The following is a 115,821-nucleotide window of genomic DNA, read 5'->3' on the forward strand; positions in this document are numbered from 1 at the left end:
TGACCTCTGAAATGAGGAAAAAAAAGAATCTCTTTTAAAAAGATTGCTTGTGCAAGTGAATGAATGAGGGAAATGATGTAAAGAGGAGGTCAGCCCTGACGCTACCTAGCAAAAGCTAATTTGTGAACTGAGGTGCAACAGCACTAAGGAGGGGGTGGGTGGTGATAGGCCATGTCTTCTAAACAGGGTAGTCTGCTTCCAGGAGTGTTAGGAGGCTGTTACAAAACAATCAAGAGCAGGCATAGAAGCATGACACAACCCCAGTGAGGGGTTCTCTGCAATGCTGTGGCAAAGATCTAGAGCCACCCTGAGGTCTGCAGAGGATGGTGCCAGGTTTGTCAGCAACCAGAAGGCAACAAAGCCCTGAAAGCTTTCTGAGTGCTGCTGTTAGGAATAAGAGGCAAGGACAGGATCAGTGGCAGCAACAACAGATCACAGAGCCAGCATTTCTGTGCCAGACCTGACCAAACCAAAAAGAAACTCCTGGACTCACTATAACATAGCAAGAAGGAGTAGAGCCAGCATGCTGATGGACACAGCTGTACCCCAAGTTACCTTTCCTCTGCTTGCCTAACACTGGTGGTTAGGAAAACTACACATGGCCAGGAACACCAAATCTCTTCATGTCTGAAGTGCCACGTGTGGAACAGGGACAGCCTGAGGACACATCTATATGGATACTGCTAGGGCCACAGGCTCTGGCTTAAGATTCTTCAGCACGAATATGCTTGTAGCAGGACTGCACAAGTGAGACAGGTTTGGACCATTACATCCCCTCAGTTTGCTCACTGAAAAAAACACATCAACTGATCTCCAATCATTCAATAAAAAAAAAAAAATCTCTAATGGATCTGATACCGGTACTCAGCACTGGTTCAGTTCTGGGCTCCTCACTACAGGAAGGACATTGAAGTGCTGGAGCATGTCCAGAGAAGGGCAGTGAGGGTCATAAAGGACCTACAAGGAGAGTCTGAGGAAGCTGGGGTTGTTCAGTCTGGAGAGGAGGAGGCTGAGAGGGGAGACCTGTAGGGTAGGTTGGAGTGAGGAGGGGGCAGCCTCTTCTCCTTGGTGACAAGTGACAGGACTAGAGGAAATGGTTCCAAGCTGCACCAGGGGAGGTTTGGATGGAGATTAGGAGATATTTCTTCACTGAAAGAGTTCTCAAATATTGGAATGGTCTGCCCAGGGCAGAGGTGGAGTCACCACCCCTGGGGGTATTTAAGCAGTGTGTGGACCTGGTTTAGTGTTGACCCTTCAGTGCTGGGTCAAAGGTTGGACTGGATGATCTTTGAGGTCTCTTCCAACCAGGTTTAATCTGCGATTTTTCTGCTGTACCTGCTGCAATTGCAATCTGCTGCAGCTTCATTTTCATTCATGCACAAAATCGGTGCATCCACTCATCTTTCATGTCTGGATGAACAGGAGCAGGGCTTTACGACTGCCACAATCAGGAAAGTGATTGCAATCACTGGGCTGCTACAGGAAATTCAGTTAAGTGGAGGAGAGGGTATGAGTGATTGGATTGCTAGTTAGAGTTCTACACAGAACATCTATTAAAATCTGGTGATTAAGAAAAGCTGTTCCTGATTAGTAATACCAGGTTTCTGGCAACTTCTGCTGTACATTTTTTTCTGGGGAAACAGTGAAAAAAACATCATGTGCCATCTCTGTTTTGGAGTCCAATCAGCCTGCATGTGTGGTATGCAGGGATGTGGCAGATAGGCCTTTTGGGAAAGGAGGAGTGTTGAACAAGGGACAAAGTATTTCTGCCTGTAGTCCAGATTTATAGATTCAAATTGACTCCAAAAATTCAAATATATTCCAATAATTCATCCTGTGGGCTTTTAGTTCCAGAAAAATAACACTGCCTGATCAAGTTGCAGTATCCACATTAGTGCATTTCTCTCTTTTTAACATTTAAGAGAAAATTCAGCTCCCTCAAAACAGTGCAGGTTGGAGTCTTTGTTGTCCTACCAATGTGGCTCTTCCTCTAATCCTACTTGCAAAATGCAAATCCTCTTTAAAACATGAATTTTAGTTGGGAGGATTAAAGGCTGTTTTGAAAAAAAAAAAAAATAAAAAGACAAACCCACCTGCCATGAGCCTTGTCCTTTCCACCTGCACCTCCAGGCTGTTCATTGCAGATATGACAGATCACAGTGTGTGGATACAGCCACAGGCTGGAGGTTCCTGCATCAATTTGGAGGCACTTTTCTGTTCTGAATATGAACCAAAAGACTTCAGTCATTTTAGACCAGAAAAGAATCCATGTTTCTGTCATGCAACATCTTTTGCAAACAAAACTACTGGGATAAATTGTGGGAGGCAGCAATTTCTCAGGAGCACAAACCAATTTTGTAAACGGCCTGATTTTCCCCAGCTCCTACCCAAGAATCCACCTAATTTGATGAGAAGAAACCCTGCTCATCACATACCTCCTCTAGACCTGCAGAGGAGAGAGAAAATTTAAAGTTGCACATCCTTGTTCTTGAAGTTGAGGTCATTCCCTCTGGGCCAGAAAGTGATGTGTTTTGATGAAAACACCACTGAGCCTTACAGCTCTGCACTAAATAAACGACTACAGCATGCAGCTTCGTTACAGCTCACTGCTTGCATAAGAGCATGAGTCAGACTGCCAAACATAATTAATGAAAACACAGAGGCTAACAACTAACCTAAAGCACATTGAAATGCTCTCACAACCCACTTTTTAAATTGAGGTGGTGAAATAATGGAGCTTAGGTTGTGCCATCTCAGCACTAGATCACTTCTAGCCACTCACCTCAGTCTCTGGAAGTGCTGTAGAAGGGGAAAAGGGAGCAAATGCTTCACACTGTCAGGAGATGGCCCAGCTCCTCTCAGCTGTGTAGCTGCTGCCTGTTTCTCTCTGCCCATCTGTGGCTGGAGGATGTTTCAGTGGCAGCTCAGTGAAGGGAAGAGTGGGAAAGTGTTAGGAGGGACTGGAAGACAGAAGGCAGCAAGGCTGCCTGGACCACAGGAGCCAGGGAGGACACTGGTAGTTGTGGACAGCACATGCATTTCTCTGACCTCTTCCAAGGGTGAATCAGCTGCTGCATGCTCTGTAAAACGCAAGGGAAAGAGATGAGGGAGCCATTGTCCATGCAGAATGTGCTAGTGCATATCTAGCTACCAAAGTACTTCCCAGGGCCACTCAAGCACCCAGAGAGTAACCATTCACAAGGAGAACTTGGCATCTATCACCTCAAACAGGGGGAGAGACTGCAGTTCAATTATACAGAACTTACAGAACTGTCTTCCAGACCCTCAAGCAAATCTCTGTACCTTTTCCCAAGCAAAAGTACAAGGAGCAAAGGAATGTGAGAAAGGCTCTTCAACACTTGCAACTGCCTTCTCATTTATGGGTGTCTGACTCACATAAAGGGCAGAACCAGCAAGTGGGCAAGCTGGACAGGAGTGGTGTGAGGCTAAAAGAGCCAACTGCCTGTGCTCACATCACACCTAGAGACCAGTGAACCTTGCTAACCTGTGTGCTTAATACACCAAGCCAGACTTTCAAAGTAGTGCATGGTGAGCAGAGGCAGCCACAGACCAGGAACGTTATTTGCCTCCTAGTTTGTCTCAAGAAAGCTCTCAGCTCTGGGGTGAGTTGAAGTAAGCATGACTCAGCTGAAAGTATAAATGTACTGATCAAATCCTTTTTGATTTTTTCTTTAAAAACAGTCAAGAGCAGTAAAAGCTGCATTTTGAACATACCTGGATTGTCAGGTGGGCAGGAGCTTGAACTGAGGAAGAGCTAGGAGATTTGGAGGACCTGCTAAACATGCAGGCTTAAGGCACAGGTACCACAATTCTGTAGCAAGGAGAAGAGAGCACTGCATTTCCCTTACTCTTAGAATTGCATGTTAAAAAGAAAACAGATTCAATGCCTATGAAATGAAAAGTAGTTTAAAACGCTTTAAGTGTAGAAACAAAAAAAGCAGAGAGAGAGAGAGAAAGAGAGAGACTGAGAGACACTATCAGTGGAGTCCCACCTCTGAAGTTGTGCCAGGCCTACTGCATTGTTCATCCCACATAAGTTATGCCCTTACCTCATTGAGATAATATGGGATATTCCTGGGAGACATGCTTGTAGCTTGCTGGGATGCATTTTAGGAGAGACAAGGACACAGCAACGTTTTGGTATTTTAATTTAAAAGATAGAACAGTAATCTTGACAAACAGCTGCAAATGTACTATCAGCCACCTTTGTCCACAAAACAGTGCACAGTACAAAGAGTTTCTGGGCAGGAAACATTTTGTTTTGTCTAAATTTGGGCAGAACTTAATACAATGCAATGACATTTACTGCTACTACTGTTCATGTCCAGCAGAATAATTAAACAGATAGTTAACAACAGATTTTTTTTTTATTTTTTTTTTAAGCAGGACAAAGAGAACCAGGCATACATCACATCCTCTAACTGCTGCAACAAATGGCTGTGCTTGACTTTAGAAAGCAACCCTCAACAATTACAACTACCCTCAAAAATATACAGTAAGCTGTCTGGAGCACTAGCACACAGTCATCCAGATGTTATTGCCACCAAGGAGAACTGATGAAAGTAAGTAATCCAAATAAAAAGCTGGGTTTGAAATGCAATCTAAAAAAAAAAAAAATAAAAATAAAAAGCAAGTTGAGATTCCCTTTCCAGTGTCAGTGTCAATATACAGAATATAATTAACACTGGATTATTACCATTTATCAAACAGCATTTGCAAAGGTGAAATCACCAGGCAGGAAATCCATGTGACACAGTGGTAAGGTTCTGCTAGCTTGCTTCTCAGCACCTCCTGCTGAGTTAGGGTACAGCACTGCAAATAAAAGCCTGCATCCTGTTTTGGAATTCCTCACACGTTCTACCACCATTTCTCTAGAGTTAACATTGCTGTGTGTAAAAATAAATAAATAAATAGGCATTTTATAAACAACTCCTTAAAAAAAAAAAAAAAAGGTTTACAATGTGCATGGAGGAGCTCCCAGGAGCTCATGGATTTCTGTCATTGTAGCAAAGTGCTTAAAATCAATACTGTATATTAGGGAAGGGAAATTTCAGTTTTTACCTGGTATGGATGAAAATGAACCAGGTTCTCATTTCACTCCTCCCTCCTTCCAGATGCTGGAGATTAACATTCAAGTACAACATTCTGGTGAGGGTTGCTGAATCAAAGGGAGGAATGAAAGGCAGAGAGACCCTTGCAAATATTCAGGTACAGCTCCTACCAGATAAGATGACAGCAATAGGACAAGGGGCAGTGGTTTTATAAACTGGAGCAGGGTAGAGGAGGAAGTTTTTAACAGTGACAGTGGCAAAATACTGGAACAAGCTGCACAGGGATGTGGTTGAGACCTCATCCCCAGAGACATTCAAGATCAGACTTGATGTGGCCCTGGGCAGCCTGATCTAATTGAAGGTGTCCCTAATGACTGCAGGGGGATTGGATGAGATGACCTTTGAGGGTCCCTTCCAACCCAATGCAATCTGTGAGTCTGAGTGAATCTATGAACTGGACACCCTGGAATCAGGACTCTGAGCTCTTCAACAAAGGAGATCCAAGAAGCTTTTCTCTTCTTTGACTCTACAGAGTAAACTGCACACTTTTCATATCTGAAGCTGGGCAGAACATATATGCCTCAAGAAGCCAAAATGATACCAGTCTAAATGCAACCCTCTGGTTACCTCTCCTTATCAATTAGCACCAGAGGATGCTCAAAGGATGCTCTGCTGTTGTCGTTTAGTTGGTATTTTGCAGAATACAAATTGCAGTAATTGCACTTTGCAGGCCCTAACCAGGCAGGAAAAGAAAAATAAAAAAATAATACATAAAAGTACATCTTTCATGCTACCTTAACACAATCTGCATTGGAAGAGACACAGAAGAATAAGCTTCCAGTCTAATGCACCACAATCAAAGCATACTCACCATCCCAATGCCTTCCCCCCTCTTAAACCATCTGCTAAAGCATGCAGCTAGAAAAGGTCAAAATGTGGCATCTAAAAGGCATTCAGGGAAGGCAGCAGCATTGGGTTAACACAGGAAGATGGCAACATTGCCCCTCAGATTATTTGTAATTTCCCACCTGCTCTTGCTCAAATGTAAGATGATTGAGGTGGAGAGAATGGGGTGGTCATTTTAAACCTATTTTAGCCTGGTTTTGGCATCTAAGCATGCAAGCAAGAGCATCAAAATTTACAAGCCTGAAGTCCCTGTATAGTTGATAAACTCAGCAGGGAAACTTTCAGAGAATGGGGCTGGATACCCAAGTCTGATGGCAGGGCTTGGAGATCCCCCAACATCACCTCTTTTTGATGGATACTGGTAATAACCACGCTGTCTAAAGACAAATTTTACTGGCCCCACTTGATGTTTTACAGTGAAAGCTGCACATTTATTCTTTAATGGGTCAAATCACAAGGGGGAATAAACAGTGGTGAAAGTCCTCTAGTTACTCTGATAGAAAAATGTATTAGTGTAAAATCCATTGTGCAACATGTTTTCAGAAAATCACTGTGGAGAAGACTTTTTCTCCACTGATGCATCTTCGCTTGTTCAGGTCTGTGTGGAAAAACACTTTAGAAACATCAGCTCTGCTGTTTCCACTTACTCAGGGCAGAGGTTTCTAAATCAATGCTAAAATTGTGGCTATTTTCTCCTAAAAATTAGCCTTGAATAAGCCATTCATGCACCTTTAGTACCATAAACATCCATACCAAGAGAAAGCTTCAGCCTGATTCCTGGCTTTCCATCTTTTTGCTCAGCCTGGTAACACCCAGTATATGATGATGTACAATTATATGCAATTAATTCAAAGATCTGGGAGATGAGAAATCACATCTGCAGTTAATCATCTTCTGCTTTTTCCAAGCTTTTTTTTTTTTTTTTTTTTTTTTGGTAAAGGAAGAGAACAAAGATATAATTAAATGTGACATTTCCCACAAATCAAAAGCTTCCTACAAATGTGCTGATAACATCGTGGAACAGCACAGCTCTCTAAATTGCTCTAGTGTTTATATGATGCTCATCACCTCCCTGAAGCTCATTTGAGGCAGGGTGTAATATCTATTACATGCTGCCAGAGTACAGAACTGTCACTGATAAATTAAGGAGTAATTTCACTGTACTACTCCAAATCCCATCAATGACAAGCACCATTTTGGCCAAAATGACTTCCCAGGTGAAATTGCTCCTTTTATGTGCTGAACTGCATCTGACACCTACAGCCTGTTCCCAGCCTGGTCTATAATTTTAAGTGGAGGCTGAGATTGGAAATTTTTGGCCCTTTGGAGGAAAAAGGCTGAACTTAAAACCTGTGTGGGAGCTGGGTGATGCTTCCCAGCTGTCTCCATTCATCATGAAACCTACCATAGGGCTGAAATGGGCAGAAGCTGTAGTAGTAAAGCACAGAATTTTTAAAGTAAGACCTGATTTAGTTAAAATGTTTATGCTTAGCAAGTCAGAAAATACCATTCAAAAATTAGACAAACTCTTATACTCCTTGTAAAAGGTTTAGTTCCATTCAAAATGATTTTAAAGTTTTCAATTTGGCAAGAGGAAAGAAGTGTCCATTTGGGGGTCCAGCTTGGAAGATTTTTTTTTTTTGTGTGGTGGTGGTGTTCTTATTTTTCCCATTTTCACCACCAAAATGAAACCAAGCCAAACCATTTGAATGCCCAATGTTCCTCCACAACTGTAGCTAGAACTTTACCCTGAAGAATCGTTTCCTTATTTAACATCTTTTTGAATCAGCTTCTAGAAAGTGAAAAATCAAGCTTGTGCCTCCATGTCAATATATTATTATTACTGTTCTAAAAAACAAATGCAGGTTTGCAGTACAAACAACCAAGACAACTGAGAGCAGTTCTGTGGAAGAGAGAGGTAGTTTATGTGCCAAAAGTTAGGTTTGCTTTCACTTTGGGGAATGCTGATAGTAAAAAAAAAAAAAAACAAATCAAAACAAAAACAAAGAACAAACCAACCAACCAAACAAACAAAAAAACCCCAAACAAACAAAAAATCTGCTACTTCACTGTTTTCATTAAATCCACTGTTAACTCACTGGGGGATGTTCAAGAGAAAAAAAACAATCCTGCTCTGGTTGGCAGTATTTGTGTTTGGACACACCTGAATGGGATCCCAGCCCACTCAGAGGAAACATTAGAGTTGTGCAAACGGTTGTGGCACAGCACTTTTACTGCACAATCTGTCAAATCAAGTCCTTAACTATGTCCAAACCCAGCAGGTGTCTCATCTCAGTGTATTTCAGATGGAGATAGGCATGTGAGCATATTCTCTGTCCACTGACATCACAAGACCTTGGCTGGAGCTGTCAACTGAATGAAAGAAGCAGTAATATCAGGAAGGTCTGGAAACTGTTTGGGGATTTGTTATGATTTATTTTCACTAGAGGCTCTTTGATTGTGTTGACCCAAGTCTGCCTTTTATACAGTGCATTAAAATGACCAAGAGAATGCCAGAGCACCAGCACTCTACAGAAGCTCACCTGCTGCCTGTTTCTAGTGTGCATTAGCCTTGCTTGGTGGGCTGATTGCTCCATCCTGGACCAAGCCTGCCAGCCTGCACATTGCACAGCCCAATCAGAAAACATGTTAAAAAAAAAAAGATGTTGTTTGCTATCCTTCATAACATTATGGCTTCTTCTCTTTTAAATATCAAAGCACAGACTCACTCTGAATCTGTTGGTACTGTATCACTGATGTCTCCTAGGCCACCTTTGGACCAGAAGTAGATATGTAAACCAGGCATTACTTACTAAATGACTAACTAGAGAATTTGGTCACTCCATGCCCCCCACCTCCAGGCAGAGGTGTTCATCAGCCATGCAGCAGTCACCAGAAGGGACAGAGAAATCCAGACTGATCTCTCTACAAGGTCAAATTCTCAGTGACTTCAGGAGAAACATAATCCGTACAACAAGCCTGGGTTAAAAATGTGTGCATGAAAGTGCAGGATGCATTAAAATCTCACTTGGAGCCTTAATATCCAAGGCAAAGAGTACACCCTTCCCCACTTCCAAATGGGCAAAATGACAAGAGTCTGAACACCACTGAAGTCAGGAGTACTTGTGGTACCCCTCAGTACTTAAAACCTTTCACAGTCTGCGTTTTCCCATGCTGGATCTCAGCATTAACATCCCCTCTACGGCAGCTCCTGGATTGTCAATCATCTTCTGCCAGAGGTGCTGCTCTTCCCCTTGAGAGTCCATCCAATCCACCTCCTTGCCATTACTTACACCTGGCAAATATAAACATATGAGGCATTTTGCCATATTAGTAAGCACTTACCTAACGTCCTTGCTCATTAGCTCCAACACTCTGCAAGAGACATGACAAGCACTTTATGCTACCAACTCCCCAGGGAACTGTACTGAAAACCTTGCAGAGAGCACCAGTTAGCCATCAAACTCCTCACGTGGCACATGGACAGAGGCACACAAACCTCCCCACTCTGCACCACAAGCAGCTTCCTCCTAACAGAGGAGGAATGGATTCATGCTTCTTCCTGATCACACCACTAGCAGCAGAAAGGCTGCTGCTGGACAAAAGTATCACAGAATCACAGAATCAATAAGGTTGGAAAAGACCTCAAGGATCATCAAAGTCCAACCTGTCACCCAAGACCTCATGACTAAACCATGTCACCAAGTGCCACGTCCAATGCCCTTTTGAACACCTCCAGGGATGGTGACTCCACCACCTCCCTGGTAGTCTCCTCCTTCCCCCTGGGATGCTAAGAAACACTTCCAAGGTATTCCTGGTTCCTCTAGAATGAGCAGAAGTACAACTGTGCACTAAATTTTTGTGTCTCACTCAATGGAGGGAAGAATGAAATCACCTACAGACTGCATGATGCCTTCTCTCCCTTTTCAGTTTCCCCAAGTTCCCATATGCTTTCCACGCACTCAGCAAACATTTCTGTCCTTCATATACATAAATCATGCAGGCTTAGGAAGCAGAAGAGCAAAGTAAGAAAAGGAATCCTGAGTCAGATGGGATCTTACCATTTCCAGTGCTCAGACGGACACCTCCCAGGAAAATATTACTGGAGAGAGATTCCTTGTCCCACACAGTCAGTTCTAGGCAGACATTGTGTATGTCTCTTGAAGTCAAGCCACTGAAAACAAAGGTGTGATTCCACTGGGGGTTCACACTCTTCTTTATTATGGGAGTTTTGTGTTTGGTAGCTTTGCTATCATCTGGCAGTAGGTATCTGGAAGAGACAGAAAAGGAAAAATGAGCATGCAGATGGGTTGTCAGGTAATATTCACAAAGATTTATGGTCATGAAGAGGCTGAAAGGGAATCAGGATCCCATCTCCCCACCACTATTAGGTTAAGCATGAACCATATTTTGCATATATGCTCCATTTGTCCTTATAGCTACAATGTCAGTTGCCACCAGCAGAAATTGGAATTAGGTCTCCTTGCCTCAAGTTTTGATTCTTAACCACAAGCTTTTTATTTCAAAAAAAGGCTAGCTAGAAATGGCTTCTGAAGTCTCTTTGTCCAGTGTCCCTCTCAAAGCAGGACAGAAGGTACTCCAGAAAGAAATGGAAATGAATGATAAGAAAGGATCTTCAGTGAGTTAGCACCAGCAGAGTTACCTAAAGCCCTGTTGAGTGCAGAATCACAGGTGCTATGAAGTCCAACACACTCTTCATATTTCATTTTTAGTGGGTAATTTCTTCGGTGAAACTGAAAGAACTTAATACTCTAGTTGAAAATCCAAGGTGTCCACAAATTTTCATAGCCTGTACCTTCACCAAAACTGAGTAACTATGGTGGTTGCAACAAATACTAAAAAGTCACACATGCAACAAAAAAAAGTAGCCCAGGATTCCTGTGCGGGCTTTTACAGGACAATAAACATGAGCTAGTTTACTGCAGTGGGCAATCAACTTACCTCTACATCACATTACCTCAAACTAACAGTGCAGATTAGACCAGCAGCATCTCAGCTGCTTCATGGCAACTAGATTATGCATTTGGCCATGACACAGGACAAATCAACAGTCCAAGGAAAACAGACTCTGGTTGCACTGTGCTGAATAATCCACGTCAGCAACAGCAGACTCCACTCACTTAAGACAGTCCAGAGAATTATTTGCCACACATTGTTATTGCCAACATAAAACATTTTCTCCCTGAAATCTGTTGAGATGTCCAATTGGGAGCAAGCCACAGTGGGATCAGCCAGTCTCTTGAAGTGTATAAGCTTAGTGGTAGTTTGAAGCACACTACCAGATCAAGAATTAAAGCCAGGATGCTTTCTATAATCCCCATTTAGTGACAACACTTGAACCAACACTAATGAGCTAGACCATCTCTATACATCAACAGCTCTGAAAGCCAGCTGGCAAAGAAAGATGTAACCTTGCTAATGCACAACTTGTATCTGTGAAAAATGCAATATAATGAGGCATGCAGGGTGATATTCATCTTATTCAAACACAAGCATATCCTAAGTGTAACGTTTTCTAGATAGTTTAGATTTTGACTGCCCCACACAAAATGCTGCACGGATGTCATACTTTGCATGTTTTTATGTACCCACAGGCAAATAAGTGACACAGGCCTTAAATCTTTCAAAATTACACATCTCCAGAGTCAAACCTGAAAGCCATCAGAACAGAAATTTTAGACATCCTTTGTCAAACACTGAACGTTATCAACAAGACACCGTTAGAGTTAAGATGCTGTGTTAGAAGTCAGTGAGAGACTTCCTGGGAACCCTCAGGGTTTAAAGGTGCTCCTTTACAGCTTACTACAGGCTGAAGAACCTTCCCAATTAAACACTAGGGGGAAAAACCCCTCAAAACTATTAATAAGAGAGAAAAATCTTTTATCTTTCAGCATATTTACTTGAATCAAAATAGAATCACCACACCCAATGAATTTCCTCTTTCTGCGTGTTTCAGGCGACATCCATTAGGAAGAACCTTGGATTGAAGGAGCATGCCAGCTTTTGCAAGTGCTATTTGCAGTTTTACAAGGAATCCAGACAGACTTGTCCCTTCCTGAAAACAAATTTCTTATTCAGGATGTAGCCTGGCTATTCCTCTTAGAGAAAAATATGCACTGTTTTGATTTCCTGAAAATGTAAATGTCACCATCAGAGCAGGTATCCTCTCCAATGTGAGAGCCCTAATTTACAACTTCTTGCCTCCAGGAATGATCAATATTCACCTGCCTCCCTCTGCTAACTCAGTGGAAGTGTTTTCTTTGACCAAACATTATATTCTGTGACAGCATGCACATTAGCACACTGGATACCTGTTTATGAATGGTTCTCTTTCTGGACTGAGTGGTATTTAAACACATCTGTGTTTAACCACTGGGACAACTCCTACCTCTCTGCCCTTATTTCACAGCATCCTTCAGTATACTACTTCAAGGTGTCAACTGCTTTTCAGGACTGATACTCTGCACATATAGATGCACTGGAGAAAGATGTGGTCAGTCAAAATATGATGCAGCACAGCCATTAAAGAAATGGAGATAAGAAACACAGACCCTTTCACAAAAGTGTCAGATGTGCCTCCTGATTTCACTGCTGTTAAATTCTTTGCTTCTTTGATGAGGACTTCTAATATTCCTCCAGATGGCACGTGAGGGTCTCGTTTTTTCCCTTTTTTAAAGCTCTTCTTTCCTGTACATAGAAGAGAGTTGTAAAACCATCACCAAAAATCACACAGGCACAGCAAGACTGGTTTAGAAATGTAAACTGTCTTGGCTAGATTATTTTTTTAATCATATACTGCAATGGGATTAATGTATTCCTTGTGAAAAGATTCTCATTCCATAAGGGCAGATAAACTAGTAGGGCAGGGACAGAGAAGTTACTCCATATTTGATAAATAATGTGACCATGTATTTGGCTGAACACAACCAAGTGCCCTGTCTGAAGTCCTATCCAAATACAAGTATTGATGGATTACTAAAATCATCAGAAAGAGTCATAGAATCATAGAATGGTCTGGGTTGGAAGGGACCTCCAAGGGTCATCTAGTCCAACCACTCTGCAGTCAGCAGGGGCATCCTCAACTAGATCAGGTTGCCCAGAGTCTTGTCGAGCCTCACCTTGAATATCTCCAGGGATGGGACCCCAACTCCCTCCCTTGGCAAACTCTTCCTGTGATCCACCACCCTTGTGGTAAAGAACTTGTTCCTAACATCCAATCTAAATCTACTCTTCCCCAATTTCAAATCATTGCCCCTTGTCCTATCAATACAGGCCTTTGCAAACAGCCCCCTCTGCAGCCTTCTTGTAGGTCCCCTTCACTTCAGGTACTGGAAGGTCACCATTAGGTCTCCCTAGAGCCTTCTCTTCTCCAGGCTGAACAGCCCAGCTCCCTCAGCCTGTCTTCATAGAAGTGTTCCAGCTCCCTGATCATTTTTGAGGCCCTCTTCTGGACCTGCTCCATCAGGTCCATGTCCTTCCTGTGTTGAGGGCTCCTGAGCTGGATGCAGTACTCCAGGTGAGAACTGTAAGTTCTCCCTGTAAGTACTTACCCTCTTTTCAGAATCCACTTCTACCACTGATGTCAAGGCAGCCCTACTCCACAAGCAAGATATAAATGCACAGCTTACAATGCACTGCATGTGCTCCATGTGTACAGATGCAGTGCTCTTGGGAAAGCAGGACAAAGGGCATGGTGCTCACTGACACACTACTGCTTGTCAACAGCAGCATGAGGACACATGTACTTGCTGCTGCTCTGCATCTAAGAGGCTTAGTAGCAGAGATCATATAACTGATTTGGGCTGAAACCATCAGAAGAAAAGATCAGGAGTGATGTCAAAATACACTAGTTTTTTAAAAAAGGATTTTTCAGCTAACAGCTTGCTTTTATAGAGAGAAAACTTTGGAAATACTGCTAGCAGAAGGAATGTAATCTGTTAAAGAAAGAAAGAAAAAGAATACATCTGTCAAATCCTAGTGCTAACAAGCAATACTGGCACTAAGATCTGTGTCTGGTATATCCATGCACACTCAGGTGCTGCCCTGTGATTGCTCTCATTTCAGATACCTGCTGCTCCTCATGCTGCTACAATGCAAAGAGTAAGTAACTGCTTCCTCCTGTTCCCCTGAAAATAGTGGCTTTCCCCGAAGAATTTAAATAATATTTTACAGCAATTCAGTAAAACTGAGTAAAGGTAAATCAGCATGAAAAAGAAGAGTGAAGGTGAGAAGGTTGGTAAGCTTAAAGATAGCGAAGCAAGAACAAGGCAGTGAAGTCTGTTACTACTGAATTTAACTAGCTGAACAAAGAACCCACAGACTGTGATGGAGACAACATATTTCTCTGTGGCTGTCCTCAGCCATGTTATCTAATGTCTGGAGTTTTTGTTTGTTTTCTTAGTTTACAGCCATGCATCAACACTTAACTGCTCAATCCTCTACCCTTCTCTCTCCTCAAATTCAATGTAAGAGAAGAGGATGCAGCAGAAGAAACATAGGATCCAAAATGTCCAGATAAAGACAACTAATGTGTTTATGTGTGATTTCAATCTTCAGCAACACCATGACTTCACCCTGGGTTAGGGCTCTCAACACTCAACATAATGTTGCCATTAATGTTTTGCTGTACCTTGAAACTGCCCTAGAGGAAGCATTAGGTTTCTGTCTGCGGGGATGTAACGCAAAACAACTCTGAGTTCTCCTTTATATTGAAGTCCAACATCTGTTGTAACCTCCACCTGAAAAGCAAAATAGAGAAAAAAAGAAAAAAATAACAAAAAAAAAAGGAAAAAATAACAAAAAAAAAAAAAAAAAGAAAGGGGGGGGGGAGGGAAAGAAAAGAAAAAATGAACACAAACAAACAAACCAGAAATCCGGTGAAGGTTAACCATTCACCTTCTCCTTTGGATTTTAATTTTGGTATAACAATACAGTGTTTGAAACACTTCCCAAACATATTAGGACACATCAGCCCACTTTCAGATCATCAGATAGTCCAGCTTGAATGCAATCACATTTTAGACAACTTTCTGAGCTAGGAAATGACCTATGATTCTGTGATTCTAAGTAAATCCGTAGTGCTGTGGCTCCTGGAGGATCTTGGACTCAGAACAAACATAGACAGATGGTGCCAGGGCGAGTCCATCAGCAGCCTGGGGTGAGGAAGAGTGCTACTGAGTACAAAGTCTCATCCATGAATAACGTTAACAGACGGTGAAGAGTGTCACAGGAAAAAAAAAAAAAAGATAGTCTCACAGAAACAGAAATCTAGTTGGTATTGTGGCCTGTTGGGAATTTTGGTCATGTCACAAACATGATTCAATGATTCCAAAATCACAGGATCACAGGATGTCAGGGCTTGGAAGGGACCCAAATAGATCATCCAGTCCAACCCCCCTGCCAGAGCAGGACCAAACAACCTGGTTCAGGTCACAGAGGGATGCATCCAGATGGGCCTTGAAAGTCTCCAGAGAAGGAGACTCCACATGCTCTCAGGGCAGCCTGTCCCAGTGCTCTGTGACCCTTACAGTAAAGAAGTTCCCCCTTATGTTGAGGTGGATCCTCCTGTGCTGCAGCTTACATCCATTGCTCCTTGTCCTATCACAGGGTGCAAGTGATCAGAGCCTGTCCTCCCCTCCTGATGCCCAGCCCTCAGATATTTATAAACATTTATTAAATCCCCTCTAAGTCTTCTCTTCTCCAGACTAAAAAGCCCCAGGTCCCTCAGCCTCTCCACATAAGGCAGTGCTCCAGTCCCCTAATCATGCTCACTCATAGCCCTCTGCCAGACCCTCTCCAGCAGGTCCCTGTCCCTCCTAAACTGGGGAGCCCCAAACTGAACACAGTACTCAAGATGAGATCTCACCAAGGCAGAGCAGAGGGGGAGGAGAACCTCCCTCTATCTGCTGGATACACTCTTCTTAATACACCCCAGGATCCCATTGGCCTTCTTGGCTGCAAGAGCACATTGCTGACCCATGGATAACTTGTGATCCACCAGGACTCCCAGGCCCTTCTCCACAGGGCTGCTCTCCAACAGATCACCTCCCAGACTCTACTGGTGCAGTTTATTATTCCTCCCCAGGTGCAGGACTTTGCACTCATCCTTGTTGAACCTCATTTTAGTTCCTCTGTGCCCAGCACTCAGTCTGTCCAGCTCTCACTGAAAGGCTGCACAGCCTTCAGGTGAATCAGCCAAGCCTCCCAGTTTGGTATCATCGTCAAACTTACTCAGCAGACTCTCTGTCCCTTCATCAATGCCTTTGATGAAGATGTTGAACAGCACCGGACCCAGCCCTGATCCCTGGGGGACTCCACTGGTTACAGCTCTCCAGCTGGACCTGGCACCAAGGTGGAAGCTCATCAGTAATTCCAGCTACTTGTTCTATATGTCACCTTTTTTTGTCATCCTTTAGAATGACAGGCAACTAGTGACAGGACAAGAGGGCATGGTATGAGGCTGCACCAGGGGAGGTTTAGGTTGGATGTTAGGAAGCAGTTCCTCATGGAAAGGGTAATCAGACACTGGAATGGACTACCTAGGGAGGTGGTGGAGTCACCATCACTGGAGGTCTTTAAGAAAAGATTGGATGTGGCACTTGGTGGCATGGTTTAGCTGATGTTGTGGTGTTAGGTCATAGGCTGGACTTGATGATCTCAGAGGTCTTTTCCAGCCCAAATATATCTGTGATTCTACGATTCTGTGAAATGCAAGTTTTCAGAAGAATAAAGCCATGTGGTGTTAGACACTGTTCAGTGAACATACACAGGACAGAAATATCTGGCATGAACAAATCATAGAATCATCAAGGTTGGAAGAGATCTTTAATATCATGGAGTCCAACTGTAACCCGACAACCATAAACGAAGAGGGCAAAGAGGAAAAAAAAACCCTCAAACTTGTTTCTGGACCTATAAACTGTGGCTTATTTGAGCTGACATTCAGCCCTTATTTCCCCCAATCAGGAATTTAAAAATCTAGTTGATTTCATGTACTTTAGAAGAGTCACTCCTGAGTCACTCTCGGAATGAAGGTGTGGAGAAGCAAGGTGAGAGAAGAGAGCAGACTCCAGGTCTGAAAGAGAAAAACTAATTGAAAACCTTTTCTGCACAGCTGCTATTTCTGCATCTTTTTGTTCTATAAATGTTTGAATCTTGACCAGAGAGAATGCATTCTGTGTTCTTCAGAGCATCCTTGTCAGGCCTTCACTGATGTGTGCTGAACTTCAATTCACATTGTAAGAGGTTGGAAACTACATTTTAAGATCAACAGATGCCACTGTATTTTGCTTGGCAGAGCTGGAGTTAATTCTCCCCAGAGCATCTTTCTAGTGCTGTGTTTTGCAGTGCTGTAGCTGGGTGTTGGTAACACAGCAATGTTTTGGCTACTGCTGAGCCAAGCACCAAGGCAGTGTTTTTCCAACGTCTTCCCCCCAGACAGAAGGCTGAGGATGGGCAAGATCTTGGGAGGGGACACAGCTTAGCCAGCTACCCTAAACTGACCAAAGGGGTATTCCATGCCATATGACATCAGCTCAGATAGATAAGCTAAGCGAAAGAAGGAAGTGTGGGGACATTTGTTGATGACATCTGTCCTCTGGAGCCAACTGCTCTGTGTATTGAAGCCCTGCCTCCTGGGAAGTGACCAAGCATCATCTGCTGATGGGGAGCAGAGAATAACATCTTTGTTTGCTCTTGCTTCTGTGCACAACCTTTGCTTTTGCTTTTCACCTTATTAAATTGCTTCTGTCTTGGCTCACAGGCCTTTGGTTCTGCTTTCCCTCTCCCCCATCCATCTAAGAAGGCGAGTCATAAGTGGCCCCCAGCCAAACCACCACAGCAACACAGAGAGAACCTGTTGTGCCAGTTCAAGCTGGCATTTCTAGACAAAATAAAGAGCAGTGAAAAAAGAAACCTTCTACAGTTACATTTGAGATCAGGTCTATGAAAAACTCAGGCATATCCTGACCTTGCTCACCAATGTTGACTAATGGAGGCAGGACTACTCATATGCTTGCATTTCTGTACTTGCCCCAGTGCTGATGTTTCTGTACAAATCAGCAAAATCTTCCTCAACTCTCAAGATGGACAAAGCAGATGCATAAAGAGAGAGAACCCTGGAGTGCTGAGAAACACACATCAAGGTACCACACGAGCCTTTAAAGAACTGTCTATAGTCGAATGTCTGATCAGTATTTCTCTCAAGTGCATTCAGCTTGTTTCCTCAGGTAACTCAGAATTCTGTTATCAAGAGAAAACAGAACCAAGAAAACCCCACCAGAGGTGCATATGGTGATATGCACGTTCATGGTGATATGCCTTCAATATCATACACCCAAGGCTAAAGCACTATGTTTAGTGGGGCTAAGTCTGTACACAAAGATGGGATAGGGGAAAAAAAGCCATTTTAGTCATAACAGCATGGCCCTTCGGAGACTTTGAAGCACTTTTACAGCAAAACAGAATCTGAGAAAATGGTCCTGCCTCTACCACTGTCTGATGCCAGTTATTCCAAGAGAGGACAAAAGAAAACCTATAGTGTATGGCTGTGGAATAATTTGCACACCATCTAAAATCTTACCAGTCAGTCAGATCACTCTAACTATGCAAGTTTTAGATCAAGTTTCCCATGAAAGCAGCGGAAGTTATTTTTTCTGTTCCAATGGACAAGTGATGGTTTAAGTTCTTACATCAGGAACAATTTATTAACCTCCCCCCTAAATCCACATACAACATGCCTCTAGACTCTGCCCCTTCTTTAACCACAGAACTGTTTTCTTTTTCTGATACAACCACAGACCTCTTGAAAACAGACATTCAATGCTTCTAGAAGGAACAGATCTTAAAGCCACCAACCTTTACACTAAAGCAGCTCAATGATTCACATTAGAACAAATAAAGCACTGCAATAAAACCTGGGAAATATTTCACTGCCATTCCTATCTCTATCAGGCAGATCATATAGGAGAACAGCATGTAATTTGCATATATATTAACCGGTACCTTCTTTAAACCTAAAATGCAATAATTGACTTTTTAAAAGTGTTTTCTTTGCTGATCAAAAACCTTAGTAACATTTTAACTTTAGAAACATTCTTTATAACAATTTAGGAAGCAGGCAACACCAATTCCATGTTTGCTTTTTTTTGGTAAAATAGAATCATTATTTATAACAATTTAGGAGGCAGACAACACCAATTCTGTGCTTGCTTTCTTTGGTAAAATAGAAACATGATTCATAACAATTTAAGAGGGAGACAACACCAATTCTGTGTTTGCTTTCTTTGGTAAAGACAAAACAAAACGAACAAAAAAACCCAAACAAACAAAAAAAAAACCCTAATTTAAAAGTATTTTAATGGGTTTGGAAATAGTCAGACAATGTCTTCCAGCTGGAATGGCTGAAAGGCTTTGTATTTCATTATGTTTTTCCCTGAGCAGGACAGATTCCTGTCTGCCTCAGGTCATTTTTTTTTTTCCACTTTTAGGATAAAAAGAAGCCACCCATACACACACAAATCCCAAGAGATTGAAGTGGGATGACAGAGAGACTGCAGCTCAGTTTCAGATCAACATTGCGTGCAAACTGCAAGCGAACCAAATGCTAGATGTGTATCATATTGTTTTAAACCAGTAAGTACTAAAAAAGAGAGACATCTGACACCAGCCAAAGCTAGGATAGACATATAGTAGACTTTCCTTCTGCTTCAAGAGCAGACCCAACACAAACAACCTACATAGCAAGCTTGTAAGGACAGAGTGATGACTGAAACACATTTGCCGCTTTCTCTTCCTAGTCTCACCTTGTCTGGATCATAAAGGTAGAGCTGGTGATCAACCTTAACAAGAAAGCTGAAATACTAAACTGGATGTGTAAATGTTCAAATAATAATAATTTTTAAAAACCCAATACATTTCCTTGTGCGTCATCTGGCAAAATATTTGCTAAAATATAAATCTGTGACGGTTTAGATGTAAACCTCACAAAGGGCTATACTAAGAATTGCACAGCAAGCAGATTCACCTCCCACCTGAAAGGCACAAATCAAACACTCCCAAATACCAACACTGTTTTCTTAAAAATAATAAACACAGAGCCAACAAATCATCTGAGTCTGTTTCCACATCACTCGCAGCAAACCTTGGATTTTTCTGCAGGAAGAAAAACACATTTTCTGAAATGGCAATCTAAACCACCGGAATTCCTGGGGATTCTAGCTGCTGCAGGAGCAAGCAAGGCAGAAGCCTTTAATCCTATATCATACAGCAGCTCATTGAATCTCTTCAAAAAATAAACCTTTGCCAAAGCAGGGGGTGCCCTAGAGACAGAAGTTGTCTTATCCTTAGCTAAGTACAACACAAGTCCTGTTTCACAGACCAATTAATCTGCCTACTGAGAATCTTTATCTTGTGCCTTCCTAGTTAAGGTGAGATTAGCAAGTCATTTTCTCACAGCTGAAAAGCGTGAAGCACTTTGAACTAAAACAAAAAAAGATGTGTTTCTTTAATGAACTCTTAAGACTTTATTAACTCTAATGGGTAGGGAGGCGGTAGAAAAGTCCTTTGGTTTAAGTGTTATTAAATATATATATATATATATGTAAAACCATCAATTTCTTTACTAGTCTATTTCTTCACTGCAGTTTATTACAGGAGGAACTCATAGTTTCTCTGAAGTGTGGGGATTTTGTTTAAGTAGCCATTTATATGTAAAGTTTTCATTAAAGACTTTAAAACCAGTCCATTTTAATTCAATAAAGAACCAAGATATTCTTTTTCTTCCCATATTAAGACCCTCAAAAAGCCACCATTTTATAAACATGTTGTTACAGTGTGAGAGCTGAAAACCCCCTCCCACACTGACAACAACCAGGCTAGCTCAGTCTGGAAGCAAATGAAGCTGCATTTTACAGGCAAAACTACAATCTATGAGGCAATGCAATGAATATGTACAAAAATACACTATTCACAACATTTACAGATATGTACAATCAACAGGAAAGCACAACCAAGCTCCCTGGCTTCCCCCTAAGGGGCCTTCCCCAAGGTGCCTCCCCCCAGCCAGAAGGACTCCTCCCAGACCCCCCTGGCAGAAGGCAGAGAGTCAAGAAGCAGAGAGGCTGTTAGACTTAGCTTGTCAAGGTCAGTGTGTTATCTTCAGCCAGAAAAGAAGCAGCAGCCAGACAGAAGCCCAGCAAGCAACCTGAGACTGCCCAACTCTACAATCTTGTTTTGAGTAGAGATTCTTAAACATTTCTCTCTCTCCAGTGGCAGTGTTTAGAATAATCATTATTTTGCTTTCTTACACCCAATAGTGATTTATTTACATTCTTTCACTTTCTCTGCTTGAACTTTGTAAGAAGAAAAATTAAAGACACTCTTAAAACCATCACACACATTCCGAAGGAAAAATAGCTAAGTCTTACTAAATTTGCTTCACAACACTCTGGCCAGCCCCTGGAAACTGTTACCTTGGGCTGGAGCACAAACCACTCATCGCCCTGATTTTCAAAGTTCCAGGAGTCGAATGGAATTTCCACCTCCCCAAGGAAGCTGTTGTGTCCAAATCTGTCATAGTGCCAGACAGAAAGCTGGAGGGTCCTGGTTTCTAGCTGTGTGTGACTGATGACGTACTACCAACAGAAAAAGAGAAGAAGAAAAAAAACTTCTTAGAATAAGCATAAATAATAGTTTCCATGGAGCCTTTTACAGCTCTAGCTCAATTTCACAAAGCCCACAGCAGTTAACAAATGAAGCATGAAAAAGAGATTTATTTTCTTTGCAAACAAGATCTAGCTAGCTAGAAAACTCAAAATGTTAAGCTTCAAGTTTTTTGGTTTTTATTTTTTTTTTCCCAGCATTCATTCAATTATAATTTATGTTACTATCATGATTGGGTTTTTTCCCCACTACTCTTTATTGGGTATTTATGTTTATAAGGGAAATTACAATACTTAAAATGATGATCCTGTTAATTTCCTTTTAAGTTTATGTAACAGAAGCAAAGTTTACTTTGTAAGAAGAAACTTCTTCACCCCTAAAGAAAGTCTGTGTACACTACTTTCTAGAAATTGTATCCTCTTTTCCTTTTTAATTGGATCTTTGCAACTTCTGAACAATTGTTCTGAAAACAAGCAAAAATGCATCTGCAAAGCAGTCACCAAGTGTCTCAGTCTTCGTAACCATTGTTGGGTTTGAAAACTCTTAAAAAACTCCTCTGAGGAAACATCACATTCTAGCAAATACACAGAAAATTATAAACATCTGGAATTCTAGCTCTGCACACTGCTTTTAGGAAAAAGCCCATTAATTCCCTGAATTCACCCTTCTCCTAGCGTTAGCTGAGGAGAAGTTTTGGGGGTTTGCATTAAGAAGGATGCCTGGACACAGACGTACATCCTCCAAAAGCTGAAACAGTCAAGCCAGTTGGCAAGCCACCCCAGTAGGCTATTCATGTATAGATATATCCACAATGCTTAATCCCAGATGCCAACAGTTCCACTCTGAGATGTCATATTTAGCAGCAGTGAAATAAAAGTCAGGGAGGGAATCACAGAATGTTAGGAGTTGGAAGGGACCTTGAAAGGTCATCTAGTCAAATCCCCCTGCCAGAGCAGGATCACCTAGAGTGGGTCACACAGGAACATGTCCTGTGGGTGGGTTTTGAATGTCTCCAGAGAAGGAGACTCCACGACCTCTCTGGGCAGCCTGTTCAAGAACTCTGTCATACCTACAGTGAAAAAGTTTTTCCTTATGTTGATACGGAACCTGCTACACTCCAGCTTCCACCCATTGCCTCTTGTCCTGTCATTGCACATCACTGAGAAGAGGCTGGCTCCATCTTCCTGACACTCATCCTTCACATCTTTATAAACATTAATGAGGTCATCCCTCAGTCTCCTCTTCTCCAAGCTAAAGTGCCCCAGCTCCCTCAGCCTTTCCTCATAAGGGAGATGTTGCACTCCCTTTGTCATCTTTGTAGCTCTGTGCTGGACTCTTTCAAGCAGTTCCCTGTCCTCCTTGAACTGATGGGCTCAGATGTGGCTTCACCAGGGCAGATTAGAGGGGGATGAGAACCTCTCTCAACCTGCTAACCCCATCCCTTCTAATACACCCCAGGGAAGATAGACAGATTTATTTGTTATTCTTTTCCAAGAGTTCTGACAGATGCAGCTCTTGCTTACCTACTCACAATTCAAGTAAGCTCCCTTAGTTACAGCTCACATTTTTAGCAAGCTGCCAGATCCTGTCCTCATTGAGTTCCCAGCTAGCAGACTTGTTTAGTGCTATGTTCCTTGCTAAATAGAGTCCAACACCTCTGTTTTCCAGTTCAGGCAAGTCTTAACTTTACTATAAGCCATAAAAAAATGAAGCTACGCAAGACACTCTCCCTTGGCAAGCAACCTGGTCAGACCAAGTGTGTTTAAGACTGCAAAGTGGTTTTGCAGCCAGGTTAACCCAAGTACACTGGCCAGGGAACATCTGTGAGTCTCTATTATAAGAAATTTTAAATGTTACTGAGAAGTTATAGAGTTTCTGGCTTCCTGACAGCCAGCTGGGATAACTCTCATCAGTCAATGAGGAAGGGGAATCACTAAGAGCCATGTTGTCAGGGTGCCAGCCTGGCACTGATCTAGGTAGAAACTCTGCCATTCCCACCTGCACCGTAGAGCTAAGGAAGAGAATAAGCAACTCATGAGGAGCTCAGAATAGTTCAACCTCTATAGTGAACATGGGTAAAAGGCAAGAAAGGAAGGAGCCTGGCTCTGCTCCACCAGCCCTCAAGGAGGTAATCTCTCATTGTCTTTTGCAGCAGAATATGAAGTTCACCACAGCTTTCTAGGAAGATGGGTTGTGAAGCTGTTGACATTTTCTCATCCAAGTCAGTTCTGCTTTAAAAAAAAAAATAAAATTAAAGCCTCCAGAGAAATTTAGATTTTACTGAAAAGAGTTTATCTTTTCAAAATCACTTAAATGGGAAGTTTTAACCTAGCTGTATTTCAGCATCAGTTGCTAACTTGAGGGCTTACAAAAATCTTTAAGATGCTTCTAACATTTCTGAGCTTGGGTTAGACAGGAACATCAGCAGCTTTGAAAGAGACCTATGGAACCTAATTGAAGTTTTACCTATAAAGGGGAGAACCAAACAAAAACACTCCCTCTATGCTGGAAGCCAGAAACTGCAACCCATAGGATTAGTACAGAGCTTTTGCTTAAATACATTCCTTTCAAGGCATCTCTTCCAAAGTCTAATCTCCACATTGGAAGACTTACAGAAAACACCTATGAGCACAAGCACAACATTCATCACAGCCTGAGAGAGAGAGACAGTGTTCTCACCTTCAGTGTTTCATTAAATTCTGGATTGGTGCTGTTGCTTTTGATTTTGGTCTTGCGTTTACTTTGGCGAGACTTATCAGGCAGAAGGTATGCTTTGACATACCTGCAGATCAAGTAGTACATTATTAGCAAGGAATAAAAATGACCACTTTGAGCAAGGACTTGATATTGCTGCTTCAGCTACATATAGGAGAAAATTAATGCTCACAGTCTAAGCAATGCACACAAGTAACAGAGTGATGGAAAGGCGTGGTCTTTATCCACAAAGAGAGCAATGTTAGATAGGATCAGAATAGCAAAAGGCAAAGCTAAATTAATTTAGTCATCTTCAGAAATGAAGAAAGCTTTCCTAACACTTTCCTTTTTGTAATACATTATTATTAACTGGTTACATATTGTGGTAGTTTTAGGCTGTGTGTGGAAAATTTTCCACAGATCTTCCACAGAAAGTGGTAGAATGTAAATAAATTACCATTTGATGTAAAAAGGAAAATAATGATAAAGTCTAAATAATCCCATTGGTCTGAAAACCAACATGTAGTTTGGTAAACTAACTAACTCTTTCTGGCTTCCTTCACTCTGGTTGATACTAGCTGGCTTTTGCTTAGCTGTTGCTGACCTTGGCTGTGTTCTTCGTTGTGGTTAAGTACTAACAGCAACTCTCTGCTCCTCTTTCTCTTGTCCCTTGTACAGGGAGGAAGGGAGCAGGGAGGGGGAAGCTGTTAGAAACCCCCTGGTTTTGTCCAGGGGGGTTCTTGTGTTGTTTATAAATTGTGTGTGTGTGTGTGTATACATATATGTAAATATTGTACATTTTTTACATATTCATTGCATTTCATATTCATATTTCATTTTCAGATTGTAGTTTTGCTTGTAAACACAGCTTCATTTGCTTTCAACTGAGCTAGTCTGGTAATTTTGTGTTGGGGTAATTTCAACCCACCACACACAGAAAAACACATACACTGAAATTCCAAGAGAATGAGAAAGTTCATACCTTGCATAGGGTAGGATTTCACATGATTACAGATACTAATTATTACTTATTGATGAGAGAGTTTACCTACTATGCTGAAAACTAGAATGAGCTCAGAAAATATGGTCCTAGCGAAGTGAGTGTATGGATGCACAAAACCAAAGTTATCTCTATCCCTTCCTCCAAAAAAAAAAAGAGAATCACCCTCTTCATATACTTAGTTATGGTTCTAGAAGTAAGAAATCAAATAAGTCTCCCTTTTCCTTGGTATGCTTTGCCCTTTTGCAGAGGTTGCTATAAACAGGTTGATAATTCAAGTAATCTTATTGTTTCTCCAGAGAAGGTACATGTTGCTCTAAGAAATAAATTGAAAATGCTTTTTCCCCAGGGAATCCAAACCAATCATCATCAAAACACTAACAACTGGATCCTGTGAGTTCTCAGGCTCACACCACAACCCTGGGCTACGGCACTGTGCGTGACCTCCTTGACCAGACCCTAACACAGCCTTAAAGGAAATTCTCTGTGCTTACGGATCAGTCCTTTGCTTCTTCTCATCTGCAACAGCCAGGTTTCTGCAACTTTTCACCAGGATGTTGAGGGCACCTGTTTTGTAGCTATAATTGACGCTGAGAAGGATTTCACCGCTGACCTTCACGTTGCCATAGTCACCAGTTTCACTATATACACTCAGCATGCTGTTAATGCTGGTCTGGAGGGAGACAGAAAAGGGCTTAAAGAAATTACATATTTCCAGAATCCGGCTTTTTTTTTTTTTTTTTTTCTCATAGTCACAGCTTTTCAATATTGTCACACTTGTTAGGACTTGATATGAAAACATATTATAGAACAGAGACACCACTTTCCTCTATTTGATGTGAAAGAGAACAAGAACTCTAGCTAACTGCAGTTTAAATGTCTAGACCATTGATGTTTTTCCATGCAGGACTCAAAACTTGTTTATAGTCCTGATCAAATCTAAGTCACCATTGTTCAGATCATGCATGAACTGAAGAGCACACAGGCTACATAAATTGTGAGCTCCCATAAGTTCAAACGGAAAAAAAAAAAAGATCACCTTTCTGGCTCAGCTGTCCACCTGATTTTTACTGAATCTCATAAGACAACTGTCAATAAAACCACTGGAAAAAATTATAAGGATGGTTCCCATAATGCAGACAGCAGAATCATAAAATGGTTTGGGCTGGAAGGGAACTTCAAAGGTCATCTAGTCCAAACCCCCTGCAGTCAGCAGGGACATCCTCCACTAGATCAGATTGTCGGAGCCTTGTCGAGCCTCACCTTGACTATCTCCAGGGATGGGGTCTCAACTAGCTCCCTAGGCAACCTGTTCCAGTGTTCCACCACCCTCGTGGTGAAGAAAAGCACATTTGTTTAAAGCAACACCTACTTTTCATTAGTAATGCTAAAAGAATGAGCAAAGTTCTGTACCCACCATTTCACCATTTTTTTCCAGGGCGAGAAAGTTTTAACGGCAACCCCAAAACCTTTCCACTGCAGCATAACATCACCCCCAGAACTCTTTTTTTTCCCCCACTCATACCATACAGAGTATTTCTATGAGGATGTCCTCTTCCAGTAGGTTACAACTAGGAAGCAACTGAGTATTTTTAAAGATAATCAAAGCAATTTACACATTGACAGAGCCAAAGAGAAATCTAGTGGAAGTTTTCTTTTTAGTCATTGAGCAAGACTCCTCAAAAATATATATCACCATCTAAATCCTTGCAGGACACACAGATGTAGTCTTCAACACAGGGGGAGAAAAGAGAGAGAAACATTAAAAGTAAGCTAGAGAGGATTCAGGAGAACTCACAGTATCACCATCTGTTTCAGGCACGTTTAAATACGTCCATTTTTTGTCAGAGCCTTCTGGGGAGTTCTTTAAAGAAGGCAGTGCAAAAGATCAAGAGAAAAAAGCATTAGATAGCTGGAATAAGCAAGAATAACTGCAGTGATAAATCTTTACCTGTATTGCAAAGCCATAGGAAGCAAGAAAGAAAACACTATCACCAAATCAGAAATAAAACCTCTTTTCTATGTACTTCAAGTACTGAGGGACACATGGCTCAAGGTAGTATCTTCTGTATCAAAATAAACAAATTAGATTTTAGAACAGCAACTCAGCAGGTTTGGATTTCTATTGCATTGTATTTGGATTCACAGAATCACAGAATGTTAGGGGATGGAAGGGACCTTGAAAGATCATCCACAGTCCAATCCCTCTGCCAGAGCAGGATCACCTATACCAGATCACACAGGGACACATCCAGGCAGGTCTTGAATATCTCCAGAGAGGGAGAATCCACAACACCCCTGAGCAGCCTGTTCCAGTGTTCTGTCACTCTCACAGTGAAAAAATTCTTCCTCCTGTTTCCATTGAACTTCCTATGCCTCAGCTTCCACCCATTGCCCCTTGTCCTGACATTGGGCATCACCAAGCAGAGCCTGGCTCCATCTTCTTGGCACTCACCCTTTACATATTTATAAACATTAATGAGGTCACCCCTTAGTCTCCTCCTCTCCAAGCTAAAGAGCCTCAGCTCCCTCAGTCTCTCCTCATAAGGAAGATGTTCCACTCCCTTCATCATTTTTGTGGCTCTGTGCTGGACTCTTTCAAGCAGTTCCCCGAGGTCCTTCTTGAACCGAGGAGCCCAGAAGTGGACATAATATTCCAGATGCAGCCTCACCAGGGTGAGGAGAACTTCTCCCAACCTATTAGTCACACCCCTTCTAATACACCCCAGAACAGCATTGGCCTTCTTGGCCACAGGAGCCAGCTCATGTCAACGTCCTATCCACTAGGACCCCAGGTCCTCATTTACATCTGCATGAAATCAATTCTCACTTTATCTAGTCAAAAAGCTAAGCATTCATCCATTGGCAGGATTGGTGCCTTTGTAAGAAGTGCAGTTTCCTTGTGGAGTTCATAGGAGCAGGTGGAGAAGCACACAAATGTTTGAACAGGTCACTCTTTGGGAAGCAAACAAAACTGGCGGCAGCATTTCCCCACCTCTGTTTGCTAGAGCAATTTGTGGAAATCTCACCAATAAGTGCAAGGAAAATTACATCTTGATCTATCTCCTTCTTTATCAGCTGCAGGGAGAAAGGAAGAGCACAGTCAAGGGAAAGAGCCACACAAATCTAAGTGATCTGTGACAAAACCCAACTCTCCAGGCACCTTGCCTAAGGAGCCTGCAGCGCAGAAAGCTGGAGGCATAAGCAGACCCGTGTCAATATGGTAAAAATAAAAGCTAATTTAATACACCAGGTAGGAAGAACAAATGGAAAAAAAAAAAAAAAGAGGGGGGGTGTAGCTCTCATGCCCTTCTTTACCCCTCAATTAAATTTAAAAACAAAAAAAAAGGAAAAAAAATTAAAGAAAAAAAGATCATCTAGTTCCAACACCCTCACCATGGGCAGGGACACCTTCCACCAGATCAGGTTGCTCAATTGCTCATCCAATCTGTCCTTGAATACCTCCAGGAAGGGGGCATCCAGGACCTCCATAGGTACCACCGTTACTGTAAAGAATTTCTTCCTAATATCCAGTCTAAATCTACCCTTCTCAAGCTTCAGTCCACTCTCTCTTGTCCTACCACTACAAGCCCCTGGAAAAAGTCTCTTCCCAGTTTGCTTGTAGGTCCCTTTCAGGTACTGGAAGGCCACTCTGAGGTCTCACTGGAGCCTTCTCTTTAGGCTGAACAGCCCCAGTTATCTCAGCCTGTCACCATGGAAGAGGTGCTTCAGCCCTTTGATCATCTTTGTGACCCTCCTCTGGATCCACTCCAGCAGTTCCATGTCCCTCTTATGCTGGGTGCACCAGAACTGGGTGCAGTACTCCAGGTGGGGAAGCTCAAAAGAGCAGAGGGGAAGAATCACCTCCCTTGTCCTGCTGGTGACACTTGATACATTACTAATATTCCTGGAGCTAAATTCCAGCCTTTACCATTTATGTATTTCCACCTCTGGCATACATGAAAATGGGTACCCTTGCACTGTGTTCTATACAAACAGATGGCCTCTGACCATAGAATTTCAGCAAACAATTTCTGAATTGCTTACAAACTACAAACAAAATAACACAAATGTAGTAGAAATATTTGATATACTTTTTTTTCTCCATGTATAAGAGAGAGATATATGCTAAGTGCAATGTCTGAAAGAAATCTACTAATTTTCCAGGAGGAACATGGAGCTTCATTTTTGTACCTCACTAATAATTATATTTGTTTTCATTACATATTATCCCTGCAGTAAGGCAATGACACAATTCAGTCCTAGTGTTGTGACAGGTCTTGACAACGCATTAATACTTTCAGGAGAGGAATCAGTGAAGCATGCAGAGAAAACGAAATACATAGTTCATGTCTTAGCTTTGGGAAAACACAAAGGAAAATACTTCAATGCTGAGGTAGAGTTTCTGTTCACTTTGCATTTTTGCTCCCTCAAATTACTGGTTGATTTCAAGAATCTTCACTCTTTAAGATATTTCTTCCTTTAGCTCATGTGTTTATTGTCAGAGTACTCATACTGTACTTTAAACTCTCATATTAAAAAAAAAGAAAAAAAGAGAGAAAAAAACCCCATATAGTTAGGGTTTATTTCAGTGTGACTTAATAGTGCACAGATGTTTAACATGAATAAAAAATCCATACAGTGGATAAGGCTCAAGGCTTACAACAAGCAGAGGAAAGGTAAAAATAAGAGGAGGTGGATATTAATAACTAGAAACATTCAAGGGGAATAAAAAAAAAAAAATCACAAAAATCTCTAAAACCAACCTGCTCTTGCAGGGAGAAGCAGCTTGCTGTTTGCAGTTTTGCCATGAACATAGCATGCAGTGACATTAAAAATCATGTCATGGTGCATACCGAGAAACAAGAGCATTGAGGTGTGAGATTATCTCTCAGGCCTGCAGCACTGGAAAAAGCTGTGCTCTGCTTTAAGAAAAAGGTCAAAGGGAAATCTACAGCAAAGAACAACCCCCAAAGCAGAGGCAGAGTGCTGCCTGCAGCACATGGAGGAAAGGCTCTCCAAATGCAGTTAGCACTTAGACACCTGCAAGCCTCATACCAGTATTCAGAGGAAACAAATATAATTCTGTCTATAAAATCCATGGGACCAGCAAGCGTTGGAGACAATGAGTCATAGTCAGCTTTGGGTAAGTGGGTCTAATGAGATCAGGCTCCTCATTTGCTCAAGTCTGGTTTGATGTGAAGCACCACACGTCTCTGTTGTGTCTGTTTCAGTGAACTACACAATTCAGAAGGGAAAAGGGTCTGGACGTGGCCAGATCCAAGATACCAAAATGCTCTATGATGGCAGTTTTCTCACCCCTTTCTCCACTGCAGGCAAGCTAAACTTGGATTCAACCAATTGCATCTCTTTGGGATCAAGAACCTATGTGGGTATTCCCTGGGCCCTTCTTGCATGGGGACCAATGAGGATGCAGTCTAGCAAGGACAGTGATGGACCAGATTTTCTCTTCCCTTTTAGAATACAGACTCCTCATCCCTCTTCATCCTTTTCAACTTTTTCATCTTCTGCCTGGAGTTTGTTGCACTTTTCTGATACTCTTAGGCACCAGTTGGGAAGGAGAACAGCCAGAGAGGGCTCCACAGCTCTGCTAAAGATGCCACTGGTTGCCCACATCCTGAATGTCAGATCCCACAAATGAGGTACACAGAAGGTAGGCATCAATCAGACAAGTTAAAGGCTGCTTCTGTCATCTGTTTTCTTTCCCAGTGAGTATCAAACTGCATAATGAACTGCATAAGGCAATTTTGTTGCCTTTCAAGCACCTGTTACAACCTGAAAATGCAGCTCTCTTTTTAAAACCAACATTAAGTTGCAACAGATACGCAAACATCTGATTTACAGCACATAGTTTGTGAGTGTGACAAGACCCCAAAAGAACAGGACAGAAAAAAATCCACTACAATTACTGCAGGAGGTAGTAAAGTTGTCACCAAACTCCCCAAGTATCTCCCTCCTTAATACTTTTCATATTAGCGCAGCAATCATGTCATGAAGAATGAGAGAAGCTGGACTGGGGGAAGGAAAGTGATGTCACAGAAGTGGTACATATGCAAACGCAGAGATGAGAAGTTGTGTCCCAAGAAACTGAGCAATCAGGAAGTGGTTTGAGATGGAAGATCTCACCACAGCCTCAATCTTCACTTCAGGCAAATTAAGTGCTCCTCTGCAAAGCTGAGCAGTCATGTACCGCAAACACCTCAGGTTTGCCTGCTCTACATGCCAGCTTGGTAGTAAGTCGAGTATGTGAGGAAATCTACTGATGAGTGTGCAAATTGGCTTTCTCTTTTCCATGTGTTGCAGAGAACAGCATTAAAAATATAACAGAAAAAATATCTAAACATTAAAGGATGATTCTCAAATGTAGGATGAAAGATGATCTTCTGCTAAGGGGCATGAAGGTAAGCTTCTTTTTTGAGAATGAATGGCTGTTAGTGGAAGTTAAAAAATCTGTTTTCTACTCAGGGTCTTACTGTTGATAATCCACTTGTCAAACATCCATGTTTACTTGAATAACGAGAGGCCACTAAGTCATCAATATCTTCTTCTGTTTCCCCCAGATAATCCTAAAGGACAAAGAGGCATTTTAGTTGTCATTTTTTCTGCTCTGTATTTGGGCAGCCTCTGTCCCTTCATTTTGGTTCACATGTTTTCCACTTTAGGAAGACTGTGAAGGACACATTGAAAATTCTAAGCTCTAGAGGAATTTTGATTTACAATTTCCACAATTTTGCACAGGCACACAGTGTAAGAGGAAAAAGACACTGTTGCCATTTCATGTTTCTGTTGCTTAAGAACTAGAAAATTTGACACATACTTCATATCTTACCCTGGAGGCCTCTGCATGGCCAACAACTCTGCACATAAACAAAATCCACTTCCATGCCTAGTCACAAATCCCATGTGAATTACTTTATTCTACTTGCTACTATTTGCATTCAGGAATTCAACTTTGGAAATCTTAGAGGTACATGGTGAGAATTTTTCAAATCTTAACAAAAGAAATCAGTGAATTAAGATCTGATATTGAGGCCCAGGGAATCATTGCAACTGATTTAACTGAAGACATTTGGAGCCAGAAGCCATTAGATGACTGATTTCTTGGTTACAGTCCAACTTCCATGCTTTTTACAAGACATACTTTTTACAATCCAGCAATCCATTTCCCCAATTATTATCTATATTTCTATCAGTCAAACTCCAGAAAATGGACAAGCACTCAGTTTGCATTACACTTACACCCTTTCATGTTGGTCTTTAGGGACAGGCAACAATGTCATGAACAAGATCATTAGCACAAATCCATTCTCTAAGAGGCACTGCTGAAAGCCTTGGGTTACTGTGAAACCATGTGGGAAGAAACTTGTCCTGCTACACCACATATATTTAAGGGGTAAACAAAAAACCCAGCTGATGTGCATGCTTTAAAAGTAATTACATTCCAAGTATCCTCTTCTTTAAAAAAAAAAAGGATGTAAATGGAGGAAGAAACCCAATTATTGCACAGCTTCATATATATGCTTGAGTTTTAATAAACAAGACTGATCTATAACATCTTCAGCTTATATAGAGAAAAAAAAAATTTAACACAGCAATAAAGCTAAAAAAAAAAAAAAATCACTAAAATCTAGTTGATGATCCTAATAGAGCTGTAAAGTAAAAGTCATTGGAAAAAATCCCAGCACGTAGCTAGCATCCTATTAAGTGTAGCTTGGAAATTTCAGCTGTTTCCTTAAACCTTCTTTTGAAAGGCTCTGCTTTTAGTTTAAATGGAAGTCAAATGTCAACTTCCTTGTATCTGCTTTGCAGCCATAAAAACCTCACATGGTGACCTACTTCATTCTATTGCTTAGTCACTCTCTCTCTCTCTCTCTCAAAGTACACAGACAAAGGCTGTATTCAAACTTGGGAACCTCGAAGGCTTCTCTGCTAATCAGGAAAAACAGAGCAAAGAAGAAATGCTGCTGCAGAGATGAACTGTCATGGTTTATGTAAAGATCTGCAGAGCATTTGTCATCAGAATGCATAAAACCAGCTATTACATCTCTTCTTTGCTCCAGTGACTGAACAACAGAAAGTGATGCAAGATTTTATGTAACTACTGTCCAACTGTAAAATTGTATATTCAATATTGAGCAGAGGGAAACCAGGACAATCCATCATGCTCCTTGGGATAAAAATTTACATACTGAGGCAAACAGTCCTCTTTGCCTTATGTTCTTAAAATGAGCTTCCTCTGCTGATCTCTTCTCTTTCTAATGCATTTGGGGCACTGTTATCACCCCAGAGGAAAAGTAAGTCATAGATATTTTGTAGTCTAAGGAAAAAGGCCATGGAGATCCAGGCCAAGCATTAGCAGTGCTTCACAAAGAGTCCTTAATGACAGCTAGCTGGCTACCAACTTTTTGTCTGCAAGCAGATTTCTAAACCAAACCCCCCCAAAAAATGGTCAACAGATAACCTATGCTCTTAATTAATTTTGCACCAGCATGATGATGTTTCTCAGGAGGTGTTACTGAACTGTAACTACATAACTGGTAGGTGCTGTTAGCTTATTAAAGTTAGAGCTAGTAGGGCATTATTCTCATGGTCTCCAGTGAAGGTTATAAAATGCACATTATCCAATTACCTGTAGTGAAACAGCTCAGCATGTAATGAACACTGCTTGGTCAGGAATTCAGCACACACTTCTCTAGATAACAACACTAGATGTTACTGCTTCCCCATACTCCTTGGCTTTCTGAAGGTTGTTGCTTTTTGCTATCTAAGGTAACATTAAGGTAGAGCAGCAAAATACTCATTTCAATTTTCCAGCTGATGCCTCTGTATGTTTTCCTGATGGGTTTTCCTGATACAGGTAGGAGCAGAGTGACTAAAAACCTTTTCCCATCCTTTTAGCTGATAAATTCCAGCAATCTGCATATCTGATTGGCAAGTGGTATCTTCCACACCGTTGCTCCATCACCCACATGGAAATTGAAAGGACTGTCAGCTAGCACCACTAATCAGCCAGGAGAAAAAGGAGGTATAAAACTCAGACTGTAGGAACTGTTGTTATCTTCATGAGGTATCTTCCTTTTTGCCTCTTATACTGAGCATCAAATAAACTAAACTCCAGCAGGAATACAACTTTTTTCTCAAAACACTGCATCCATAATGAATATAGGGCAGGACTCTGAAGACTCCTTTGAGTCCACCTACTCTAAAAAAATCTATGGTAACAGTAAATCTGATGGATGCAATCAATTGATTTAATATGGCATAGCAAGCAAGGACACAGAGAGAATCAGAGATTTATTAACTCAGTTATAAATCGAGTTTAAAGGTGAATTAGCACTCCCTCAGACCCCTGAGCAGCTAAATCTAGGTTATGCCACAAGAGAGATCTCCTGTCTTAGCAAAGAAGCTGGAGAGTTGCTGAGATGCAGTCTGAAATTTCAGAGTCAGCAAGAAAGAAAACAGGAAAAAACAGAAAAGAAAGGAAAAAAACAACCCTCTAAATAAAAAGAAGACAAAAATCAAAGAAAATCAAAACACTCTGGACTTAGCATCTCTGGCAACTGCCCCAGAGAATGTGATAATTACAGTGCCTTGCACAACTGGAGCAGAAAACTGACATAAAGATATTCCAAATTTGTATTTTGTTAATTTTATGCTTTTCTTCTGCAGGATCATCCAGATCCTTACTCAAGAACAAATAATTTTTCTTTTCTTTTTGAAGTTTTCCTTCCACAGGTATCTGACACACAGGAAGGGCTTTTTTATTTCCTTAAAGATTAACCAAACAAAGCAATGCTGCAGGCAAATTTTTTGAATGCTTACAACCCAAGAAACAGATGGGAATCCCATCACAGTTTTCCACCATGCCACAAGTATCAAATGCTACTAGAAGGGGAGACATCTCCCATGGCCAATGCTCTTCTGAAAAGAGCAGATGGTAAGGAAAGACTATAACAAAAGACAAAGTGCATAAACCATAGCACAGAGGGCTTTGCTAAGCTACAAGCACACATTTGGAAACTTCAGAATAAAGTAGGATTAGATAAAAACCTACCTGAAATTAGTCTTCCTCCCCACCCACCCAAAACCCCCAAGCATATTTAACAAGCTTGGAAATTCTTTTTATAGCAGTGATGCACATCTGCAACTTGTGGATCTTGGATATGTGCATATAAGAAGAGGGAAGTTATGAGTCAAGAAAAGTCAAAGAATACATAGAAAAAGGCATGGAGATATGGAGGAGAAAACAGTGAACAGGGAGTGGAGGCAAGTAACAGTGACAGAACAGAAAGTTGGGGATCTATTTGCTAAGAATATATATATGTGGGGAAAATCCAAACCAGACAAGAACTAAAACCTTTAAAGCAACAAAATCAAAGCATCTCTGCATCAAAATTAAAATGTAAAAAAGAATGAATTCACAGAGCTTGGGAGCATGTAAAATATACTGCCTGAAATTTGTTTTCAGGCCAGGTTTCTTTCATTTGTGAACTCATAACCCAGCAAATTAATAGCAAACTGTCACCATGACTATTCATTGGAATCATTCTATAGCAAATATGCTCAAAAGATGAAGCTGTTCAAAAAGTCATTAAATGCTCCTTATATAATGCTTTGCATTACAGGTACTTCACATAGAAACACGTACAGTGCTGATTTCAAAAGTCTGAACAAACAAGGTTTCCACCCCATAAGCACTGGCATATTTATAACTCACCAGTTCCTGATCTAAGGCACTAGGTACAGATCTGCTTCTTGTGCTCAGAGTATCCTCATTTCCCTCAGAGAAAGAATCACTCAAATCTATCTCGGATCGGCTGCGATCTGGAAAAGAAAATAATGAAAGTGTTTGCTGTGGCTTGTACAAAAATATTCCAGTTCATCTTCCACACTTCAATAAATGTTCTCTCAAACTCAACTGTTTTTTTAAGAAAGAAACATCAAAACAATATTTTAGGTGTCTGTCACAAAGTCTGTGACAACTGAACATCAATACGATAAATGGAAAAATGAGTTTTCTGATGCTGCTCAGCCTTCTGCCCAAAACTTCTTCCCCTGCACTGTAATTGTCTCCTGTGGAGGATACTGCAGGACTTTCTTTGGTCTGCCTATCAATCTACAACCCTGCAAAACTTGCAGTCCAAGTATTCACAGTGGTTGTCACATCTACCACCATCACCAAACTCTCCCCAGCATCTGCTTCAGGACTAAGTAACTAAGGATACAGATGGACATCAAAACGACTTCTGCCATTACTGGTGGTCCCTGAACAGAAGGGTGAAGGAGGCAAACAAGTCTTGTGACCTGCACAAATTTCTCTCAGTCTTCTAGTCTACTTTATAGGTATAAGACATGCTAGATGTCTTGGAGAAAAGTTTTCTTAGTCCTCTCCAGTTTTGTGTGACTGTTTGATACACTGAGGAAGAAAGTGGGGGAGAATAAGTTTTTTTTTTTTTTTAGCTCCTGCTGCTAAAGTTTTTAACTATTCATCCTGAGCTACAGCTGATGCGACAGGAAAGGTCATTCTCCTAAGCTTAATGTCCTTTGAGATTGTCCAATAAGGAGACAATGAAGAGTTTGAGGCCTGTTCCCAGGCTGCCTGCAGATTTGCTTGGCATCCATCTGCTTTGGTAACATAAGGCCACTTCTTTTCTACTAGGACAGAGCTTATTTTATAAGGAAGCAGAAACCAGAGATCATCTCCTTTGATTAGCTCTGTGGGATAAACCCCTAGGTTTCTGCTCTGGGCTAAATTCAGCTGAAATAAAGGGACTCCTGCTGTGTTTCAGAAAGAAACCTGAAAAATCTGAACCCACTCTGTTAGCCCTGGAAGAAGCCAGCTGAGTGCCCGAGACAAGCAGAAGAGTGCAGGGTGTTGCTGACTCCAGTTTCAGATAGGTAAAGGAGGATCCTCACCTGCTGCTGCAAAGTAGCTCTGACAGCACCTTCCTATGCAAGCTTCATTTACCTAACAGCTTTCAAAGAAACAAGGTAAATTACAGATGAATCTACTGGTGCAGTGCATCATCTATGAAAATCAAATGACTTGAAGCCTGCAAGGGACTTGCTCTCCAACAGCTTATTGTTTCCCACATTTGCTTCTGAGCAAAGTCTCTGAAATGTAATGGGAGCAGCCCTGCAGTATTTTATTCTGTTTGCAGAGAGGTAGTCTTTCATGGAGTTGACCACACAGAGAATGATTCAACAATGTGCAATTATGGATGAAATCTTGCAACAATCCTACAAGCAATGTGACTTACCTAGTACTGGCATTGTGGCAACATTTACTAGGGCTAGGATTATAATTTTTTTTCAAATGTAAAACTTGTTAAGTGGTATAAGCCTGGATAGTAAAAGGGAAGACTTTTCAGCATGAATATGTATAGGTTTATGAAACTGAAATCTGATCTTTCAATGGGCTTTAAAAATGAAGGAAGCAGAATCACAAGAATAATACTCTGATGATAAAGCCTGGCAGAAAGAAAGAAAAGACTTAATACTTGCCTGATGACAGAGATACCCTGGAAACTGCAATGGAAGGTGTTCCTGATGCTTTCCTACAGTGCTTCTTTACTAAAGCTTCAGGTACACTTTCACTTGCTGGAATAATCATGCCATTTTCTAAACCAGTGTCCTGCACAATAAGAAAAATGCACATCCCATAAATACAAAAAGCAAGCTTATCAGCCATTAATCTACAGAAGTATTAGCTCCCAGAATTCCAAAGCTCCTTTATCATCCAGTCTATTACTGAAATCTAAATATATAGTCATCTACTCTGCTGTTTAGCACAGAACCTGAATAAAAAAAATCTGCACAAAGATGCAGTTCTGAGTTTGGAACTGAAAAACAGAGCAATGCACCAGGACTGAGAGGAGGGAAATGAAACACTCAAACCTATTAGAAGTTCACTTAGCTTGGAAAATTAAAAAAAAGAATAAAAAAAGGCAAAAAAAAAACCCCAAACCCACACCCAGAAATATAAGGAAGATAAAACCTATTGTTTTTATGCCAGCATGATTTAAGTCCAAATGAACTTCAGCTAATTAAATTATGCCAGTATGGTCCCTTAAACAAAGCCAATATGCTTGATATCAATATGGGGTTTTGCCTTCCTGTAAAGGAATGACTAAAAACATTAACTCCACCTAAATTAAAGGGATTGGCCTTTTTGAGCCAATTCTAATGCACTTGGAATCAAGTCAGTCTGTGAGCAAAGAATAGAAATAAAACAACTATTAATTTATTTACAGCTCTCAAAACTGCCCTTCATATAGACTAACTTACTTTTTATTAGAAAAGACTGTATACTAGACTTAAGTATTTGGAAGTTAGAAAATAAATCCAGATTTGTTCAACAGGGCTCTGATCTCAAACACTCATCCACTCATTTTCCAGAGTAAGAAGTAAAAGGTATTACATCTGATTATAAATTTTGCTTTCCTTGTACACTTGAGCCATGGCAACTTAGCACAACCTTTTCTTAAGAGCAACTGAATTTAATTCAGAATGAGGGTTGAGTGTGCAGCCAGGAGGAGCTGCTTGACAGACAGGGAGGTTGTCTGGGAACAGTGTCTGCTTCTGGCTGGCTGAGCCTTATGCTTATTACATAACAGCCAAGACACCTACAGACATGGTAAACAACATTCCAAAAGGCCTAACAGCAGGTAAGAGGAATCCCATCTTTAATTCTGATAAGGCATCTAGCACACATTTTGCATTATGCTATAACTTATGCAGAGCCCAGTGTCCAAATCTGTAAAAAAAAAAAAATATGGTTTGATCTTCTGCATGTGCTGAACCTACAAAAGTTTCCCGTAGAAGTGGAATCATGCTGGACCTTGCATGCTTTAAAGTCACATCCTTATTTCACAGCCCTTACTCAAGGCCCTGTAGTGCCAGTAAAGCTTGACTCCCAGCCCTTGTGCTTCCCAGCTCAAAATCTACAGTTCATGAATTACAACTGGACATTAACAGGAATTTTTAGACAAAAGAAAAATGTCTGCCAAATCAAAACCCACATCACTGATAGAACAGAAAGATTTTTATTCTAGTAGAGATCTTCACTGGTCCTAGAAAAATTAGGGAAGAAACAAAATCTCTGCCAGGCTTGATCCTTTCTGAGCTCTATATAGATATAATAGGGCAGATATCAGCTAGGTCCTCTTGTTTGGTGTCAGGTGTACCTGGTGCCAGCTCTGCAGCCCTCTGCTTACCCTGCTATAATCTGCAGTCATGCTGCGTGTGCTGAGTGCCGGAGACCTCTGGAAGGAAGGTATGGAAACATTGCCTCTGCTCACAGGACCCACAGCCCCTTTCAGGTGGCTTGCAGTGGCCTCTGTGTCACCACTGTCCAGTGAAAGGGTGCTCCCTCTGGGATGGAGAGAATAGTATTAAAGTGTTATTGCTTTCAGCAACCTCATTGAGCAAACCATTGCAAGAAAACAGCCACGGTAATGGTTTACTAGAACAACATTGCCCTGGAGGAACTGCAAGCTTCACTGCAAGGAAATGGGCACCTGGAAAGAAAAACACAGGCAAGGATGAATTACAATTACTTTACACATACAAGTAATACAAATATTTTCAGCACTTCTGTCAGAATTGTGAATGGTCCAAATGGGCAGCTCCTGTCCAGGCTGCAGAAGCTGAATTCATCCATGTTCGTTATACACTGTACCTGCATCCCAGCAGTAGGTGCAATGACTTCCTATCAGGCTTCTCCTTGGTTTAAAGGCAACTATAGTGACATGATAGCACCCTCCACTTCTGCAGCCAACATTAATGCCAGCACTATCTTCAGAAATTCTAAAATCCTTGCCTATCTGCAGTCCTGTCCTCAATAGAGTCTCTATGTCCTGTCCAGAAAACAGAATCACACAGAATCAATAAGGTTGGAAAAGACCTCAACTTGCTTGCTGTCCTGTTCATGTTGTAGTAATGACTTTTGACTCAAACTGGTCAACTCTTTCAACTATCTTGGAAAGCTAGAAAAGCTGGACAAGTCTTTTTTCCAGTTTTTATGTCAGCAAAAATTAAAAAGCACTCTGTGATCAACATACCAGAGCCCAACTGCTGTCGAGTACCACAACAGGCAGAAATTTTCCCATTGGTCATTACTTATCAGTCTATCTGAACACTGAGAGTTAGAAAAGGTAAGTTGCATTTTTTGTAGCTTTTCAAACAGTGAAGATTATTTTTAAATGTATTTCAATACATTTCCAATCAATGTTTTATTTTCACTTGAAAGCTGATTTGTAATAAAAGTACAAGTACTTGGCTGATCTACTCTTCTTTTTTTCCACAAATATCAGTTCAAACTTTTAAATTTTTTCTTCACAACTGAGAAAAATCTCAAATAGTTTTCTAGGACAGGAACAGTTCCCAATACATTCCTACTTACTACTTTTAAAACAGGCAACCAACCAAACCCACAACCAAACCAAATCCACCACCAAACCAAACCCAACACCAAACCAAACCTTAGGAATTGATGAAGGAATTGAATCCTTTTCACATGGAAAATACTGTCAGAGGCAAACAGTAGTGCAAATTTACTGGAGAAAACATTGGGAACTTACAATATACTTTAAGCCAAAAGAGATTTGCTTAATAAATATTCCAGTTTTGCAGATATCTTCGTGCTAGACAAGAGCTGAATTTCACCTTCACTTGGTTTAGGTTGCCATACCATGTTTAGAATAACTACAGTAAAAATCTTCTCTATCATAATGGACATTTTTACTAGAACTGAGCTGAATAAAAAGTACTCCTGGGACACAATAACTCCTGTCTTATCACTGTATGAAACAGTGAGCACTGGCTCTGAATCCACGCTGGTGGAGTTATCAAAACCAAGGAATTCAAAGGAAAATCACAAACACCAGAACTGTCAGCAAATGTTGTGCAACTGTGTTTTTGTCTTTAGTGAGCATATGGTAACCTTTATCACATTTGCTATCCAATTTCATATATTGCATAATAAACATGCCCTTTTGCATGTGCACTTCACATACACTAACATTTTTTAATTTGGTGAGCTAGTGATCCACAAATCCTACTAAATGTGTTTTGGATTAATTTTAGTCATATTTGTTTACAAATAGATGTGTCTTTGGTGCTGCAAAAGTCAGAAAACCCAAGGTTAGTGGCTGTCATCTTTATTTTATTGAAGTTGTTGGACTTCAGTGCACACACCTTAATCTCCAAACCTGCCAGTGTATGGAAAGTAGCCAAAAATGCTGAAAACATGAGTTTTACTGCCTGTTACCCCAATTTTGATGGATTGTTGTGACTTTATGTTACAAAAGTTTCTGTTGCATATTCCTTACCCCAACACAGATTTTTTTTTTTTTTTGTGCTACTTTCCCTCCTGTCTCTGGTGGGGGGAAGTGGGTTTGTGAGAAGAGGCTGTGTTAACCCAGGACATTCATTTAACACAGCCTTCCAGTACCTGAAGGGGGGCTGCAAGAAGGATGAGGAGAGTCTGTTTACAAAGGCCTACAGTGACAGGACGAGGGGCAATGGCTTTAAGCTGGAGAAGAGCAGATTTAGATCAGATGTTAGGAGCAAGCTCTTTACTATGAGGGTGGTGGAACACTGGAACACATTGCCCAGGGAGGTGGTTGAGGCCCCTTCCCTGGAGATATTCAAGGTGAGGCTTGACGAGGCCCTGGGCAGCCTGATCTAGCTGGGGATGTCCCTGCTGACTGCAGGGAGGTTGGACTAGATGTTTGGAGGTCCCTTCCAGCCCAGGCCATTCTATGATTCTATGATTCAAAGACACAATGCAGGACTGGCAGAGGACTGGCAGACACCCTCAGGTCAATCCTGACATGAGCTGTACCAGATTTCTGTTGCTCACCTCTCAGAAGGTGGAGTTAACTTGCCACTGTGCAGACTTTGGATTTCAGCTTCTGAACCTGTGCTCCTTTCACTTCCATCTTTACCATTTTTTATTTCTCCTTTGGTAACTGCCCTAAATACTTTCCTTATGAAAACAGGAAATAAAAGGTTTTGAAAGTTGTAAGAAACAGCAGACTGAAATGTGTGCATTATCTTAGTTTCATGACTGACCTACAGACAGCTCTGGTCAACAGAGCACCAAATCTGATCTGATTCCTATGAACAAAACAAAAGAAAACCAAAGAAAACCAAACCAAACCAAACCAAACCAAACAAAACCAAACCAACCCAACCCAACCCCAGAACAAAACAACAAAACAAAACAGAATCACATTTGCTATAAACTGCTTTTTTGTAACAAAATATTTAAACATCCCTCCTATTCAACATGACAACTTCAAGCTTTGATCCACAAGCACCTGCTATGAAAATTTAGGGTTTTTTTACAGTTCATACCCAGCAAAGTATTTTTGACTAAGTATTGTGTTTTCCCCTAGCATATTACACTACACATATTCTGTTAAAGGTTTCTTTGCAGTTTCTGCAATTATATGGCTCCATGCTACAAACTGCTATTTTCTGAAAACATATCATTGTCCCTTTACCCTGCAAAATGTGGGCTAATAAGTCAGAAATGATTGAAATTAAAGTTTTGAAGAGTAATAGGATTCTTCACAGACTTACAAACAATAATAGACTGTTAAGTCATCCCACAACACCAAGTGTCAGTAGGAGTCAGCCCCAAAATAGCTTTGTTAAAACACATCCACTAATGAGATTTATGGATGTGGAACCTAAGGAAAGAAGGAGCAAAGAAGGAAGAGGAGGAATAATGAAATATTTTTAAGAGATACTACAAAATATACTAGGGAAATCAAGCCTAAGGGTTGCAGGATTAAGTGTCCTTTATGAGGCATGTCGCCACCAAAAAATACTTCAGGCCACAAACTGAAAAAGGCTGAACACTGATAAAATAAACAACAGGAAATTACATATAAAATAAATAACTGTTCCTCATGTGGGAATATGACTAACATATTTTCACAAAAGGTAAATGAAAAGAGGATTAGAAAAAATAAACTTTAATGCACTCTCACTATAGCTACTAATTAGGATGTTTCAGAGCAACATCACAGTCCTATTATAGTATATTCCCCAAGGTGGTTCTTTCTTCACTTTAATTTGGAAGGCAGAGGTGTTCTGATGTTCTTTTTCACAATATTAAAGAGAGATAACTCACTGATGTTAATTTCTGGAGTCACTTGAACAAGTGATTCCATACTCTGCTTTCTACAGCTTTCTTTTTTTTTTTACTTCTGAGGAGAGCTATCTCCCTACTTTACATCTAGGATCCATAATTAAATGTGGTTTTTGTTTGTTTGTTTGTTTGTTTGTTTTTCAACAGAAACAGTTTTCCAACTATCAGCCCATGGAGCTCCAATCATGCTGAACACTCATCTGATTTTTCTTCCCATTCACCCAATGGCCTCAAGCTCCATCTGGACACTGTTCACACAGCCATGTACTCAATGCATCTGTTCATGTTCCCTGAGAGTGAGTGTTCCTCTGAAGGACACAGACTTAAGTCCCTAAGACTGCAAGGTGACCTGCAACATAGCTGTTTAAGCCCACAAGAAAGGGGCACTGCTTGACTGTTAGACTGCATTTGCACAGCAGGAAGCTAAGGGAAAACTTGACTTGTGAGAAGAACTAACCAGTATACATAAATTCAGGTTCTCCAAATCCTGTTTTTTCCATTTACTTCATCAACAAACCTGCCTTTAGGGACACTCTGTTATTTCTGGGTATAAGCAAGAAAAACCCAGGAGTAAAACTGCCTTTTTTTTCTGCTACATTTATAGCTGAAGAGTAATTACAGCTGCACTTGCTAGGGAACAGCAGTCTAATTATAGTTAGCATGCTTATAAAAGAAGGCTGTTTCTAACCCTGGAAAGTTTGAGGCAGAAATGGAATGCTGGAGAAACTCAAAAGAAAATATATCCAACCATATACAGCTGTTATCTGATTTATCAGTTTCCAAAAGAAAAGGCTTTACCCTATCTTTTTAGGTCCACTGAAGACTGATTTAAGGCCATTTGTGGAGGAGACTGATACATCTGGCCTTTTTTCTTCATTTTCTTGGGGTTGATCATTAAATGTTCTTCTGTCATCCTTACTGGAAACTGTATCTTCTGTAGCAAAGCGTGAAAGGGAAAGAAAAAAAAAAAAAGAGGGAATGGTGAATGTTTCATAAAAAGGGTAGCACGTGTGAAACAACCTACAAAAATAGATTTGTCATTTTTCAGTATTAAATAAAGCCCTATAATAAAATAGCGTGAAAAAAACCCAACCAAATAACTTAGGAGAGTAATTAATCTTTTCCTTTTAATAACAGAAAATAAAACTTCAAGTGGCTTGAAATGTTTCTCACTATTGACTCTTGTCTTGAACTGTGCTTCTGAATTTATCACTGACAACATTTAATAACCACAGGACCCAAAACATAATTTTGTAGTGTGCAATATTTTCTGTGTTAAAATGAAAGAATGTTTTCCTAATTATATGTTCTTTCATCTCGGAGAAAGGTATGGGGGAAACGGCTTAAATATCTGTTTTTCAATATGTCTACCAAATAACAAAATTGCTAATTTGACAGGCTGCATAATACCAGACACCCCAAAAATGTTATAGATATTTTCCCACTTGGCAGCTTCTGAAGCACAGTGAAGGTGGCAGTGTATTTGCATCAGGCATTTTTCCAATGGCAGTAATCCAGTCCCTCTCCCTACACGTTGTCCATACCAATCACCTAAATGCTACATCTGAAAACAGACAACCTAAATAACAGCTCCTGTGGGTGGAGTGAAGTAGTGTTCTTGTTTAAGCTTTTTCCTGAGCCCAAAAGCCCAATGGAACAGATTGAGGTTGCCTTCCCTCTCCCCTTTTCCCAGTAGAGAAAGCAAATTTTAGCAGAAGGAGAAGAAAGAGGTAAAACTACAAAAAGACAGCCTTGAGTTGATTTGGAAGTAAAAAGGTAAGTTTAACAAAATGCAAAAGGAAGGTTACAAAGGTATAAGGAAAAGGGATAAATAAAATATATACAAAACCAGACACAGCTGGCAAAGGATTCTCTGGCTGTAAAATGGATTCTCTTTAGATGCAGTTATCTGGAACAGCATGGAACAGACCCAACCATGTGGTTAAAGAGCTCACAACAGCTGCAGAGTGTCAGAGGGCTGAGGGCAGGATAGAGAGTGAGACAGGACATTGCCCCCTCTTAAACAGGATTGTGAACAGGAAGTGGGAATGGAATAGACTTTGACCCAGGGACCCCTCCCCTTGGGAGTGCAACAGGTCTCTCTGCCCACCTGGGTCAGGTTTCTTTGCCCAACTGACGCTAGGTTTTTTCCAGCCCACTCCTGGGCTGGGTTTAACCCAGCACAAGTAGTTAAGTGAAGACAGAAGTATCAGCATTCAGGAAAAAATCCTGTTTCTTAAACCCTTAGTCCCGTGGTCCTGGTCTGAAGCACCACAGCAGTTCACAGATGTTTGCTGTGCTTGGTCAAAACAGCCAGAATGTTTATTGTATCAAAAAACGCAGGTGCAATTTATCAGAGATATTTGGGCAAAAGAAAAGTCAAGTGAGAACTACGAAGTGCCAAGTAGTCTGGATATAGTCTGTGCTCCAGTATTCAGCTCAGGAGTTAACATTTATCTTTCTTATTCACCACCACTACAAATAAGAGAGCCAAAATAAAAAAAGTGGCTGGATTTAGATCTCTGCATACAGCCAAGCTTCCTGGCAGGAACTGAGAATGAATTTTTAAAGCTTCTGCTGCTGGCTTTGCAGCTGAATAATACTGTCCACTTGTTTGGTCAGTGAGATTTTTCAGCAACTCTCTATCTCCATGGAAATATTTCCTCATTCATCTGTAACTTTCCTTTCCTATATATTAGGCATTCACAAATCACTACATAGTAATACCCAAATACAAAATTGAGATTAAAATTCTTGTTATACTTGCACCTTTGAGAGTGAAGGAGAAAATACCACACAAGTCAAACACTCTGGAACAAGTTTCAATGTAAAAGGCAGAAGCAATTCCCTCTCTTGCAGTCCTTACCTGGGAATTTGTGTAGGATAGATTGTCTGACAACATCAGTTCCAAGAAGATTTGATTGTTTGAAGCGCTTTGCTCTCTCTTCAAAAAACCATTCTCCTGTCACAACCCGTAGCTGTCTATATGGGAAAACCAAAACAAACACCAGAGGGACCATGAACATTAACAAACTTGGCCAAAGAAAGTTATTGCTTAAACCCTTAGGTCATCGTTCAACTGTTGTGCTTACAAGCTCTAGGTAACATTCACACAGTTCAAAATAAAGAGTAAAAAGATTGATTTCTTGGATTTCTTTCCAGTACTTGAAGGGGGCCTACAAGAAGGATGGAGAGAGACTGTTTATGAAGGCCTGTGATGACAGGACAGGGGGCAATGGCTTCAAACTAGAAAAGAGCAGATTGAGATTGGATGCTAGGAAACAGTTCTTCACTATGAGGGTGGTCAAACACTGGAACATGTTACCCAGGGAGGTGGTGGTTGAGGCTCCATCCCTGGAGATATTCAAAGTGAGGCTCAACAGGGCTCTGGGCAACCTGATCTAGTTGAGGATATTGCTGCTTACTGCAGAGTTGTTGGACTAGATGATCTTTGGAGATCCCTTTCAACCCAAACCATTCTATGATTCTAAGAATAGTAGGACCCAGCAGAAAAAGAATATTCTCCTTCTTTGTGAATGAAAAGTGATTTTCAGCACATGGAAATTCAGTTAGCAAGTGTTTCAACCACTTTAATCTAATGCCTGTAAAAGATATGTAGCATACTATTCCCCTAGTCCTTTGGATATGAACTGCTCAAGATTATATTTTCTAGCACAGCAAATCAGTGCTCACAGGTTTGTTTTTTGTTGTTTTTTTTTAAATGGGTCCAAGGTCCATACTGACTGTAAATCATGCTACATGCATGCATTTTCTTCCTTTTCTCAGCTATCATGTAACACACAATAAAAAATACATATGTGTTCTACTAAAACAGTGTTTAGATTGGTCTTCCAAAGTGTGCAACTGATGCTGACCAGAATTACAGAATCATAGAGTATATCTGTTTGGAAGAGATCTCAAAGGCCATCCAGTTCAACCTTTCACCCAGTACTCAAGGGTCAACACCAAGCCATGTACCCTGAGCACCAGGTCCACATACCACCTGAACACCCCCAAGGACAGTAAATCCAACACTGCCCTGGGCAGACTGTTCCAATGTTTGATAACCCTCTCTGGGAAACAATATTTCCTAATATCCAGCCTGAACCTCCCCTGGCACAGCTTGAAACCATTTCCTCCAGTCCTGTCACTTGACACCAAGGAGAAGAGGCTTCCCCTTCCTTGCTCCAACCGCCCTTCAGGTAGTTGTAGAGAGCAATAAAGTCTCCCCTCAGCCTCCTCTTCTCTTATAACAGTGTTATAAATTGTAATAGAAGCCATTTTTGCATAATTGCTCTTTCCTATACTCAAAATGGCTATGAAAATTTTAAAGAGAAAAAAAAAAATCACATTCAAGTATCTAGGTTTAATCTCAAATACTTCAGGTAACTGCTAAAGTCCTAAATTACTGATCCACCTACTCACATCATCATGTGAGAGAGTACATCATGGTTTCATGATTCTTCTCCCTCTATGACCTCCTACTAAATGGATTCACTAATGTGCTTCTCAGTTTAAAAATGAGATATAATCTCTGGCCTACCCCTGCCAAAAATTCAGTTTGTTATTTTCCACTCTCATTTTTGCATGCTTAAGTGCCCAATTAAAAAATTTGCATTTAAAGTGGAAAACCCCAGTGTCCTAGTTTGGAGCAGACAGAAGTTCTTTTACTCCTTCCCAGAGGAGTAAAAGAAAACCACTCCACACAGGATTGGAAAGAATTGGGCAGAATCAGACATTTAAATGGAAGTACTATTCACAACTACATACAACAGTACAAAAACATACAAAATGCACAAATCCATAGTCAGCCTCAGCCCAGTTCTCCATCCTGGGCTTACCAAAACCTCCTTTTGCCAACGTCATCTGTGATGGTTTGAAACTGTCTTTTTAATTTTTCTCTACAAAGTTCAAGCAGAGAAAGCTAAAGACTGTAAATAAGTCACTATTGGGTGTAAGAAAGCAAAATAATGATTGTTCTGAACACTTCCATTGGATAGATAGAAATGTTTAAGAACTATTACTCAAAACAAAGTTGGGCAGTCAGAGTCTGAGCTCTCAGCTTCCTTGTTGGGCTGTCTGGCTGCTGCTGCTTCTTCTCTTCTGGCTGGAGATAACACACTGACCTTGGTGAGCTAAATTAATCTCCTTTCTGCTTCTTAACTTCTCTGCTTTCTACCAGGAGGGTCTGGGGGGAGGATGCCCCTGGGAGAGAGGCCCCTTGGGAAAGTCCTTTTTGGGGGGAAGCAAAGGGTTGTGATTTTCTGTTGGTTGTATATATTTGTAAATGTTGTGAATTGTGTATATTTGTACATATTCTTTGCATTTCATCATAGATTGTAGATTTTGCTTGTAAACACAGCTTGCATTTGCTTTCCAGACTGAGCTAGCCTGGTTATTTGTCAGGGGGGGGGAGAGGATTTCAGCTCACACTTATACATCATCCAAAACCAGCCCCCAGTCAGGGCTCAATGCTTCACCCCTCTATACCTCCCTACCCACGCCTGAATGATGCAGTAAAAGTTATCCAGGCTGCTGAAGGACAAAACCCTCCAGTCCCTCAAAATACCAAAGAGATACCAGCTTGGCATGCTGGGAGAAGAGAGGGAGAAGGGCTGAATAGCCTGTGCTGTCTGTTTGTACAGGGGAGATGCAGCCTGAATGAAATGAAATAACAAAAGATTACATTTTCCAGTGTCCAGCTCTCTGCACCTCTCTGCTACTTGGAGGACTTTCAACTCCATGGTTGAAAGTCTTAAACCCATAACACCCAGTTCTTAATTTCCAACAATGTCTTTAGAAAAGAAAAAATGAACAAATAAATTTTAAAAAGGCAAAGCCCCCAAACTGGTAAAAAAAAAAAATGAAAAAGGATTCATTATTCATTTGATTACCCAGCCCAACCCACATCCACAGCAGAGGAGTTAATCTAGCTTCCTTTATCCTGATCCTCAAGTTATTTTACTTGCTCTTTATGAATAAAATTTGAAGAAAAGAAAAGACCAAGGGCTGGCCAAAATGCAGCCTATACATGAGCATAGAAACACATACACAGCCATCTTTCTATGTATTCAACTCCAAAGAGTATTTTCCATACCATGAATTAATTCCAGAGTGATGTTTAATAAGCTGTGAGGCTTCTAAATAGAAACTTTTGACCTTACAAAAAGAAGGTAAATTTGCTTGGATGTTGCTAAAATAAAAAGAAATCATAAGGAATCTGAAAAGCATTTGCATACAAAACATTTCAGATGTCTCTGTTTTCAGGCTTCTAATGGGTGCAAATGTTACTAAGATACTGATGAATTTCCATGAGACTTTCAGACAACATAATTTCAAAAGATGAAGACAAATTTCTCATTACTGCTTTGTACTAACTTGGGCTGCTAGGCTGTTGAACACAGTCAAAACAAAGGCATTGGTAGCAGATATCTAGATATATTCCTAAATTGAGATACAGACAGCATCAAGATGCAAAATCAGCTATTCAGTAAACTGCTTGAAGAACTTGATTTCCCTCAGCCTGTTCTTGATTTCAGATGATAAATTTAAAACACAAAGTGATCATGTTTTAAGAAGATGCAGAGAAAAAAGTTACCTTAATTGAAAGGGAGAACTCACCACTGTCTACAACTACCTGAAAGGACGTTGTGGAGAGGCTGGTGTTGGTCTCTTGTCACAGCTAATTAGTGATAGAACAAGAGGGAATGGCCTCAAGCTGCAACTGGGGAGGTCTAGACTGGACATTAGGAAAATTTTTTTCACAGAAAGTGGTCAGGCATTGGAATGTGCTGCCCAGGGAGGTGGTTGAGTCACCAACCCTGGATGTGCTCAAAGGTTGGATGTGGTGCTACGGGATATGGTGTAGGGGTGAACCTTGTAGAGTAGGGTTATTGGTTGGACTTGGTGATCCCGAGAGTCTTTTCCAACCTGAATGTTCCAGTGATTCTGTGTTTCTGTGACACTTTCTCTACTAACACCTACGTCTGAAACCTCCTGAGGACCTCTGTTCTTTGTATATGAGGAACAGAGCAGAAAGCTTCCTCTTTCATCAAGTGTGTTGCCACTGGATTTACCTCCATAAACACTGCAGTGGGGTCACCAAACACACAATCACATAAATAAAGACTGTCTTGTTCTCTGCCCTCAGTTACTGCACTCTGAGGGCAGAACTAAGAAGTCTTACCACTAACCCTCCTGACCTTGCAATGCTTTATCTAACGACTTTTTCCAGCTGGTAAAAAGTCCCACGGGGTAAAAAATAAGCTCAGTTGTTATCTCTTTATGGACATTCAGGGGAAATATCCTTTATCAGTAACTGTGAATAAGGCAATTTATATATAAAACCAAGTTTGTTATACTTAATACTGACAAACATCTCTCAGTAGTCACAGGCAAATGTCTCCCTTCAAATTCTTTTTGAAAACTATTTAGAATGTAATTAATCACAGAATGGTCTGGGTTGGAAGGGACCTCTGAAGGTCATCTAGTCCAACCCCCTCTGCAGACAGCAGGGGCATCCTCAGCTAGATCACATTGCTCAGAGCCCTGCTGAGCTTCATCTTGAATACCTCCAGGGATACCAAAAATGCAGTAAGAAGCTAAATCTCTAGAAAAGATTAGTGGGGGAAAACAAAGCAAAATAAAACAACCCCACCAATATTAAAATTTAAATTTTAGGTAATTTGGGTAAATTGAGTAAAAACCAAATAACTGGACCAACTTTTCAAGGCTCAGAATGCCTTGTGCTGTAATGTGTTGTAATGAGCTTCCCCATCACCACAAGCTGTTTTTCAGGCAAATCTGACTTCAGAGAAATGGCAGATGAAATGCTTTAAAAATTATTTTGGAGAAAAGGAGTCAGAGTCACTTGTTGCCAGCTGAACTTTCTCTAGGTGGCTAGTAAGAGGCATGCTAAATAAAACGGGATTGCATCATTGCTCTGGAACCCTCAACACAGGAAGGACATGGACCTGATGGAGCAGGTCCAGAGGAGGGCCATGAAAACGATCAGGGGGTTGGAACACCTCTGCTACAAGGACAGGCTGAGGGAGCTGGGGGTGTTCAGTCTGGAGAAGAGAAATTCTGGGGAGACCTAATAACAACCTTCCAGCACCTGAGGGAGGGGCTTACAAAAAGCTGGAAAGGGACTGTTTGAAAAGGCCTGTAGTGACAGAATGAGGGGCAAGGGTTTCAAACTACAGTAGCTTTAGATTGGATGTTGGGAACAAGATCTTTACCATGAGGGTGGTGGACCACTGGAACAGATTGCCCAGGGAGGTGGTTGAGGCTCCATCCCTGAAGATATTCCAGGTGAGGCTTGCCAAGATTCTGGGCAACGTGATCTAGTTGAGGATGCCCCTGCTTACTAGGTGATCTTTGGAGATCCCTTCCAACCCAAACCAGTCTATGCATTCTATGCATTTTACAGGCCGTAATTCTGCTTGCACATTTTCCTGTGTGATGATGGACTTTTCTATAGTGGAAAAAATGCTGTTGATTCATGTCCAGCTTTTCATGAAGTACAATACTGAACAGCTGCATAAGCTGCTTTTATCCTCATTTTATGTTTCTGCAGCTGTCTTTGCCCAAATGCAGTACTTCCATGTGCCCATAAGGAGCCACCACTTGCTTTCTCTCCAAATCACTTCTCTAAATTGTAAGCATCACTTTGAATCCTAATCCTGTCCTTCAGTATGCCTGCAGCACCTCTCAGTTTTATGTCACCTGCAAGTGTAACTGACAAACTCATCTACTGCATCTTCAAAGTCCTCAACTTAAATACTTACCAGTAGAGAGCCAGGAAATATTCTGCTCTGTACTAATGCTTTGCTTTTCCTTGATAGTGAAACATCCATAACTACTCTGAGAAGGGAGATTTATAATTTTCCAGGCAGGTCTGCAATTACACAGACAGAATTTATTCCAGGGTATAGTTCCCTTTGTTTATGAGCTTATTAGAGTGGCACAAGAGAAAGTATCAGAAGGTTCACTTAAGTCAAGTTACAAGGCGTCAACAGATCCTCCTCCCTTCACAAGGTCTGTCACCTTATCAAAGAAGGAAATTGTATTGGTCTTGACGTTATTTGTTCTTGAGCCAGCTCTTACTCATCATCTTGTCATTTTCTCTAGGCTTTCAGACAGCAGGGGAATCATTTGTTTCAGTGTTTTTAGAGAAATTAAAGGCAACTTGACAGGGTCAGCAAATGCCTTGTCCTTCCTCTCTTCATTTTTAAAGAGTAATACTGTGTTTCCCATTCTCCACTCTGTCATCTCACCTGCACCCCATCATTTCTGAAAGGCACAGCACTGAGATCATCTCAGGAAATGACTGAAGCAAAGCACAAAGAACTCAGCGAGGCCCCTACTAATGCAAAATCATTTCACATAATCAGGCACTTACACACGTTTCATCTTAAGAGGTGAGACATTGTCCTCTGGATGTGCCCCACTGGCTGCAGAGGTTAAGGCACCTAACTAAAACCAGATAACTTCCTAAAGCTAAAATTAGAAGTCACAAACTCTAAACTCTGTGTCCTGCAGTATTAATTTTTCACTTACTGTCTAGATAGCCAAAGCCTAATGTAACTAACAATTTGGGTTCACACTCTGATGCAATTTACAAACAGTCATGTCTTTTTGATACAGAAATGAGTTGTGTTGCCTGACACAATTTTTGCTTTCCTTCATGGTTATCTTACTGAGGCAAGCTATAAAATCCAATTTTTACGAGTCAAGCTATAAAATCCAATTTTTACCATATCAGACATGTGAATTATTCTTCACTGAGTAAATGCCTTTGAATATATAAAATCTATTTTTGTTTATTCACTTTATACTGTGTGTCAGAATAGTGAATCTCTGCTACCCTCATTCTCCATGCTCAATATTCCACCTGCCAATGACAGCTGCATACCCCTGGCAACTCAACTGTTGAGCCAATTAGGACAACACCAGCTGATGCACAGGCAAGCTCCAACTCCTAGCTCCTACACTACCTTTAACACAAGCCCCTGAGAGACCAGAAAACGTTGCAGAAAGAATGAGTTTGCCACTACCCTACCCCAGACCCAGCCACCTGTGACATTGCAAAAGGCTGCAGAAGCCACACTCATGCTCTTTTCATATCAGTCCAGGCAGGGAGATCACGAACATTACAAGCAGGAACAAAGGTCAGCTTCATAGCCCTGCAGGCTCAACTACCAAGCCAAATGGGACACCACCAGATGATGCACAGGCCTGTAACACATGCAGAAACAGTGAGGTCGCCACTAGCCTAACACAGACCCAGTCACCAGTGACATCGCAACACGCTGCAGAAACACCCCCAGGCTCCTTTCATATCAGTCCAGCCAGAGGGATCAGGGACATAACCAGCAGAGGCAAAGCTCAGCTTCATGCTCCTGGCCTCTCAACTACTGAGCAAACTGAAACAACTCCAAGAGCTGCACAGGCCAGGTCTTGCTACTGCCTTACAGTTGGAATCAGGTCCCTGAGACACCCTTAAACACTGCACAAAGAGGGTGCTTGTCCCAAACCTACCACTGACCTGGCCACCTGCCACATCACAGAAGGCTGCAGAACCCAGGCTTTTGCTAGACCAACTCACTCAGAACTACTGGAGATGTCAAAGGCAGGGGCAAAGATAACTGCATACCTCTGGTGTCTCAACTTCCAATCCAACTGGGACAACACCAAAAGATGCACAGATGTGAGCCTACTCCTGCCCTACCCCTAACTCAGGCCCTGAACACTGCACAAAGATTATGCTTGCACCTTAACATGTGACAGAACCAGCTGCCTGGCTCTCCAGCTGTGAGAAGTGCAATAAACCCTTTTGTTTTACCTCCCACTATGGCACAATTTACTTCTGAATGATCACTAATAGAGACATAAACACAGCTCTCTCTTCTCATGCAGAGATGTTCAGTTACTGCAAACATATAAAAAAAGCAAGGATAGAAACATGGATTGAAATGCTTGGGCTCACAACTTTTTTCTCTATTTCCTTGTAAGTCTACTTACCATATCAATCAGAACATACAGACCCCACTTGTTCTTAATTCTGTTTTGTTAATTTTGATTCTTATGTTTATGTCTTTATCATTCAAACTAGAGAAAAGTAGATTTAGATTGGATTTTAGGAAAAAGTTCTTTATCATGAGGGTAGTGGAACACTGGAACAGGTTGCCCAGGGAGGTAATTGAGGCTCAACCCCTGGAGATATTCAAGGTAAGTCTTGACAGGGCTCCGGGCAGCCTGATCTAGTTGAGGATGCCCCTGCTTACTGCAGAGGCAGTTGGAGTAGATGACCTTTGGAGGTCACTTTTAACCCAAACTATTCTATAATTCTATGATTCTATGTGAATAGATGGTCACTGGCTGATTTTCTGTCATTTTCAGAGTACTACCATGGCAGTTTTAGGCTGATGCCTAGGAACATTTTCCACAGATTGAGTAGAAAGGGATAGAATGTAAATAAATTACCATTGGATGTAAGAGGGAAAATAATGATAAGGTCTAAATAATCCCTTTGGTCTGATAACTTACATAAAGTTAATTGTGTAAACTAATCCTTTTCTCTTTTCAGCTTCTTTGCTCTAGCAGATACTAGCTGGTGCTTTTGCTTGGCTGTTGCTGGCCTTGGCTGTGTTCTTGTTGTGGCTAAGTACTAACAAGCTACCATCTGCTCTTCTCTTTCTCTTGTCCTGTGTACAGGGAGGAAGGGAGGGAAGAGGAGGGAAGCTGTTGGTAACCCCCTGGTTCTGTCCAGGGGGGGTTTTGTGTTGTTTATAAATTGCAAATACATGCAAATATTGTATATTTTGTACATATTCATTGCATTCCATATTTCTAGATTGTAGTGTGCTTGTAAATATAACTTCATTTGCTTTCAACTGAGCTGGTCTGGCAAATTTTATGTGGGTGATTTCAACCCAGCACAACTACCCACCAACAGCTTACTCTCAGTGATGCCTGCAGTTTTCTTTAGACAGCAAGGTGGTTGAAACTGGCTTGGAACTTCCAACAAAACAAAACAAAACACAACACAACAGAACACAAGGAGCACAACAGAACACAACACAACGCAACACAATGCAACACAACGCAACACAACACGCCAAAACACACCAAAACACACCAAAACACACCACGCCAAAACACAACGCAACACGCCAAAACACAACACAACAAAACAAAACAAACAAAACACACCGAAACGCAACACACCAAAACGCAACACACCAAAACGCAGCACACCGAAACGCAACACACCGAAACGCAGCACACCGAAACGCAACACACCGAAACGCAACACACCGAAACGCAACACACCGAAACGCAACACACCGAAACGCAACACACCGAAACGCAACACACCGAAACGCAACACACCACACCAAAACGCAACGCAACACAAAACGCAACACAACGCAACACAAAACGCAACGCAACGCAGCACAACGCAACGCAGCACAACACAACGCAGCACAACACAACGCAGCACAACACAACGCAGCACAACACAACGCAGCACAACAAAACGCAGCACAACAAAACGCAACACAACAAAACGCAACGCAACAAAACGCAACGCAACACAACGCAACACAAAACGCAACGCAACACAAAACGCAACGCAACAAAACGCAACGCAACAAAACGCAACGCAACAAAACGCAACACAACACAACGCAACACAACACAACGCAACACAACACAACGCAGCACAACAAAACGCAACACAACAAAACGCAGCACAACAAAACGCAGCACAACAAAACGCAGCACAACAAAACGCAGCACAACAAAACGCAACACAACAAAACGCAGCACAACACAACGCAGCACAACAAAACGCAGCACAACAAAACGCAGCACAACACAACGCAGCACAACAAAACGCAACACAACAAAACGCAACACAACAAAACGCAACACAACAAAACGCAGCACAACAAAACGCAGCACAACAAAATGCAACAAAACTGCAAACTAGCGCAGCAAATAACACCACCAGAGAAGCCTCTTGTGCACTTGCTGCCTATAGGCTTTTGTGCTAAGGGGATGTTGAACAGTAGCATCAGCACAAAATAGCTCGTAGAGCAGCACAAGCAGTCACCTTGATAACGGCATTCAGGAAAGCTGCACAACTTACGCAATCTTGGCACAGACTGAGCACTTCCACTGCCCGTCGGCTCCCACCACGCGACACTTATTGCACACTCGCAGTTTGCAGGTTTGGCACAGATCTCCTCTGTCAAAGATCAAGCCCAGGCTTTTCTGGCAGCGAAGGCAAACCCTGCTGTTGTCCTGTTGACAATGATGGTTTCCACCTTTCCTTCTCACTTCCAGAAGCTCGTTTTTCAGTTTCCTAGAAATAACAAAAGAAAATCTTTTCATCTGGAGGTACAAATCGATGGTCTGTCAGAACTTTTCAACAGAGTTCAAAAACTACCAGCCACGAACAAATACATTTTAAAAATATATATTCATAGTATTTTTTGACACACATATGACAAAGAAAAATATGTATCTATTCTCCACCTCTCAGAAAAATCTTGTGGTAGATCAGTACAATAACTGCAGACAGCTGAGCAGTTCTGGACAATTGGTAAACTATCTTTGCTTGCCCTTCATCAATAATTCAAGTCATTCTGAGCACAGGCTGATTACAGCTCAAAACTGGGACTGTCAGTTGTGGCAGTTTCAGGCTGTGCCTGGAAAATTTTCCACAGGCACAGCCTGAAACTACCACATCTGTTGCCATGGGTTGAGTTGAATCTGCTCCTGTTATCCACACTGTGCTGCCATCATGCCAGCTTCCAAAAACAAAAAAAGTGCTAACTGGAGCAAACTGTGGGGCTTGAAGTTCAGATTGCAACATGAGAGGCTTCTTGTTCCAGTTGCTGTCTTGGGCGTTGGCTTCTTTCTGCAGGCATAGTGGTGAGATGGGAGGGAATTGGGTAGCTCACTGTTTTGGGCTTTTTCTTTTATGCTGTTTTTCTCCTGAATTTCACTGCACTGCTTCTGCAAATAGGCTAAGCGAATGTAATCATGCATTGTATCATTAATTAGATTATTGACTAAGGTAATTATGCATTGTGATTATGACTTCTTATGTTGTATTAAACTCTTATCTCTTTATCTCAAGCCTGAGCTTTCTGTGTCACTTTTCCCCTCAGTTTTGTGCTGGGGGAGCAGGCAGGTTAGCCCTCGCACTAAACCATAACACGTGTGCATCCATGAAACCAACAAAAGCTTTCCTCTTGTTGGTGTGCATTTAATACTATGTCAGTGTAGAGTTATCTGGGAATGCATATGAAATCCTGCAGTGGCTGTTCAAAGCCTTAAAAAAAAAAATCAAATCAAACCATCTAAATAAACAGTAGTGTTATAAAGGAAAAAAGAAAAAAGAGAGAGAGAATGTCAGTTTAAATAATACCACTTGCAGATTACCAGCCTTCAAGACCTGACTTTATTCCTCAATACCTCATCCCCAAGGCCCCAGCTCAGCAGCTGCTGAGTTCCTCCAGTTTTTCATGCCTGGATGTTGCTGTGCCCTCATTCCCTCACCCTTCCCTACACTTTCTTTCATGCATGGCCATTAGGCAAGAGTCCCTCTTTCATGAAGCACTCCCACTCACTGAAATCACAATCTCTGCATACACGTAGCTGCTTTAAGGGGGATAAAAAAAAAAAAAAGGGCAAAAAAGGTTATTTGCCCCACTGAAAGATCAGTAAAAAGGTGTCAGGAATCAAAACACTTGGGGAAAATAAAACCAATGAAAGATTACAGGTTGTAGCCCAGTGAAGGAAGCCAGGAATATTGCTTGGGCCACCAGGGACCAAGTTCTGACAGAAAATACGGTATTTGTGGATACATTGCCTTGCTAAAAGGTTGGCTAGCTTTTTGCTTCCCACTGTGATCCCATGGAGAACAGCTGCTCTGCAGACACCTGGCCTGTGGATACCCAACCTCTGACAGCTTTTGAAAAATGGGATGTCCATTGCCTCCACACAGCAACTACAAATCCTGGCAAGCATTTTCCTCTGCTGATCTCTAGCCAAAAGCAATTTGGGTACCTCTCCCACATTCTAAACAAACAGCCTTCATCTCATGCCATAGCCTTCCAAAGACTGTCCAAGCTTCACAAGCTTTCATGGCACTTTTCTAATTGTTCTTGCAGTTTATCAATTGCTTCTTCTGCCTGCCACCTTCTGCAGAGATCCACTTAGTTACAGGTCCATATCCATTTTCTTCTGTCAGTCAGCCAGTTCCAAATGCAGATGAGTGACCTACACTGCAATATTGCCATGTGCACAGGGAAGGCAGGTGATCATTGCTTTTGACACTCCCTCCTTGGATCTACCTCCTAAACAAGCCTGCCTTCAAACAGGGGTGTGGTGGGTTGAAATTCCCCCCCAACATAAAATTGCCAGACCAGCTCAGTGGAAGGAAACAAAACTGTATTTACAAGCAAAACTACAATCTAAATATGAAATGCAATGAACATGTACAAAATATACAATATTTACATATATTTATAATCTAGAAACAACACAAGAAAACCCCTCTGGACAAACCAGGGGGCTACTAATAGCTTCCCCCTTCCCTGCTCCCTGTACAAAGGACAAGAGAAAGAGCAGAGAGTTGCTGTTAGTTACTTAACCACAACAAGAATGCGTTCAAGGTCAGCAAGCCAGTAGAGGCACAGGTTAGTATCTGCCAGTGTGAGGACGACAAGAAGAGAGAAAGTTAGTTTCCAGATCTAACTTTTATGTTTGTTATCTGCCCAATGGGATTATTTAGAACTTATAATTATTTTCCTTTTTACATCCAGTGGTGGCTGGTTTACATTTTACCACTATCTGTTCAAGATCTGTGGAAAATTTTCAAGGTACAGCCTAAAACTACCACAACAGCAAAAGTCAATTTATCTGCTTCTCCTGGACTGAAAACTAAAGGCACAGTCCCAACACACACTCCCAGTTGCTAGAACATGTCATATCTAGTGACCTGCATAACAGCATCACCTTCCAGTGCTTATGAAGGCATCTAATCACCACTGAGGTTGTGGCCACTTACATTTCATTATATATCAGAAAACAGATTTTAACAGATTCTTAGTGATTCCCTGTCTCCCCTCTCAGCAGTGGGAATTTGTCAAAGTACTGTGCTACACAGTCCTTTTATTTTAGTACAGACACTGCTTTTACACATTGAAAGGTATTGCAACACTTTTCAGGTTCACCACTGAAGTGTCCTCCTTGAGTGTCCTTCTTCACCAGGAATTCCTCATCTAGCTGAATTTGGTGCTTCTGTCCCTCTCACCTACTTTTTTGCCTTCCTGGAGCTTGCTGAAGTCATTCACTTGCCTCTGCACTGGGTCCAACCAGTGAACAGCTCTCAGAACTGCAGCAGGAGAGAAGAGGAGACTTATCACTCTCTAAAACTACCTAAAGTTGTAGTCAGGTGGGGGTCAGGCTCTTCTCCCAGGCAACTTGTGACAGGACAAGAGGGCATGGTGTGAAGCTGTGCCAGGGGAGGTTCAGGTTGGATATTAGGAAGCACTTCCTCACAGAAAGGCTGATGAGGCACTGGGATGGACTGCCCAGGGAGGTGGTGGAGTCACCATTCCTGGAGGTCTTTAAGAAAAGCTTGGATGTGGCACGGGGTGGCATGGTTTAGGTGATGTCACGGTGTTAGGTCATAGGCTGGACTTGATGATCTCAGAGGTCTTTTCCAGCCTTGATATTCTGTGGGGAACACCACTGTCAGATGACCTTCAAGAACAGAAATAGCAGACCAAAGGGAGAAAAGAGGCAGGGTAGATCAAGTTTGCACATGCCACATAGATCACTATCTTCAACTGCACCCACAAATTTCAGTTCTAACTGCCCACTGTGAGCTGACAACACACAAGGACACACTGTCCAACCAGAGCCCTAAGACTGCTTGATGCTTCTGTGTGGCTTCTTTGGCACATCAGCCACTCCACTCTTCCTACTCACTTTTCACAGACCAGTTCAGAATTGGTCACACTTACTGATGCAGAGGTGACAGCTATGGTTTACATCTAAGCACAACTAGCAAATACTAACAGATTCAGCTTTACATAGCTTCCTCACACAAAACTCTCCCTGTGTCTGTACTAAGTTTACATGGCAAGGTTTTGGCAGTTGGTGGTGTTCAGGGGTGCTGCCTCCTTGTAGCCCCTGGAGGACTACACTGGAGCAGGTGAGTATGCTCTGAAGAAAGCTTCAGCCTATGCAGTGCTGGAACTGTATCCACAGGGGACCCACACAGGAGCAGTCTGTTCCTGAAGGACTGTCTCTCATGGAAACAATCTGTGCTGGAATGGGGGAAAAGGTGAGAGGGAAGCAGTGGCAAAGGAGAAAAAGTGTTTTGAACTGACCACAGCCTTCATTCCCCATCCCCCTGCTCCAATATGGGCAAGGGAAGAGATAGAAAGAGTCAGGAATGAAGGAGTGAGGGTGAGCCTGGGAAGAAGCAGGGGTTAAGGGGCATTTGTTCACAGTTTTGTTCGTATTTCAAAGTGGTTGTTTGGTGTTGTATTTTTAAATTGGCAAAAAATCAAATTCATTTCCCCCAAGACAAGTCTGTTTTTCTTGTGGTAAGCAATCTCCCCATCATCTCAATCCATACGTTTTTTCATCTTATTTTCTCCCTGGTTCTGGTCAGGAAGGGAGGGAGCAAGAGTGTGGCTTGGTGGAAGTGTGGCAGCCAGCCAAGGTCAACTCATCACTGCTTCCTTTTCTCCTTCCTGTCTCCTTTTTTGTTCTGAGTCTCCTGCACCAGCAAAACCAGCTTGCTAGAGAGGCAGCCACTGGAGAAGAAGAGGGCAAATCAGCTTTAAACACAAAATGTTCTCTCATTGTTTACCCACCTCTCACCACATTTTCATCTGGTCACCCATCCACAATAATGGCAGCTTAGACATGTGCAAGTCTTGGCATTCTTGAATCCATTCAAAATTCTCTCCCCCCAGAGTCATATGATTGACTGAACATTAAAATGATCCTCAACATTTAAAAATCATATCTGGTTCCTTGAGTATGCTCAAGCTTCTCTGTGCCACCACAGGGGACAGGATTTACTTTTCCCTCTGTTCACTCACAATGAAACCTAAGAAAACTCAAGATCACAGAATCAATAAGGTTGGAAAAGACCTCAAGGATCATCAAAGTCCAACCTGTCACCCAAGACCTCATGACCACTAAACCATGGCACCAAGATGCTGTGGGCTAAGAAAAAACACAACAAAGTCTGAGGGGTTCTAATGGTGTGATAGAAGCCAGGAGCACTGAGACATTCTTATTTCATCTGGAGCACAGAAACTGTCTTCAGCTAGATTCCTGTGAACACAGACATTGGTTATTGAGTAAGGAGGGAGAAATAGCAAGCAGAAGAGCTCATGATAAACAGCTGAATTCCATAGGTCTTTCTATACTCCCTGAAACACCAGAGAGGAGAAGGGAAACATTTCTATGGCACAAAAAATCAGAGAAGTGAAGACAAATAAATATACCTGGGCTAGTATTTTCTCAGACAAATATTATTTCTCCTCATAAAGCTGTATCTTTTCAATAAAATCCTTCAAAACAACCAACTCCTAGCTTCCCCATCCCCTCCAAAAAACAAAACCCCAAACCAAAACAATCCACCTTAACCAGCTCTCTTGGGCCTCTCTTCTTGCCAGTACAGTCTCCTATGAGACTCCTTCCAGCAAGCCCCTGAACAACCCCAAATCCATTTTCCTGAAGTCCAGAGCTGTGATCTTTTTTGCTCTTTTCCTTCAGCTCAACATGCTGAGCTCCACTCACAGTGACCAAAACAATGCTGTCCCAGTCTTCCCATATCTGACCTGCTCTCCCTTGTTGGCAAATGTATGTGGATATGCTTGGCACAGGACCCCTTCCATCCCATCTTCTTGATTACAGTGCTTCTTCTGCTGATCACACCCTACCTAATTTGTTTGCCAACATAGAGCACCATTTCTGTACTTGATCATTGCTTGGTCTCTCTCTGCTTTATTGTCTTCATGGCCTCCTGTTGAACCTGTGAGTTTTTAGACAGTAGAGCTGCTAGATAGTAGTCAATAGAGCTAGTCTTTGAGGGGCAATTGCATTTTCACTTTTTGTTCAGTTTTGCAAAGATTTGGTCAAGAGCATACCATAGAACTAAAAAGGCACATAAAATGCAGTTCCAGTTTCTTTGGGGACTTTGAGAGAGCCCAATTACTCTTTCATCTCGAAACAATGAGTGACATACCTGCTCTGAATAGACAGGGTGATGGCTTTGATAGCCCTTAATAACTCTCAAGGACAGCTGCTGGCCAGGCAGAATGGTTTAACAATGAAAGGAGATCATTTCTGCAGAGGTGGACATTTCCTCTTCCCTTACTTTAAAGCTGCTGGAACAGCACCATGGAAAGGCAAACAGCAGACACTGCACTGGAGGGCACACCTCACTCTGCACACCTCCCTTTGTGATTTGGGGAGGATGCCTCCCCTCACCAAAAGGGTATAAAAGGACCACAACTTCCAGAGTCCACGTGTTGCATCTACCACAGAAGACCCTGCTGCAATGTCCACCTGCCACTGAAGGACTTGGACTGTGCCTGTGAAAACATCACTGAATCCAAGGAGAGATGATAGCTTGCTTTTTTTGCCTCTTACTTAACTCTCCCCCTCTCTCCTTTTCTCTCTGTTTTTTCCTCTCTTCTTCCCGTTTTCCCTCTGCTCTTGTCTAACTAAGGGTCTCTAAGGTTCATTATTCGCTTTTCATTGGCTCTAATAAACACAACTCGTCAGCCATTTGCTGTCAGTTTGCTTTCATTTACTCCAAGGGAATTTTTGAAATCTTAGCACAACTTCACTCACTGCCTAGAGTTGGCTCGAGACAGACTTGAACATCTGCATGCAAAACAACATCCTGAACCTTGCAGAAGCATCAGGGTAACTGTGGTGGCTGGAAATTACACACACACTCCCAATTAATATGGAGAACTACCCCCAAAATAAAACTGCCAGATCAGCTCAGTTTGGGATGGAAGCAAATGAAGCTATATTTACAAGCAAACTAAAACCTAGAAATATGAAATGCAACAAATATGTACAAATTATACAATGTATGGACAATAGAGATATATTTTATAAACAACACAGAAACCCCTCAGAACCCCATGGAGGGATCCAGGGAACTCATTCACCTCCTCTCTGACTTCCTCCCTCCTTCCTGTTACCTCACACAGTAGTCAAAACAGAGATACCCCTGGAAAGGCCACAAGAAGAGAAAGAGAAGTTGCAAGCAGAAGCAACAGAAGAAGAGAAGAGAGAAAGAACTGTTTCTGCCACTCCTCTATATCTCCCATTAGCAATCCAATGAATTATATAGACCTTATCATTATTTTCCTTTTGCATCCAATGGTAATTTGTTTTACTTTCAGTCTTTGCAGTCAGGGACTAGGCTAAAGTTCCCCCTTCAAACTGTAACAGTAACTCAGGTTAGTATTGTCAATCCTTAAATCTCAAAAGGTCACAATACTAAGCACTAACATGGGCTCATTTTCACTTAAAAAAAAATAAAATCAGCAATGTCCCACTGCATTTCAGGAGCTCCACAAGAAGTACAATGCCATCTTTTTGGTAATTACTAGTGTGTCTTATAGGCTGCATTCAGTTGTCTAATACTGAGACAAAACCTTCATGGAGTTTCTTACATTCCAGCCTTCTCCTTGACCCCTGCAACATTCAGTCCAGTTCGTACTTAATTAGAAGAATCACTGGGCACAAAGTGTGTGTTTTAAACAGTTTCAATAAGAAATTTCTATCAGTCCAAACCAATAAACAGTTTTAAAATTTTAAAAATAAAAGCTTGCTTTTGGATCAATGTGCTGAAAAACTTATCGGTGTTCTTTTGACACTAAAAAGGCATCATTACAGAGTCACAGGGACCTCAGAGATCATCCAGTCCAACCCCCCTGCCAGAGCAGGATCACCTAGACCAGATCACACAGTAGTAGTGATTTCCACTGCTTATGTGACACAAAATCTTGAACTTTTTTCATATTACACTTTATCTTCCAACAGCATAAATTCTGAAAAGTCCTTATTTTCTTGTTTGTTTGTTGTTTGGTTTTTTGGTTTTTTTTTTTTGGATACAGAATTGCCTTTCATGATTTTTGGGAAACTGAGATAAAAATAAATCAACCCACAGCTTCTGCACTCACTTAAATCATAGAATCAGTCAGGGCTGGAAGGGACCACAAGGATCATCTAGTTCCAACCCCCCTGCCATGGGCAGGGACACCTCACACTAGATCAGGCTGGCCAGAGCCTCATCCAGCCTGGCCTTAAACACCTCCAGGGATGGGACCTCAACCACCTCCCTGGACAACCCATTCCAGGCTCTCACCACTCTCATGGTGAAGAACTTCTTCCTCACGTCCAGTCTGAATCTCCCCACTTCCAGCTTTATTCCATTCCCCCTAGTCCTGTCACTGCCTGATAGCCTAAAAAGTCCCTCCCCAGCTTTCTTGTAGGTCCCCTTCAGATACTGGAAGGCCACAAGAAGGTCACCTCGGAGCCTTCTCTTCTCCAGACTGAACAGCCCCAACTCTTTCAGTCTGTCCTCACAGGAGAGGAGCTCCAGCCCTCTGATCATTCTCACGGCCCTTCTCTGGACACCTTCCAGCATGTCCATATCCCTCTTGTAATAGGGGCTCCAGAACTGGACACCATACTTCAGGTGGGGTCTCACCAGAGCTGAGCAGAGGGGGAGAATCACCTCCCTTGACCTGCTGGCCACACTTCTCTTGATGCAGCCCAGGCTCTGGTTGGCTTACTGGGCTGCAAGTGCACATTGACAGCTCATGTTGAGCTTCTCATCCACCAGCAACCCCAAGTCCCTATCCTCAGGGCTGCTTTCCAGCCAGTCCCTGCCCAGCCTGGATTTGTGCTTGGGATTGCCTCCATCCAGGGAAATTTAAAAAAATGAACAATGTGTGGACAGCCACATGAGATATCAACTTTTATGGGGGGGATTCCCCATACTATGTGTTGAATTGAACTTTTGACTGACCATAACAAATACTTTAAGATCTTAAGAAAATAAATAATGGAGCATTACAAGGGCCATGAAAAGCAGGAGGAGGTGAGTGAGCCATCTGAAAAAAAAACCATCATCATAACAGCTTCTAAACAACCTCACTGCACTAGTTACACAATACTGAAGAGGGCTAACAAGCTCAGCATATAGCTGGACTGACCTACTGTTGCTCCTTATCCCCCAAAACTGGAATTAGCTGTTTTATAAACACTCCATTTCCTTTTCTCATTCTAACATTTGAGCTCCCTTTAATTTTAAGGACGTAATTAACTGTGCAATTATATATATTTTTAATCTCAACTCTTAAAGAAGAACTAATCTTTTCCTCAACTATTAAACAAGAATTATTATTTACCAATCGTTTCCTAGTAATATGAAAGAGAAAATCTCAGCGGAAGCCACTTTAATAAACTGCTGGAGGAAAAGAATCTTATCACATACTGAAGATTCTAAAACCATCTATTACAAGAGCTGTTTGACAGTAGATAGCTATTACAAAGAAATTTGCTGTTGCCAAGGATAGCAGAATATTTAGCCATTCCTCTAACAGTGAATTTAAATTAAGATCCCTCTGATGTCTGATAAAATCTGTTAAGTGCTTTGCAGAAGAGTTCTGTTGTGGGTAGTATTCCAGGTAATGATGAATGACTTAATCTAAGCCTTTTCAAATGGGGCTGTGTCATGTGTTGAGGATCTACTGTTACTCAAAACCATCTTGCCTCATGCCAGCTTCCAAATGAAAGTGCTGGCAGGAGCAAAGAGTTATGGAGCTTGAAGTTCAGATTGTAACACGAGAGGCCTCCTGTTCTGGTTGCTGGTTCTGGGTTCTGGGTTTAGGGTGTTGGTTCTTTTCCACAGGAATGGTGGCAAGATGGGTGGGAGTGGGGAGTGGTTTTCTTTTATTCTGTTTTTTGCTTGTTGGGTTTGGGGGATTTTTCCCTGCATTTTGCTGTGCTTTCTCTGCAAATAGCCTAAGCTAAGGTACTCATGCATTGTATTACTAGCTAAGGTAATTGTGCATTTATGTTATCTTATTTAGATTAAACTCTTATCTCTTTGTCTCTCAACCTAGAGTCTTTGTGTGTTACTTTTCCCTCACTTCTGTGTTGGGGGAGTGGAAACAGGCAGATTAACCTGTTCAAAGCAGGAAATAGGAACAAAAAAGAAAACCCCAACCAACACTCAAAACAACACCAGTCAAACACAGAAAAATTAAAATACACAACCCTCCCCCAAAAGACAGCCATCACCAAATTTGAGAAATTACTCAGATTCAAGATTAAGTCCATCTGAAGTAAATCTGAAAACTTGACGTCTTGAAAAGATGAGGGGAGGGGGGGAAAGAGCAGGCAGCAAGGACCACAAAACCCAAAGCAAGGTGCAGTGTCTCTGCTGTCCATTGCCTGCAAGAAGCACAAAAGAAGCCCTAAAAAAGTCTGACTTTTCCTTACTGAGGCTAAAAGTCACAAGGCGGACAAAGGCAATTGCTCCCTCACAAATGTAGCTCACAAATGTAGCCTCTAGAGATGGAATACTCCCAAACTCTTATAAATTCTGTGAAGTGGAAGAAGCAATGAGAAGCCTTAACAGATCATTTTTTTTTTAATAGCATGCTTTAGCCTGGAGAAATTTATTCCCTAAGTATGTAAAAGTAGAATAGCTGTATTACAGCAAGAGGCAAATCACACACTGCTCAAGCAATTCACTTGAACAAATGCCATCATTTCTTCTAACTCTGTAAGCATGGTCCACTTTGAGTCAGGTAACTTCTTTTTTTTTAATATATATATATATATACACTCAATTGATTTTATTAATTAATTTCTTTCTTTTCAATAGGCTATTGGAAAACTTTTTATTTTGAAAAAAAATTTCTACCTCACCTCTTCTCCCTTTTTTGATAAACCACTGTTGAAGGCAATGGCATTCATGATGCCTCAGCTGGATTTTCAAATGTCTCCTGCATCTTCTTATTCCCTTTTTCATCTTAAAATACCAAGCAGCAGAATCTGCATATTCCTTTTTTTTTTTTTTTTTGCTATCCTAAATGTCCAGAGTTCAAATAATCATGAAAAATTACAGTAAAAATAATGCAGATAAGCAACCATAATTGAAAACTTCATCAGGTGTGGCAGTTTTAGGCTGACGTCTAGGAAAATTTTCCACAGATGGAGTAGAAAAGTGGTAGAATGTAAATAAATTACCATTGGATGCAAAGGGAAAATAATGATAAGGTCTAAATAATCCTATTGGTCTAGTATCTAACACTAAGTTAGTTGTGACAATTAGCCTGGAGAAGAGGAGGCTCAGGTATGACCTTATTGCTCTCTACAACTACCTGAAGAGAGGTTGTAGCCAGGAGGGGGTTGGTCTCTTCTCCAGGCAACCAGCACCAGAACAAGAGGACACAGTCTCAAGCTGTGCCAGGGGAAGTTTAGGCTCGAGGTGAGGAGGAAGTTCTTCACAGAAAGAGTGATCTGCCATTGGAATGTGCTGCCCAGGGAGGTGGTGGAGTCACCGTCCCTGGAGGTGTTCAAAAAAGGACTGGATGTGGCACTCGGAGCCATGGTTTAGTTAGTCATGAGGTGCTGTGTGATAGGTTGGACTCGATGATCTCTGAGGTCTTTTCCAACCTTGTTGACTCTACGATTCTATTAACACTTCAGCTTCTTTGCTCTAGCAGATCCTAGCTGGTGCTTTTGCTTGGCTGTCACTAACCTTGGCTGTGTTCTTGTTGTGGCTAAGTACCAACTAAGTACTAACTCTGCTCTTCTCTCTCTTTTACCTTGTATAGGGTGGGGGGAAAGAGCAGGGAAGGGGAAGCTATTAGTAGCCCCCTGGTTTTGTCCAGGGGGATTCTTGTGTTGTTTATAAATTGTAAAGACATGTAAATATTGTATATTGTGTATATATTTATTGCATTTCACATTTCTAGATTGTAGTTCTGCCTGTAAATACAACTTCATTTTCTGCCATATTGAGCTGGTCTGGCAATTTTATTTTTGGGGATAATTTCAACCCACCACATCAGGAAAGAAGTTTAAATATATGAACTTGATCCAGTCTTACATCTGTTCTTCACAAAATTCTGTTTCCTGCACAGATGAGCTGATACATCCTCCTTCTGTTGCTGTACAGCTGTAAACTTGGATGCTGGAGAATTTTCGTGTATAAACTGGTATTCATGTCCTTCTGGAGGCTGAGGAAGAAAGGAAATTCTCTCCCTGCCCTAATCCCCAGTATCTCCTCCAAATTCAAGCCCTGTTTGAGACAAATCATAGAATGGTTTTGGTTGGAAGGGACCTCCAAAGGTCTTCTAGTCCCTGCAGTCAGCAGGGACATCCTCCACTAGATCAGGTTGCTCAGAGCCTTGTCAAGCCTGACCTTGAATCAGCGATAAGACCTCAACCATCTCCCTGGGCAGCCTGTTCCAGTGCTCCACCACCTTCCTGGTGAAGAACTCATTCCTAACATCCAATCTAAATCTACTCTTCTCTTATTTAAAACCATTGCCCTTCATCCTATCACTACAGTCCCTTCCAGCCTTCATGCAGGTCCTGTTCAGGTACTGGAAAGCCACTATTAGGTCTCTCTTGAGCCTTCTCCTCTCCAGGCTGAACAATCCCAGCTCCCTCAGCCCATCCTCATAGGAGAGATGTGCCAGCCTCATAATCACTTTTGTGGCCCTGCTCTGGACGTGCTTCATCAGGTCCATGTCCTTCCTGTGCTGAGGGCTCCAGAGCTGGACACAGTACTCCAGGTGAGGTCTTACCAGAGCAAAGTGGCAGCATATCCTCTCTCAATCTACTGGCCACGTTTCTTTTCATGCAGCCTAGGATGCAATTTGCCTTCTGGGCAATATGTGAAAAGTGACAGTAAAATTACTGAAACTTGACAAATGGATGGGCTATTACCAATTTCCATTGAGATATTCTTGCATTGTAAAATCTATAACAATTTGAGTACCTGGAATACCACCAATGGATGATCTTCATCTCAAAGAACACCAGAGAGCAAAACAGGCATCCCTATCCTTGGAATAGTGGAAATAGTAACTACTTCTGATGGAAAAGCCTCTGGTTCAAAGATTAACAATGCATTAAATTAACTTGACAAATAAGATAGTTGCCTGACAAGCAATCTCCTAACTTCTCATTCATGTAGGGATGAGCAATATGTGGTAACATATGGACTCTTTCCTTCAAATATTTGTAGGCAGTTTTGGAAAAACACAGACCACATACCATATTATCTTTCCATCATTCTGTGCTTAGAAACAAGTCCAAATTTATACTCAACAGATAAGCAAATTCCTGTTCTAATTACTCTAATTACTTTTTTTTTCCTGAAGTACTTGCCTGTAGTTACCACACGGTGGTATCCATGCTAACAGTTTCTTCTATGTTGTAATGAAGTTAGTAACCTGAATTGCTTCTGTGGATCTTTCTGGACTGATAAGAAGATGCCATTTTAGTTAACTAAAAGGAGAGGAATGCCAACTTCCCTTGTCAATATGGAGCTGGGGCTGGTGGAGTTCTTAGACAACTTCTGGCAAGGTAGATGCTGAGGGAATGGTTCAAGTAATGACCCAATAAAACCTTATCCTTTGAAGAAATTGGTATGGTTTTGATTTGTTTTCTCAGTTCAGCAATTATTACACTAGTATCTCCTCTCCTAAAAGCAGAGTATTTAGAGCTTTACTTAGCATGAAAAGAATCAGTGTTTTAAACTCTGCCTAGGAAAACAGCCATGGTAAGAAAAGTACATTAGCAGTGTCTCATGTGTGTTTGCTCTCTACCAGCATAACAGAGGATCACAGGATGTTAGGGGTTGAAAGGGATCTTCAAAGATCAGAGTCCAATCCCCTGCCGGAGCAGGACCATAGAATCTAGCACATGTGTCCAGACAGGTTCTGAAAATCTCCAGAGAAGGAGATTCCACAGCCTCTCTGGGGAACCTCTTCCAGTACTCTGTGACCCTCACAGTAAAGCATATAGTGCTGCATGGGGCTGTTCAGTAGTCAGACAAAATGCCTAGCCACACCAAATGCACAAAGTTAAGAATATAAACACTAACATTTACTCAGCAGGTTGCTTATTTTTATTATCAAAGCTAGACCAGAGAAAGAGTACCTGCTGCCTTCTGTGTTTCTCACATGTAATTGAAATATTTGTACATCAAATAAAAATACAAGGATAGCCACTTCCTCTCCAGAATTCCAGAAGCACTGATAGTTAAAACAACTCTTAAGAATTTCATTAGTAGGTCATCCTCCCATTGTTACTACTACTTTCATGTTGAATAGAAATACCCTTGCTTGTTACAATGACCTTTGAAGACTGATGGGAAGAGAGAGAAAAAAAAAATATCAAGATAGTTGCAGAAAGAGTGGAGTGGACTAATAAAAATTCTTCAGTACGGTGTAAAAGTAAGCATCTTGCAAGAATGAAAAATACCTTGCAAATAATGACAGAGGGACTTGTTCTTCTGCAAAGTACTTCAGCAACACATGTAACAGATTGCACCAAATGAATTCCAAAGACAGCAAATGTTTCTCTCAAGTATACTTATAAACCATGATTAAAAGATACACTTGCAAAGCTATATTCAGGAAGAAAAATTATGAAGTCTCCTAGGAAGCAGTTACCCACCCAGGTCTTTATACTTTGTATATTTTGGAAGTCTTTTATAGACTACATTCCAATATTACCAGGCACTGCATGTCTAATGGCAATTCTCCAAATACACTCTGAATTTGATACCAGTTGGTTCATACACAGGTGCTAGAAGCACATCACAATACATTGTTAATTATGCTAATTATGCTAATTAGGAGTACAGTTCACAGAATCATAGAATTGTCAGGGTTGGAAGGAAGCTCAAAGATCATCTAGTTCCAACCCCCCTGCCATGGGCAGGGACACTTTCTACTAGATCAGGTTGCTCAGAGTCACATCCAGCCTGGCCTTAAAAAATCCCATGAATGAGGCTTCCACCACCTCTTTGTGCAACCTGCTCCAGTGTCTCACCACCCTCATTGTGAAGAGCTTCTTCCTAACATCTAATCTAAATCTCCCCTCCTCTAGCTTGGATCCATTCTCCTGAGTCCTATCACTACCCAACATCCTAAGAAGTCCCTCCCCAGCTTTCTTGTAGCCCCCTTCAGATACTGGAAGGCCACAAGAAGGTCACCTCGGAGCCTTCTCTTCTCCAGACTGAACAGCCCCAACTCTCTCAGTCTGTCCTCATAGGAGAGGAGCTCCAGCCCTCTGATCATCCTCATGGCCCTCCCCTGGACACATCCCATCACATCCATGTTTTTTTTGTAATAGGGCTCCATTTTCACTCTTCTCTTAGGGTGGTCTTTCCATTCGTACCAAATCACAGATATGCAGATACCACCTGCTGCTTTACTGAAACACATCCTTCAGGGGTGTCTTGGATTCTCAAGCTCACTGGGTTGGGCAGAATGACTTCCAGTAGTGACAAAAAAAGGGGTTTAAGACACTGTATTAAAACACAACAACAACAACCAACCAAACAAAAAAATGACAATGAAACAAAAAGTGAAGACAAAACCTCAGGAGTTTTAACTTTCCACTTGAAACTGGGAAACAACAGTAGTAGAAATGAAAGCTTTCTAGGGGTTTGGGAAGCCAGACCTGATACCCTACTGCACTTCACATGACACCTTGGATTGGTGACTACTGGCACATCACAGGTTTCCAAGGCCACTACCTTTTGTTTACAGAGGGTCAGACTAGCAAGCAGTTCTCTTTTTTAACACAGTTTACTTTGACTTATAATTAATCATGTCACCTCCCAAGACTCATCCTTCTCCTGAGGCACTTAGAAAATCTTCACTGGGTACCACAAGAAATATCTATACCAGGGACCATCTTTTATAAAAAACAATAATCAAAACAGTTACCTTATCCTTTTATCTTCCATTTTCTTCAAGTACTCATCTCTCTTCAATACTCCCAGTATTGTTTCCTTTTCATGTTCCAACAAGAATGACAAATTGATGATCTCCAAGTGCTTTGTCATGATTCTTCAGCTGCTGCTCTTCCAAAGGCTGTTTTCTCCAAGCAGTTCTTCTGATGCTGTATTTGCACAAGCCCAAAGGCAGAAATACAAGAAATAGAAGATCACACAGTCAAGAGGTCTTTTGAGAAATGCTTCTTTAAAGTCAACCAGATGTCAAGGTTGTATTGCTTTGCCTCCCAACTATACAAGATAGGAAGGTTTCTTCTTTGCTTCTTCCTCAAGAAAGCCACTCACTTTCCTGGGTACACCCTGGGGTTCTGGGCAGTGCTCAGCAGCATGCTGCAGGCCTTCAGACTGCACTCACAAGCAGCTGCAGAATCAGCTTCCTGGCATAATTGTAGTTTGGAGACACAAAATAGCTGGGTGTGTTCATTTCAACCTACCTAAAAGTCAAAGCAAACAGAGGTGGGTGACATTACCATCCCAGGCTCGTTTGAGAAAGGCTTAATCTAGTAATGATTTAAAAGCTACCAAAGAATGGCTTGCAGACTATTAGGTTGTCTCAGGGGCTACTTACAAGTCATGTTTTCTGTTATTATTTAGTCATTGATTTTTGATTATGCTCCCATGAGGGCTCTGCAATTATCTTTCCACTGCAAAGCATTTGAATTACGATATTCATCCTGTAATTATTTAATTCTGATAGTAATGAGCATGGGAGGGAAAGGAATGACACTACTCATTTCCCTGGGATAACCTTAAAAATTAAGAAGAGGAAAGGCTTCAGAGGATAGCACTAAAAGGTAAGACTCACCCAAAACCAAGTATACACCTCCATCTCAGCAAGCCATCCATTATATTCACTTTGCAGTCAATTACAAGTAACAGAAACCTTCATTGAGTGATTTATGCACTTACAGCAGACACTTAATTTAGGATGACCTGTTCTAGAAAAGTCCAGTTGCTTCCACTAAATACAGGGAGAACTTAAGAGTGAGGTATTAAAATGTAGCCACCCAGAAGAAAGAAAAAATTCACTACTTGTTTTGTTGTGTTGGGGTTTTTTGTCAGAAAACTACTATCAAGGAAAAAATAATTCATGCTGGAGCTCTGAACATGGAAAGAGTCACTAGGAAGATACTTGGCAAAATATCTAAAACTTCTAGTCAACTGGTTGGCACATCCAGTCCTTACAGTGTCATAAGAAAACATTGAGTTTCACACCAAACTCAGGATGATTTCCAAGACACTTTTCTGTAATAAAAAGCAGCCATGTGAGCAGATGCAATTTGTACTTGGAAGCATACAGACTTCTGTAGTATACAACCATGCACCTGGCTATGCACAAAAAATGCATCCACATCATCATATGAAAGTGCCAACATTTATGTGTGCATACATGGTGCATATGTTCATAGAATGGGTTGGGTTGGAAGGGACCTTGAAGATCATCTAGTTCCAGCCCTCCTGCCATGGGCAAAGACACCTCCCACTAGATCAGATTGCTCCAGGCCTTGTCCAACCTGGCCTTGAACTCCAGGGAGGTGGCAACCATAACCTCCCTAGGCAATCTTTTCCAGTGCCTCAACACCTTCACTGGAAAGAATCTCTTCCTGATACCCAATCTTAATCTGCCCTCCTCAAGCTTCAGTCCATTTGCTCTCATCCTATCACTGCAAACCCTTGTAAAAAGTCCCTTCCCAGCTTTCTTGTAAGCTCCCTTCAGATACTGGAAGGCCATTATAAGGTTCTCCCCAGAGCCTTCTTTACTCCAGGCTGAACAGCTCCAACTCTCACAGCCTGTCCCCACAGGGGAGGTGCTCCAGCACTCTGATCATTTTTGTAGCCCTACTCTGGACCCACTCCAGGAGTTCAATGCCTTTCTTATGCTGGGGATGCCAGAACTGGATGGAGTACTCCAAGTGGGGTCTAACAAGAACAGAGGGGCAGAATCACCTCACTCATCCTGCTGGTCATACTTCTTTTGATGCAGCCCAGCACACATTTGCCTTCTGGGCTGCAAGCACACATTGCCAGCTCATGTTGAGTTATTCATCAGTTGATACCCCCAAGTCATTCTCCTCAAGACTGCTCTTGAGCCACTCCTCACCCAGCCTGTATTTGTGCTTGGGATTGCCCCAAAACAGGTGTAGAGCCTTGCCCTTGGCCTCATTGAACTTCATGAAGGTTGCCTTGGGTCCACCTCTCAAGCCTGTCCGAGTCCCTCTGGATGGCATTCCTTCCCTCCAGCACATCACCCAGATTACACAGCTTGGTGTCATTTGCAGCCTTGCTGAGGGTGCACTCAATGCCACTCCCCATACTGCCATATGCCAGAAGATAAAAACTAATTTATTGTATATTATGTGTGCTGAAAGAACTACAATAGCTCATAAGATTTCCTTTTGCTGAGGCAGTCCTTGCTTCTCTAGCTTTCAACAGCTTGGGACGGTTTTGACAGACAACAGCAGAGAAAATTGAAGCAGCAGAATTCAGTCTAAGATGACTATATGTGTAAGACAAGATACTCTTCTGTTTCTCTTCCTAACAACCACATTTGAAGCTCAAAGGAGATTTTTTGACATATTAATCTTACATGAGCACAGGAATTTCCTCTGATATTTTATAACCTCTTTTAATTAATCTTTAATTTTTTCAAATTAATAAAAAGATCATAAATATACACAATTGACATATATTTATTTTTGTATTTTCCTCCTTTTTCTCCCAGAGAAAACAGTAATATAAATCTTACTGCTTCTGTAATACAGATACAACTATCAGTGTCACCTTCATCAAGTAAGAAATTGGGACAGAAAGGTCATACACAAACTGAAAGGACACAAGTGGTCAATGCAAGGCAGAAATACAACTCAGGACTGCAAATTATCAACTTACTGTGCCTGAAAACTGGGAAACAACAAACCACAGAACACCACTTCTTTCTAGATTGCTGTCTTAAGCATACAAAAGATAATCAATAAAAACATATGGAAAAATTACTTTGATACTCTGCATTTATTTTAATAGAATAAACTACTGGACTGTTATTTTCATTCTTGAAAATCATCACAGAATCACAGAAACATTCAGGATGGAAAAGACCCTCAGGATCACCAAGTCCAACCATTAACCCTACTCTACAAGGTTCACCCCTAAACCATATCTCCAAGCACCACATCCAAACCACCTTTAAACACATCCAGGGGTGGTGACTCCACCACCTCCCTGGGCAGCACATTCCAGTGCCTGACCACTTTCTCTGTGAAAATTTTTTCCTACTGTCCAGTCTAAACCTCCCCAGTTGCAGCTTGAGGCCATTCCCTCTTGTTCTATCACTAATCATCTGTGAGAAGACACCAGCATCAGCCTCTCCACAAAGTCCTTTCAGGTAGTTGCAGAGAGCAATGAGGTCTCCCCTCAGCCTCCCTCATGTCTACCTTGATATCATAAAGCTAAGCTACTTGTAAGGTAGAGAAAAATCCAACATGTGAATTCTCCTTTGCTGTGGACAAGCAGGCTAGCTACATTCCTGAACTGCCTAGCAAAATGCCTGGTGAAAAGAGTACTTTCATCCCAACTGGATCCTGAGATCAGTGGGCTAGGGAGCATGGGTCATCAGCACAAAACTCACAAAGTCAAGTTCAGCAGACAGAGAATAAGCTTGGCTGGTCCAGGTGCTCCCAGTTTCTGTGCATGAGTTTTCCTTTCAGGGGTATTATAGGTGACACACAGTATTGTTCTAACATACACTGAGAAGAAGAAAAAAAAAAAAAAACAAGTTTTATTGAAAAAATGGAAAACCAAGAGGTTATGGGGGAAAAAAAATAATAGAATTAGAAATTTAGGGCAACAGAACATGTTAAAAGTGGTGTCTCTGTCAGCACCATTATTGTCTTGATGATGCACTACAGGTAACTAAGGTTTTTGCAGAAAATGCAGTGGGGTACAACAGACAAGCTGACAAGAACACTCTGATTTGTAAGATGCATTCTGATATTGGGAATTCAAGGAAGAGAAGAAACCACTTCAAAAGATTAATCTGACATCTGGTCACATTTTCTGAGCTTTTTTTGCTTTTTAACTCTGAAGAAGTTATTAGTTACACTATGGCTAAGCATATCACCTATCTTTGAATGTCCTGGGAGATTTGGGTTCTCTCTCACACACACTTTTTCACTTGCTCTCTCTCCAAATAGTCCAGAATAAATCAGCTGACAAACCTGAATTATGAAGCAACTGATGGTTTAGAAACCAAAGAAGCCAGACAGCTTCTCAAACATGATAATGATCTTCTTAATAGAGTTTTGATTTTTTCATTAAGCAGCCCTGTGACTCTTTAGGAGTCATCCTAAACTAAATGAAGATTTCACACAACACAGCATTTAGGTAATATTAAAATGCAAATTAGGATACATGGAAAAAATGCAAACACCCCAATAAGATGAAGTTAGTTCTAATCTACATTCAGTTTGTAGACAGAGCATTAGTTTCTTAAGTGAGAGTTATGCAATGATCTAACATTGGCCTTGCAAAGGAGAAGGAATGAAGTGGCAGAATGGCAAGACAGCATGTAAGCAAGCCTCTCAAGTATGTGGTTATTTCTCCTTGCCTCATGAAAAAGGGGTAGAAAACCTGCTCTTTAGGACTGTCTTTCATGGTTTTCTTTCATGCTCTTAACCCTGTAGAAAGGGATTGTGAGAATGGAGTCATCCTCTCTAAAGTATTAAGGAAAAATACATTAGAAATGACAAACTCTTTAGCACATGACAGCTCTCACAAAATTATAACTGAGTAAAGAGCAGTTTATCCTGCAGTACACATTCATCTACTGTGTGTAGGTACCATGTCTATGCAGAGAGCATTTGCTCACCCTCCCAAAAGAAAAGAATTACATAAGATTGATTTAAAAAAAAAAAAAAAACACAAAAAAAAGAGGGAAAATACTGCAGTGAAAAAGTATTAAAGTGGAGAAGAACACTGGGATTTGAGTTGGGTTTTTTTTCTTTTTTTGTAAGTGCTAGCACAGGTGCCTGTGCCAGTTGGAAATACAGCAGCCCAAACCAAATCTTCATAAGGGATGCTAGTTCAGAGCTACAGGAAGTAGAGTGACTCCACTGCAGTCAGCTACATTTATAGACAGCACAGGTGCAGTCCCCACTGCTGACACTGCTGCACGTGTCCTCCTGAACCCAGCAAATCCACAGCTTCAGCTGCACTCCAAAACACTTTCTCCTCATGCCTCCCTCATCTCCTCAGGAAGGAGGAGAGGGATCCTGCCCCCAGGAGACAGAACTGAAAGGAAGTGAGAGGAATTGTTCTCTTTTCTTCAGTGATGCTATTGTCAAACTGCTTGATGCAAGAAATTACTCCTACTGCCAAGCCACTCTGTTTACTCAGCCAGCAGCTGGTGCATGAACAATTTAGTGACAGCAGCAGAGGCAGCATTTCCCACGTGCACTGACTGCAGTGGTACAGGAACCAGGGCATCATCTCACATGGCTTGAGCGACAGAACCTTCACCTACTGCTGGTGGGAAATCTTTGCCAGAAGAGAAATGTGGTATGCAGTGCACATATTCACTAGCACAGGTGTATCTGGGACAGGCACAAATAATATTTCCATGCTGGTAAAGAAATTCCCACCAACAGCAGCTGGGTACAGCATGGCATGATGGACTGTAACTGACTTTCATCACAGAAGAAGCTGAGATGTCTTGTTTCTTGAAAAGGCACCAACCACTGACTGAATCAAAGCTGCACGAGGCAGCACCACTGCCAAGTTGGAAGCTCAGCACGAGCAGGATTGGTGGCATTGCTACCTCTCAGGAGGCCACAGCTTCCACCTCCCAAACCTACATCCTTCTTCAGGAGGCCACAGCTTCCACCTCCCAAACCTATATCCACAACTATGTATGACAGTGTCCTGCATCTGGATTTAATGCACCCATCTTTGACACTCAAACATAAAGAGGCACATTTCACACACATGCTGCTTAAGACACAAGTCCTCTGTATCCTGAATTCATTAACTACTTAAGCATACTGACTGCAGAATGCCATGTACAGGAGCAAGAAAAACCAGCTTCACTTCTCAACAGTGTGTTTGCAGAGTGCACACACCCAGGTAAGCAAACTAAGTTCCCGTGGGTGCTGAAGCACCAGGAAATGCTTGCTACAAAAATCAATAAATCTCCAAGGTAAGCAAGAGTGACTCAAGACACTGAAACCAAGTGGCAAGAAAACCAAACCAAATTTGCTGAACGTGATCTCAGTTAGTGGGACTGAGGGAGAGTTCTAGTCAGTATTACACTGCAAACAGTAAGCAGATTCTCTGACTAAGAACAAACATAAAAGATCTGTAGATAAAAGAGCTGGAAGTGTTATGAAGTGACAAGTCACTGCATTAAAGAAGGAGCCACATATGAGTGGCAGCAAGAAGGTTTGAAGAGATGTTAAAAGTACAGAATACCAGCATAAAATTGGTGTCAGTGCACTGGAATGAATACAAGCTGAGAGAAAGGCTGAAATTAATTTTTTATGTCCAACCCTCTGTAAGTCACAGAATCACAGGGTCATAGGATGTTAGGGGTTGGAAGGGACCTCCAGAGATCATGGAATTTTTGAGGGAACAATGTTTGCTTCCATTGGGCACAGCACAAGTGGCAAGAAAAGGAGATTCAGGAAATGTCCAACTTGTGACACAATCTCCACATACTCCGTTGTGCTGAGCTCTATAAGTCATCTAAACAGTAGGTGGGAAGAGAGGAAGGACATCTCCTTCTCAGGAGACTTTCAAGACCCATCTGGATATGTTTCTGTGTGACCTGTGCTAGATGATCATAGAATCATAGAATCATAGAATTGTCAGGGTTGGAAGGGACCTCAAGGATCATCTATTTCCAACCCCCTGCCAAGTAGGATCTCTTAGGGTAGTCCACACAGGAATGCACCCACGTGGGTTTTGAAAGTCTCCAGAGAAGAGGACTTCACAACCCCCCTGTGCAGCCTGTTCCAGTGCTCTGTCACCCTGGTTGTAAAGAAATTTCTCCTCATGTTGAGGTGAAATCTTCTATGTTCAAGTTTGAACCCACATTTATCTTGCCCTTGCTGTGTGAGCACACCCAAGAGGAACCATTCCATGATCTTCCCCAATATCGAGGTCAGGCTGACAGTCCTGGAGTTCTCTGGATCCTCCTTGTGGACCTTTTGGTAGATGGGTGTCAAGTTGGCAAGCCTCCAGCTGCCTGGCACCTCCCCTGTCAAGCACAACTGCTGATAGATGGTGGACAGTTGTTACAAGCACCCACACCATGAGGTTAGGAGAAGTTACATTAACAGGCACTGTGCTGTGACATGACTGCATTTGACACCAAGACACAATGCATTTGACAGGAGTGAACTAGCAAACCCAGCACATGTGAAAGTCACTATCCCCTCTCTTATTGCTCAGCAGCTGTTCACTGGTTGGACTTTGTTGACAGGTTGGATTTTGATGATCCTTGAGGCCTTTTCCAACCTTGTTGATTCTGTGATTCCATGATCTGGTTACCACCTATCTCTATCCTCTTTAAATGCCCTGTTGTCCTGTCACCAGGACTTGAGGCTGCTCTGGGCAGCAACTCTCATGTATAACTGTATGCAGGATCCCTGGGGCAGTGGTCTCTTCTGCAGCACTACTGCAGGAGGCTTCATCTGACATGAAGTAGAAAAGAACATGGTAATGAAGAGGATTATTTTCATTACTTAACAAGATGTTCTCACCAAAAGAAAAGGATCTGTTTCTTTTAGCAGCAGCAACTGGCTGAAGAAATATCAGTAGATTTGCATGATGTTTGTTTTTTCCTCAATAAAAGTTTCTTATCACAAAACACCAGCAGGTGTGTTCCACAGAATTGCATGAGGCTTCTTCAGAAATCTCAATAGAAACTTATTTGTAAGTCTTCAAATTCAAATGTTTTCACTGATTTGCTGAATTAAGAGTACTCAAAAAAGGGTGTCCTGAGTTTATCAAACAGAATCACAGATTCAGCAAGGTTGTAAAGACCTCAAGGATCATCACGTTCCAACCTGCCACCCAAGACCTCCTGACTACTAAACCATGTCACCAAGTGCCACATCCAATCCCCTCTTGAACACCTCCAGGGATGGTGACTCCACCACCTCCCTGAGCAGCCATTTCCAATGGCTAACAACACTCTCCATGAAGAACTTTCTCCTCACCTTGAGCCTAAACCTCCCCTGGCACAGATTGAGACTGTGTCCTCTTGTTCTGGTGCTGGTTGCCTGGGAGAAGAGACCAACCCCCTCCTGGCTACAACCTCCCTTCAGGTAGTTGTAGACAGCAATAAGGTCATACCTGAGCCTCCTCTTCTGCAGGCTAAACAGTCCCAGCTCCCTCAGCCTCTCCTCATAGAGTTTGTGTTTGAGGCCTCTCCCCAGCCTCGTTGCCCTTCTCTGGACACGTTCAAGTGTCTCAATGTCCTTCTTAAATTGAGGAGCCCAGAACTGGACACAGGACTCGAGGTGCAGCCTAACCAGTGCTGAGTACAGGGGCACAATGACTTCCCTGCTCCTGCTGGCCACACTATTCTTTGTGAATATCAATCTTAGACCTACTCCAGTTGATAAATATCTGCCATTGGCTTTGCTTTCTTCACAGATTAAGAAAAATTAAATTATTTTTGAGCTTTGCAACAAGGGATGGAAGATTGCTGATTGCAGATGAATTGCAGCCAGGCTGTAGAGTCAGAGAAGAGGAAAGTAGCATTTAGAAGAGCAACCATTCAGAAAAACATCCACCAAGCCAGTGAAACCTTCTCTGGGTTGGGGGAAGAGGGAAGCCAGACCTTTCACATGAGTGTTTTGAATGAGGAAATGCCATATGCAGAAGGTGAGCACTGCAGTTCTCCGTTATTTCAGCCGGTAAGACGCCAAGTGCTCCTTTGCCTTTCTGCAAACAGTGTGATACACTAGCACTCACTACCCAATACACATTACAGTCATTTCCTACTTCCTTCAGCCAAGTAGCTGGATTCAAGATTTCATGAAAAGAATCACAGAATGCTTCGGGTTGGATGGGACCTCCAAAGGTCATCTAGTCCAGCCCTGCAATAAGCAGGGACATCCTCCGTTAGGTCAGGCTGCCCATAGCCCCATAGGTGCTGACCTTGAAAATCTCCAAGGATGGAGCCTCAACTACCTCCCTAGGAAACCTGTTCCAGTGTTCCACTACCCTCATGGTAAAGAACTTCCTCCTAAAGTCCAACCTAAATCTACTCTTCTCTAACTTAAAACCATTGCTCCTAATCCTATCAGTGCATGCCTGTATTAACAGTCGCTTTCCAGCCTTCTTGTAGGCTCCCTTCAGGTACTGGAAGGCCACTGTTAGGTCTCCAACGCATCTTCTCCAGGCTGCACAATCCCAACTCACTCAGCCTGTCCTTGTAGGAGAGGTTTCTCACAGGAGAAGTTTGTTTTCATGCAAGACAAAGGTATGTAATCAGGCATGATATGAGGTGAGAAAAAAATCGTTAGGAGACTCATCTGCCCAAGGTGGAGGGATGGGGGTGGATATTGGACTAGATGATCTTTAAAGGTCCTTTCCAACTCAAACCATCCTCTGGTTCTATTCCCTATCGTTTCTTCTGACCTGGTCTTCCCAGCCTCACCCTATAAGCAACAGAGAGAAACAGGCATTTCTAGGGCATGACTCATAAGAAGATCTTTCAAAGGTCAGAGGAATCCTTATCTAGTAGCATCCATTCCTCTCCACTGACTGTGAAGGGGATGTGGCATGACTACCTCAAATGCAGGCATACACACGAGAGCGTCCTTCTCATTTGCAGTATAAAAGGAGCTGTTCACAGGACACTTGCTCAGAACCCTGCCATAGGATATAAACAGCCTAATCAGAAAATGGGCTGAGCTTGGAGTGTTGCCTTGTTTTGTTTCTCATTAAACACAATGCCATGATGCTTTCCTCTACAAGCAGCAAATAAAGGTAATGTGTTGTTTAAATCTTGCCATGAAATGCATCATTACATTGTCCCAGTGTGTCTACCTCAAAATGAGTATAGCTGGGAATTCTGCATTTGTAAGCATAACCTTTTCCAAAATTCTTGTGGTGGGTAGGGAAATTAAAACCAACCAATAAAACAAATAAAAAACCACCCCCACAACCAAATAAAACCCCCACAAATATCTAGTTAAAAGAATGTAGTATCACTTTCACAGGTTACACTGTTGTCAGTCTGAAGACTAGGTTGCACACCAGCTCTCAGAGTCCTGAGGATCATTTTCGGAGGAGCAGAGGAGGCAGTAGAATATGTGGATGCTTCCCAAGGTAAATAAAAGCATACCCAAGACAGTTCAAAGTAATAGCACAAGGCCTGTGAGGAGCAGCCATGCACATCATCTATGATTGAGGGCCAAAACAGACATATGAGAGAAGAAGCACACGCTGCTGTCTGATCTCCTAGGACCCCAATGAATCCAACAAACAACTTCAGCAAAAGCCTATAGGCGCTGCCTGACAACAGCATCCCCAGGATCAGCATCCTTTTTCATACACTGTTTAACAAGGAAAAGTGACAGTCTCCAAAAATACTGTTCAACAGAGAGAACATCTGAGATGGTTTTCCTCGCCATTTTCAAAGCCTTTGCCCTCTCAGCACAGCCCATCCAGTGACTCAGACATATCTCTTCCTGAGAAAAGGGCACGCAGCTGAAGCTGCCAGTGCTGAACCAGACTGTCTGACTTCAGTTTAGCTGCAAAAAAGTCAACAGCAGAGACTTGGCAGCAGAGTTTTCAACAGCGGCTAGAAAGCAGCAACCAGGCACAGGACTGGGGGAGTGAAGTTCACAGCTGCACAGTGGATCACTTAGAAGGAAAGTAGATGTAACTGCTAAAGATGACTGTACAGGACACGACAGAGGACACAGATTTACATTGAAGAAATGCCTTATGAGACCTTATGAGGCCTTGACCAGCAATCTGAGGTTTTCAAATATAAAGGCTATGTATACTAAGACACTTTGTGCTAGCTCCAAGAAAAGCATCGCAAGTTTCTCTTGCATTATTCTGGACATGATCTGTCAGGGCAATTTCATAACATAAAACCAGCAAGTGCTGTACAAACAGCAGGAAGACACAGAAGCCCTCAAGAAGCAGCTCCTGCTTTGACACAAACAAACCCCTTAATCATTTCTCTTCACTTTGGATTCCCTTTTCTACCATACTTGGGGGGGGGTGGGGGGGTGGGTGTTTGAAATTACCCCCAAAATAAAATTGCCAGACCAGCTCAGTTGGAAGGCAAATGAAGCTATATTTACAAGCAGACTAAAATCTAGAAATATGAAATGCAATGAGTGTGTACAAAATATACAATATTATGTATATTTGCAATTCATAAACAACACAAGAACCCCCCTGGACAAAACCTGGGGGTTACCAACAGCTTCCCCCTCTCAACTCTGTTTTTTCCCCCCTCATACAAGGTAAAAGAGAGAGAGGAGAGCAGAGAGCAGCTTGTTAGTACTTAGCCACAACAAAGAAACACAGCCAAGGTCAGCGAGCACGCAGAAGCAACCAGCTAGTATCTGCTAGAGCAAAGAGCCCAGGGGGAAAAATGTTAGTTTATACAAGTAACTTTATGTTAGTTATCAGACCAATGGGATATTTATTTAGACCTTATCATTATTTTCCCTTTGCATCCAGCAGTAATTTATTTACATTCTACCACTTTCTACTCAATCTGTGAAAAAAATCCCTAGGCATCAGCCTAAATCCACCACAATACTTTACAATTCTCTCTCTCTTTCCAGCTAGATTAATTAATTCCAGCAGCAGTATAAGCAGACCTGTTTAAGGACCTGGAGGTGAGCTTCCAGAGTTGCTATCTGTCATACAACTCCTCTCCAAGCTTTAAGAAGAAAAGGTGGTGGGCACAGGCACCATGTTACTGGTAGACTAACTGTGGTGAAATGGCAAAAGTGTAATTATTCATGAGAAAGATAATGGAGAGCTGCACTCACAGGATATTAATCATAGCTTGACCTTTCTGGAGCAGCTTTCTGTCTCTTTTTTTGGCCAAGATTTACTCCAGCAATCTGCATAGTAATTGTTTTGGCCTTTTGATGGCCGTTGCAGTACAGACAGCTTATGCCACTTGATACGACATCAACATGTTGAAGGTCGAACTACTCACTGACCTGGGTTGGAGATAGGAAGATGATGTTTTCCTTTCCAGTAGGAAATCTGTGAAAGATCTGTCAGAGAGGTACAAATCACCGGTGAGATGGTCCAGTGTAGACAGAGTAGGCAGTCAAAGCCTGACAGCCTGTAAGGAATGGTGGCTCCATGTCCTCACCTGGGGACCACAAGTTCTCAAAGATGATGGGGACATAGTCAGGCAATGCTGATAGTATTATCTCTCAGTGCTACTCCTTCTTGTTAACCTACAGGAATCAAGCAATCGCAACCTGACCTGTAAAGCCAAGTTCTTCATGAGAAAACCATGATGAGTTTATCTGGCTGCAGGCCATCAGAAGTTCTGAATCAGGCAGGACAGCCAACTTGAGTTGGCTTACAGGTATAGCCTATACTATGAACATCACACTCAGAATAATAAAGGAGGAAGTTTGCCAAGGCCTCCTGCTTGGGCTCTTCCTGACCCTGCTCTTGAAGACTGCCTTCCTGGTTACTGTGGCTGCCTCACCTTTGCTTGGCAAAGTATAACTTCATATACTTCGTACTGACGCTGGTTATCAGTTTGGCTATTTCATTAAATCCATTTTCATTTCAAATGAGTTTCCTTTTTCCTGATTCCTCTTCTCTGCTGGGGAGGCATTGAATGGTAGAGCAATTGCTACAGTTTAGTCCCAGATATGGGCTAAATGTAGACATCTTCTCATCCTATTGGCATTGAAACACTACTCATTAGCAAATACTGCCCCACAGTTCCAGGGGTAGACTACTGAGTACTGATTACAACTGTTTGGGATTGGAAATTTTTTATCTTACAAGATAACAAGCATCCTCATCTTTTAGAAGTGCAGGGTCTTGACTTATTTACACCTTTATTCTTTCCTTTATCACTGTTGCAAATTAGCATGCTCAGAGACATCTTTTCATCTTTATTTACAGCCCCTAATGTTAGACAGAATCACAGAATGATAGAGTTTGGAAGGGACCTCTGGAAGTCATCTGGTAGGACTGGCTGGAACAGGACAGCATCCATGCAGGTTTTGAATGACTCCAGAGAGGGAGACTCCACCATCTCTCTGGGCAGCCTGTTCCAGTGCTCTATCACCCTCAAAACAAAGAAGTTCCTCCTCACATTTGGACCAAACTTCCTAAGTTCAAGTTTATGCCTGAAACCAGTTTGTTTCCAGAATCAACAGCAAGCAAACGCAAACAAAACCAAACAGAAAACCCACAACCCTTAGAGAGTCTTGACAGAAACACTTTCTGATCATCAAATTAATACTCTATAATAATACCTGCCTTTGCCACTTGTGAGTATCAGTAGTGTTCCAAACCTCAGCAACTAAACTTTTGTGTATGCACTGAAGAACTAGGCAAGTGTTGCTGTATTTCCTGAAGATCTTTAGGAAAAAAAACAAAACAAAACAAAACCAAAAAACCTAAGCCATGAAGTTTTAGGCACAGCCTTTAGTGCTACATCAGAATTTGAACTGTTCAACACCTTAAAATATGCAAACTTTTACTCTTGCTCACTTGGTAATATGCATAAACTTTAAAAATACAGAATCAGAGATGTTATTTTCCACAGGACTCCTGTTCCATTCAGGATGCAGTAAAGATAATGGCACAGCTGCCCAAAACATCTTCCTAGTGTCCCTATTCTCCATACAGTTTATGCCTTATTTATGACACATATTTTCTCACTCCTGAATGCAGAATTAACAGATGACTCAACTTTTTTCTACCATACTTGTATATATGCACCCAAGCACCTTACAAACACTGATCTATACAGTACTTTTAATGTATTATCACAAAATTTAGACAGAAAAGCAAAATCCTCTAAATTAATGGCAGGATAGGAAGGGAACCAGTTTGGTAATTGAGTGTATCTTGATGGCTGGACAATCCAGTTACAGAGAACCTGCTTTATCAAACATATTAAGTTCCTCTAATCCCATATGATTTTAAAGAAACTTGTGGACACCCAGGACCTTTGAGTGTCAGACCCTGAAATACAAAATACTTCACCTGGTTATAGAGAACAAGAACCCTTCACATATCCTTGTCTTCCCTTGAAAAGACTTTGGTATAGAATCATTTAGGTTGGAAAAGACCTCTAAGAACATCAAGTGTAACCATCAACCCAGCACTACCATGTCCACTAAACCATGTCCCAAAGTGCCATGTCCACACATTTCTTGAACACCTCCAGGGATGGTGACTCCACCACCTCCCTGGGCAGCCTGTTCCCATGCCTCACCATTCCTTCAGGAAAGAAATCCCTCCCAATGTCCAACCTAACCCTGCCCCAACACAACTCCAGGGCACTTCTTCTTACCCTATCACTAGTCACTTGGCAGAAGAGACTGACTCCCACTCCACCCCATCCACCTCTCAGGGACCTGCAGAGAGCAATGAGGTCTCCCTTCAGACCCCTCTTCTCCAAACCCAACAACCCTAGTTCCCTCAGCCCCCTCTTCTCCAAACCCAACAACCCCAGTTCCCTCAGCCCCCTCTTCTCCAAACCCAACAACCCTAGTTCCCTCAGCCCCCTCTTCTCCAAACCCAACAACCCTAGTTCCCTCAGCCCCCTCTTCTCCAAACCCAACAACCCCAGTTCCCTCAGCCCCCTCTTCTCCAAACCCAACAACCCCAGTTCCCTCAGCCCCCTCTTCTCCAAACCCAACAACCCCAGTTCCCTCAGCCCCCTTTTCTCCAAACCCAACAACCCCAGTTCCCTCAGCCCCCTCTTCTCCAAACCCAACAACCCCAGTTCCCTCAGCCCCCTCTTCTCCAAACCCAACAACCCCAGTTCCCTCAGTCCCCTCTTCTCCAAACCCAACAACCCCAGTTCCCTCAGTCCCCTCTTCTCCAAACCCAACAACCCCAGTTCCCTCAGCCCCCTCTTCTCCAAACCCAACAACCCCAGTTCCCTCAGCCCCCTCTTCTCCAAACCCAACAACCCCAGTTCCCTCAGTCCCCTCTTCTCCAAACCCAACAACCCCAGTTCCCTCAGTCCCCTCTTCTCCAAACCCAACAACCCCAGTTCCCTCAGCCCCCTCTTCTCCAAACCCAACAACCCTAGTTCCCTCAGTCCCCTCTTCTCCAAACCCAACAACCCTAGTTCCCTCAGTCCCCTCTTCTCCAAACCCAACAACCCTAGTTCCCTCAGTCCCCTCTTCTCCAAACCCAACAACCCTAGTTCCCTCAGTCCCCTCTTCTCCAAACCCAACAACCCTAGTTCCCTCAGTCCCCTCTTCTCCAAACCCAACAACCCCAGTTCCCTCAGCCCCCTCTTCTCCAAACCCAACAACCCCAGTTCCCTCAGCCCCCTCTTCTCCAAACCCAACAACCCCAGTTCCCTCAGCCCCCTCTTCTCCAAACCCAACAACCCCAGTTCCCTCAGTCCCCTCTTCTCCAAACCCAACAACCCCAGTTCCCTCAGCCCCCTCTTCTCCAAACCCAACAACCCCAGTTCCCTCAGCCCCCTCTTCTCCAAACCCAACAACCCCAGTTCCCTCAGCCCCCTCTTCTCCAAACCCAACAACCCCAGTTCCCTCAGCCCCCTCTTCTCCAAACCCAACAACCCCAGTTCCCTCAGTCCCCTCTTCTCCAAACCCAACAACCCCAGTTCCCTCAGTCCCCTCTTCTCCAAACCCAACAACCCCAGTTCCCTCAGCCACTCCTCACCAGACCTGCTCTCCAGATCCTTCACCAGCCCTCTCTCTGGATCCACTCCAGCCCCTCAATGTCCTTCTTGGAGTGAGGTATGCCTTTCAAAGCCATGAAACATCTCTTTTAATGGGAAAAATACCCACCTCTATCCATTGGTTATTTATGGGTATAAATACATGCACACTATGGCAGAACTGTAGAGCAATTATGCTCTTTAATATAAAGCAATAGTGACTGTCCTTGTTGGAGTTAGAACAGAACTAATTCTGTTCAGTGAATTTATTTTTCAGCTCAGTCTCTAAGTGACTGCATTTTCTGAAATTAGCAGTTTGTGTTTGCAGTCAGTGTCTGCTTCTAGAAGTGCTAATGCTTGATGTTCTTAGTTACTACCAAGGACTGGAATGCAGAAAGCAAATTACTTACACACTTGCTCCTCCACAGGCCAAGGCCATTGATAAATCTTGTGTGCCATGTTGGGGTGCAATAAGCAAGAGGCTACACCTGTGGCAAGAAGCAGATAGGACAGGTGACCCTAAACTGATGAGGGAGGCATTTCCATTCTATATACATCATATCCAGTATAAACCTGAGGGGTCACAAGGGTCAAGCTGTCTTCTTCAATGGCCATTGTTTGAGGAGGGCTCTGTTCATTCTGCCTTTGATCCCAAGCTGTGCATTCCTGAATGCAGTTCCAGAATCCAGATCCTGAATTGAGTTTCACATCTGCTGGTCGGTCCAATCTGGGACTCCCCCAGTGCCTGTCCAAAGCTTCAATGGAGACAGTGATGAAATTGCCAGCAGGGGAGCTGGGGTCAATATTGGGTTTTTATATCTTTGTATATGCTTATTTCATTTTATTATTATTTTCATTGAAGCTCTTTTACTTTTCCTTGACAATCCAGAGGAGGCTGAGGGGAGACCTCATTGTTCTCTACAACTACCTGAAAGGACGTTGCAGAGAGGCTGGTCTCTTGTCAGAGGTAATTAGTGATAGAAGAGGGAATGACCTCAAGCTGTGACTGGGTAGGTTTAGACTGGACAGTAGGAAAAACATTTTCACAGAAAAACTGGTCAGGCATTGGAATGTGCTGCCCAGGGAGGTAGTTGAGTCCCCAACCCTGGATGTGTTTAAAGGTGGTTTGGATGTGGTGCTTGGGGATAGGGTTTAGGGGTGAACCTTGTGGAGTAGGGTTCTTGGTTGTACTTGGTGATCCTGAGGATCTTTTCAAACCTGAATGTTTCTGTGATTCCCTTATTCCCTTTCTCTTCCCTTTAGGAAGCATTTGTCATTCCTCTAGCAGGGAGCCCAGCCCTAACCCTTGACAGTGACACAGTTAAACTAAACTACAAAAGTAGTTCTAAGCAATGTGATTACACTTCTACATTCCAATTCAACAGAGCACCTAGAACCAACTGGAAATCTGAAACTGTTCTCTGCAATATTTGTTCAAAAGCAGCAGCACTATTGTAGAACTAATAATTTCCAGCAAAATGATAACAAGAGGCATGAAGAAAATCAGCTACATAGCCTTTCCAGCTGTGAGATGACATCTTGGAAGACATTAAAGAATATGTTTTGCCAGAAGTTTTTTTTATACAATATTTTTTTTTGATGTATAAAATACTTAGATTTTTTTTTTAAGTTAGAGTGGGTGTTATTAGTGCTCTATAATGCACAAGATGAAGCCATAAAATCCAGCTAATAACTTCCATAACAGTTTCAAACTGCTGTCTGATAGCAGAAAATATTACCACAACCTGACAGCATAACAGCACAGCTTTGTCTTTGCTGCTGAAATGGAAAGGAGAGCCTCATAAAGTATGCACCTCAGGCTATTAAAAGCATATAAAAAGAATAGAATATTCTCCTCCAGACTGTGGGGGATCATTGCTGAACTTTTTCATTTCACTCAGCTGCTTCAAACTTAACCCAAAAAACTACAGACCAACCCCAGCAACAACAGAGGCTAGCCTGAACCCTTTTATCAATCTGCATTCTCTCTGTAAGGATAATTCAGAGTTAAATACTTGCTAAAAATAATATCTGAAGACAACATTGACTTCAATTCATCACCAAGAAAACTGCAAGATCTTACTGAGATAATGATTAGATCACTCTTAGAAAGGGTAATTCTTTCCCCTTTTAAATGAGTCATAGAAATTCTATGTTACTTTTTAGCAAAATTTATATTCACAGCCTTCCTCCTTCCACTCCTTTACCCCTTAAACTTATAGATAAACTACCTACAGCAGTACTGAATAGTCCCTTAAAAATGGAAGCCTGTTTCAAAACAATACAGACTAGCAGATGGGAGAACTTTTAATTGAACCCAGTGTGGTAGGAGCCCATTTGATCGTGTAGCTCTGCAGGGCAGTTATTCCAGTCCATAGGTCAAACACAGTGTGAACTCAAACATTTGCAGAGAGACCACAGGATGCAGAGCTATTTGCATATAACATCCTCAGCAAGGTTTCCTGCCATAAGGAAGTAAGCAGCATTCAAGCAGGGAACACCATTCCATTAAACAGCAACAACAAAAGTTTAAGCTGTCCTTGGATTAAATTAGATCTTGAGCACTTTCTTTGGTGCATAGCAAGGAGAAAAAGTGTGAAGGTTGAAATGTACATCCCTATGAAAAGGATAAATCTTTAGATTATTGAATTTTAGGACCAAAACATGATTAACTTTGATGTATTGTGGCTCTGCTAAATAGTAGATTTGGTAAACTAGTGATACAGAGAAATAGAAAGACTCAACAGCTAAGACTGTTCAGTAGGTATTCTTTAACAATTTATGTGCAGTGCTAGACACAGCACTGTACACAGAGGGTGTTTCCCCTCCAAACATGTGTGCCTGAACACAAGATTTACAGAGTTAATATACAGTTAGCTACTCCATATTCATGCTATTTCCTATTTGGTTGCATTCAGCTCCTCCTATCCACACATGGCAGTGTCTTTCAGCAGTGGGCTTGGGAGGGTCTTCCTCTTAGTTGTACTTTTCATCTCCACATAGGCTCTTTTGGTTGTTTTTTTCTGTTCTGCTCACATGTGCAGGAACAAGCTGGTCTGTCCTTGGCCTGTTTCCCATTATCTCTACATTATCTTAGATAGGCATTCCATAGATTCACCTTCAGCTAAACAGAATCACAGAAACATTCAGGTTCTAAAAGATCCTCAGGATCACCAAGTCCAACCATTAACCCTACTCTACAAGGTTCACCCCTAAACCCTATCCCCAAGCACCACATCCAAACCATCTTTAAATACATCCAGGGTTGGTGACTCAACCACCTCCCTGGGCAGCACATTCCAATGCCTGACCATTCTTTCCTTAAAAATTTTTTACTACTGTCCAGTCTAAACTTAGCCAGTCTTAGCTTGAGGCCATTCCCTCTTCTTCTATCACTAATTACCCGTGAGAAAAGACCATCACCAGCCTCTCCACAATGTCCTATCAGGCAGTTGTAGAGAGCAATGAGGTTACATTGCATTGTAGTGCAACAGCTTTCTTCCTGCATGGTAAGCAAGCCTCAAGCTTCTAAATACAAGGACCAAGATTCATGTCTTCTCTTCTTTCAACTCACAGATTAGGAGCACATCTTGATATATGGTCATCGTGTCCCTCAAACCCTCTGGTTTCCATGCACTCATTTAGTTCCTGTTATTGTGGCTTCCATATATTGGTTTATGATAGGTAAATGAACAATTGTTCTAAAGAGACAATACAAACCAGATTAATATAAAAACTCTCCTTCACTAGTAAACAGATGCACTTAAAGTTTAATTAAACTACAGTAATTAACACTAATCTGTGGAAAATGAGTGGATGGCCTCCCTCTACTGCAGAGCTCAACATTGCTAGCAGTACACCAAAAAGACTGAGTGCACAAAGATCCTGGAGTTCAACCAGCTGTGTAGGACTGGTGTGCACACACAGAGTAGTGGTGATATGTTTTTACTCTTTTCACGCTACAATAGGATTCACTGCAATGGGCTCTGGGCATTACAGAAAACCTCAGGGAACAAAAGTTTTAGTTTTACATGCATGGGTACAAAGCATTATCCCAAGATGTGCTCCTTTATGTTCATGAAAATCCAATCCACAGTTAAAAATCTTATGCCAGGCTTGCTCACAATTCTTCCAATGTCACCTGAAAACCCCCACATTTTCTGCACGCAGCTTGAATGCAGAGGCAGCATGAATTTCCACCAAAAAAAAAAGAATTCCTTCCCTATAGCAATGACCTCATTCAACCTTTTTTTGAGGGGGGTATTACCATCAGAGATGCCAACCTGTTAAATCTCATCTGTACGATTGTCTCAACTCCCATCTCAGGCTTCTTTAATGTTATGTCTCCTTTGCAGCAACCCAAGTGCTTTCCTCCCAGTTTGTGAACTTGCATGAACAAATGCAACTGGTCATCTCACCACACAGCTGGCAGGTGAGATAATAGGGGATGATAAAAATCTGCTGTGCTGTAGCACAACTTTGCATCTTCCCTGGTTGTAATGCACTAGGAAGCCCTGTCCCCAGGTGTGGTTGCCTTGAGTCCTTCCAAATGACTTGATGTGCACAGGAAGCATCCATCCCATGGCTCAAGGCAGAAGTATGCGCTCCTGTGACACGACAGACACAAACCTGCACATCGTAAGAAGAGAAAGCAGCTACTGGGAGATGGCCTGGGCCAAAGACACAGTACCCACATGTAAGCAAAATCCAACTTGTTTCCCTGAGCCAGATTAGCATCTCCCTGGGAATGTAGGCAGAATAAGGAGAGGCAGTCTCTGGTTAATCATTGAGAAGCTGGATGAGAGATGATCTCACCCGTGGGATGTTCTCCTCGTTGTTTGTAAAGGGAGTAAGCCAGGATACTGAAAAATATTGTATTTAAATAAAACTTGTTTAGAAGCTTGGTTGTTTATACACAATCCAAATGTTTGGGAACAGGGAAGTCCTACCCATGGATACAAAAGGAGAGGCACAATTAGACTTCCAGTCTCTAGGTGCAGACTAAAATTGGTTTAATAAATGGATCCACTGATCCTAGATGTATTGAGTGCAGGTCTTACTGCTGTTACAAACCACCTGAAAAGAAGATTACTCATGACCTATTGTGGAGACAAAGGGAGTAGAAGTGAAGATGTGGATGTACCAGAACGTGTCCAGAGAATGGCCACAAGGATGATCAGAGGGCTGGAGCACCTCTCCTATGAGGACAGGCTGAGAGAGTTGGGGTTGCTCAGTTTGGAGAAGAGAAGACCTTATTGTGGCCTTCCAGTATCTGAAGAGGGGCTACAAGAAAGCTGGGGAGGGACTTTTTAGGGTGTCAGGTAGTGATAGGATTAGAGGGAATGGATCCAAGGTAGCAGAGGGGAGATTTAGATGTCAGGAAGATGTTCTTCACAGTAAGGGTGGTGAGACACAGGGACAGATTGCCCAGGGAGGTGCTGGAAGTCCCATTCCTGGATGTGGCTCTGGGCAGCCTGATCTAGCGTGAGGAGTCCCTGGCCATGGCAGGGGGGCTGGAACTAGTTGATCCTTGAGGTCCCTTCCAACACTGACAATTCTGTGATTCTGTGGTCTGAATGCTTTGACACTGGAACACACCCTCCAGCCTGAAAAAGTAGGCAGGAAAATCAGGATCAAGTGACCATGTAATTGCTAGACAGAGAGCAGTCAGGTTACTCTTTTCCATACTGCTGCAGGATTGGCTAAGTAGGACTCATGCTGTCAAGTTCACCAGGACATTGGGGGAATATATACTACTAATCTTGTGTGTGTTTATGTATGTAATATCACATGAAACTCTTCTCAAAATCCATCCATCAATTTAGCTACTCTGACATCCTGCTGGTATTAAGCTCTCCAAAGTTTTCATCAGCTTTTCAAATACTCTATTCTCCTTTTGTAGCAGGCACCGCTTCCTACGACTCATTTAAAGGCATTTAAAGATAAGAGAGGTTTCATAGTTTGGCTCTCTGTAACTCTTCAATCAGATTGTGTCTCCTCAGTAATTTATTATAGACATTTCTAAACTAGAAGTTCCATTTATAGAAGTAATTTCCATGTAAATTAGTATAAGATCCCCACATTTTTGGGAAGTTTCTGAAACACTTTTGTTCTGTGATACATTGTCACATAAATCATCAGTTCACCACTCCTCATGAGAATCTCTATCACCATGTAAAAATAGGAAAAGTGACAATCCCCCAAGAGGAACATGAGACTGCTGCCAAGAGGAAACTTTTCTCCACGTGTAAACCACAGCACATCTCTTAGCTTCTGCCCTCTTCAGCTCCCAGCCTACACAGGAAGAATCTCTTCTCTTGCCCCAAGAGCTGACTTCCAGGAAAAAAATACATGAAGGATCGTGAGACCTTTCCCTAAGCATGTGTCACCCATTAAGCAATGAAATTCATGTTTCTGGAGCAGATGAAACTTGGAGGTGTAGTGTAGGAACACTACACACCAAAACAAATAGTTCATTTGAGGACTTTGTCTAAGACAATACTATAAAGGGGTTTAATACTATTCTGCTGGTTTCAGTTTGCCTGACTGCTCTCCTTCAGCAAGCGACTAATCTATTTTCTTTTTTTTTTCTTTTTTTTTTTTCCTTTTGGTCACAACTTTCCCCCACTCCATCACTGTAAGGTCCCCTGACAGATATACACTTGCAAATTTTTGGTGTGGGGAAAGTGAACAGTATTTTGGTGAAGCAGGCCCTCTGTTCTTGGTGCTCTGCTGGCAGAAAAGAGTGAAGAACTATTGTACCAGGGGTTGGAAAAGGGACTCTAAGGGTGAAATATCTTGAGGTGTGAAAAATTATCTGGTTTTGTTAGATCTTGAGACAAGTATTTCCATTCTCTTTCAGCCACTGTGACTGAAACAATGACTCTGTTCAAACTCACTCTAGAATAAAACCTACTCAAACCTATTCAGTATAGATTTTGTTCCAAATCAGAACTACCACAAACGTTGTAAAAGCCTATTTTGGTCATCAAGCTTGTCATGAAAATCTGCCCAGGTGATCTGAGTTTTGGTAGAAGACTGAGGACTACCAGCTTCCAGCAGATTTCCAGATGTGCAGGGGCACACATACTAATGAGTAAGTTTCCATGTATGTGAGGGAGTTAACCATTTAAATTTGTGTCTGGAATGACAATAAAAGAACTCTCCCCACCCGCTGTGCCAGACAGAGTTCTCCATGAGAACAAGAAATCCACTTTAAACTGCTTTAAAAACAAGAATCCAGCTCCTCTGGTAATATAGACAATACAGCTCCCTTTAAGGAAAGAGAATAGTTATTATATTGCTCAGTTTGGTTCAGCTCCATTCTTAGTTTCCCTCCATGGAGTTGCAATAAACCAGAACAAATCCCTGAGCACAATAAAAGCATAGTTTTCATCTGCTAGAATCACTGGACACCTTTTCAGCCAAGCCCACCAAAAAGCATAACTGGTAAAATTTCTATTTATTTCTAGAGAATCCTGGACATCTCAAATATCACACAATGTTTCATCATGACCATTACTGCTCAGCTGGTTTCATACACTGTCTCAGGCTGATCTTATATTTATATAAGGTTTCAGAACACATTTGGAGAAGTCAGCCTCTGCAACTGAAGATCATACTATTGTAGTGCAAGAAAACCCACAGGCAGAAAGACAAAATTATGCTATGCTATGCTGTGCAGTCATGAATCAGCATCCTCACACTCCAGCAGGTGCTCAGCTGGAGATGCAGCATTAATAACTCAGCCTGGATAAACAGTGTGGGATTCCACAAATAGTAAAAAAGTTATAATGTTTTAATAGTCAATGCAAAGAATATGGTCATGGTACCCCTAACTTAAGGGTGCAGAAAATTTATAACATAAAAGTAATTGGCATCTGGCTAATTCAGAAATGTTTGCTTGAATGCATCAGGTCCAACATGTCATAGTGCGAGGTCCTGCATCTGGGTTGGGCCAACCCCAGGCACAAATACAGGCTGGGTGCAGAGTGGGTTTAGAGTAGCCCTGAAGAAAGAGACTTGGGTGTATTGATTGAGGAGAAGCTCAACATGAACCAGCAGTGTGCTCATGCAGCCCAAAATGCAAATCATATCCTAGGCTGCATCAAAAGGAATGAGGCCAGCAGGTCAAGAGAGGTGATTCTGCCCCTCCACTCTGCTCTATTGAGTCTCCACCTTGAATACTGCATCCAGTTCTGGCAACCCCATCATAAGAAGGACACAGAGCTGTTGGAGTGAGTCCAGAGGGGGGCCACAAAGAAGATCCTAGGGCTGAAGCACCTCTGTTATGAGCATAGGCTGATGGAGCTGGGGTTGTTCAGCTTGGAGAAGTCTCCTACAGGGACCTTAGGGCTGCCTTCCAATACCTGAAGGGATCCTACAGGAAGGCTGGAGGGTGTCTAGCAACAGGACTAGAGGGAATGGTTTTAAGCTGAGGGAGAGTAGGTTTACATTGGATCTTAGGAAGAAGTTCTTCAGTACAAGGCTGGTGGGACTCTAGAATAGGCTGCCCACGGAGGCTGTGGATGCCTCTTCCCTGGGGATGTTCAAGGCCAGGTTGGATGGGGCCTTGATCAGCCAAGTCAAGTTGAGAAGTGTCCCTGCCCATGATAGGGAGGTTGGAGTAGATGATTCCTAAAGTCTCTTCCAGCCTGAGCCATTCTATGACTCTGTGAATGCAGATTCCAGCCGACTGAAAAATTCTCTTTATTTTTATGGAGCCATGTGCTCAGCCTGTTTTCTCTCTGCACTATCCATATTCAGCAAGTAAACAAAGAATATCATGCCACAGGGAGTCAGCTTTAATATTAGAGGGATTTTTAGCTGCTATTTTAAGACACTCTTTCAAAAGATCAAGTATTAGTCTAAGCTACATAGCTTTTAAAGTGAATCACAAGCTGCCTAGGTATACTAGGTCTCCAAAGCTAAACAGAGAAACCCACTGAGAGGCAAAAAAGAAACTCACTCTAAACTACAAAACACAGAGAGTTGCACTGGCTTCTTGCTTATTCCCTCCTACCCCTTGAGGCATGATATTGCCTCACCCTTCTGCTGCTACTCTTTTGCCTAAGAACTGCTTTTTGAGTATGTGTGATAGCATGACAGTAAATGAAAGCACCTTACAATCCCATAAAAGTGTGCCAGAATTATTTATCTTCTGGAACCCAAATATAACACACTTTTATGACCTCTTCACTGCTTTCCTTCCCAAAGGAAAAGATCTGCTTACAATAGTGAAAGAAGAATGTCTTGCTGTGTATGATGTCCTTTATTTCCAGATCTTTCAATTTTCCTCCTCAAAACAAAAGAACAAGCTGACAGATGAGAATGGGGGCCCTTACATTGACAGCAAGGCTCAAGAACATTTGCAGTAATGAAATGTAATGCAGAATGAAATGCAGTAATGAATGTAATGCAGTAATGAAATGAAATGCAGAAATGAAAGCTTTCAACCTTCTCTCACGTAATGTATGCACTAATAACTGTGCATTACTTCATTGCTGTCCTTAGACAATGTCTGAAGACACTTGCATAGCTGCCTAAAAAAAAAAATGCTGCCTGTGAATCAGCTTGAGTTTCCTTTGTTTGTGAACATAGACATATTCACTCTCCTTGAACAAAGCTATAAGTCTCATACTAAACAGACTACAGTTAAACTCTAATGTAGAACTTCTGGGTGTCTTTTATCATCTTAACCCATGTCTCACTTGTGCTCTCCTCCCTCTGAAGTCAGGCTGATGTGATTCAGTCACCCAGGGTCATGCAATAGACACCAGCATGTGCTCTGTCAACCATCTTCACCCAATGCAATGAGAGGGCAGGAGGGACACAGCACTCTGAAGCCAGAAGTTTTGGTATTAAATGAAACCTGGTGTTGCCCAGATTTAAGGTTCTTGCTTTTCTAACATGTTTCAATTAAAGGGAGAAAGATCAGGCTACTAAAACATCATTTGTGATATTGCTAAGCATTTTAAGGTGACATGCAACAGGCACAAGAAGCGTCTGAACTGATGTACAGTATGTTTAAATTGAAGGAAATGAATCTATCTGTAGTAACAGCACCGCTTCAGCTGTCTCACCAGAAGCCAACATGTGAACAAGGGAAGAGCTTCAACAAATGAAAGCCAATGGGAGCAGGCAAAAGAATCAGCCAAAAGAAAGACAGCACTTGTTCAGAAAGAAGGCTTTCAGCCAGGTCATTTCAGTAAAGCAGTAAAAGGCAAAAATAAAAGAAAACCCATGGCTTTTTTTTTTTCTTTTTCCGTTTTCCTTTTATCCAGGAGCAAGTCTGCCAGTCTTGAGTCTGGGAGAGAAGCAGCAGTCTTCAGAAGGTGGTAAACTGTTTGGAAAACCATTCTACATCAGTGTCTTTGAACAGTAGGTCTTCTTACTCTTCGTTGTAAAAGCATCACATATGTGGGTTGTTAAGCCCAAAGCTTAACTCTGTTCTGCAAAGTGCTGAAATGAAAATGACTGACTTACAACTTCTATTACTGGACGTTGTGCATCCTTGATTCATTAAGGGAGGTCGATGATAAATGAGTTTCCTCTTCTCACACAGGAGACACACTTCTTCTGGAATAGGGTTAAAAGCAGCAGCAGGATGTACCCAGGCCATAGTGGATGATCAATTAAAACCATATACAATATCACTGGAAGCAGAAGCCTGGGGACAATGAAAACCAGTCCTTAACACATTTCTTTTCTCTTGCTTTCCTCAAAACCCAACTTTACTCTGAAAAATGACAATTAGAAAGACTTGTAGCAATCATCAGCACTGAGCTCAGCAAATTGGTGACAAGGCCTTTGTAAGTATCAATGGTACACATCTTTCTTCAAGCCTAAAGCTAAACGCTTGGTAGCTTTTACTTCTGAATACAGTCTTTTTGTGTTTGGAAACATGGTGTGGTGAGCCAGACTTAAAACCTTTGCACAAAATTAATCAGAAGCAAGATCTTCATTTCAATGTGGTTATAAGCAATACTACATGAATTATTTAAACATTTAATCGAGAATGTGCACTTTCAAAACTCATATTCCATAAATCATTTCCATGACACGAATGCAATGTCATTATGGTTCAAAGCCAGCAATGTGCTCCTCATGCCTTTCTGGGGTGTATTAGAAGGGGAGTGGTTAGTAGGTCAAGGGAGGTTCTCCTCCCCCTCTATTCTGCCCTGGTGAGACTGCATCTGGATTATTGTGTCCCATTCTGGGCTACTCAGTTCACGAAGGACCTCAGGGAACTGCTTGAAAGAGTCCAGCACAGAGCCACAGAAATTATGAATGGAGTGGAACATCTTCCTTATGAGGAGAGACTGAGGGAGCTGAGGCTCTTTAGCTTGGAGAGGAAGAGCCCAAGGGGTGAGCTCATTAATGTTTATAAATTTGTAAAGGGTGAGTGCCAAGAGGATGGAGCCAGGCTCTGCTTGGTGATGCCCAGTGACAGGACAAGGGGCAATGGGTTGAGGCATAGGAAGTTCCATGGAAACATGAGGAAAAATTTTTTCACTGTGAAGGTGATGGAACAGGCTGCTCAGGGGGGTTGTAGTGTCTTCTCCTCTGGGGATACTCAAGACCTGCCTGGATGTGTTCCGGTATGACCTGGTATAGGTGATCCTGCTCTGGCAGGGGGTGTTGGACTAGATGATCTTCCAAGGTTTCTTCCAACCCCTAACAATCTGTGATTCTGTGATTTGAGGACAAACTGCACATTCCTGTCAAATCATTTATACCTTATCATGGATGATACTGTTTAAACAATTCTCTTAAAGAATTCCCCTTACAATATCATAATCAAAACAAACCCTGCCTAAAGACATTCAGGAAAGGCAGGAAATCCAAGGTGATATTATTTCTAAGATGAGATGCTGACAGCCCAAATGTTGGTAGAATGTGCACTTAAATTCACCTAAATGGCCAAATTCCAGGTTCTACAGTTGAAAAGCCAAACCCAGACAAATGTCTACTAATGAAAGCACAGGGTTCACAAATTCACCACCAGCACCATGGCATGTTCCTGTCACCCTAAGTCTTTCAGGGCACTCCTTGCTCACCATAGCACCAGCCAGTTGCCACTTTTGTTTGCACAGTTTACTCATACTTCTCCACCTTTCTTTGCTGCCATAATCATTCCACAGCAGAAATAAAATACCTTCTCTCTTACCTAATAAATTATTACTCTTCAGTGCATTAGTAATTTTTCTTCTCCTGACTGCATTCTACTTGTCCATATTGTTCTGACAGCAAAGGTTACAAAACTGGATGTGGTTTAAATCAACAGTTCTGTTGAGTGTTATCTATGGCTTCATCGTTTTTCACCTCTAAAACTTAACATTGGTAAAAACAATGGAGAGGATTTTAATCTAGATGCAGATGCCAACAGTTAACAGATATTTTCATGGTTATATCATAGAGCTACAAGGATGATTGTGGGACTGGAACATTTCTCCTATGAAGAAAGACTGAGAGCCCTGGGGCTGTTTAATCTTGAGAAGAAAAGGATGAGAGGGGATCTTATCAAAGTCTATAAATATCTGAGGGGTGGGAGTCAAGATGAGGTGATGGTCTCTGGCCCAGTGCCCAGCAATGGGACAAGGAACAACAGATAGAAACTAGAACACAGAAGGTTTCACCTCAACACAAGGAGACACTTCTTTATGGTGGGGGTGATGGAGCACTGGAACAAACTGCCCAGAGAGGTTCTGGAGTCTCCTTCTCTGGAGACTTTCTGGAGTCTCCTTCTCTGGAGACTTTCTGGAGTCTCCTTCTCTGGAGACTTTCTGGAGTCTCCTTCTCTGGAGACTGTCTGGAGTCTCCTTCTCTGGAGACTTTCTGGAGTCTCCTTCTCTGGAGACTTTCTGGAGTCTCCTTCTCTGGAGACTTTCTGGAGTCTCCTTCTCTGGAGACTTTCTGGAGTCTCCTTCTCTGGAGACTTTCAAAACCCACCTGAATGTGTTCATGTGCAGCCTGCCCTAGGTGACCCTGCTTTGGCAGGGGTGTTGGGCTCAATCTTTGGAGGTCTATTCCAAACCTTAACATTCTGTGATCTTAGTCTACCTAAATTATGTTTATAGACCAAAGGGATAGCAATATTCCTGGAGAGAAGTATATACTTGTGCTTTAAATCCAGAGCATGACAAAAGTCAAAGAAGTTATTGTATAGTTTGCAGTTGTGAAAAATTCTACAGAAACAGCAGGTAGTATAGAAAAGGCTGTTAGAAAAAGTGCCATCTGCAACGCAACATATCGCTGTAGGCAGCTGTATTGCAATTTTTTTACTATCAATCTCCAATGCAAACCCCAAATACATTTCAAACTTACAGCTGGAAAATTTTCCACTGATCTTGAACAGACAGCGGAAGAATGTAAATAAATTACTATTGGATGTGAAAAGGAAAATAATGATAAGGTCTAAATAATCCCATTGGACAGATAACTAACATAAAAGTTAGATCTGGAAACTAACTTTCTCTTTTTTTGGCTTCCTCACTCTGGCAGATACTAACCTGTGCTTCTGCTGGCTTTGCTGATCTTAAACACATTCTTCTTGTGCTTAAGTACTAACAGCAACTCTCTGCTTTTTCTCTTGTCCCATGTACAGGGGGGAGGGAAGGGAGCAGGGAGGGCAAAGCTATTAGTAGCCCCCTGGCTTTTCCAGAGGGGTTCTTGTGTTTATAAATTGTACATATATGTAAATATTGTGTATTTTGTATATTCATTGCAGTCCATATTTTAGATTGCAGCTTTGCTTGTAAATGCAGCTTCATTTGCTTTCCAGCTGAGCTGGTCTGGAAATTATGTTGGGGGGACTTTTCAACCCCCCACACTCACTTTCATTAAATTCCAGTCTTCTGAATTACTTCACACGGGACAAAAATTCCCCATCCCCCACCCCAATATAAACCTCCCAATCTCATCTGTCCATGTTGACTCACTTGACAGTGCAGTTAGCAGTACTGCTGCACTAATGCTTCCAGTGAATGGATGGTAATTCCTACACCAGAGCTTTATTTAACGGAATGTGTGACTCACGTTTCTCGCAGCCTTCTGAAGTCTCACGTGTGTGCAAGCACCTGCCATCTTCGACATCCCTTTGACAAAGGCTCACATGGTAAAGACAAATGGGCACAAGTTGCTACTGGAGAGATTTGGACTGGATGCCAGGGGAAAAAAAAATTCACCATTCAAACTATTAAACACTAGAATAAACTCCCAAGGGAGGTGGTGGATTCCCCTACGTTAGACAGTTTCAAGGCCTATCTTGACAGGGTGCTGGGCTACCTCATTTAAACTATATTCTTATCCTGAAAGGTTGGAGTGGATGGTCTTTGAGGTCCCTTCCAATCTGGTATTCAATTCTATGAATCATTAGCCTATTTATTATGTTAAGCAGGTTTAACATTGCAGGAACAGGAATTCAGTTCCTGATTTCCTCCATTATCTCTATCCTCTCCCACCTGGCACTAGAGATCTTGCACAAAGACTGAGGAGAAGGAATGAGGTTTTAGAAGCAATATTGAGTACATCTCTTCCCAAGTCTGACCTTTCCTCCAGGTCTGCAATGCCTCCAGCAGCAAGGAGGCAAGCTCAGGTTCAAACATATACAACTGCTCAACAAGCTATCAACTGTGGCGTGCAGTAACTGCGAATGAAAAATACCAGCTCCAAATGACAAATGGCTTGTTTTCAAACAGTGCTTCCTCCCAGAGATCTGTCTAATAGCAGAATCCTTGGAAACAATGTTCCTGTGGTCATGGAGAGTTGCTTCCATGGTATTCAGATAACACCCTGCAATTTCTGTACCTTACACATAAAAACCCATTTCCTCCAAGCGTCACTCTCATGTTTAACCCCCGGTAATGCACTGGTCCTGAACACAATTCCTGCTTTGTCCCCATCTTTGTAATGCATTTTATAAAAACTTGTGAGACATTCATGCTGCAAGCACATTTTCCTCCCACCTGCTACTTCCAGGGGCTCTACTTGTGAGGCTGCACAGGTCAGAGGTATTAGCCTAATCCAAAAGTTACCAGAGTCACAGCAGAGGGACCTTAATAAGTTCAGTTGCATTCAGATCACAAGTTACTCCAAGGCATATTGCAATGAGTCCTAAAATCACAGTCTTCCTTACATGAAATGTCTGTACTGAGAGATAATTTCCCACAAACAAACAAAACCCCAAACAAACAAACAAAGAAGACCACAAATTCATCTGGAACCAAGATAGAGAGCAACTGAAAAGAGAAATTCTGTGGCATCAATGAGGGATGCCTCAGAGAATTCAAATATTCAGAGATGAACGGAAGTGAATATGCAGAGCAACTCTCTTAAAAATAAATAGAATGCTCATTTAAGGACATTCTATTAATATTAATTTGTGGGATATAGTACAAGCCACAATGGACTTTTGTTTCATTTCAGATATTCATTTAAGTTGCTAAGCAATACCAAAAAAATATACCTAGGGAAAAGTTACAGTGAAAATAAAAGGGTACAGATTAGAGTAACTGAATTATGAAGACATTTTAGGCAGGCTGAGGCACAGATTAAAAACAAAACCAAAAATCAATAGACCAATTCAACTCCCAAGAAATTGATTCTGCTCTGAAGTTGTGCCTCAGCATACAGAAAGCCACACAGAATGAGGCTACCCCATTGTACCCAAGACAGGCTAAGATACAAGCTTGAAGAAATTTTGTTTGTTTGTTTGTTTACAGCAGAGGCAGTCTGTTTGGAATAGAAAGAATGCAGAAGGTTTCACTGGTATATTCTGTATGTATTTATTATGTTCATTGGTATACTTTGGATGTGTATGTTTATATGGTCCTTCTATATAAATAGATGGGGAAAATCTACTCTAGAGAGCCAAAAAGAAATACACACAATAGCAGCTTCCTGTGCCTACCACAAATATACCCCCTACCTACCATCCATGGACTCAAACCCATGATGTTCTTCAAAGTCTGCCCTTCCAATTGCTCTTACCTAGTCTATTTTCCTAAATTTTCAGGCTCTGGGAAAACACATCAGCATGCTCATCACTGGTATGAAGGAAGTTTAATTACAAAGCAGAGCAAATGTAGGCAAAGCAATAGCAATAAAGAACTGGGAAACAAAATGCTCAGTCACAGAGCAATCCTGCACTGCAGCTGTTGCTTTATGAAATGGATTCCCTCCCTCTCCATTCTGCAGGACCAAATGTCTTACTAAGAGACAACAGTTAATCATCAGATATGGAATTCACCTCTCCTGAGCAAGAGATTTAGAGGAGATAATATTATGTAATAAGAATATGTTTGGCAGATAGGAAAACAACTTGATGACTGCAACATCACACTGACAATTGTTTAACAAGATCATCCATACTTACTGGTTTTCCACTCTAACAAACACAGCTACAATCTGAAATTTGCATAGACTTTTATTAAATAAGCATTTCTCCATGCCAAAAGAACTTCAGATTTCAGCTATCACCAAATCTATAAAAGTCAAAAAATGCTGCTAAGGGTAAATGTAGTGTTGAAGAAAGCTTGGAAATGTTATTGTGTTAAATTACTTCAAATGTTTAAACACACATATTTTCTGGAAACCATATTCACACCTCCAGCCTTACATACCACATTCCTCAAATCCTTCTCATATCTATGAACAGCAACTCTCATCACAACTCTCACCTTCTAGAGCTTCATTCTAACAGCTTCAGTGTAAAACAGAAGCACAGAGACATCTGGATCTAACTTTATTTGGGGAATAATTTATACTAGAGATAGACAGAAAAGCACAAAGCCAAAGGCTAATCATTCATATTATAGAGCCCTTTTACCTCAAGAAACCTGGGGGAGCAAAGGGAAGGAAAGAGAGAGTATATGGAGCATGTGCTCTGAGACGACACAGCTTTCCTAATCATCTGCCTAAGAGAGGGAAAAAGGGTTCACCACAATCACCTCTCCCAGCCTCCCCTGCATGTAGCATGTAAGATTTCTCCACACTAAAGTCCTACTAAAAACAGACCTGCTATTAAACATTAAAACAAGGACTTCTCTAAATTCTTCAAGTTTTCTCATCATTAGTTAGTCTGATGAGTGTCATTACTTTAAAAAAAACTGCACCCCTTGTCTACTCTCAGAATGTCCAACTTCCCATTTCTGGTACTGGATGCTGTCTTTTCTTACTTCAGAGCCCATTACTCCTAACTTTGGCATTTCTAGGCAATGATCCAATCACTTGTTTCATTATTTTGGATCCGGACACGACAACATGTGCTCCGAAAGGCTGTGAAAAAAGGAGCTTTAAAGTGTTTTATGCAATGCAATGGGCCGCACCTTGCACACAAATCTCTCACCTGAAGTGCATAAAGCAAAACACTAGCACCTGCACTCCTCACAACCTCACAGGTGAACTTCTCACCTCCATCTTCTCACATTCACATGAAGGGCTGCTCCCTGGCTGATTGCCTAACAGCCTTCTCAAGGCTTTCCAAAAACCACTGATTCTGGGGCACTGAATCTTTTAACTCACTGTTTCTTGCAGTATGACTCCATGCTGGGTATGCTGAAACGCATGTTGGCTAGCTGCACTCAGTAACTACCAAATAACCCAAACTACTTTAAATAAGTGGTTCTCAGCCTTCTTCATTTACTCCTTTCTTAATAAAGCAAGCACACAATCTTTTCCAGAGCAAAATCCTGAAAGAAAACTTTGGCTAGCACACAACCAAGAGCTGATTTTCATCTGAGCACCACAAAGCCATTCACCTGCTCGGTGATGAAGAGAATAATTAAGGATCCGTTCCTTATCATCCCTTCCACCGAACAATAACTACAAATAGCATCACTGACAGGCAAGATCCATCACCTTCACATTATCATAGAGAAAAGCATTAAAAAACAAAACCCATCCAGACGCGCAAGCACCTCCCTTCAGGTTACTCACGCCGGCGGGGTGTGGAGGAGGAGCGGGGCTAGCACAACCCTGCTCCGGGGGACCGCAGCTCCGCGGCCGGACAAGCCCAGAGCGACCTCCCCGAGCGCAGCACTCGCCCTCCGCCGGGACCGTTCGGTAGACTCTCTCGTCCTCCGCTCCCTCGAGTTCTTCTCACGGTGGAAGAAATACCCAATACCTTACTTGCTACTACGAAAGAAGGACTTACCAGGTACCTCTGCTGGAGAGGAAAAATACATGCAGGCAGCAACATCGCCGCCGAAGCAGCTGAGGGCTGCTGATGTCAACTCCGCAGATCGATGGAGCTGGGAGGTGATACCCTGCTCCCGCCGCGGTGCGGCTCAGCTGCCGGCTCGGGCACGGAGCGCACACACCACGCCGGGCACGCACGGAACCCTCTCCCCTCCAAGCACAGCACAGGCCGAGGGCATGGATAGACTCACCCTGCCGCCCACAGGTGCTGCCCTGCGGCAGCCAGCCTCACCCCTTCTCCACCCTTAGCACCGCTCTCCCCGCAGCCAAGGGCTCCCCCTACGCTCGGGGAGCGCTGGAGCTGCCTGGGGCGAAGGGGGCGGTGTTCACCGCCCAGCCCTCCCCGCTGGGAGGGGAGCCGCCCCCCACACCCTGCTAGATGTCCTCTCCGGTTACCTCTAGGGCTGCTGCTGGGCAAACCTTGCCGCTCCTTCCCAGCGGCCGCTCGCCCGCAGCCTTACAGCACTCCCTGCCCTGCCGGTAGCAAGCCACCGACTGTTGCCGGTCCGGGGCTGTTGTCCCGGCGGAGCGGGACTGGGCTGGGGGCACTCAAGCAATGACGCACGGAGGAGCGGCGCAGCCCGTCTGGGGCACCCTGCGCCAGCGCAAGTGTCCCCCCCGACGGGGCTGAGGCAGGGTGCGTAGCCCCCCTGGCTGCAGTGGCTGCCTTCGCGGCACTGTCCGCTCCTCGGTTTCAGACGTGTCTTTGCTGCATGGAGCCAGCAGCGCAGGCGGCGAGTCATTCTCTGGATAGGTTTTGAAGGGGTAAAAGAGGGTATTTGCGATTTTCAAGTATTAGGAAATAGTAGCTGTAGATGTGTCTGTTCTGTGCCCTGGGTGAGAGAAGCGTCCGAAAGGTAAAACGGTATTTAAATGCATAATTAAAGGCACTTGTAGCTGTCCTCCCTACAGCATCTTGATTCATTCAGATGAACTGAATGATTCATTCATACTCACAGATATCCTCAGGCACCTGAAGAGCTCACACAGCAGGCATCTGAAAAAGATCAGGAAACTAATTTACCATTTGTGTGGTAAATTACCAACATGTGAAAATACGGGTTTGGATCTGCAGTAAACAGAGGTAGACCACATGAAAATACTTTTCTTTTTCACAGGCTTTAAAACTGATCTAATTTTAGTACTTTCCAAAAACTCTGATGCATACAGTTTTAGCATAAAGATTGCAGTTAATGCACAACAGCAATGAAACCTCACTTATCAAACTCCTAGTGTTGCAGTTTTAAGAAACTACTGCGCTTGGTTTATTCCAAATGACCAACATACTGGGAAGGAGGTACAATGTTTACTTAGTGTATAAATACAAGTAATTTTAAGGTTATTTTGAGTTTGCTACATATTATACTCACAAGATCATTCTTTGATTTGTTCAGAAAAAGCTAAAAAAGGGATCTGCTCTAAATTAAATGACCAGGTACATTGTTTGTAATTACCAGAACAACACGTTGGTCTCTGTCTCGCTGTGAATCGTGATCAAAAAAGATGGATAGACAGGTGAATAGTCTCTGTAATGCATGACTTAAAGAGTTAAACCAATAGCTTCTGATTTATGTGATGTCTTACAGCTTCATCACATAAACTCTGTTTTGTTGGAGGGAGGCAGTGGGGGGTGCCTGCTGAAAAGAAGGGCTAATACCCTTAATAGAATCATAGCACAGCGTAGGTTGGAAGGGACCTTAGAGATCATTTACTCCAACCTCACCTGGGCAGGCATGCCTCTCAACTAGACTCTGCTGCTCAAGGCCTCATGCAGCCTGGCCTTGAATGCCTCCAGGGAGGGGACATCCACAACCACTTTGGGCAACCTATTCCCCAAGTCTCACCACCCTTGCACTGAAGAAGTTCTTCTACCCAAGTACAAACAGAATTTCTGAGGAACATCACAGACCTTTTGTGTTTTTGCTGGGATAGAAAGCAGAGACTGCAGACCCCATGTTATTTTGGTAGCACTGCCCTGTACAAATCCACATTTTTTAAGTGCCCTTTGTGATCCATAACACATGAACCAAGGCCTTCACAGATCAGGATTGCAGAAATCAATCACCTTTGCTTAGAACAAAGCTGAGCAATTCTTACCATTATTTATCTAGTGACTTCAATCTCCATCAGTAGCACTTGCATCCCTGTAAAGAATTGCCCCATTACAGCCCCAGGCTGCAGCTTTATTGGGAATGACTTGCAGTACTCATGGCTCTTTTCCAGAGTGCTATGGCAACTCTCTTGTCCTCTGGGATGGTGGTTTTCTTCTCTGGATACATAACCACTAACTTCATACACCAGAAATCAAGGAACTTAGACATTTATTGATATCCTGCTTCACACTGTCACAACGCCTTCCAAACATGAAGAACTGGCACAAATGACACAGAACTCAGTTCAATAACATCAACCAACAAAACCCAGTTTGCTTTCGTTTCAGGTAGCATTGCAGAGTACTCTGCAAGCTTTTATTTCTCCTCACCTTAATCTAATCTGTCAGTAAATACCAGAAACTAGACTGTTAGTGCAGTTTGCTAAACCAAAAGATTTTGAGTAAGAAATCATGTGGCATGAAATAAAAAATAATTTCCTTTTTTAACAAACTTCCATAGCTGTTGGCAGTGAGAGCTGCTATGGGATAACTATTTACATTTCACCCCTAAATAACACAGGTCCTAAGAGAAGATTTTGGGAACAAAATTTTTAAAGAAATCTTTGTTGAGGAAGCTGAGATATGCAAGTTCTTGACGCCCAGCTGAGCACTCCCTTGGCTATTTTCCAAAATCATAATGGCAGACATAACAATGAGAGAGGAAGGTGCCTTCTACTAACTCTCATTGCTCAAGGATTTGAGCTCTCACTTGGTGGAGGTCTTCATAAAAAAATTAAAAAACCCACAAAAAATCAGAGGCTTTCATATATTCATAGAATGGGTTGGGTTGGAAGAGACCTTAAAGATCATCTACTTCCAAACCCCCTGCCATGCACAGAGACATCAAACCAGGTTCCTCAAGGCCTCATGCAACCTGGCCTTGAACACCTGGAGAGAATCCAACAGAGAGCCACGAGGGTGATTAGGGGTCTTGAGCTTCTCCCCTAGGAAGAGAGACTGAGATCCCTTGGGCTGTTTAGTCTGGAGAAGAAAAGACTGAGAGGGGATCTGATCAATGTCTATCAATATCTGAGGGGTGGGTGTCAAGTGGAGGGGGCCAGGCTCTTTTCAGTGGTACACAGTGATAAGACAAGGAACAATGGGTTCAAACTATTTCACCTCAACATGAGGAGAAACTTCTTACCATTGAGGGTGACAGAGCATTGGAACAGGCTCCCCAGGGGGGTTGTGGAGTCTCCTTCTCTAGAGACTTTCAAAACCCACCTGGATGCATTCCTGTGCAGACTACCCTAAGTGATCCTGCTCTGGCAGGGGGGTTGGACCTGATGATCTTTTGAGGTCCCTTCCAACCTCTGTATACTGTGATACTGTGATACCTCCAGGGAGGGGACATCCACAACCACCAGTCAGGAAGTTATGGAAGGTAATTCAATAGAAGTGTCCTATTGCTGTGCATTTTTTTTTTCAGTGGTTTGAGATTTTGTATGTTTTGAATTTTAAATGAAGAACTTTTTGGTATTTCTGTAAAAAGCCTCTCTGTTCAAATTTTAATGTGGCTTGTGGTACTGATGTGCTTCCCTCCACTGCCAGTTAAAAGGGGAAAAAAGTAAAATTTATGTTTTGAAAAAAGAATGCCTGTTTTGATGCAGTTGTGAATAAGACAAAATGACATTTCAAGAAGAAATGCTGCTGCAGAAGCAATAGCACCACTGTGTTTCTTTAAACCACTCACAAGCTTGTACAGCACTCCTTCTTGAAAGAAGACAGATTTGTTCAAGGCTGTTGTGCCTGCTGTTTCATCTTTCTTAAAACATATCTAATTTCACTTGAGAGTCTTTCTTTACAATTCCCGCTTGATGAAAGCGTGACAGATGGGATTTGTTGGAATTTGACATAACCCTGTCAACCATGTTCTTTTCAGGGTGCATCACAGATGCTCATTGGATCAGTGCAACCAAGTAACCATGGGATCCAGACCCACCTGCTTTTCTGAAGGCTTGGATTTTGTGTTTATGACAATGGTACTGGGCTGCAAGTCAGAGGTGACATGTTTAGCTGATGTTGTAGTGTTAAGTCATAGCCTGAACTTGATGATCTCACAGGTCTTTTCCAGCCTCAATAATTCTGTGATTCTGTGACTCTTGTCCCTGAGCTTACTTGCCCCATCATTTTTACATATGAGACACAAAGAGGTTTTCTTATTACAAAGCCAAGAAACTCACCTTTAAGTAAAAAGCCATATTTTTCAAGCTTCATTACTGTTATTCACTGTTGTCTTAGCCTTCTCTTCCTCTCCATACTGAACAAGCATTGTCAAAAGCAAAATGAGGTTGCAGAAACTGTTCTACAGTAAGAACAAAGCCTTTTCATGTACAAGAGGGCAACATCTCCAAGAGGCAATTATTTCAGGTTTTTCTCAGTGTTAGATACTACATGAAGAGGAAAATTAGATGTCATGGGCTTAGAAATGAAAAATGGGGAACCGGTGTCATTTGCTGTTCTGAGACAAGGCCATTTCTGTTTCAGTCAGTGAAAAGATTTAGAAAAGCAAGTAATTGCAAAAAGCTTTCTAGGGTGATTATAGTGTCTCCTGCTCTTTCTAAAAGAGAAAGTTAAAAGTGGACTTAGAGATGGATCAAATGCAGCAACACATTTCTCATTCTCTGATCATAAACTGAGATATTTGTTTTCTTGCTCCTGCTTTTCTTTAGTACATTCAAAAGAAAATTGGCATCTCACTGTGCTCTGTTAAGCCATGAAGAAACATTCAGTTTACATCTAGATGCCCTGTCTTCCAAAGCATGACATCAAGAAATGTTCCTTGAGCAACACTAAGACAACTGTTAAAAACACTTGGACAGGTATGGCAAACCTGTAAGGCTTAAATTGGGAGGACAGCATATAATTTTATCCTAAATATACCAGAGTACATGTTAGAATTATCATTTTACTTCAAAATAGCTAGCCAGAGTTCTGTTAGATAGCAAATCCATCAGTAAAATACCTGTATTGTTCACAAATGCTTTGTTGCTAAAAATTCTAATGACACTTAACCTCAACAGTTTTGCTGGAGCTGTGAAGAGTTATGCCATTTCTTCTATCAAAAGCCTCCTTAAAGCTCTGCAAGAGTTACTTTCACTGAAAATGAATACACAGGACTCTTAGAGCCAGTCAATAATATGTGAATTGCTAGAATTTCTAGGGTTTCAGGCAAAACTCTTCCTTCTTCTCTGTTTACTATCATCACTGAACTATTCTAGGGTTAAGATATTTCATCAGTATCTTTGCATCACCTTGACTCGGTGTATGACTTCAATATATAGAATCATGGAGTCAGAATCACTAAGAAAAGACATTTAAGATGATCCAGTCCAAGCACAACCCAATTGCCATGAACACTAAGCCATATCTTGAAGCACCACATCTACATCACCTCCCTGGGCAGCCTGTTCCAATGCCACACCACTCTCTCAGTAAAGAAATTTTTCCTCACATCCAATCTAAACCTCCCCTGGCACAATTTCAACCGATTTCCTCTCATCCTATCATTAGTTACCTGGGAGAAGAGACCAACATCAGCCTCACTACAACCTCCTTTCAGGTAGTTGTGGAGAGCAATAAGATCTCCCTTAGCCTTCCCTTCTCCAGACTAAACAATCCCAGCTCCCTCAGCTGCTCCTCTTATGACATGCCTTCCATACTCCTCACCAGCTTTGTTGCTCTTCTCTGGACACACTCAGGACCTCAGTGTCTTTCCTATGCTGTGGCACCCAGAATTGAACACAGTACTCAATGCCAACCAGAAAATGAGTCTACAAAACTACAGGGTTCATGCACTGAATCAGCATAGTGTATCAACTATTCAATCCCCATATTTGTGTTTAATCTACAAAAATATTTCATATTGAGAAAAGATATTTGTTAACATCAACCATTTAAAGCAGAAAACCAAAAGAAAAGTCAGAAACCAAAAGAAAAGTCAGAAACCAAAAGAAATTTTTAACTCAAATAACTTGTTTCAACAAGAAGCAGCACTCAGGAAGCCAGGAGCTGTATTCTGCATTTGAAACAGGGTTTGGACAAAAAAAATGAGGAGGCAAACTTCTATCTTCACAGTGAAAAATGCTCCCATTTATTATATTAAAAGAATTCTTTGCCCTCTGGAAAACTCAGTGGCTTGGCAAGAGTCACTCATCTGTCTGTCTTTCATTTGCATTGTGTTTTGCTCAAAGCACTTGTGCACAGGTGTAGCCTTATGAGGTAATTTTTGCTAAGAGAAAAGCTGTCAACTTGAAAGAAGTGTTTCTTCAACATGGTTTAAGTGACTTATAAACACAGCCCAACTGTGTTAACATGAACACTATGAAAAGATAATACTTTCAATAGGCATTTTCCTTTGCAGAAATTCTGTTTTCTCTTTGTGGGAAGGGTGTTTTTCAAAGCAAGCTCTGCTTTTTAGGGTCTTTAGGGTACAATCATGTAGCTTTGCTGACTGTCCCTTCCTTGGTACATGAAGACAACTGCCCAGCTCCTGTATTCCCAGTTCAGAGAAGCTCTTTAGTGAAAAAAAAAAAAAAGTTTCTTTTTGTGTTCTTCTGTGGTACATTGGACAGTACTATGGACAATGGTTTTTATTGTTTCAGCCAGAATGGAGAAAATGGAAGTTCAACAACCCTTCCCTTTCCACTTGAATTAGTCCTGGTCCATTAAACCAGGACTGTGACAGAGAAGATCCATCAAGGTCCTGCTCTTTGAGAGTAACTCCTTGTACAGGTATAGATAGAAAATTACTACATAAAAATATTGTTTTTAAAAATTCTTTTGATTCTCAGGGAAAACAAGCTCATGTTTGGTTAAAAGTTTGTCTAATAGATTGCAAGGTGAAAGGTGAAACCCATGAATTACTACACAGAATCACACAGAAAAGTTCAGGTTGGAAATGACCAAGTTCAAGGATTACCAAGTCCAACCAATAACCCTACTCTACAAGATCCACCCCTAAACCATATATACCACATATCCAGGGTTTGTGACTCAGCCACCTCCCTGGGCAGCACATTCCAATGCCTGACCACTCTTTCCATGAAAAATTTTTTCCTAATGTCCAGTCTAAACCTACCCAGCTGCATCTTGAGGCCATTCCCTCTTCTTCTATCACTAATTCCCTGTGAGAAGAGACCGGCACCAGCCTCTCCAAAACCTCCTTTAAGGTAGTTGTAGAGATCAATGTGGTCTCCTTTCAGCCTCCTCTTTTCCAAACTAAACAGCCCCAGCTCCTTCAGTCACTCTTCATAAGACTTATTTTTCAGGCCCTTCACCAGCTTCATTGCCCTCCTCTGCACTCACTCCAGTACTTACCTTTTCTCTATTCTTCAATGTTGTTCACTCTTGCTCTGCTGTCTGTGTGACCTCTTAAGAGGCAAGCCAGTGCAAGAAAACTAGCAGAAAGTTACTCATTTTTTGTTGCTGATAAGCCACATCTCCAGGGTGAGGAGTCAGCTGGAGGACTGGTGCCTATGCCATGGAAGACAGGGTTGTGCTGCTGAGGAAGGAAATTGAGGGGATGGGGGCTGGACTACTTAATATGCTGGCACTGAGCCTTTACATCATCTCAGCTGTCTCATGGTGTTGGTTTCCTTCACCTTAGAAGTAATGTGTGTTTGTTTCTTTCTTTTTTCCAAACAACAAGAAAAAAAAATATGTAAGTGCACCCATGTAATATTCTTGCCAGTTTGACATTTTACATCAGCTGTATTAAGAACAGTATCAGGAATGCAGCCCAGTTCTATAATGGTTATTTTCACCTCAGTAAACTGAACAATAACTTCAAAGATGTAAGTGCTCTGCTGGTCATGGCAAAGAACCACATGTTTTATTTGACTTTCATGACATTGTAGCCTTGCATTTCAGAAAAGAAGTGTGCCTGCTTTAGCAGCTGACACTACAGACTGAGGTTAAGATGGTTTTATGTATAGTACATAACAACAAAATTCATAGGCTAGATGTCTTTAAACAAAGACTTTTGAAAACAGCTCTTATCTTTATCTAAAGGTTTATACATCATAGAATCACAGAATTATTGAGGCTGGAAAAGACCTCCAAGATCATCAAGTCCAGCTTATGACCTAACACCATGACATCAGCTAAACCATGCCACCAAGTACCACATCCAATCTTTTCTTAAAGATCTCCAGGGATGGTGACTCCACCACTTCCCTGGGCAGTCCATCCCAGTGCCTCATCAGCCTTTCTGTGAGGAAGTGTTTCTGTGCTTCAGCCTTTGTTTCCTTGTTCTGTTCTTTAGCTGTTCCTGCTGTTCCTGTTTTGTATTTATCAAACCATAGGAAAAACGACTGAAGTGGAACAAATGATAAACAGCACATGCATCTTCCTCTCCTGCTCTAAGAAAGCTGCTACTCAGAGGCCTTTACCTTCTGTTCTCCTACCTTTTGTGTCTCTAATTGCTTGGTATTGCTTAATAAAACAACACTGGCAGTTGTTCTGTAACAGAGTGTACAGCTAGCAGCTTGGAGAAATCTGTGGCTTTCAGATGGACTGCCATGATCTGTGGGTGGTAGGTGTGTTGGCTTGACCCTGGCAGGCTGCCAGATCCACAAGCAGCCACTCCATCACTCCCCCTCCACCCAGCTGCTCCATCACTCCCCCTCTTCTCAGCAGAGAGAGAAAGCAATATGGAAAAGCTCCTGGGTCAGGATAAAGACTCCTGGGTCAGGATTAAGAGAGGGCAATCACTAACCAACTACTATCACAAACAAGCAAACTCTTTCATACAGCTGCTGCAGAGTGGTTTTCCACCTTTTCCTAAACAAATTATCACAGAGGCACATTCAGCTTTGGACAGCACTGGGTCCGTTTTGGAGCAAGGGGCACGATGGCAGCTCCTGGTGTCTTCTTGCAGAGACCACCCATGCAGACCCTCAATTACTGAC

At 42.0% G+C, this 115,821-nt stretch overlaps 1 protein-coding gene across 1 annotated transcript; it reads right to left on the reverse strand.

The window, feature by feature from the left end:
• Nucleotides 1-9,130: 9,130 nt before the first annotated feature.
• Nucleotides 9,131-72,722, reverse strand: SYTL5 (synaptotagmin like 5). Its single transcript, XM_054384774.1, has 17 exons — nucleotides 72,604-72,722; nucleotides 56,697-56,912; nucleotides 46,404-46,519; nucleotides 44,336-44,468; nucleotides 42,239-42,364; nucleotides 39,591-39,747; nucleotides 37,879-38,008; nucleotides 36,092-36,198; nucleotides 31,848-31,940; nucleotides 27,152-27,217; nucleotides 25,848-26,026; nucleotides 24,339-24,441; nucleotides 21,470-21,631; nucleotides 14,629-14,737; nucleotides 12,551-12,686; nucleotides 10,040-10,248; nucleotides 9,131-9,273 (listed from the first exon to the last, which is right to left on the reverse strand). The coding sequence occupies exons 1-17, from the start codon at nucleotides 72,720-72,722 to the stop codon at nucleotides 9,131-9,133; spliced, it is 2,304 nt and encodes a 767-aa protein (XP_054240749.1).
• Between the last annotated feature and the right edge of the window lie 43,099 nt (nucleotides 72,723-115,821).

The sequence above is a fragment of the Indicator indicator genome, chromosome 1, assembly GCF_027791375.1.
Source record: "Indicator indicator isolate 239-I01 chromosome 1, UM_Iind_1.1, whole genome shotgun sequence".
NCBI classification, from domain to species: Eukaryota; Metazoa; Chordata; class Aves; order Piciformes; family Indicatoridae; genus Indicator; species Indicator indicator.

Bases quoted from the DNA above. Each gene is read 5' to 3' on its own strand.
- SYTL5 (XM_054384774.1), bottom strand. From the start codon at position 72,722: ATGACAAAGCACTTGGAGATCATCAATTTGTCATTCTTGTTGGAACAT. The intron at 56,913-72,603 runs GTAACTGTTTTG...TGTTATTTCTAG, and splicing joins ATGGAAGATAAAAGGATAAG to GAAACTGAAAAACGAGCTTC. The intron at 42,365-44,335 runs GTAAAGCCTTTT...TGTTTTCATAAG, and splicing joins AGTGGACCTAAAAAGATAGG to GAAAGTATTTAGGGCAGTTA.